The sequence below is a fragment of the Anastrepha obliqua genome, chromosome 3, assembly GCF_027943255.1.
Source record: "Anastrepha obliqua isolate idAnaObli1 chromosome 3, idAnaObli1_1.0, whole genome shotgun sequence".
NCBI lineage: Eukaryota > Metazoa > Arthropoda > Insecta > Diptera > Tephritidae > Anastrepha > Anastrepha obliqua.
In genome coordinates, this window is record NC_072894.1 from 48,739,761 (window position 1) to 48,883,939 (window position 144,179).

The 144,179-nt window shown below is 36.6% G+C and overlaps 1 protein-coding gene across 7 annotated transcripts; it reads left to right on the top strand.

The window, feature by feature from the left end:
- The first annotated feature begins 30,826 nt into the window (after nucleotides 1-30,826).
- LOC129240183 (protein encore-like) lies at nucleotides 30,827-116,091 on the top strand. 7 transcript variants are annotated; one of them, XM_054875788.1, is made up of 16 exons: nucleotides 30,827-31,174; nucleotides 31,268-31,422; nucleotides 72,686-72,838; nucleotides 94,628-95,624; nucleotides 95,675-95,831; nucleotides 95,930-96,080; nucleotides 96,150-96,482; nucleotides 96,548-96,792; nucleotides 97,045-97,386; nucleotides 108,013-108,404; nucleotides 108,464-108,639; nucleotides 108,695-108,994; nucleotides 109,080-109,536; nucleotides 112,261-114,395; nucleotides 114,701-114,806; nucleotides 114,864-116,091. In XM_054875788.1, the coding sequence occupies exons 3-16, from the start codon at nucleotides 72,710-72,712 to the stop codon at nucleotides 114,926-114,928; spliced, it is 5,985 nt and encodes a 1,994-aa protein (XP_054731763.1). In that variant the 5' UTR covers nucleotides 30,827-31,174; nucleotides 31,268-31,422; nucleotides 72,686-72,709; the 3' UTR covers nucleotides 114,929-116,091. The 7 variants fall into 7 exon arrangements, with proteins under 7 accessions (XP_054731763.1, XP_054731767.1, XP_054731764.1 ...); XM_054875789.1 differs by lacking the exons at nucleotides 30,827-31,174; nucleotides 31,268-31,422 and adding exons at nucleotides 62,404-62,421; nucleotides 72,246-72,543; XM_054875791.1 differs by lacking the exons at nucleotides 30,827-31,174; nucleotides 31,268-31,422 and adding an exon at nucleotides 72,246-72,543 and having other exon boundaries at nucleotides 109,080-109,139; nucleotides 109,200-109,536.
- The last annotated feature ends 28,088 nt before the right edge of the window (nucleotides 116,092-144,179 follow it).

Sequence of the window (144,179 nt, forward strand, 5' to 3'; positions counted from 1 at the left end):
AGAAATGAGCGGGTAAGCCATTTTTGATTTCCCTCGCCGTTATAAATGCACAGAAATGTATAACACGAAGAGTATTTAAAAATTACTGTAAACATATTTGCATTTTTATTTGCAAGTAAGTTAACGTTAAATTTGAATTTCGCAGCCCAAGAAAAACGAGGTCCCGCCTAACTTCTACTAGTTTTGCATGTTTGGATCTTTGAACGCAAAGAGTAAAAACTGATTTATTTTTGCATCCAAACATATCGGATTTTCCCTGCATTTAGTTTGTGGTTTTGACAAAAAGTCGATAAATTTGAATTTTGTCTTGCGCTCTCTGCCCTTCCCACAGAAAGCATACAATCTCACAATAACTACTAATTTCGTTTATTCCTTAAATAATTTATATGGATCAATTTATTCCGCTCCCCATTAGAGCACAGCTCTAAAGAGCACAGCTCTAAGGACGATTTTGAGCCCAGAAATTTTAAAAGAACCCCTCTTAAATTAATACTAAAAAATTTAGAGATAATTATAGCATTGAAGAGAGTAAGTTGAAAAAATACGCCTCTTATTGAAAATAAAAATGTTCTAAAACCAGATTAATTGTAAACAAATTTGATAAGAAAAAACTTTTTACATATTGTAAAATTTAATAGTTTTTGGTAGCTCAAGTGTGATTGATTTGAGAATTATAACCTATGATCAGAAAGTACCGGGAATGTTTAAATAAAACAAAACATAATTAAATTTCAAGCAAATTTATTTTATCTCCTTTAAAAAATTACTAGTCTGAAGCAACACACATGTGCCAACGTTTAACCCAGTGATCCGTGCACCCCTGATAGGCCGACGAAGGGATGACCTTCAGCTCCTTCCTCGCATTCTCTTTGATCTCCTCTATCGACTGAAATCTCCTTCGACGAAGTGGTAACTTCAACTTGGGAAACAAAAAGTAGTTGCACGGGGCCACATCAGGTGAATACAGTGCTTGCACGATGGTATTTACTTGGTGTTTGGTCAATTATCCGGCACAATTTGGGCTTGGTTCGATGGCGCGTTATCATTATGCAAAGTCCAAGAATTGTTTGCCCACATTTCCGGCCGTTTGCGACGTACACCCTCTCTCAAACACTTCAAAACGGATAAATAATATTCTTTATTGACTGTCTGGTACGATGGAAAGTACTCATGGTGCACTACGCCTTGGCAATCGAAGAAAACAGTCCCGGTGCTTTTCCACAATAGGGTACAAAAAAATTACATACATTGTGGAAGGGGTAGGCGTCCCTTGGGATGTTTGTGAGAAGGATTTTCTGGAAGCTTTTTGGACCTTTTTCACGTTGGCGACGGCGAATATCAGAAGCCATGGAACAATGAGCTCTATGAGCTTTACGACGAAGAGTAGTAGAACAATGAAGATCCAGCGTTCTTTTTCTTTAATACAAACTTGTTCTTCGGAAAGTTTTTGTTCGAAGAACTTGTTTTTGATATCTAATTTTTATTTAAAGGACCCCATGATGGCTCTACAATGCAAAGTATATGGAATATTTCAATTTTATGATAGAATAAGTGTATGTCAATATGTCGTCGTAAAGCTCGTACAGTTCATTGTTCCATTGCCTGCGATATTTCCCGTCGCCAACGTACAACGGTCCAAAAATATTCCACAGAATCTTTTTCTCAAACACCCCAAGCGACGCCTCACCGAATATTGCCGTCGTCCAAGCTTCTGCGTCATACGATAGGACGGGCATGAGGAGAGCCTTATAAATTGTTAGTATTGATCATCGAGAGAGCTGCACTCTAGCAGACTTTTTTCTTAGAATTTTATATAAAATCCGAATGGGCTAAACAATACAGAAAAAATTCATATCTGTACATAAACAAATTACACAGGCCTGCGAAATTTAACTTTTTTCAGTTTCTAGAATGGCTGTACTTGTTTCTTGTAGTTTTTTATGTGCTGAAAACGAATCTGACCTTCAAAATGCTCCATCACGTCAGGATTTTTGGTAAATGAATCCTAAAAGGTCAAAAAATGGCCATTTTAGCCATTTTTGATAATTTTTTTTGGGATAGAAAATTTTTTTTTTCAATTTTCGACGAAAAGGTCGCATAGTACAACTCTTTAGCTTTAAAACCCATTTTTTTAAATTATTGTACGATTTTTTAAAAAAAAGTTATGACATTTTGAAATTAACAGTTTCAGTTACGCCAATAGACGTTATACCCAACGTATACGTAACTGAAACTGTTAATTTCAAAATATCATAACTTTTTTTTTTTTAAATCGTACAATAATTTAAAAAAATGGGTTTTAAAGCTAAAGAGTTGTACTATGCGACCTTTTCGTCGAAAATTGAAAAAAAAAATTTTATATCCCAAAAAAAATTATCAAAAATGGCTAAAATGGCCATTTTTTGACCTTTTAGGCTTATTTACCAAAAATCCTGACGTGATGGAGCATTTTGAAGATCAGATTCGTTTTCAGCGCATAAAAAACTACAAGAAACAAGTACAGCCATTCTAGAAACTCACCCTCGCAGGACTGTGTTATTTATGACTATTATGTAAGTATGCACACGGCAAGAAAATCCATTAATATATTTGAAGGCTTAAACGAATATAAGCAACTGTCGAATCTTGCAATCCTAAGAAATTTTAAGTGATTCTCGCAGAATACTTTCCTCAATAGTTCAAAACCCGTATTAAATTTGAATTATTATAATTATGGGAAACAAAATTGTGTCTTAGAGCACAATATGGTGCTTATGCAATTGCCGATAGAATAGAGCATTGATATGGCCTTCGGGATGTTGCAGGTTCAACTCTGGGAAAGGTAAAAAAATATACAAACTAACTTTTTTATATTAAAACATATTATCTAACTAAAAATGCAAAACAATAAGTCACTTTAACTGAATTTACTGCATCAGAAACTCATCGTACGAGCCAACTAGCATCTCGCCTTCTACATCAAAAATAAAATACCACTCCATCAGGATATAAAACATGAGCGCCTGCTACAGGATGGCCTAAGAATGCATAGGAATGAAAAGTGCTCCCAAAGTATGTAGATATAGCAAAAATATGTAAACTCTTTGCTTTAATAATAATTATGCATTTCTATTTCAAAAGATTTAATTTCAAAATTTCCATAACGAGATAGCTCGAGATTGACGAAATCGCACTACATAGTTCTAAACCAGAACTTAGTAGCGCTAGCTCAAGCTTTCTCAACAGAGAGTTTTTGCATATCACTCACTTCTACACATATTTGTACATATACTGGCATAAGTAGATGCCAAACTAAATTAAAGGCTATTCAGTTTTTGTCTGCTTTTGTTTGCCGGACTTTAGTTTTGTATGATTGCCCAAAATTTCTGTTTAAATCGCTTTGATATAAGAGCCAGAATAAAAACTAGACTTGGACTTGAAGTTATGCTTTCACATAAACAAAATATCATAAATTGACAGCAAAATTAATACTGAAATTTTATATCGGAATACTCGTTTTCGAGGTACTTCAAACTTGGTTGAATTTGAAAAGGGGGTGGGCACAGAACGGCGTTATTCGCTTAATTTGAGAGCCGTCATGTAAAATCAGTGTTGCCAACGCCAATAAATCTGAGTCGCTAGGGCCAATATCAAAAGTCGCTAACTCCATCAGGGGCGGATCCTGAATTTCATTCTGAGAGGTGCACAAGAGGCCAGCTGCGGACTTAAAATTTTTAGATGAATAATAATTAAACCAGTAATACCAACTCTACTGAAATTTGAGATCAACGGAAGTTAGTTTCAATCTCCTGAAATACTGGTTTTTTTTATTATGATTCGATAAATCTACTAAATTTTCTAACGCTTTGTTAACTTGTGTCTGAAAAACATTCGTATCTTTAAAATATCATTGGAAAGCATGAGTGATTCAAGCAATGTTGAAAATGTTATTTACGATATTAACTATTACGCTTTTATAATAAAACCAGGCAAATCATATAACAATTTACTATGTTATTATTAATTAAAGTCTTGAAATGAATTTATAAAATGTATTTAAGCATAGTAAAGATAAAAAAGGTACGCTTTAAGGGGGAACACCACTGTGACAGCCAAAAAAATAAGTGATTTTTTTAGGGGGAAATGAAGGAATTTGTGGATCGGGTTTTTTTATTTTATTAAGTGTCCATTAAAGACTGTCATCCTAAATTTTTATGGAAAAATATTAATTTATAAAAAAAGTTATAAACAATATCGTGGAGTATTTCCTCCTCCATGGTCGCATCGATTACTCAAAAACGGTTCATCTGGAACTAAAAATTGAAACTGCTTGTTAATTTGTATAAATGTAGTTATCGTTGTACGTACGGAATTTCGAAAATTTTCAAATGAAAAAAATGGCGACGGATTGCGTTATTTTATCTATAGTCAGTAAATTGTTACTCTAGAGTATGGAAAGTAAAGGGCATTCACGGGTCAAGTTGACAGAAAAGTATCTATTGCCTAAAACGGTTTTGATTTGCTCTCCAAAAGTCGCCAGATAAGTCGCTAAATAATTTTTGTCGTCAAAACTTTTTTTTTGTCGCCAAGACTCAAGCAAAAGTCGTCAATTCTAGCGACAAACTTGCTAAATTGGCAACACTGTGTAAAATAGTTTTCCAATGAAAGTGGTTACGGCTGAAGCAAACTTTTGAAGGCCCATAATTTGAGAACATTCACCTGGAATGAGGAAAGTGACTTTGCTCCGCTTGTAAGTGGAAAGGAAGTGAAGCAGTCTTGGCTGCACTTATAGGCTTTTCAATTAGCGCCAATTGTTAATCTCGGCCAAAATTGTTAAAGCGGTTATCAAGCCAATCAAAAAGAAGGCCAGTTAAAACGTTTGCTTTAAATAGAAAATTATAAGCAACAAATTGAAATTTTTTTTTTCATCTTATAGATGATACGAATTATAAAAATTCGATAATGAATTTTAGATGGGTATTAAATTTAAACCACGTTTAAAGCAACCTTTTTCAACAGGACTTTGGAAGCCGTCAAGTGTTCTTTATATTTGTGATATTCATTTCAAAAAAAGTTTAACATTACATATATACTTTAAAATATATTAAATCTTCCTTTAGAATCCGTTTAATATAGCAAAAGTGGTCTTCAATATGAGCTTCAAAATATTTTAATGTGAGTGTTCCCTCTATTCAAGGTTGCTTCGTATTGAAAATGGCCAAAATTGATCAGTAACCACACCCACCTTTCATATAACAGTAATTTTGAAAAAAGCAAAAGACCTGAAATCTCTGTTGTAAACGAAACAAAATTGCTCATATTTGCTACAAATGATGACCCTAAAAAACTTAATACGACGCAAATAAACTTTTATAAAATGGTGTATGCCATGCTCCGTTTTATATAAATTCATTTATGATGTTAACGACTTAGTAAAATTCTTCAAACTCGCAATCGGATAAAAAAAACATCGTCTTTTTATATGTTAACACAAAAATTTCTGTCCGTTCGTCTGAACTAAAAGCCGTAACACGAGAAAATGTCGAAGAATTTTTGTACACCTCGCAAGGGCTTTGTCCAAGGAATGCTTCTGACGAAACCGTTTAATAAACACTCCTTACTCCCATGTAATGGCAATTTTAGGGAAGTGAAAATTGCCCAAGTGAAGACGGAACCAAACCGCATATATCCGTGCACATTTTAGTAAGATGTAATGTGGGCTGACATTTAATATAATACTTTTATACTTGTTAAATTTGTTTTAAAGTACAAACTGGTCTTTCTGCATCGTCTTCGGAAGTATAGCATTTTTGTATTTTGAAATAAAATGTACTATTCCTATGTATATTTTTGGGCACTATGAAATGCATATAACAGTTTCCAAATTACTATTGGATACAAAGGATACCAAAAGATTCATATTTATCTAACAGGCGATTTGCTTTAAAAATATTCGAATAGTTCAATAGTTTGAAATAATAGCTGATATCCCTCAAAACATCTTACTATTGGGCTGGGAATAAGTTCGTTGCGTTTTTACCGAAGACTTTTAAGTACACAAAAAAACAATAATTATGTCAATAAATTAATCAATTAATTGCTGTTTACAACCTCTTCTCATCTCCCGCCCAATATGTTAATGTCGTTCCGCCAAAAATCGCCTGGTCTGGTGTTAAAGAAGTTGTTGAGCCAGTTTTTAAGGATTTTGTGTTATCGAAGGTGACGCCCTTCTATGGTTTAACAGAGAGCGAAAAAGATGGTAATTGGTCGGTGCAAGGTCCGGAGAATACGTCGAATGCTGAAGCACCTCCCGTTCGATCTCTTGGAGTGCGGTTTGACGACTTGTGCAACATGAGGCCTGGTGTTATCGTGAAGGAGTATGGTTTGACCATGTCGATCTGGTATTTTCAAACGAAAAACCTTATTTACGTGGTGTATCTGATCAATGTAGAGCTCCTCGTTGTCCGTGGCATTTTTTTTCGAGCATTTTCCAGTGCCCCATGCCCTCTCAATCCTTCTTTGGATGAAGAACCGGCTTGACTATCGGCTTTGGCGTATTTCCTGGAGCCATCCACACCTTTCATTGCTTCATATTGATGTATGTACACCATTCCTTATCTCCCAATTTGGGACTTTCTTTGTTTTTTTCGTTGAGCTCGTGAGGCACCCAGGCTGGAAATTTTTTGGTAAATCTCATTGAATGAAGGTGATTGACAATCGTTTTATGATCGCAATTAATTTTTTCCGCCAATTCACAACCAACAATGGTTTGAGACTTTCTTCATCCAATTCGGAAGGCCTTCGGTTGAGGACGTGTGATCCACGTCAAAACCACCATTTTTGAACTTGGCAAATGTTATCGGGAAGCCGTGGGCAAACAAACATATGGTAGCAGACTATGGACGTTTCAACAGGACTCGGCACCGTCTCACAAAGCTCGGGTGAACCAAGAATGGCTAAAAAATAACGTTCCAAACTTCATAACGCCCACACAATGGCTCTCAAATTCACCAGACGCGAATCCGATGGATTATTCTCCTTGAGCCATTTTGGGGAGCAAGGTCCGAACTAAAAAATTCACCAGTCTCGAGGCGCTGAAATAAGCCATTGTCCGCGAGTGTGCCAAAATACCTGCAAGTCACATTCGGGCAACTTCCGATTCGATTCTGGACTGTCTCAAGGCCATAATCAAGGCAAAATGTGGTATTATCGGGCAAAAATAAATTGCCTATTAATTTTGTATTATTTGTACACATTTTTTTAAATGTACGTCCTTTTTAATTGGTTACACTTCGACTGCCGGACCCTGTATAATTAGATTATGAAAACAATTCTCAAATTCTGGCTTTGTGGAAATGTTTTATAAGCCTTTAAAAATCTTTATGTTGAAACGGGGTTTTTCGGACATTGATGGCTAATTTCGAATCTCTGCTGATCTCAGATCTAACTTTTATGTATGTGAATTTTTCAACTGAGTAGAGAATATACGAGTATACATATGGATGTGTGTACCTCTAGGACAGATGGCAACTCTACTTATTTTCGTATTAAAAATATTGGGTTAATACAATTTTAGCACAGTACAGTTACAATAAAGTTGTGCAAATCCCTTAAATATTTTATGGACACAACCAAACAGTTCATATTGAAAAAAAACTTAAGAATTTACCTGTAATTATAGTTGTTGCAAAATTGTTGCCTGTGTGTGTGTGTATACTTTGGAACGTGTTTCTCCAAAATAAATTTGTGGATATACAAACATACATACATAATATGGCTCAAGGAAGGCAGGAAATGAACTGACGTTCACAGACTACTATTGAACTTTTTCAAGGCTTGTGGGCAGATCGCATGCGCAACGAATGCGAGACGACAGAGCGCATGCATGCTGCGAGCGAATACATTTATAGTTTAGCTGCAAGCACATACATACATATACTTACATATATATGTATTGTAGATTTCGAAAGCGCACTTAGTTTGCATGTATATGTAGGTATATGTATGTGCATACATACATAGGTACAAACAGCCAGAGGGTGTGAGGGCATTTTCGTCTGTGGTCACGCAGGTTCATTAACTTGTCGCGCACACATTTACATGTATTTACATGTATATGTATTGGTAAGTTCCGCTACCTTCTACTTATGCATACAACTGGTATTTTCAAATTGTCTGTCAATCGTCTGGTCGATGCCTAAACGCCTATGTGTTATGTCCTTTTCTTACCGAACTTTGAAACAAACTTAATATTTACTTTTTATAAAAAATTAAAAGGCCAAGCATGCCATATAACTTCCTACAAAACTTATGCAGCCCATTTACTTATACATAAGCACGTACATACAAAACCATGTTTGTAGTTTGGTATATTCACTTCTCTCGCTGTCTAAGATCATCGATCAATGACCATCCGAAATACATATTTAGGCACAACGATCACAATATAACGCTTGCATGCGCCGTCGTTCGCTGGATTGCCAGTCAAAACCATTATTACTCGTATAACTTCTTTGTGTACCACTTTGTTGTTGTCTTTGTTATTAGTTTTCTTTGCAAAACAGGCAATCAGGCGTCTGTCCCGTTTCGTTCTGAGCAATTGGAAAGTAAGGCAACTCAGACGAGCCAAATACGGAGATGAGGAAGACGAGGGCATCACACACAATTCGACCTCAATGTCACAGCATTCATATTCACGCCCGTCGACTGTTTAGCCGACTGAATGGCTGGCCAGTTATCGATGAATTTCATTGGAATTCTTATGTGTATGCGTTTGCCAATTTTAAAGCACATATAATGCGCTGCATGTGTATGAATTTGTGATTTAATTGCCGCACCAAAAGTTTGGTTCCTCGATTCCATATAAATTTAAAAGTGCGCCAAGGATACTATAGAAATACGTACAGTGACACATAAAACATAACGAGCTACGTCTAAGAATTAATAAAAAATTATTGCCATATAACTTTAAAAATGGCAAATAAAATGAAAAAAAGCCCTTAAAATTTAGTTTAATAATTATTTTTTATAATCGCATACGATTTGAATTATTAACAAACAGTTCAAATTTGTAACTTAAAAATTAAAAAAATACGCAAGTTTCCTTAAACCACGGAAGTTCATGCACTTATTGTAAAAAAAAAATTCTGAAAATACCCTAAATTTTCGAGCTCTAGACCACCGGGACCCCTTAAATTTTTAACATTTTCTTAAAAATCTTGTAAAAAAGTCTTTCCTGGAAACAGACATTCAGTTCAATTGAAAAAATTTATTACACGATTCTACAAAATTAATTTTTTTTCGTATGGTTTCTGATGTATTTTTGTGCGCTGAACACCATTCTGGGGTCCGAAAGTGTCCATCACATCATGGTGATGTTTTTGATTATGCTAAGAGACTCTAACTTGTGTATACCCAAATTAAAGCTTAAATCGGATACTATAAGTACATACAGTTACCATATATTGCAAGTTCCAACAATAAAAAAAAATAAACAACTTTGAATAAATTGTTCTGGACCTCGTTTAGATCCTGCGTAAGCTAAGACTAAATTTCCGCCTCTGTTAAAAGCTGTAAGCCTCATTGCATATAAGTTTGTTTGATTACAAAAACTAACAGCCAGTCAAATTAAATTTTACTAAATTGTGCGTGGGTGTAAAAAGTAGGTCCGGAGCAATTTGTCAATTATTTATTTGATTCTATGCACTGTTATTATGGTATTGCAGAATAATACAGAACGGTACTTGTTAGTGCAAAAGATGCTAATGTCAATAAATGGCACTCACCGGTCGAAAATGTTTTGTTCGACACTGTATGTATGTATGTATGCACATATGAACAGAAATGTATACATTCATGCATACATACGTACTTGAATGCTGTTCTATATAAGTGCATACATAAATATGGATGTCTGCGCATAGTTTTGTATAGATGCGAAACAGTATTTTGCACATCTGAAACTCGTTTTGGTTTCAATCATTTTCTTATTTATTTGTATGGATTTTAAGGGCTCCAACACATGCTTTCATTCTTGTTGCTGTTGTGATTCTTTGACTTAAATTTAGACGCAGTTTAGTGTTGATGAAAATTGGAATTCCATATTTTTCATCTGTCACCATGGTTCATGGTTTATCGAATGCCATGCATTGCCCTCGGTTTGTGTTCTCTGTTTGGGGTTATGGCAAACTCAACGGAGTGGTATTATGGGTGTGGTTTCTTCGAAAAATGCTGTGCGATAGCAAAATTGCTGGAAATTATCATAGGGAGTTACATACATATATGTACGCATATGTATATGTATACATGAGTGTGCATATATACTATATACGTACGTATATAGTTTTTAAATTTTTATATGTACATGTTGGCATGGTGAAAAGAATTCAGAATGGGAGGCCAACATAAAATCTTTAACCAGCTCTCAGCAAGTTTGAAGGAATCAGCTGATTTGCTGAAGTAACCGAGGTTATAACAACGGCTTATTTACGGCAGAGGTCGGCAAAAACTGATATTATTTTGGTGATAATATGTAGAAAGAATGTTACTTCGGTGATGTCTAAACCATAGATGACTTGGTGCTAAACTCTCTCATTTTATGTGAGGAACTCGATGGACTGATGAACAGCTGATAGACAAAACGGCGAACTGCCAGAATAGCCTTAATTAAATTGGTTTTTAAAATTTCCATAAAGATTCTGCGACTTCTACTTTTAATTCATCTTGTGCACTGAAGCATGAACATATGTATATGTACGCATTTTGGTATGTTGCTTATGAGACCAATGTTAAATTCAACCATACTTTGCGGTATACATTTTGCATAAAATAGTCTTGCCATAAGTTCAGTTGCAAGTTAAGTCCGTTATAGAAATGAAATTATATTACTTTTTTAAGAAAGTTAGTTTTATTTAATCATGTAATTATTAAACATTTTTTTTTTGAATCGGCCACAATTTGAACTTACATAAGTCTTCAAACGATTAGGCCATTCAGCTGTTGCAGCACGCCCGGTTTCCATCGATATTGACGTCGCTACTCGAACCAAAGATTGCTTGAGACTCTCCAAAATCTGTGTGGTCTTTGACAGGCCATGCTCTCCAAATCTGACCACAAACTTAAGTCCAAGGGATTCAGATCTAGACTTCCAGGTGGCCAAACTTCTGAGACTATAAACCCAGGAATATTGTTTTTAAGCTACTGTTGGGACTGCTGGGTGGTATTTGCCTTATGGGCTGGAGCGGAATCTCGCTGAAAGATCCAACACTCTCCATTGAAGAGAGTACTGCTCAACTGCTTCCCCACTCCTTCTAAGTCATCCTCTTGGTACCTCTTTGATCCGGTCTTAACCCTTGTTTCGCAGAATGAAGAGATGTAACCCCTTTACAAAACACTGCCCATCAAATCATTACGGAGGCTGGATTGTGGTCACGCTGAACCATTGAAACATTTTTTGCTTCCTTAGAAATTGTAGAATAGATTTTGTCGTTTTGCTTATTAAAAACTTCTTCAACAGTGAACATTTTCTCATCTGTGAAAAAAATATTTTCATGGTCGTTGCCTGCGTGCCACCAAAAAAGCTGCTTACATCTGTCGAGCCTAATTTTCTTCAAGCGCGTGGGCAAAAGATGACCAGTTGAGCGACGGAAGGCTTTCATGTGAAGATAATCTCTAATTAGTCTTGACATGGATCTGATCGTAATATTCATTTTCCTGTACATGATTTTCTGCCCACTTTTTATGTTATATTCGAAAATTGCTATATTTTATGTATTTCCTTATTTGTATGTTTTTCGTGTTCATTACTTCTCTAACAGTAAACTCTGCCCAGCATGTAAAATGTAATGTAATGTCCCCGATGACTCTCACAATTTTGATTCGGATTGTCACACGAATGATAGCAACAAGATTGCGCCCATCAGAGAATGTGTGACGTCACATTAGTTTAGTTGTGCAGTGCTGCCAGCCCTTTGCACAATGAATAAAATGCGAATATTTTTGAATTCGGTGCTTGTTTTTCTCTTGAATTTGAAGCTACCGACACGGTAAGTTAAAAAAAGGCTTTATAATTTAAAAAAGGCTAGAAAAGCCTGCATTTAATGATCAATGCTGTTGAAAATTTGTTGATTTTTATAAAACTTTATTTTTTGAAAGTGCAAATCTAATGTTTTGCTCTTTTTTGAGGTTATGCAAGAATATTAGATCTACTTCTCTCAACTCTTCTTAGCATTTAAATCCTTTTTATTAATTTTAAAAAGCCTTTGAATTTACTGAATACGAATTCAAACCATAGAGGTGTATTCATAGTAGAAATAAACAAAAAAGAGCAGATGATACTGAAAAAGCCATAACGACCTTTTTAAAAAAGGTTACATAACCATATAGCAAAACAGGGTTTTTCGACCATTTTCTTTCTCTTAACATATGTTTTAAATACAACGATGGATTCTTAAAACTGGTCTATTGGGCATAACCACATCATATTTATTTAAAAAAACCCACACCGTAAAGACAATTATCACGCATACAAAGTTCTTTAAGTAACTCAATAAAAATTTGGTACTTTCTTTTCTTTAAATTAGCATTTTATATCCCGACCTAATATTCGTACAGAAGATAAAATTAAGAAAATTAAATCTAGGCGATCTAACCTCTATCAACACTTTTCTTACCTTTGGCAACCGTTTGAGCCCGGGTTGTGAAATGAGTTTTCTTATTTTGTAATTTTGAGCAAAAAAAATGTAGTTTCAACAAACCAAATGCACTTTTCGAGAATTAAAACAGTATGCACTCCTCTATATTTATAACAGCATCGGGTACTTCCACTCGTTGTCACTGATTGAGTGTTGACGTTTACTACTCTAGAAGCTCTCTAACTCTCAATAATAAAAATGTAATACATAGTAAATGAAAATAATTGACCGTAGCATCCGCTGCAAACTGAAAAATGATATCAAAGTCAAGTCTTATAAGACCCAATAGGAGCATGATCGCACACTAAAGCAGCAACAAGTCGGATTTGATAGAGTGAAGGAGTTGCTTCGCTTTGTCGAAAGCGGTCAATTTCCGAACATTGTGTTTCAAATTGAGCAATTCGTAAACTGCCAAAACGATAGGGTTTATTTGACCGACCGTTCATACGAGAATTTGAGTCATCGATTGGCTACCAGGAGGCAGCACCCGCCACAGGTAATGGCTTGGCTCGCTGTAACCGCAGATGAGCACTCTCCAATCGTTTTCATCGAGCCTGGCGTCAAGGTAAATGCGAGTTATTACCGGGAAAGTATTCTGGAGATTGCTTTGTAGCCATGGGCACACAAATATTTCGGTGGCAGACCATGGATCTTTCAACAAGACTCGGTAACATCTCACAAACTCGAGTGAACCAAGAATGGCTAAAAAACAACGTTTCGAACTTCATAATGTCCATACAATGGCTCTCAAATTCACCAGACGCTAATCCGATGGGTTATTCTCTTTGAGTCCGAACTAAAAGATTTACCAGCATTGAGGCGCTGAAAAAAGGCATTGCCTGTGAGTGCGCCAAAATACCTGGAAGTCACATTCGGACAGCTTGCTATTCTTTTCTGGACCGTATCAAGGCCATAGTCAAGGCAAAAGGTGGTCATATCGAGCAAAAGTAAATTGATTCTTAATTTTATATTATTTTCACACATTTTTTACTTTGAATTAAATAAAAGTAATTTTCCAAACCAAATTTATGGCCTTTTTAATTGGTTACACTTCGAGAGCCGGACCCTGCAATATTCATACAACTTGAGAGATTGTAGTTGTTATAACAGCGTTACTAAGCCCAACCTATGCATTTCGTTGACCTAGTAAGTACATATTATCCTAAAAGTTATTTAACGATAGTATAGGCTCAAAAAACATTCTGTTTCGAAGAATATAGACCGAGTTTATTTTCCTTTAGTATTGAGATGTTTGCTGTATTTGCTTCACAGACTTTACTTTCGAGGTTCCCCTGGTTCGAGGTTCTCTGGTCGTGTGTGGCGTGGTGCCATCTTGCTGAAACCATGTGTGTGTACTCACGGAAGGATGATCTCTCATTTTGGCCAGAAAATAATCGTTCAGCATTCGCCGATAAGAAGCACCATCAACAGAAATTGCTTGCTATCGACGATTAAAAAAAAAATATGGCTCAATTATTCCACTTCTTGACAATGCACACCAAACTGCCAACCCTGCCACTTTACGAGTACGACTATAAAGTGGCTGTTGATGTTTTAATAGTGGGTTCTGTCTTTTTGGTGACCAATAACGGCCATTTTACATAGCTTCTGCTCAAATATGAACGAGACGGTATTAATAAAACGGTCCGCGGATGACATATGTATGGCAAAAATAAATTTTTTGTTTTTTGGTAGGACTGTTATAAGCTTACATGGCAAATTTCAGCATGATATGTCACATAGTTTGTTTTCTGTGCTACTGTAAACAAGTCAGCTCCAGTGTGTTCTTCGAATTCAACGATGGAAATTCAAGTTGAACAAAGAATTTGTTTGAAATTTTGTTATTCCAACAAAATTTCGGCTTTAGACGCCTTAAAAATGTTGCAGACAACCTATGGGGACTCTGCTCTATCGCGTGCACGTGTTTTCCAGTGGTAAAAATCGTTCAAAGAGGGCCGTACATCGGTTGAAAACTTGCCTCATGAACGTCTTCCAGCAACATCAGTAAACGACAAAAACATCGGAAAAGTAAAGGAAATTGTGCTTGAAAATCGCACAAATCGCAAAATCGGTTAACGCTGAATATTATTTAGACGTTTTAAAGCATTTGCGTGAGAACATTCGTCTTAAAAGGAAGGAATTGTGGGACAACTAGTCATGGTTCTTGAATCACGATAATGCACCAGCTCATACATCACGTCTTGTTCGCGATTAATTGAACAAAAATAATGTTAATATCGTTCCGCAAGCACCGTATTCGCCTGATATGGCTCCATGTGACTTTTTCCTGTTTCCCAAGCTCAAGTTGCCGCTCCGTGGAAAACATTTTGAGACAATTGAAGTCATAAAAGAGAATTCGAAGAACACACTCGATCTTGACTTGTTTACAGTAGCACAGAAAACAAATTATGCGACATATCACGCTGAAATTTGCCATGTAAGCTTATAACAGTCCTACCAAAAAACAAAAAATTTATTTTTGCCATATGTCATCCGCGGACCGTTTTATTGATACCGTCTCGTTCACATTTGAGCAGAAGATATTTACACTTCCATTGAAATGAAAATGGGCTTCATCACGTCTCAAGACCGTTTATATGTTTACCGTTCCAAATCGCTCCAAGATTGTCTCGCATAAATGTTTAAGCAAATTGTAACTGTTGATCTTAATCCCTAAGACGAGTTGAATTTTGAATAGATGAAGTCTAAGATCCTTCTTTAATGACGTGGATAATCATGTTGTATCGGACGGTTCAATATTTTTATTTGTTCTCGCTCTCCGGCTGGGCTCCAGCTGTGGGCTGTTTGCCACCGAACTTGTTGCCCGGAACCTTTGCACCTATGAACGAATCAAATCTTCACTTGGGGCTTCACGTAAACGTGGATATTGTAACGTAAACAAAATTTACGACGGTTTAATTGGACTTTAAAATACGTTACGATTGCGAACGCACTTTGTTCACCCGCACGAATAACGAACCGAACGCAGGCCCCACCCCGTACATTCGCTCAGCGGTTAGGAAGAAACTTTAAATTTCAAACTTATTTCTGCCACAGGACACCCTTTGTTAAATGCATTCAGGTCGAGCGACTGCCGTAGCCGAATGGGTGGGTATTCGAATGTATTTTGTACTTAGAAAAGACAAATTTATGACCTTTCTTTGATTTTTTCCGATTGTTTGCGAATACAGGCGAATACGGTGAGTGATTGACGGTTAAAATGCGATTTCTAGTCAAAAAATCAGTCACAAGAGTGGATCGATGAGACGGTGAATTATCATGCAATAAGCGCCAACTTCCTCCTTCGCGGTATTCAGGGCGAATTTGACGCGATGCAACAAACGCTCCAAAACGCCAAGATAAAAAATTACATTGACGTTTTCGCCCGTTGGTACGAACTCCTTGTGGACAATTCCCTTGGGATCGTAAAACCAAATGAGCATCGACTTGATTTTTGACTTCTCAAAACGCGATTTTTCGTATGGTGGCTCGTCTGGGGCCTTCTATTCGACATTTTGACGCTTAGTTTCAGGTTCATGTTGGGAACACCACGTTTCATCACCAGTTGCAATGTCGTAAAGCAAGTTCTCGTCTTTTCTCGCTCCTTTAAAGGGGTCTTTCGAATGTTGAATTCTGAGAAATTTTTGGTCCTCAGTTAACTTGTGCGGAATGATACGTGCACAGACATTTCGTAAGCCCAAATGATCAGTGAAAATGCGATAAATCGATGTTTTGGAGATATTTAATTCTGATTCCATAAATTTCAACGATGCTTTCGGTTAATTTTTGATAATCCGGTAGCCGAAGGCCTTAGCAGCCAGTGCTTGTTCCTTTTTTTTCTTACCTTTAAGTGGAATAATTATTTATAATTATTACTCTTTTCAATAAATAAATTTTTGATAAATTTACCAACAATTTCGATGGAGTTTTCGGTGATTACTGGTTTTGGGCGGCCCGTAGTTTCATTGTCATTTATGCCCTCACAACAATTTTTGAACCGTGTAAAACACTCATGAACTCTGGCACGAGATAGGCAATCAGCGCCATCAACTTTTTTCATCGATTCAAATGTTTCGGTAAACGTTTTAACGATTTTCAAAAAAAATTTGATAGCTATTTGTTCGAAAGTCATTTTTGTACCGATGCGCAAATATACTGACACTTTAGACGCAATAACTTCGCTTCCACTGAACCGAATGTCACCAAGCTTTCATTGGAAGTCAGTTAGGGATGTAACTTCCAACGCACTAACTCATTAAAAAGATGGCGCAATGGAAAAACATTTTTATGACGCCACTCTTGTTTATTTTGGACTTCTCCTTGTATTTTGAATAAACGGAAACAAAGTGTCTCAAATCTTAATTAGCCTTGATTTATTAATAGTGTCTCCGACCCAATTTTTTTTATGGTAGTTGTTTACGTTTCTAGGAAAATCGATTAAAAATCATCCAAAAATACATGAGAAATGTTCCATAACTTCTAAAAAAAGCTGTCAAAGAAAAATGAATTCATCACAATGAATTATTATTAAACACAAAAAAATCATTTTTAAAACATAATTTAAATTAAATTAGTAAAGTTAAAATTCACTCCATAATTAAACAACATATAAAAGTTTATGTAAATTAGAAACTAGGAATTAGAATGAGTTTCGCACGAATTTGTTGGTGGTAGTCAGCACGCCGAACGGCTGTTACATAAAGTTAACGAATGCCTTTTTTACGTTTCGTAGGAGAAAATGGTTGACTGTCTTACCGTTTGCGGAGGCTGGAGACTTTAGAGTGCGAAATATATTCAAATAGTTTTCTTTTATTAGAAAATTTTGGTTTCACTAACCGCCCAAAAATCTTAAGCACTCGGTAATTTTGATATCTCCACTATATGTAAATTTGATTCTTAGTGCACTTTTTACCGCCCCTTTCCAGTTTTCATAACTGTGTGGAACGCTCCTGTTCACTGACAATCAAAAACAAAATTGACACTAGAGGGCGCAGTCTAATGGGTAGACAAGACTCTAACTTGCTAGATAATCCTAACAAACCGCTTCGCGCGCCATCTACTGACGAATAGCTCTAGATGTGAGCTAATGCTCTTGTCAAACAAATGCCACAGAATGTTGATTGTTTTCTGTCATACTTGCCAGCTTCCCACTTCATGAACTACCAGAAACATTGCAATTTTTACTGCTTTTCCTGAACTCACATTTATTTGTGTTGTTGTATTAATGATTCTTATTCAGTTTTTAGAAGTGTTGTACAATTGCTCCTAATAAATAGGATAAGGGTGTGCTATAAGCATACTAGTAAGCAATTTTGGTTTAAAAATTTAAACATGAAAATATAATCGCTATTCGCTCTCCCTAAGAAGCCGTATTAAATCGAAGTAAGCTGGATGCTGCCTCGTTGACATGATTTTTATTATTATTTTTTTATTAATAGTGGTTCACTGATGTACTTACAAATTTTCAAAGAGTAAATAGAGCTTTCGAAGCAGCACTAATTACAAAATTAGTGCGGCTTGATGTCGAATTAAGTTTTTTGGAAGATAATATTGATGAAACCTTCTACCAATTTTGCTACTTGAGATAAACAAAATGTTTGCACATCCTTATAAATAAGTTCTGAAAAAAGGGCATTTCAAAAAATTCTATTGGATACATCACAATATATCAGACAACGAGGAGATATCTAGACCTCCCCGTAATTTTAAAATATTTATTGTAATAAAATAAGAAGCATCTCTCTTTATATTATCGTATTAACCCATTTGAAAGAGATACATATACTGCCATTGACGAAAGAATTTGTTACAGATTCTGAGACTTTGGCAAGCATTGGCAGTGGGTGGAAAAACACAATGGAATCATCCTGGGTATAAACATCCAGCTCTTTGGTCTTTTTGCCATACAAACACGTTTATCAGAGTTTAAAGTATGACTTAAATTCAATTTTAAGGCCACAAGGTAAAAATGATGAAGATATGGACTTTGCAGTTAATTTATGATATAACTCCTCCATTTGTTTTACAAAACCATTAAGAAAGCATAAATTTTATGTTATTCTTGTTCTTTGATTTAAAAACTTTAGTGCTTCTAGTGTACTGATACGCTTTTCCCCCAAGTTTTAGTGCTCTTTGTAACTCAAAAGTTGGCAATACTGCTCTTTCTTCTTTCTCTTTTTCTGCTTTAACTTCATTTCTTTTGACTGCCCGTACTTTGTAGCGTCCCTTTTCTTTTGTATTCGTTGCTATATTTATTCTATATGCGATTTCCACTCATTCTAGTTTTGCAGTGCGAAAAGTAACTTCGTTTCTGATAACTAATAGTAAAAGAGTGAATAATTTTTGCGCTAATTAGAAAGAAATATTGTTAACTTGTAAACTTGTGAAGACTTCATAAAAAGTGTACGTAAGCCTATGTAAACTGCATAAGTTCCCTAGTTTTCGCCAAAAATATGAAAATGAAAAAAGGTTGTGAAAAGAATTTCGAAAAACAAAAAAACCCATCGACAAGAAGAGAAGTGTGTGTAGTGTAAGAAGAAGCAGAGAGTGAAAAAGTAGTAAACGAGAATGCAAAAGAATTGCATGTAGTGCATAAATGTGGAAATATAAAAACAACAACAAAGGTTGGAGCAATTTGTGAAATAGGTTTGGGAATTATATTTGCTATTTTCAATGGTTAGATTTTGTGAAAAGATTCATTTGGTGAATCCGGTATAGTGACAGTCGTTGTCGCTATAAAACAAAAGTGACGACGCGTGCAGCGCAGTAGCGTTGGACAGAGGCAAATCGGTGAATGTAGCAGCGAAACGGAAGAAGCAGCTGATTACCAATCTCGCAACTGCGTTAGATGCCGAACTACCAACTTGTTTAGCAAGAAAGTAAGATTTGTTCAAGCCAAAAATTTATAAATGATTTATGTTATATATCTACCTATGTGTGTACATATAAATGTACGTGCATATTTAAATGTAGTTGAAATATCGTCACTTGACAACCTGAGCAGAAATAACCGTTTGATAATCGTTGGTACTCAACTAAATGCCCAATAAACGTTTAAAAAATCAAGTTTGTAAGAACCTTTCTTGAAAGCTGCCTCGCGTTTTTCCCAACAAATAAAATTTGGATTTTAAGGTTAAGCGTTTAATATTTACTATAAAACAAAATGTGTAATAATCTTAATGGTTGATAAGAATCGTCATAAATAATTTAATTCATATTGACTGATTTAGTAGAATAAAGGACAAAAGCCTACCATCTGACAACAAAATAAAACAACAAAAAAATTAAAAGAAAATTAAAAAAAAAAAAATATTGTAATAGTCTTAATGATTGATAAGAATCGTCATAAATAATTTAATTCATATTGACTGATTTGGCGGAATAAAGGACAAAAGCCAACCATCTACTATACCATTTGCATTAGTGTTGTTGTGGTATTAATTCTGCCAATGGATATGTGCATGTGTATGTATTACCTAGTTTGAATACATATCAAGTCGCACAAATTCCAAGTGGAGTAAAATTAGTCAAGAACGATGGGCCTATACTAAAACGCTGTACATATGTAGATCTCTGTGGATTTCTAGAACCTGAAGTGAACATGCAGAAATCGACTGTTTGTAAATGCTGATGCCATCTTGGTCAAAAAGTTCCCGGAACAACCGCCAGATGACGCTCTAAGACAGCTGATTTGAATTGGGTTACCGCATCTGTGATAAACATTCCTACCAAATTTGTATCGCCATTGACATTTGTAAAAATTCCACAATCTTGAGTAAATCTACCTCTGCACGTTTTTACGATTTTTTACAGTACTTCTACTTTGTATTAAATTTTGAACCAGAACCAAAAAGGTCACGCCATTTTCAATCAAAAACGAAGTAGATGCTCACAGTTTTTATGGATTCCATCGGTATTGTACATCACGATTTTTTGCGAGAAGGTCAGACAGTTAATAAGGTCTATTATTTGGGTGTTATGAGACATTTGTGAGAAGCAATTTGCCAAAAAATAAATTATTTGTGGGAAAACACCTTGTGGATTTGCACCGTGAGAACGCACCAGCGCACAGTGCCATTATTATGTGTGAATTTTTTCCCAAAAATAAAACAGATACCGTCCAACAGCTATCAAACTCACCTGTTACGGCTCCCTGCGATTTTTATCTTTTTGATCGGAAAAAAAGTTCTACAAATGTTTTGAGAGCTGAAGCAAAACGCTGGCATAACTGAGTTCTAGTTGCTGGAGATCACTTTGAAGGCAATAATATGACTTTTGTGTTACCATAAACATTTTTTTTTGAATTTTCTGAATATGTTCCAAGAACTTTTTCATCAAGGTGGTATTCACACACGGATATGAGTATATCGTGATTTATATGCTAGAATAAGAAGAAAATTTAAAAAATTAAAATTTAGTCGATGTTTTCAGGTAGAATTGATGAATTACTAAACTATAGTAAGAATATAAATTAAGAAAAGGACAGTTGCTATAGGTATCATATGTCTAGTATTTAAATACGTCCATGTATACGTGGTGAAAAGAATTTTAATGGTGTGGCTAATATCAGACCTTAGCCGAGTGTCAGCGGATGGAACTATGTGAATCGGTTTGTTTGCGAAAAAACCAAAAATGTGTTAGTGATATACGAAAAAAATTAACACAGTGTCACTTCGTTGCTGTCTGAAGGGCACATTTGACGAATGCGTGAGTGTGTGAATGCATGTGAAATGATCGTGCAGTATTCGGCCGGCGCATCACCCCCTGTGCGTGGCAGCCGAAGTTCCTCTCACAATTTTGTTTTTCACCATAGTTATTGGCCAAACCTATGTAGTAACCTGTCATCCTTGCTTGCATACATTTATGTTCTGCTGTTTATTTACTTCAATGTTGCTTCTACAGTTCTCCCCACCCAAGCATACATACCTTTGTATAAACAAATGCGGCGTTTTATGCGCATTAGCTTTCAGTTTTAATACATCGTGAAATAATTTATATATAAATTATAAAAAATCATGTCCTTCATTTTCAAAATATTTCTGTGAGCCCCTGTATGTATGTATTAGGTTGGGGAATAATTTCGTATCGTTTCTACCGAAGACTTTTATTTAAACAAAAAATAATAATTGTGTCAGGAAGTTAATCAATTATATATTCGCCGTTGCTGTTTACAACCTCTTCCCACCTCTCCGCGAAAAATCGCCTGGTCGTGTGGCGAAGAAGTTATTGAGCCAGTTTTTAAGGACCTCTTTTTTATCGAAGGTAACTCCCTTCAAATGCTTTGATAGGGAGCGGAAAAGACGGTAATCGGTCGGCGCAAGGTCCTTGTTGACCGTGGCCTTCTTTTCGAGAATTTCCCAGTGCACCATGCCCTCTCAGTGCCTCCAAACACATATCATGATTTTCTTTGGATGAAGATCCGGCAAGACTCTCGGCTTTGGAGCATCTCCTGGAGCCACCCACTCCTTTCTTTGCTTTATATTGATGTATAAGCAACATTTTTCATTTCCCCTGACGATTCGGTACAAAAAGCTCTGTTTATGGCCGCGTGTTGCTCGATGGCGGGCGAGATGCTCAGAAGCAATTTGAAGGCGACTTTCTTTGTTTTTTTCGTTGAGCTCGTGAGGGACCCAGTCTCCCAATTTTTCGGTAAATCTTTTTGAATGATGGTTGTTGAAAATCGTTTTATAATCGCAGCTCATATTTGTTGCCGATTCACGATGGGTTTGGCGACCGTTCTCCTTCAAAATTGATTAGAGACGTTCGTCATCGAATTCAGAAGTATTCCCCTGCGGGACGTGTCATCGAAAGAAAGAAAAGCAGGTGTCGAAAATGTTGATTTTTGCTTCGTGAGTATTCCATTTCTAAGCCTCAAAACTAATAAGAAATTAAATAACTCAAAAATACTATTAACATTGTTTTGTAGATCAGAAAGAGTTCTATCGAATACTTACCCTTTGCCAAATAGCAAACAGGTCGTTGTAAAATAAAAGAAAATATAAAAATGCTATGAACATATTTCCCAACCCAATATCGTTTGTTTTTGCATATTTTCAAATCGTAAGCACCGGAGCAAGCTTTGCAAAGTTTAGATAGTTTTTTATTGACAAATGATTTATAAGGGGTAAGTTTAACAGAAAGGGGTAAGTTTAACTGCAAAAATAAGTTGTCAGTGTGATAACAACTGTTTTTTTTTAATATCTTCGTGCGAATGGGCAACATTTATAAATTGCCAAATTTTGACTTAAAGGAGCCGATTTCGTTAATTTACTGAGTTTTGCGATGAAAAAATTTGCATTGCCACCCCGACGTTGGTAATTTTAGAGGTCAAAGTAAGCGCCGCTGTGTTTTTAAAAGTACTTCCAAAAACGTCATTCCAAAGACGGTTAAAATAAGACTTAGGGATAGTAAGAGGCCCGAAAAAATGATAATTTTCAATAATTTTTTTTTGCCAGTCTATTGCTTTATTTTACAAAAAAAAGCATAAATACATCCTGTTTCAACTTGACATTAGCAAAATCTCAAAAAAGAAAAATTAATAATTGTAAAAGTTATCGCTGTTAGTGTGAAGCCCGTTTCTCCAGAAGTCCCTTGCGGTGATCATCACAAGTCCTTGGAGATTCATCTAAAATCAATCGGACAAAAGAAATTAGTTTTATAAATTGACAATGTCTTTTAAAATTAACAATATGGCGGCCTCAGGAAATATTTTTTAGATTTCCGAGAAAAAACCGACAATTAATTGTTAAAAAAAAATCGAAATTTTTGGAAAAAAATATCCTTCGATCAGGCCCGAGTTTTTTATGCTTTTCAAAAGAAGTATACATTTTATTGAAATCTACCAAGCGGTTTTTAAGTAACAGTGATCACCAGTTCATCCATAGTTTTGAGAAAAACGCATTTAAAGTTTTGCTATCGATTCCGGAGCGCCCGAGCGCCCTTTGTTAGTTGTTGAATAACTCGAAAAGTATTTGTCGGGTTCACTTCAAATTTTCACACAATAGTTTGAAGATATTATACTTTAAGAAAATGAAAAAAATCCAATTTTTTGAAAATTCTGACTACCCCTAACCCCTTAATTTGTTTCATTCTCATTCTCCATGTCGCCAAATGTTCATTGCAAAAGGTAAAAAATGTAAAAATTCCTCCCCCTGAAAATTATCGTATGGAGTTGTCTATTTCTAATGCCTGCAACGGCTGTAACACCTAAACAACTTAGAAAGCCACTACGCCTGAAAGGACTGCTGTGAAGTTTTAGCTTAGTTCATTCGTTATACATACATAACTATATCCACGTCTGTTTGCTGATATTTTCACGCCTTGCATTTAATACCTTGCGAGGTAATTAAAATTATACACTACCGAACCACATACCTACATGCATACGCATTCCTACCCCTCATTGTGTTAAGCGTTAAATAGTTCTAATTTGCATGCAAAGGGAGTTCTGCATTAGAGTGTCAAGAGCCTGAGTGCTTCACCTGCCACCACAGAGTGAAATGTGCCAGTTGAATGGAAAAATGCATTGTATTTCACGAACTCCGGTACATTGAGACGCGCATGTGAAGGCCAATGTCGGTGTGTGTTGGTGTTATTTCCCAATGTCAGTGATGAACGCACATTAGTAGGAACTAACTTGTTGGTAAACAGAGAAAGAAAAGAGACTAGAATATATAAGCACTACTTTGTAGATATATAAATATGTTACGCGCGTCCTCGGGCGATAGATCTTATATCATTTGGCATAAAACAATCTCAGATAAAAACGCAATGTTGAACACATTTTTTCGTGACATCACTAAAGAACATGAATTCAAATCATGATTGATTGTAACAGCCTTAAATTGTCCTCTTTATTTTTTGGAGGGTACTATAAGCAGACAGTACTTTGCCCGATTTACATGAGAGCTGTTCCGGTGACGTGGAACCGACTGTCGGGAGATCGCGCCTTAATTGGCATTCTCTGGTTGGCCATGTAAACTTACTTTCTTGCTGAATTGTTGCCCTCAATAATTTTTTGTTTTTGTTTTAATTTGTGATGCCCTAAAAAATTTCTCCTTCACATAAAGGTAACACATAGGCTGAAAAGTCCTGGCCTTAACACATAGGTAGTAGTTAGTACTAACCCTAGAAAGACAGCTGTTAAAATTTCACGATATTCTATTCAATGGATTCGTCGTTGGAGTCGTTGTGCTACTTTTCTTATTTTCAAAACAATAGATCGAAAAGAATTTCTTGTTTTAATTTGACACAACTTCTTTATGGGAAAAATTCCGTTCAAGCGAAGCAATGGCTTGAAAAGTGTTATGGGGACTCCACTCCACCAGAACCAACAATAAAACTATGGTTTGCAGACTTCAAACGTCGTCGTAGAGACACCGATGATTCACACCGCGGTGGACGTCCGGTAACACCAGAAAACATAAAAAAAATCACAAAATCGATTTGAATGATCGAAAGATGAATTTGCGTGAGTTAGCTGAAATCGTAAAGATATCAAAGAATGTGTTAGCTTTATATTGCTCGAGCATTTGACTATGAGAAAGCTCTGTTCAAAGTGGGTGCCGCGTCTGCTCACTGTTTTGTTTCATCAAAACAACGCACAGTGTTACAAGTTAATCAAAAAAATGGCAAAACTATATGAATTAAATTTCAAAATGGCTCCCACATCTAACGTATCCGCCAGATTTGACTCCCGGCGACTACTGGCTGTTCGCAGATCTAAAAAAATGCTCGCCAGTAAGGAATTTCACTCGAGGTTGTCGCTCAAACTGAGGTCTATGTTGAAGCAAAAGACGAATCAATCTACAAATGTTAGTGCGGCGCTGGTTGATTGCGTTGTTCTTGGAGGAAATTACGTTGATGAATAGAGCTAATTTTGAACGAAAAATACTTGTTTTCTTTGTTACGCCTTAAACTTTTAAGTCCATGTCTTAAGTTGAAACTTAAAACTTGTTATGCACACAACGAAATCTTTTAATCGGTGACCACAATTACTCAAATACCATTAAATCGGCTATTTTAAAATCTAATAAGATTTTTCATCCAGTGACGGATCTTTTTATGCAAAACATTTTTTTTAACAGTTGAAAATCACATTTTTTAAATGAAAGTCAATCTTTCAATTCTAATAGGTCGCGATTTTGTTAAATATGTGTACATATAATATAATTTTTTTTTAATTCATTGAATCACTAGATAATCTTTCAATAAAACTAAATTCCAGGGGCTGTAATCATTATAAGTTCAAAAATATTAAAAATCATTTAATTATTATTGTCTGATTTTTATTTATCTGAGCACAATTAATAATTATTTACTGATTTTGTTTTTTTTTTGTTTTGATTTGATTAAAAGTAATTTTGTTTTTTTTTTTTCATGAAAATTGCTTTAGTCTTTATTTCACATTTCGGATCATGGGTAATTATTATTATTCGATTTCTATTGATTATTATGCCCCCGAGAATGACGATTATCTTGTGATTTTTTTTCGTGATTTTTATTTCTTCTTTCACAACATAAAACTCAAAATCTTATAGAAATAATCTAGGCCATGGGATTTATTGAATTTAACTTTTATGGCAACATACCTTTTAGTAATGGGTACCTGATTCTGTTATTGAAAAATTGTAAATTCTATCCAAAAGGCGGATCACTTTCTCTGTAAATGTCCGGGTGGGGCAGCTAGATGATTAAGGTCACTGGTTGCTCTTTTCTTCGAAGGTTCCATGAATCTTCTCCATTACATCCACAGCTCTGACTGGCTGTAGTTATCTGCCCGTTGGAGGTATTTGTAATGGTGTCAAAACGACGCTTTAATGCTACTTGGGGAGTGCCAGACTGGTATTTCACCCACATTTTTATGTACAGTAGCGTGCAGCTAATTAACATTGAAATATTTTGACTAGTTTTCCGTTTTTTTATTTGATGTAATTTTTTTTTTATAAAAATATAGTCCATTCTACAACAGATATCATATAAATCAGAGCTTCAAACTTAGACAAACAAATAAGTGTTCAAAATTATGGTTGATTTTTATAGTTTTTTTCCTTGGCGGAATTGTCCAGGTTCTCCATACAAAAAAATGTCATTGATTCGTTAAATGGAGAAAATGTGCAACACCGCCAAGGGAAGAAATTAACAAAAAGCAAGGAAAAATATTGAAAATTTGTAAACTCAAAAACGACGTTTTGACGACTTTTATCACATGTATATATAAATATATAAAATTGTCTTAAAATCTCCATAAAACAAGTTTTTTTCAGAAATACATATTTACATATATACATATATATACAATAGTTTATAACTATTCTTAAAATGTTTTACAGAAAACTTACTTTTTTCACGAAGTAGGTTTGAATTCAATATCGACATAAACAATATACGCTACAGCTTCAAGAAGCTTGTTATGCAATGCAATTATGTGAACTTTCTGCATTATAAGAAAGATCAACTATTAAGCTATTAAATAAAATTAAAATACGGTGTACTTTCTCTTAAATGGACACCTACGGGACTGAAAAATGTTCCCACTTATGGGAGGTGTCCGCTTATAAAAAAGTATACAAAAATTAAAAATATATTAAGGGTGGGCTAACGTGTTTTAGGAGGATTGTCCGCTCAAGAAATTTTTTTTTCTAAATTCTTAAGGATTTGTGGTATGTACTGAAAAAAGTATCCACTTATTGTAGGTGCCCGCTTAAGAGAGGTCTCCATTTGGAAAGAGTACACTGTACAGTGCCGGCAGGGACATAGAACATGCTCAGGCAGGTAATCGATACACCAAACGGTTAGTACTACTAGACACACTGGATATTAGAAATGCTTTCAACAGTTTAAGTTGGGACGACGTAATTGAAGCCTTAAAGGTAAATTTCAAGATCCCGAATAATCTGTTGAAGACTATTCGTAGCTATCCAAGCAATCGTGTGCTCTTATACGAAGCGCGAGCAGGATTCAAGACTAAACAAATAGCAGCAGATACCGCCCAAGGATCAATACTCGGACCTGAACTTTGGAATATATGCTTCAATGAAATCCTTCGAATAGAGAAGCCTGAGGATGTGCATTAAGTGGGACATGGAGACGACATTGCAGCTTTAATAATCGTTAGAAACACTGACGAAGCCAATAGGAAGGTTAATCAGGTTATGATCCGAGTTCAGACATGGGTCCTTTCGCAATTATTTGTGCGAATGGGAAAAGTGAGCCTATCAAACTGCATATATGGAGATACTGAGTATGATGATGATTCTTTAAATGCGACAGGTGGAGCATAGAGAGAACAGTTCTGCAACGAGCTATTGGTGTATTTACACCTGAAGAAATAATCGAGAAAATGATGATTGACGAAGAAAAATGGAATGCGATAGCGAATTTCGTGGAGGATATTATCCGAAAAAAGAAACGTGAAATGGAAAGTTATGCTGAAGAGCATTTACAGGCGTCCTTGGACAGAGGGTGAGTAAGTGTCCTTCTTAGGACGCAGTCTTGGCCCTCTGCCTCGAAGCAATGCGAAGCAGTCCCGGGGTCGAGGGAAAAATCTAAGAGAAGAGGAGGGATAGTTTTAGTGGAATCACCACACACGTAGTAGCGACGGTTACTATAGGATGCGTAGGCATTTTCGGCTAATACCTCCTCGTTGTCTTTATAAAATCCTCTGGTGAATTTCCTTGCTTCATTTTTACAAGTAACTCTAATTGACTCTTGTTAGTAGTTTTTGACCTAAAAACAAATTTGTTTCATTTTTCCATTGAAAAGTTTAAATTTTTACATTTTTGTTTAGTGCTGGCTCACACTTCGCTGGCGGAAAAGTCCTTTGATACTTACTTTTCTCCAAAACGTAATTGCCTTAATGGAAGTTCGTTTGTGATAAGAGGAAATGGAGAAGAGAAAAAAAGTTCCTAGAAATTTTTATTCGTGATAGGAGGAAAGGGGTAAACAAAATCTCCCTGGAATTTCTAATTAAAGTCGAGCTGTTTATTTTACTAGAAAATGCTTTTAAAAATTTACGAGTAGCAAATGGCTCTACTAAATTGGCAAGCCGCTGTAAATTTGTGTATGTACATATGTATGTAAAGGCATTACCCACTTAAAGGCACAATGTCTCTGATAAAAAAGAGTTTTTCATGGCAGAATTTCGCAAAAGAACATGCATTTATGTCAGTGTGTTCATATGCACATAGATATTCATATATTTCCTTCAATTAACTAGCAACTCAAATCCTCTTCGCCATGAATATTACAAGCTGGGCGGTGTGCACATCTACATATTTATTTGCTTTTGATTTTCCTGCATTTTTGAGGGACGCTATGATTGAGCCTTGACCTTCAAATGCTGCACGCGCTTTAGCCGTGCACTCGTTAATGTATAAACAACCGGTCAAAAGCAAAGCATAAATATAAACTAAAGGGTATTTCAAAAGTGATATAGTGAATAAATCCTAAATGGTACCTTTTTTATGTCATCTTTGTTATTTGTCAAGTAGGCAGATGTACAATGTTACACGATAGAACGACTCGTTAAATTTATTGAAAGGTATTATAAAAATGGTCCATCTTAAAGAACAACATATCGTAAAATTCGTGATTTTTTTGGTGGAAATAATCGTTTAAATGAGTCGAAATTCAATATTTGGTGAACAAGTTTCAAGAAACTGGTTGTATCAGGGATAGAAAACAGATGGCAGACCAAAAATCGGAGTTCTGTTGAGAATATAGCAACGTGTTGCTGAACAACCCACACACAACAACATCGACATCTCGACGTTCTCAATAATTCGGCATTCATGAATCGACTGCTTAGCGAATTTTACCCTTAAACCTTCCCATGGTGGACATTTAAGGGTGGTCTAGAAATTTCAAAAAATCGGTATTTTGTTTTTTCGATATATCGAAAGTATAGTATCTTAAGATATATTGTGAAATTTTCATGCGGAAATTCTTAATATTATAGCTTCTACAGTCCATTAAGGTAGAGAGCGGTCCGTGCGCTCCTGTACCTCAAGCTTTAAACTCATTTATTTCGATACGACTTTTTTCGGTCTGGTGTTGTCAAAAAAAAAGTGCGCTTAGCGTGGTACACATAACAGAAGTGAAACTTTCAAGGCAGACAAGGAAATAGGGAGAGACCCGCCCCAAAAAGTAGGCACCGAAAATATATTTCCTACAAGTTTGCACGAACAAACAAGCGCCAAAAAGTAGGCAGTGTTATTTCTCACTAGAAATTTGCAACCACAAGAAAAAACTCAGGAAAAGTGTATCTAATATATATATATAAGGTATAGCTCTCTCTCTGCTTTTCCTCTACGTTATATCTTTTTTCTCTCTCGCGGAACGAAAATGCCCAAAACTTTGCATGGGCTTGAAATTTTGCTCTCCATTCTCGCTCGTCCATCGACGCCTAAGAAGTTTCACTTCAAAAACTATACAACCGAATCGTCTGAAGTTTTAATATGATGGGCACAACATCAATCGCTCTTACTAGAATCATATTATTATATCAATTATTTCGAATTTTTTTGAAAAAAAAAAACGATTTTTAGAGTATCAAATTCAAAACCGCGCCATTTTGTCAATTTTTTTTATTCTCATGGCTGGACATAGCTACAGTCATACTAATTAATAATGTTTTTAGTTTTTGTACAATATTTTAGATAAATAGAAGATCCAAAATGGACAACACCGTCCAGTCAACTTTTTTAAAATTATTATTTTTTTTATTTTTGTAAAAAAGTTAAATAAAAAGCCTAAAAAATGTAAATATCGTTTTCCATTTTTATATTGTAAATAAATTCTTGAAAATATCCTAAATTTTCGAGCTCTAGACCACCGGGACCCCTTATGTGATGTCATTTTGCACTTATAATTGTTAAGCGCCGTATTTTCAATAGAAATAATGAACCCTGAAAGAATCTGAATTTTTACATTTTTATTTTAAAACAACATCTAGGAGCGTTTTTGAAGCACCCTTTACAATAAAGAAGTAACCAGGGGGCTTGCAAACGAAAGCTTCGCTTCCATTACATACTATTTTTTATTTTATGCTATGCAACAACAACAAGAACACTATTAATGCCGTCATTGTGAAAACACATTAAAAAGAACTTAAATATGTTTTTTTAATTCCTGTTTTAGAGTGTTTGCAAAAGGCGTTCCAATCGGGCATCAAGAAAAAAAACTAACATGAGTGCGAAAAAATAGCGAATGTGGGAGTGTATTTAAAGCGTTTATGTTAGTGGAATATAAGATCTGCGGCCTACATCAAATGATGATTTTACAAGCGCTTTGTTCTTTGGCAATCAGTTTGTCACCTGCAGCTTGTGGGCACTCTTCGTCCTACACTACCTGTAATATGATATAATTTTCATGACTGCTTTCTGTTCAACATCAACAACTCCATAATATGCGTGCTATTATATAAAGTGAAGTGCTAGAGGGAAAGGAAATCGTTTGCAGGCTTGTCCGGCCTCTACGTTTCAGATCACTTTCCCATAGTTTTGGTGAGTAGAGTAAATTTTTTTCTACATACTAATTATAAACTTTTTTGTTTCAAACTAGAAATTGTTAACTTTTAATTTCTTTCATATTTTCAGAGTAAAAATATTTGTTGGACTATAAAAACAACAACTTAATACGACATTTGCTTTATTAGTGTTCTGTATATTGAAAGAAGAGAAAAGTAAAAACAAAAAAAAACCGTAAACAACGTGGGAAAAACAAGGGTTGCCTTGGAGTGACCATAATATTAGTAAGTTACAAAATAATTTTTACACTATTTTAATTGGCATATTGTGTGATTGAAATGCATTAGAATTGTGGATACAAAATCTGGACACCAAAACAATTTAAAGTTTGCTAAATTACATTATTGCAACCGAATGTTTTGATATTTCTTTTAAAGGAGAATTTGGGAAATTATTTTTAATTTATATTAAAATATTTAAATTTATACTAAAATGCGATTTGGTCAAAAATACAATGTATCTCCGCGGCCAGCAACTTCAAAACAAAAAGCTTAAAATCGTCACCCTGAAACAAATGAGAAAGAAATTTTCCATATAAAACCCTTAAGAAATACTTAGTATCATCGATTACCCAGTCGACCGAACCGTATTTGTATACAGCGGATAGGTAAGTATTTTAATTGCTTGCAGCAAAAAAGGTTAAACTGGCGGCAATCGGCAATTGTATCTCATATTATTTGTGGCTGTTCATTAAATTTGAGAATTACTAGGTTGTTCAATAAGTTTTGCGGCTCGATTAGAGAGGGTTTCGCTACTAGGCTAATATATTTTTGTAATGTTGGTACATTCTTCATATGAACGTATGTGAAATTTCATTTCAATCTGTCAATTGATTCACGTCATTTCATTCTGTCATTCATTCGCAAACCTCCGAGTGTATTTCTGCCATGAAAAAGCTTTTCAAAAAAATTTCTGCTGTTCGGAATCCGTTTGAAACTGTAGGTCCCTCCATTTGTTGAACAACATCAAGACGCGCGCCACAAATAGGAGGAGGAGCTCGGCCAAACACCCAAAAAAAGGGTGTACGCGCCAATTATATATATAAAAAGAATTTGGTTTATGGATTACACGCAAACTGGTAAATTAATAAATTCTGAATATTACTGTAACCTTTTAGGCCAACTGCAAAAAAATCGTGAAAAGGACTCTGTTTGCAAAAGAAAACAACTATTTTTCATCAGGACAATGGACCGTCTAATTTCACACAAAAAGTTATGGAGTTTTGAATAGGTAACACTTCATATCGTTCATCCTGTATTTTATTTTATAGCAGCACCAATCCCTTAATCTATGAATAAAGAACTCGGACACCCAAGTGATATGGTTTTAAATCAAAAAATATATATATTAAAATGCAAATCTAATGCGTTTATGTGCCACATTTATTTTGTTCTTCAAGCCTATTTTTAAAAGTTACAAGCACCGAAGGCCCACGCAGCTAGTGTGCTCTGCTTTTTTTTTAAGTTAGTGTAATATTTTATATTATTTTAATAAATGATAATAATAATAATAAAAACTACAAAAAAACATAAACAAACTTCAGCAAAAACTTACAGGGTCGGGCACTCAAAGTGTAACCAAATTCAGACCGCCCGCGTAGCCGATGCACGGGCATCAGCTGTCTGTTAGTTGACTATTTGACAGTCCATAATTCAGTCCATTGTTTACAAGCGGGAGGGAGCATTTTGCCGAGAGTAAACGCGAAAAAAGAATGCCAGTAATGGATTTCAAACCTTATAGTGTGATTGCATTATATTTGGCTGGAAATCACAGCCAGCAATTGTTCGTGAGCTCAAACTCCTTAAAGTAAATAAAGTACGAGAATTTGAGTCATCGATTGGCCACCAGGAGGCAGCACCCGCTACAGATAAAGGTTTGGGCCGCTGTAAGCGCAGATGGGCGCTCTCCAATCGTTTTCATTGAGCCTGGCGTCAAGGTAACTACGAAATATTATCGGGAAAGTATTCTGGAAGTTGCTTTGAAGCCGTAGGCAGACAAACATTTCAGTGGCAGACCATGGACGTTTCAAAAGGACTCGGCACCGTCTCACAAAGCTCGATTGAACCAAGAACGGCTAAAAAACAACGTTCGCTACTTCATAACGTCCCAAAATGGCTCTGAAATTCACCAGTCGCGAATCCGATGGATCATTCTCTTTGGGCCAATAGGAAAGAAAGGTCCAAATTAAAAGATTCACCAGCCTCGAGGCGCTGAAAAAAGCCATTGGCAGCGAGTGGGCTAAAATACCTGCAAGTCACATTCGGGACCTTGCGTAAAGGTGGTCATGTCGAGCAAAAGTAAAGTGATTCTTAATTGTGTATTATTTTCACACATTTTTTACTTCGAATTGAATGAAATTAATTTTTCAAACTAAGCTTTTTAATCGGTTGCACTTCGAGTGCCGGACCCTGTAACAAAGTACATGACAAAAAAGAACTCGGACATATATATAAAGTAGCATTAGGCAAATACTTTTTAAGAAAAAAAAAACAATATTAATATGTAGTCAGCCTTTATTTTTTTTTCACAGCATTCAGCTTCTTGCATGTTAAAGAATCTATTTTCCTCCAATCTTCTTCTAGTAACAAACTTTTTCAGTTGGTTTTCCAAATGAGCCCACAGATGTTCAATTACATTGATGTCTGGAGATTGCGGAGGGGTTTCAAGTACTTTAGGACAGTTGTAAATAAGCCATAGTCAGAGATCAAGTGCCTTATGCTTGGGATCGTTGTCTTGATAGTACTGGAAATTGCACTTAATTCCCAACTTGTCAGAACTTTAGACCAAATTTTCTTTCCAATTGTTAGGTATTGTTCGTGGTCTATATTGCCGTTACACAAATTTCCAGTACCAAGAGCGGACATATATGTTTAGCTGCCGGACGTAACTCTTCATTAGGTCTTCTCCACACATATGATTCTCCATCTGGCCTAAATATATTAAACTTGCATTCATCTGCAAATAAAGCATGCTTCCAGAACTCGAAATCCTTATTCCCATGACGCTTTGCGAATTTTATTCATTTGTGTCGATTAATCACGTTGATGAAAGGTTTTTTCGTGCAACACTTCCATATAATTATTCTTTCGCAACATAATACGTATACTTTCGGGGTTACAGTTAATATAATATTAAGGTGTTGGACGACTTCTGTTGCGAGCTTAGGAGCACTTAGATATGGATTTTTCTTAATTCGTTGCACTACACGCCGTTCATATGCATCCGGAAACAGTTTTGGTCGTCCCTATTTCTTCTTATTTTTTCTCGGATTTTGTTTCCTTGAAACGCTCTGTCGCCTTGTATACAGTCGAACGGGGTCTATCTACTATTTCTGCGATTTTCCGAACGGTCTTACGCTTTTCGTGATGACTAATAATTAAATTTATGACTTGAATGGAGCTGTGTCCGCGCTGTTTACCCATATCTGGAATTTAATTCAATAAAACACAACTGAAATTTTATTTTAATTTATTACGTTTGGTTCTTTCTGTGCACTGTTCTACCGAGAGAAAATTAATTGTAGGATTCCCCGTTTTAAAGTGCCAAACAGCCGCAATAATGCCAGATGTCCGACTTCTTTTTTGACACCAATTTGGCGAATGCTGCATGATGACTTTTTTATAACAAGGAGGTAATAGATTGGTAAATTATTATTACTATTTGAATCCTTAATAGAACATTATAAAAATAAAAGTATTTAACTTGCATTTCTTACAAAAATTTTGAATTTGAAGCTGCATGTTATGTGTGTCCGAGTTCTTGGTTGAGCCACTGTATTTCTGTTTTTCCAGTAACTGCTTCATTGGTTCTTTGTCCTTTAGAATCGAGATCGTTTTCTCTTTCATGTCATTCAGCGAGAACGTGAAGATGTTAATGCCTATTAGTTACCTTCAGTTTGGGTTTCAGGTGCTTTCTTTCCCACATCAATCTAAATGAATACTTGTCTCGCGTGCGTAGTATTCAGTTTTCTTTCAAGTCGATTGGTTTTGCCAGCTAAAAATGTTGACGTACATGATTCATAAACGCTTATTATTCTTAAAATTAGTAAGGACGCATCCCATTTGTTTCCTCATCACTATAGCAGCAGCCGAAAGAACTTAACTATCACAATCTCTCACTAGGCAGAAGCAGCACACTTTGATTGGCTGTCAAGCTCACCTGTGCCATATCTAAATCATCTCATGGTGACTTATGCTGACTAAGTTGCGCAGCAATTTGTATACTCTGTGTAATATGCTTGTTTTCATGTACATACATACATTCCTACATATGTACGTCTTTACAATTAAGAGTTTTCATATTCGCAGAAGGATATATTTGATAAACATCAGCAAATTCTTTTTTTTATTGCCTTATTTGCTTCTCTTTTTCGCTCGCATTACTTTTCCAATGTGCCTAACATATTCGCAAGTTTAACAAATTTTTCCCCAATTTTTATTTCGCTATTGTTGTGACGTTTTTTGTATTTCTTTTCATGTTGTACTAAGCTATTTTTACGTTAACCTGCTTTCAATTTCGCTGTATGAGATGAGATATTCGCGTTTCGTGTGCGCTGATACGCTAGTCGCTTGCAAGCAGCTGGCTTGTCTGTAGGAAAATGATGATCGGGCGGCCGAAACTTCTGCCAATGATTGCCTTTTGGGCATAGTTCACTTGTAAATTTACTCGATTTTTACAAAAATCGTACTAGATTGTTGGGTGTGCTAAAGCCTAGATATTCTTCTTCTCGAAAAGCATCTCATCACAGCAGGTGGATTAGGTGTTTTAACCATAAAAAACTACCAGTAAAAAATTTCAAGTTGTAAATAATCTCATCTGTTCAGTATGTCTTCTGATGTTGAGAGCACTAAAGTGTAGCAGGCTTTGTTGGCTCCCAATGAATGCTTTTGAACAGCACCTGCAAATGTTAAAACTTCATCATGACCGATTTGCGGGTATGGTTATCTTTCGCGGAGGTGGCGTAAATTGGATACCAAGATCGTGCGATTGGACTTTACAGACTTTTTATTGTGTCGACCGATGTTCTCAAAGTTAACACCACTTAGGAGTTTATTCAAATTCAGCAGTAGCAGCTATTGAAAATTGGTTCTGTCGGATCAGTTACTGTTTGTGCAGTAAGGAGTAACGAGGAAAATACGAGAAAACTTAAGACGCCTGTTATAACGATACGGTATTCTCCCGAATAGGAGACGGAAGAGTATGAATTCAGAATTTTTTGTGAATCTAAGGGACAAAGCTAAGTTAAGGATGCGACAGTTGGTCCGATTCGTTGACTACACACGTTGTTCATGGTTGGTGGGAGAGACTTCATCTATTTATGAGGTGTCGCAATGGGTCCAATCACAGGCCACTTCCGTAGTCTATTGTTAGCCACTTCAATCTAACCCAAAAATATATTTGTTGCTTGTTTAACAACATTCTCGTATAAAATGAATACTTAATTCCCCACTCAGTTCAACTACTTCTACAAATTGTCACGGTTTACTCCCTGCTGACAGAATCCGTATGATTAATGAATGCAGTGATAACTATCTGCGAAGTTAGCACTTCATGCGAAGACCTAACAAGTAATTTTGTTTCTTAGGAATACCGATACAGTCACGAATATAGTCAGCTTCAAGTGCTGTTGCTCCCGAGGTCCTACGGGGCTTTTCTACCACTTAGTTTCGTTTGCTATGTGCTGACAATGTGCTCACATACCATGCGCTTATCCACTCATTCATTTAAATTATGTAGGTATGCGCGATTATAGAAGCATAAATTAATCTACCCGTTTACACAGTCGGACTCAAGATTCATTAAATTAGCTGTCAAATTTGTGTTTGCTTGAAGATTTATGCTAGTTCATATTGGATTTGGATAAGCAATAGCTGCGTTTGAATAACTAACAACTTAGCGAGTAGGCGGCATATAATTTGGCAGCACTGCTTTATTTTTGTTTTGACAGTTCGCATAGTAAACAATTTGTGGAACAATTTGTTGTGATCAAAGAAAAGCAAGCGAAACAGAAACATCTAAAAATATACAAATGGACATTCAACGATTAAATTTGGTAAGCAAATATAATTTAGAAGAAATAGCCCTTGGAAAAATGTCGCTTGAGAGCTAAGAGGCTAAAAACAATGTTGCTTGAAAATCGATGAACTTTTGTTGCTTTCACATATGTAGGAATATTTCGCTTGGCGAGCAGGGAAGTGGTGAGTCGAACCCAGCTAATACTAACAATTTGGAAGAAAGGCAAAAACATTCAGCGAATTATTTAATGGCACAATTGATTGCAGTAGTAAGCAATTGGGAGATAACCGCTGACTGGTACATAGATACATGTGTTAGTTGCATAGGTTTCTCGATCTTTATTCGTTTAATTTGAATTTTTGTTGTGTCGGATGTTGAGATCGTTCCGTCTGAACGCTCGCAGCCCGGGGAAAATTCGTTTTTACTACGTTATTTTTTGTTTGTTGTTTGGGTGCTACTGTACAATAATTTTACTTTGGTTGCATTACTTTTGGCATACAGCCAAAAATCAAAAACTAAAAGAACAACAATAATATGAGCGAGACCACCAAAAGCAGCTGCTGCGTTAGCATTAGTGATGATATCGAGCAAGCGCACAAAGCTAACCCTGCTGTAAACATAGCTAGTTCTGAACTAGCGATTTCTCCACACTTCGGTGATCTTCATCATCAAAATTTCCTTGTAATCAACTGGAGAATTTAACGTTAAAATATCCTAGGCGAAGCCAGTTGACCTCTCTCTGCATTGCCATTCGTCAGCCACCTCTCTAGTACTGAAAAGCCAACTATTTCATTAGTGTCACCTGTCTTTTTTCGAAACAATCAACTAGTATTTGCCATACCGGATGTCAATTATCAGATTTCGATCAGAAATATACTAGTCTGATACTAGTTCTCATTATTAGTTCAATTATAGACCAAAATCAGTAATATGAGTAATTAAAAATTAATAAAAAATATCATGAATACACTATAAAACATTTTTTATTAGGTCAAATTTAAAATATTAAAAGGTTTTTACTGCCTTATATAATATTTACTCTAATATTAGTCCTCCCTTTCCTGAGTATTGCTAAAATGGAAAAAAACAATTTATAAATATTAAAGATTAAATAAAATCATTGTATAATCGGTATAAATTTGGTCTTTTTCGGACTAGTTCGATTTTAGTAAAGAAATTCTACAGGGTCCGGCAGTCGAAGTGTAGTAACCAATTAAAAAGGCTATACATTTAGTTAGGAAAATTACTTTTATTCAATTCAAAGTAAAAAATGTGTGAAAATAATACAAAATTAATAATCAATTTCCTTTAGTTCGATGTGACCAGCTTTTGCCTTGACTATGGCCTTGAGACGGTCCAGAAACGTATCGCAAGCTACTCGAATGGGACTTCCAGGTATTTTGGCCCACTCGCGGGCAATGGCTTATTTCACCGCCTCGAGACTGGTGAATCTTCTAGTTCGGACCTTGCTCTCAAAAATGATCCAAAGAGAATAATCCATCGGATTCGCGGCTGGTGAATTTGAGAGCCATTGTGTGGACTTTATGAAGTTCGGAACGTTGTTTTTAGCCATTCGTGGTTCACTCGAGCTTTGTCCTGCTGCTTCAAAGCAACCTCCCCATAATATTTCGCATTTACCTTGACACCAGGCTTGAAAACGTTTGGAGAGTACCAATCTGCGGTTACAGCGACCCAAACCATTACCTGTGGCGGGTGCTGTCTCCTGGTGGGCAATCGATGACTCAAATTCTCGTATGAACGGTCGGTCATATAACCCTATCGTTTTGGGAGTCTAAGAATTGCGCAATTTGAAACATTTTCTCGTCAGAAAACGCAATGTTCGGAAATTGACCGCTTTCGGGCAAGCGAAGTTACTCCTTCGCCCTCTCAAGTCTGACTTGCTGCTGCTTTGGTGTGAGATCATGCGTCTTTTGGACCTTGTAAGTCATGACTTTGAGATCACTTTTCAGTATGCGGCGGTGGCTACGGTCAGTTATTTTCAGTTCTTTCGCCATTTGATTGGCACTTCATCGGGAATTTCGCTCAAGTCACTTCTTCACATTTTGAACCATTTCACGTGACGTTGCAGTCTTTTGATGATCACCTCCATGACGTTTCGCGGTGCTACCAGTATCATTGTAACGAGTAATGGTGCGATAAACAAAAACTTTATTTACTTTAAGGTGCTAAGGTCACGAACAATTGTTGGTTGTAATTTTCCAGCCAAATATAATGCAATCACACTATTAGGTTTGAAATTCATTACTGACTTTCTTTTTTCGCGTTTACTCTAGGCAAAATGCTCCCGCGCTCTTTTAACAATACTCTGGACTGTCATTTAGCCAACTAACAGACACTGATGCACGTGCATCAGCTGCGCGAGCGGTCTGAAGTTGGTTACACTTCGAGTGCCGGACCCTGTAATAGTAAACTAGTATGTTTTTCTCAACACTTTGGTGTTTCACTGCCGGGAACATGTGTGCACATACACACGCACGCCCAAAATATTTTTACAAACTGTTGGACTTGTTTACACTATAAGAAAAAATGATTTCATTCTATTTAATCGCATGGTTTATTTTTATTGTCACTCCGTCTTCGGGTGCTTCTTCCCTGCTGACACGCGTACCTCCACCGCCATATTGTACACAAAGTGGCAAACAGCCCATAACGCGGTTAGAAAGCTGAGTGCAGGACAAAAAATAGAAACTACAAAATCAAAGAAACAAATTAAAAATTAGATTCAAATCGGAAATAAGAGAAGCAAAACATTAGAAAATGAATGGTTATTTAGTACATAGGTTGCATTTTTTCAACTCATTTTAGATTTGTGCGCGCGCATTCATATATTTCATTGGCTTTGGCTGCGCCGCTATTTCGAGAATTTCATTTTACAAGTGGTCGTCCACAAATATATGCTGTCACACATACACTCACTCACCGAATACTATTTTTGCATTGCTAAAGGCACATTCTGTCAAAAAAAGTATCGAACATTCATTATACAAAAAAGCCCATTCAAATATTTGCAGGAAACTAACAAATTCACCGAAAATTTCAAATTTATGAAAAAAAAAATTCATAGATTATGCATCTCGATAATGCATAATCTCACAAAGCTGCCATTATCTGTTGTGAACGAATTACTGGACAAGGATCTCGACGCAGATCATCATGCATACGAGTACCATCATCATTTTCCCCTGATTTTTCGCGGCTGACTTTTTCTTCGCTCTGAAACTCAAATTATCACTTACCACGAGTCTGCAGAAGTCATAAAAAATAATACGCGGCGAGAACTGATGCCGATTTCGAAATATTTGTTAGACAAATGTTTTTATGATTGGTTTATTTGTCGGTTTATTATTCCGAAAGAGTTCCATCTTGAAAGAAATATAATGAATTTGAATGAATAACAAATAGTTCATGTTTTATTTACCGATTTCTGATACTTTTTTGACAAAAGGTACATGGAGCGTATCGCTGTAAGCTACAACCAAAAGAAATTGATTAGCCATTTTATACGAGAAAAGTCATATAAATTTCGGCAGCTATGGCAAGCACATCGAAGCATACAATTTGTAATTTCAAATATGATGAATCTATTCAACTGCAACTGTACAGGCATCTGTGGGTCGATGTGTGCCTATAAGAGCCAACACATTCACTTTGGCACAGTTTAGCGAAAACGTGTGCCATGTCGGATTTTGTGTCGTAAGTGTGCTGCGTTTGACTTAATCAGTATTAGAAGCAAAATTTTCGTTTTGACAATGAATGTATTATAGAATGACGTAAACTTTGAAAAAATTTTAAGTAGTTTTTGCCGCGGTATGCATTATAAAATATGTAGGAATAAGTTTATAAAAACGTATGAGCCTTGCTTAATGTACGAGGGCATTCAAACAAAAGTTTGCTCTTAACTAAAATTAGTTTGATAGCTAACAATTGAACAGTTTGTTACTATCACGGAGTACTCGCTGTCATACAATAACTGCTTGGGATGTTGGTCACTTAGGCGCATAACTACAGACTCGGTTGTAAGGGTCTAGTAGCCCGTGGAGAGTTTGTAGGTGCTCACAATGTCTGTCGTCTACTTTATAAGCCTGTCGTCTGTTGCGATCTCTACACGTAATCGAATGAGTACCAGGCGCATGATTTAAAGCTCGATCGCACGGATTTCTAGTGTCAAGTGCTTCACTTAAACTGGCAACTGCTTATTGTGTTTTTAAATTATTCAAAAATGGACTCGTAACACTGTTCGAAAAATTGTTTTTTAAGCGAAGCAAGAAATTCAGTCGTTAAATATACATGAGATGCGAATCTCCCTTAATCAAAGTTTTCAAATCAACAAGTTTGTGATTCTGAATTGGGAAAAAAGGTTTCATATTACAATTAAAGATGAGGGACGGCACAAGGGCATGAAGCCTGGCCATAGGTCTTTTCACATCTACACAGACGGCTCGAAAACTTTAGACAGAGTGGGAGCTTGAATTTACTGCTTAAAACTAAGGATTAGGCAGCCTATCAAGGTGCCAGACCAGAGCAGTATTTTCCAAGCGGAAGTTTTTGCTGTGGGAAAAGCCGCAGAGCTAGCCTACACAAGAACAAGAAAGAGCTCAATACGCTCATATTGTATTAAGTCCAAAAATGTTCAACGGAGCGAGGCCATAGAAAGGCTAGCCGAAAACAGAAGGCTGCATATCTATTGGGTACCTGGTCACAAAGCCATTATAAGCCAAAATGTGCTGTTAGACGACCATTTGAACAAGAGAACGACATACCAAAACCGCTAAATACGAAATAGACGACTACAGGAAAAAACGAATGGAAGTTTGTTGGATTAATTTGACCACATGCAAAACAGCAAAAGTCATATGTAGAACTAACGACAAAAAACTGACTCAATTCATATTTACGCTCTTGCGAAAAGACTGCAGAACTATCATAGGTATGCTGACAGGTCATAATCTATTGACTGCACAAGCGTACAAGATAGAATTGCTAACACGGACAAATGCAGGAAATGCAGAGAGGATGTTGAAGAAACTTTAGAACGTCTTCTGTGCGTCTGCCCTGCATTATTAAAAACGCGTTGAAAATGCCAGGGAGCCCACCGGATCTAACAGCTCTGCTTAGATTCGCCAAAAGCGTTGACATCATACGTGATGGATATCAGTATTCGTAGAGGTCGGTATCCATCTGGTATCGCTAGGGACCAAAAGGTCTATACGTGGCTTAATGTCAACCAGGCTAACCTAACCTTAGCTATATCGCAGCATAATTTGTTAGAACCCCAACCACATCTTTGTTGCGCGCTTGTTGCCAAATACAAACAAAATACATATGGATGTTCATATCTCATATATTGAGATATGTTTTTGGGTGTGCAGTTCTCTCACCGGCTGACATCCCAAACTCGCACAATTAACTCAAACTCACATCCAAAGTTTGCTTACGCTTTGATTTTTGTTATGTGGGCCAAATGCACCACTGTCAGGTCATGTGGGCAAGTTACGTAAATAGTTTAATTGGAACATGTATATATGATACATACATTCTTATATACATACGTATGTATTTACGTGCGTCGTGCACATGCACTGTAAATGCTAGCCATTTTCTGTATATAAACCATTTTTTAATACATGGGAAGTAGTGCAACTATGTAATCCATGCGCACTTACATATGTATACGTGAACAGTAATTAAATTGCATACGTATTAGTATAACCTAAAAACTTCACTATTCATCGCAACTGCGAAAAAGTAAAGTTTTTATGAAATATACCCATAATTGTTCTAGTTATTACTCACTCACGTTGTTAGTCGTTATCAATTCTATTATCGCTTTCGCTTGTTTGCTTGCTTGTTGATCGGAAATCTTGCAACCCAACTCGATTCCTGGGCATCCCATTTGACTACCCATATTCATTTCACTTCACTTACGACACAATTATTATTTTCTCGCTCATTAACGCAATTATGTGTAATGCGCCACAAAACACCAGCCAATAGCAAATCTACACCTACACGCACACGCACACACCAATCTGGGCATACTCCCACCGCAAACACACAACCATAGTTGCAAACTATGTGCATATATAAATTTTAGCCGCACTCACATAAACCAGAAGCCCGCCAGCACGACGGTCTGTGTTGCATCCAGTTTTTAAAGGATGCTCATTAAAGTGTCGGCACTGCAGCTTCTCCTACTGCCATGTTACCTTTTACCCTGCACCGCTCACTATTTATCCATTGGCCTTTGCAGGCTTCGTTTTCCTCCATAATCGCGTGCATTATTTATTCTTTTGTTGGAGTTCCTGGTACTTGTCTTGTTTTTATCGTGTTTAAGTGAATTAATTAAAGCATTTTGTTGACATCATTTTAATTGAATAATAAAACATCCTACTTCACACTACATAGCAAAATGGGATTTATTATGAGACATTAAAGTTAAATGTCGTGTGTTTTATAATTATGATGAAAACGCCTCTGATTACCGTGGTAAGTAAGCGAGCATAAAGGGTTTTTCAATAAGTCCACTCGAATTGTCTCTGTGTGAAAGCTACCGCTGTCAAATTGGCGGATTGCAGAATATGTTCTTCAAGTTGATGGGGGTTACGAGAATTCACGGAAGCTCCATGCGACCGAAACCGAAAAATACACTGTTTTACAATCTTATACTTATTTTATTTACGCAAAGAGCTGCGCTTACTGTCTATGACGATCGATATCAGACGATGAAAGCAAACCTTTTTTGACCACAAAGATTGGCTTCTACAGAATGGCGCTACTTACCATACTGCGTGAGAAAGTTCCTATGCCTTTCCGTCCTTTCTTAGGCAAAGTTATGAATTATTTTAACAATTAAATAATACACGCCATTGGAAGCCACAACTTTACTCCATCTTTCAGCCAGCATACGGATTCCTGTGACGAAAAATTCGAGTTCTTTGGCTTGATCTATTCATTGAGCCAGTTCGCGATGCTCTCGTAAGAAGTGAACCGCTCTGCAATAAGTCAACCCTTGCATTGATCGGAACAGATGGTACTCCGAAGGTGCAATGTCTGGGGAATACGGCGAGTGGGGCAAGATTTCCCAATTCAGTACCTCTAAATAGTTCTGGGCCGATTTACCAACGTGTCTCGTGGCGTCGGCATGCAGCAAAATCGGTTTGTCATGTCTACCGTCCCATTCCGGTCGCTTTTCTTTGAGAGCTCGATTCAAACGCATTAGCTGCATTGGGTAACGATCGCCAGTGATGGTTTCACATGGTTTAAGGAGTTCATAATAGATGACACCTTTCTGATCCCACCAGATGCACAACATAACCTTTGAAGTATGAATATTTTTTTTTTTTGCTGTCGATGGACCTGGTTCCCCTGACAGAATCCAACCTTTTTGACCCTTAGGGCTATCAAAACCCTTTCTTTTCTGCCGTTCAAGAAGTATCGCGAACTCACCAAACGTCTCTCGATATCCCTCTCCTTCAATTGATGGGGCACGCAGTTACCTTTTCTTTTCTGGACCATTCTCATCGCGTCAAATATTTATTGTAGTTGAGTAGCTTCGAATTTTTTCGGTGTCCCTTCGCGATCTTTATCACTTACGTCGAAATTGCCACTTTGGAAGCGTCGAAACCACTCTTTACAAGTTGTATTTCATGGAGTGTGATTACCGTAAATATTGATCAATATACGACACGCTTCAGCTGCACTTTTCTTTAAAAGGTAGCAATGAAGCATGACTTCCCGCAAATGCTGTATTTTCGGGACGAACGTAGAAGTTTTTGACGTCGGATAAAAAAGGATCTTTACGCTTCAAACGAATGTCAGCTACTGCGATCGAGACCTTACATATACACCTTCAAAACACCAGTATATACTAGAGCGAACATAAAAATAGTATCAACAGCGACACCTCTTTTACGAGGGCGCAAACTTATTCCCATGCCCAATAATTGAGAAATTCCAGGCCTTCGTCATCTTGGCATTCACTAACCACCGAGATCATATGACGTAACGCCGCTCGACTATTTTCCTTGGCGCTATGTGAATTGGTTGATCTGTGCAGATACACCATAAACGTTTGCCGCCATGAAGGTCAGCACAGATCACAGCTCACACAGCTCCTCATCTGATTTGTGGTGCGCGTCTTGATGTTGTTCAGCAAATGGGGAAATCTATAATTTTATGCCACCTCCGAGTCGCAAATGTTTTTTTATGTCCAGCTTTTTCGTGACGGAGAAACAGTCGGAGGTTCGCAATTGTCTGCTGAGAAGCGACCGCTACTAGAAAATACCTTTTCTTTCATGTGGTGTTACTGCCCACAGTGGTTTTCGAATCCGAGTAATAGTCATACACAAACCCAATCGACTACAGCGGCCGCCAACATATGAAATAAGAAGCCAGTGTGACGATATCACTTAAATTGTTTGCTTTATTTAATTTTAAAGTTCGAGCACTCTTAACGAAGAACCCTATGTATAATATATTCATTTTAGTGCCAGATATTCACACTTGTTCCGTGTGGCTATTGTAAATAGGGGCAGTGGTTTATTAACCCTTTCGCGGGCAATAGTTTCTGGATTGACGTTTCGGTGGGGCATTTGCTATATATTCAGATACAAAGAAGGTAATCACTTCGGGATTGCAGGAAAATGATCGAAATCAATAATTGAATTAGCTTTTGCACATTATATATGCATTCTATTTTTACGAATATAGCCGTCCTTTCCTATTTGTAATCCAAACTTGATAGCATAGGTCAGATCGGGAAGTCCCGTGTTTGTGGCTTTTATCGTTTGTGTTAAATTTTGTTCCAATAATTAATGACGGGGGGCGGCCGCCGTAGCCGAATGGGTTGGTGCGTGATCACCATTCGGAATTCACTGAGAGGTCGTTGGTTCGAATCTCGGTGAAAGCAAAATTAATAAAAACATTTTCTAATAGCGGTCGCCCTTCGGCAGGCAATGGCAAACCTCCGAGTGTATTTCTGCCATGAAAAAGCTCCTCATAAAAATATCTGCCGTTCGGAGTCGGCTTGAAACTGTAGGTCCCTCCATTTGTGGAACAACATCAAGACGCACACCACAAATAGGAGGAGGAGCTCGGCCAAACACCTAACAGAAGTGTACGCGCCAATTATTTATTTTTTTTTTATTAATGACGGGGAATGTCGTCCTGCTCTTATGTTATGGCGTTTGCCGGTTTGTCCGCGAAAGGGTTAATAGGAAAAGTGGAAAAGCAACAAGACATACATCACAAATAGGACGATGAGCTCGGCTAAACACCCAAAAAGGATTGTAAACGCCAATTATATACCTATTTATATATGTAATAAGTGAAGGAAAAGTGAATAATGTGATTATACAATAATACGACGTGGTAATGGATACCAAAAATTGCGTTCGACGCTCTTTTCTGCTGAAACTAAGGAAACAGTCCAAATTTGGCTAAGCCATATATTTGGTCGTCCTGTGTGCGCGCTTTCAGCCTAATTCGGATAAATTATTCGCTTACCAAAATAAAAGGAAAGTGTACAGACGTTTGCTCTTCCCTACAAATCTTCTTAGATTGGAATTTAGTAGTAGAGATATGGTTCCTGGCTCGGAAGAGTCGTACAGTCCTTTTAGCTAGATTCCATCATGAAATATGATGTTATATACAATATATATTAGTTAGATTAGGTTAAATTTTTGTGGCATTTGGCTTATGGCTCACTTAGACCATATAGGTCCGTTGTGGTGCCACTGTGTAACACGGGAACTTTTCTTGGAACTAGTTAGACCTTCTTATGAAGCGCAGGATAGGTTTTATCCCAAAACCTGATAGTTCCGTGACAGAGTCAAAATGGTATTTTCCTAACATCCTTGCTTTACTCCAAGCTAAGGCTGAGCAATTACAGAGGAAGTCTTCTACTGTTTCTTCCTGTTCCTCGTCTCTACAACTTCTGCAGTATTCATGCGAAAATATTCTTAGCCTAGAAGAGTGCCTACCAAACAGCCAATGACCAGTGACACAAGCCACGACCTTCGAGATGTTCTCTCTTGAGAGGTTAAGCAATTTTCTTGACCTTTTTAATCTACTTGCGCCCAAATTAGCCTGGTTGTAAAATACGTATTTTCTTCTCTCCATGCAGAATATTATTTTTTATCCCTAAGTTGAAGTTGCCATAGGAATTCCAATATTGCCTCTGTTTTCAAACAGACGAAGATTTGTACCCTTTCTGGTTAGTTCGTCGGCCTTACGGTTCCTTCAGTATCTCTATGTCTCGGAACACATATAAGGCTGACCCTGAAGACAGTGCTAATATCATTTAGAGCTGCCAGGCTTTCCCTTGATCTTAGTATAACTACCTCCATTGATTGATAATGTAGTCCAGAAGTCCGAGAAAAATAAAACTCCATAGCCTCTTATTTTCTAGCATGGATCTATCTTTGTAGAAATTAAGGGTTTAGGGATGGAAAATGGTTAAATACGTCAAGCTGATGTTTTTATTACTACTCAGTAGCACTCATAATTTATGTACATTCGAAGTAGTCCGCAGTTGAGTCCCCTTTCTGTTCTGTCGTGGCCTAAGCACATGTAAGATTTTTTAATTGGGACGGGCGCTGTGGATAACCGGTAAAGCGAAGATGACATGAATCGGCTTAAAAGATGGGGCGATTTGTGTGTAATTTAAAATCACCGGTGTATACCACAAGCGACCGATGCCCTTAAAGTTAACATAACTCAGATCTTTGCTGGCATTACGCGGAATCTATGTAGCAGAGACATACGAAGTTGGACTTTTGGAATGCATGCTACTGAACGGTGCCATATTCCATACCTGATGGCATATACATGTACATAATCTGAAAGCAGAGATTCGTAAATACCTCACACATAGTTTGTTCACAGCTTGTCACAGCAAATGGTGAAAGTGGATAAGGACTTTTCGCCATCAATTATTACTGTAGAAATATGGGTTGCTCAATTTAAATGTGGTCGTACAAGCCTTGAAGACGATCCAACTCAAGGACATCCAAGAACAACAATAACACTAAAAATCGTAGAAAAAATACAGGATATCGTATTGTAAAATTGTCCAGTGGAAGCCCTAGGCATCTCATTGGGCAGTGGAGGCAATATTTTGACTGAAGTATTGGGTCTTAGAAAGCTGTGTGCACAATGGGTGCCACATTCGCTAACAACGAACAAAACCACCAGCAACATTTAGAACGTTTTCGAAAAGATAAAGTGGATTTTGTGCGTCGTTTCATTATTATGGATGAGATTTAGCTCTATTAGCATGATCCTACATTAAAATAAGAGCCTAAAGAGTGGTGTGAACCTAATTCTTTGGCTCCGAAACGAGTTCGTAACAAGAAATCAACCAAGAAGGTGTTAGCATCAGTTTTTTGGGATGCAAAAGGAATTGTTTTGTTTGTAGATTACTTGGAAACTGGCAAAACAATAACACTATTATAACATTTTAGACCAGCTGAAGGAAAAAATTCGTGAAAAAGACCTTGTCACAATAGCATATTAACAATGGCTGAAATCCATGAATTAGAGCTGTTGAAGCATCCACCGTATTCACCAGATTTGGCTCCTAGCGACTGCCATCTGTTTCCAGACCAAAAAACATGCATGCGTATAAAGCGTTTTTCGTCAAATGTTGAGGTCATAACAGCTGTGGAAGCATATTTTTCAGCCCTTCCAGATTCTCACTTCAGGGACTTATTGCACAACCTAGTAATTCAATTATTCAAAAGTAGTACAATCGATTCTTCATCCACCAGAAAATAGGTTCAGCACACAAGGTGCCACTTTTGACTCATTAGATTCCATTATGGGAAGTCCTTTCGAAAAAAATTAAATGACCTGAATGATTGGAACTTCAGTTAAAGTTGTGCCTCACTTCCTCCAAAAAATAACAACATCAACGCCATATCACCTACAGTCTAAAATGAGGAGACGTATAAGCAGCTAAACAGCCGATTCATAAGAAGGAAAATAGATACCATTTTTTTGGTTGGGGCGAAAATAATAAATATTAGTAAAAATGTTTTCAAAGTTGCATTACATATTCAACCCATTAGCGTTTGGGATATGATCCTACTTGAATATGTGTAGCCAAGAGCAAATTAGAGTAAAAGAAAACACATTGGCATCAATTTCGAGAATGCTCAAAGGCTTTTATTTCCTGGTAGACAGTATTTACTTAAATACGAAATCCATTGTGCACAGGTGCATTTGCAAGAATTTACATACATACACACATATGTAAGTATATGTATGCACATATATGTACATACTTATTTGTAATAGTCGCATCGTGGATGCTCGTATCATAGTCCAAAATTCACGATCATTGTCGCGTGCTCATTGTTGCAACATACCACTCGTATGTAGTTTAGTTGTAAGCCAGCCACACCTCCTGCCTTAAAGCACACACACACCCACACCAACTTACTCACAAATGCCTATATACTAGTGCTGAATTCAAATCAAATCATGCTCACAGCACACTCAAGTCTAGTCAACTTAATGTCTGGCCAAGGCGCCGAATAGCATCCGATGCACGCCTCCTCTCGTACACCACACCATACCACCAATTGAATACTTTGTATGTATATGCAACAACGAATACTGCAACAGAAACACACACATATGTACGTATACAGCTTTATATTAATGCGTGTGTATGAGTAAGTAGCGTGTTCAGAATCTGCAATTGCAACGAAGCTGGTGCCATTGTTTCTGCTACTGTTGCCCCTACATCTAAATGTACAAATTTACGTGTGTATATATGTATGTGTGAAGTTTTCGTTTTGGCGGCGGCCTCGACACAGCATCACAGCTTCAATCGTGTCCTTTGTACAGGATTTCTCTATTTGCCTTTTTTATCACTAGTCCCTTCTCTCCTGCCGAGAATATTATATGTGCCTGTGTGTGTGTTAATATGTACATTTACAAGAGAACGCTGATTATATAACATGCTTTGAGTGAACACAAGCATATATTATTTACATATTACAGAGATTGTGTGACATTTGTTGTTGTGTGGGTCGTGTGACCTAAATACGAAGGCATAACAACAGAGCATAGTGCTGAGAATGATACTCTCTACTTTTATTAAAAGGCCATTGAGTAATCTTCATTCTTCAAAATGGCATTCCTTCCATTTTGAAAATAACCACGCATATGCACGTACATACATACACATAAAGCATCGTTCATTTGGCAGATTATTTACATCCTATCAGAAGGACAAAAGAAAGCGATTTTCCAAGAAATTTACTGGAAGATATGTTAGTACATGTTGCATGTTGTAAACTTTGTATCGAAGTTGTTAAACAAAAATATGCACTTGCATAAGAATCCGATGTCCAGGCATGATATTTGGAAATTTGTTAATCAAAAATTTGAAAAGAAAAAATGCTTCATTAATAAAAATAAAAATAATTAATTTAATTGAAGTAACGAAAAAAATCATATTAATGAAATCGCGTTTCAGGCAGTTGGTCGAGAGGCAAATCTGTATATGCCTGCAGAGACAGCAAAGCTGTGCTCGTGGCCTTAAACAGCCCTGCAACCACTTTAAGGGTTGTTGAGTCCTGTAAATCCAGCCTAAACTATATCTTTAGACATAACATCCTGATGCTAACATGAGTCCCGGGACACGTGATTATCGCGGGACACGTGCGTACCTCTGACTCTTTAGCTAGAATAGGCTCCGAGCCAAAGAAGTTGGCCACTCGCTTCTGCAGCCATCAAAGCCGTGCTTAGCTTCAACCCACAAGCGAGTTGGCGAGCAGGCTGAGAGCGGCTCTCGCAGGTCCTCATGTTATTGAGCAGAAGGAGCTATAGGCAGCTGGTTGGACTGATAACGGTTCACTTTCTATAGGCGAAACAGACAGTGCACTCTGCCTACCATGTGGAGAAGAGGATGAGACGGCGAACCACTTTTTGTGCGTCTGCTCGACCTGCGCCCGAATCAGGCTTGAGGTCTTTGGCACTGATGTGTTAAGAAGCGACAGCCTTGACTCAGGTTTCTTCGGAAGTCGAGTAGATTTAAAGAAAATTAAAAAGGGAACCCGAGTGCAGTACAATGGACTAAATGGCGTGCATATGGGAATTTTTATCATGTCGCACGTGACCATGGTACACATTTAAACTGAAAAAACCGTCAGCCAAAACGTTCTTTTATTTTCACAATTTTCTTAGCATTTAGCACTTAGTCCACCAAAGTATTCGCACAGGACAAACCGGAAGTAGTTTACGCGAAAAATAATGCAAATGCCGATATCAGCGAATCTCATACAATATTTCGGTGTGACTAATTTTATAACATTCTGCATTGATGTATCATAAAAATGGTTTTGATTGTACCCGAAAACTATTTGTACTTTTGTTTTTCATTAAGTTTTAATCACTGTCGCACGTGAAATTTTAGTCCATCATGATATTTATGTTGTTTTACAAAATTATATGTAAATAAGCTTTGTAAAAACGTTTTTGAATCTACAGAAGTGTTCAGAGTATATACCTTCACATATAACAAACAAAAACAAATTTAGATAAAAGTAGTAGCAGAATTATTGCTTGGTTGATACGGACTGATTATGTTTCTTAAACAAAACTCAAGTAGGCAGTAGGAATTAAATGCAACTAGTGCGTTTTCACAACTAGACTTAATTCTCATAATTTAAGCGGATTAGGAGAATTTTGGATGGCAACACTGCCGAAAAATGGCAGTTAATATCTATCGTGATTAAAAAATAAAAAAAAACTTTTAAAGAGTAGAACAAGAAGAAGAGAGACTGAAAACAATCACTGCAGTGTGGATTAAATAGTGCTAGTTTGCACTAACACGATCGAAATCACATTAAATATGTGAAATAACAACTTAAGATTTTCGTTTTTTTAATAATTTATTTTTTAGTATCAGGGCATCTAATACCCATATTTGTTACCTAGGGTCCACCTTTTACTGGCAAAGCTATCCAATAAACAAATCAAAAGATCACTAATCCGCGTAACAACCATCTGTTACATTGCAACTTTAATCAGTATTAACTGCGCCTGTAATATCGATTGACGCCGCCATCTATCTACGCTATTAGACCACTGCCAAACCGTTGTGATACTACAGTAGCAGCTTACCAGCTACTTTTCTTAATCTGGCTGGCACTAGTATCCCTAAGGTCATTAGTATCAATCAAGAAAGACGAGCCAAAGTATCTCAACCTAGTGGCATGCCAGACAGAACAATGACAAAGAAGATGTCTGGCAGACTCTTCCTCCTCCTTATTCTTGTAGCTTCTGCAATATTTGAAATGACGGACATTCAATCCTTGAACATGTCGACCTGTGATCAAAGCACGTTTTTCCTTGACCGATTATGTAGCGCCTTTGAGCGCCTGCCGTCTCATTCTGAGGAAATTATTTTTGTATCATTACATGCCAGACTATCAACCCAGTGCCCTGTCTCGCTAATTTGTCTGCCTTACAATTCCCTTGTAAAGGTTGTTTTTTTTACTATGCTCTGGCGCCCATATCAAATGATTGCGCAAATATAACGCCATCTCGTTAAGAGATGCCCGACCTTTGCCATCAGTAAAGAACCATAAGCAGTTTTTCCGAGCAGGTATATTGTCACTTACGTCTAGTTGGAATTCTAGCACTAAATAACCTATTTAAATATAATTCATCCAAACATTAGTCAACAGGATTAGTTCGACCCAGATCGAGTGTTATGGCCAAGTGTGCAACCCCTAAATAGTGCCATTGATTCGTTACGACAAGAATAGCAGCAGTGTTACCTGCATTCTAACTATTTACCAACCATATCTAAGGCAGGTAAGAAAAAAAGAGTATTCAGAGCATCAGAGGGTGTGGTTCAAAGAGCCGATGGTACACACATATAAGTGCCGTACGTTGAACTTTCTGTAGCCTATTTCTAATCGTAGTCTTGTTGAGATCAGTCCACAAGACTATAATCCACTAAAGGAGGATAGGTCTGATAACGGTCCTGTACAGCCAGTGAGTGTTCTTCGGAGAAAGACTCTACCTACGGCCTAAGGCATTTTTGCATGAAATTAGAGCTACCGTAGCTTTCTCCACATTCATTTTCCAATTTGGTTTATTGTCGAGAATAATTTGTTTCTTAATAAAATTTAAAATTTTACAGTATTTAGCTATTAAACTTTAACTATTTTAAAAATTTACAGTATAAAGTGCCTTACAGACTGGACAAAAATATAAAGAAAAACAGGTCAAATTTGGTAACAAAAATATTAGCAATCAATATATGTGCGATATTAAGACACTAAATTTTAAATTTTTACAATTAATAATTAGATCCAGATAAAGCGAAATCAACCAGCCTGGAATTGGATAATGAATTATAGTCACGAAGTACGCGAGCAATGGATATATTATTCGCAAATTTAGTCTTAAAGTTTTCCCCATAAAAAGTGTAAAAATTGCAAAGGCTTCTTTGATGAACATTAAAGCTTATCCGCTCAAGTAGAACTGGGCAGTCGACGATAATACTGAAAATAAATAAAAGTGAAAGGACTGTTCTTCTCTTTTCTAGGATTAATTATCATAAGCTTGTAATTATAGGATAGAACAGGGGCCTCAAATTGAAGTAAACGTAATGCTTGTTTAAGAAATATATTTTGAATATGTTCAATTCTATGTTATTCAAAGTTGGTCGCAAGGTCTCCAAATGATAAGTGAGAAGGAACAAGAGCCGTAAACAGTCGTTTATAGGTATACGGATCAGAAAATTAAGATGCATTGCGACATATAAAGCCTAGAACCGAGTACGATTGTGAAAGAATAAAATGTGACGACTGAAAGAAATTTCGTACTCAATAAAATTGTATGACCTTTAAAGTCCTTTACCCTCTGTAATATTATACATTCTTAGGAATGATGGCGGATGTGTTAAAAACGTATTGACCTTTCATGACCCTTAAACTCCTTTACATTATGTAACACATTCTTAGAAATGGTATCGGATGTGTTAAAAACGTAGTTACGCCTCACAAATGTTAAATGCAAACACCTAAATATTTGGCGCTATCTCCTACTTCTAGCCTCACACCAATTAATGATGGCTTCACAAATTGTGGATGTTTATATTTCCTCGAGTACTTTTAATTTTGTTTTGCATGTCGCTTGGAAACGCCTCCACGTTTTTACAGCTTGTGCCAACGTTGGATTGCATTTGTAAGGCTTGCTCGTTTTGCATTTCACATTTCTGCGAGCTTCTCCCGAATTTGTCTCAAGCATACGCGCTCATATCGTCTTTTATTTTCATTCATTATTTCATTTCATTGTTTCCTTTATCCAACGCTTTCCGCTGTTGCCTAGCATTCCGTATTCTTTTCGTGTTTTTTCATTTATTCTTTTGTAGTTTTGTTTGATCTTCCTTCACCTTTTCTCCCCATCGTTGCTTTCCTTATTTTATTCTCCGTCTTTTTGGCTCATCCAGATTTAAATGATTCAAAAGTATATATTTACAGAATGACTTATTGATAAATACATATAAATTTAATTTTAAATTTTTTTAGTTTCACCCTTACAATGACCTACTTTATATACGAAAGTACCAAAACCACAAATCTTCTTATTTTATTTTAATTGTATAAAATACCTCGCTTTATGCTTAATATTTGGTGATTTTACTGCATGTTCCTTCGAGAAAGTGATAACATACATATAGTCGTTTTTCAATGTCGCACGGGACATCGAAATATGCGATAATGCAAAGCAGAAACCTATATTATTTGCAATTAGATAGTTTACTTTGTGTTCTCCGAAAGATTTAAGGGGGGATTCTACTGTAAAAATCAAATTTTCATGGATTTTGTTTTCATACTTGTATTAATTTAATTAGTAAAAAAAAGTTTAGGGTTACATAAACACAGGTCTTGAGTGTACAAAAAAATTTTTTTAATTTATTTTCATTTCAAAATGGCAGCTGTACAGCCGCTCCCCCGAAACGCCTTTTGAAATCTGCCCACACTGTCGCGCATTTAAAAAAAATCTGAAATGAAAAAAAACCAAATTTTTTTTATTATATACATATCATTATTTTTAGTTGTTAAGCCTATTACTTGCAAAAAAAAAATTTTTTTGTAAAATTTTTGAAGTTTTTTAAAAAATCGACATTTTTTTATTGTCATTTTGTTATTAAAAAAGGGGTTATAAATAATAAATTTTTTCCCACCATAGCTTTAAAAACTAGTAAATATTGTTAAAAATATACTATCAAAGTTTGAGCTTGATATGTTAATTTTTCACGGAGCTGTGATGTGGGCAATTTTGAAAACGTGGTTTCGAGAAAAACACGCTTAAACAATTTTTCATACTTACAGCTTAATCAGCTATTCCTGCCCCATATAACATTTCGTCTGCTCTTAATATTTCATTATCCTCTTCAAGAAGAGCCTCTGTACGAGCTTTTCGGGCTTCGTGGGTGGATTCAGAGCGACGTTTAACCTTTTTCTTCTCACGACGATTGTGGAGTAGGGAACGTCTTATCTCTTGATCAAGCGCATATGGCCGTAAACCGCTCGAGCGCTCAGTTTATACCTGCTTTGCTAAAGCTTTTATAACTTGAAAACTATTCAAGATTTCTTTTTAAGATTTTCATGGAACATTCTGGAGTTGTTTCTGAGTATGTTTCAACAAAAAGTAAAAAATCGATTTTTTTTTAAGTTGTACAGTAGAGGCCCCCCTTAAAGGGCAAAAGTCAAGGCATAATGCCTCTCTTTAAGAACTTGGCAAAACAAAAAGTGCAATAGAGATATACAAATAAAAAAGTTGGGCTTGCACGACTTTGTACTCGGATTTTTCGAAATGTGTTATGAATACATTAAATATGATTGTTTCCATGTGCAAATATGCTAAATAATGTAATATTATTAATTGCTATTTAATATTTTGTCTGCGGTGGACCTACTTGTGTAAATGCCCATATATCGAAATTATTTTCCCGCAATTTACTTTTTTATGCAGAATTATTCTAAAACTCAAGTCAACTGGTAAAATAATTTATTGCTAATTGCCGTGCTTACGAAAATGAACGATATTCAATTTCCTCGTGTGCAGCACCCGTTTTTTTGAGTTACCAGAAAAACAAACGAAAGTTAGTAGTGACACTAAATGTAAAATAGAGCAGGCAAAGAATGAGGAATAAAGACAAAATATTAGGAATTTATGATCAACTGTAAACTAAGAGAGACCGTAGTTTTCGTCTATCTGTCCTTCAGGTATTTGGTTTTTATATCCATGGACACTTTTGCCTAAGGTAGTTTTGCTCAAATAGCGGTTGCATTTAACAGCGTAAAGAAATTGAGACATGCAAAATGTTCAGAATGGTGAGAGAAGTCTGCTTAGCTATATACACATGCCAGTCCTTCTGTCTGTCCGTGTGGAAGATGACTTGAGCAAAGATTAATATTTTTGAATTATTCCGGTTTTAACTGCTTAATGATTTTCAACGAACAGCGCTCGTTTGCTGCAGACATACTCTGAGGTACCAATCCGAGTGCTGCTCGTAGGTTTCGAGGTGTTTGTATTACATGCGACTCATGAACGAATCGTGCTCGGCATTCGCTACTTGTCATTCGTTATTTTTATTTTTAAATAATATAAAATTTATATGTACAAAATAAAAAATGATGATGCTTTTTGTTACATTTTTGTGATAAGACCCTTTGCGTCAAGTGGTTAAATTTCTAAATGATTTAATTTTTGTATGCTTTTATGCGTCACGAAACAATTATCAATTGTAAGCTCTTCCCTCAACAAAAATACAACTCTGGCGAAAGCATTATTTGCATATACATTTTTTGAATGGTTTCTTTTGCACTAATTCATATCTAAAGGAAGTACTGCGTATGAATTAATTTCTATCATACAATTCTTGTTGGGACTGCAATCTGTAGTAAAGTGGATCTGTACGCTCTTTAGTTTTTATTGTAGTTACTATAACGTTATTGTTGGCATATATGTATGTATAGATTGCTCTGTAGCAATTTTTAGCCTCAGTAGGCCGATTACTGTATTAGCGGGTGTGCATTAAAATAGGTAGAGCCAATATATAATCTCTTTTTTCTTTCACATTATACCATTCAGTCTGTAAAACACGGAGCTGGAACAAACATACTTACATATATGGGGTTATTTCTTATACAGTGAAATAGGGCCTTGATATCGGACGGAACCTGTTTAATATACATACATAAATATTTAAAGTAACACGATAATGCTTTCTGTTGAATGAAATTTGTTGTCTCTGTATTTCAATGAGATATTGGAAAAAAAAAATTATTCCAATAATATCAACTAATATCAAGGTGTTGAGCTGCCCTCTACATTAGCCAGACGTACTATAAATAATAATAGTAATAAATAAATAAAAATTATTCAATATGCATACTCCCACCACAATATGAAAAAATTGGTAATATTTATTTCCTAAGTTGTTATTAAAAATAACTCACTTCACTAGGCATTAAGAGAGCAGCTCCTCCAGACAACGATCAATAATTCATACATTTTTGCGAAAACTTGAGAGTATTTATTCTCTTAAAAGAATTACATAATAATATTCATGCTTAAATAAATATACAAACATTTTTTTGAAATAAAAAAATAACGACGCTACAGCTGCTCAAACGTGACTCCTTTAATTTGCGCCGTGGAATTTATAGCCTCAACTGAAATCAACCAGACAAAAATGTTTCTAAAATAAGTTATTCCGCTTTGCACTTAGCTATTTTTAACGAAAAAAAATTAAAATTTGAAGTGAAAAAATTACATTTTTTTATAAACAAATTGATCAAAACAATATATTTAATGATAACACAGGTCTGCAAAAAAATGGGTTCGGAATGTTCTATAAAAGTGTTGTGTCATTTCCGAAGTAATTTTTTGCGTAGAATCCGAATACGAGGTTTAAATTGCTCTATCACGTCAGGATTTTGAGATATCCTAACCTAACAGTGCAAAAAACGCTGTTTTTGCCCATTTTTGAGGTTATGTAGCTACGCAGATTTTGCTCTTCATAAAAAAGTAAACATAGTATTTTTTAAGTATAAGTCTTCCTCTTTTAAATGCCGTTGAGTTTGCTTAAATATCTTTATTTTTCACTGAGATATCGCATTTTGAAGTTTCCATGTTTGTGAATTTTTCGATATTCGAAAATCCATTGAGATAACATGAGACGTGATACGGTCGATTACATAGTGGCACAAAAAAAACAAAACATGGAAGCACGCAAAGTTTTTGATTGGTAGTGTTGCAGGATTTCTATATTCGATTTGCTAGCAATTCCCCAAAGCTGTATACCGTAGGTCCATACAGGCTTTAAAATAGCTTTATATAGTCTTATTTTGTTTTCTAAACTTAGCTGAGATTTGCGAACAAGCAGCCAGTGCATTCGCTTGGTTTTATTTTTAAGCTGCTCTTGTTTGGCCTTAATATGGGATTTCCAAGTAAGGCGTCGATCTAAATGCATTCCTAAATATGTCACCTTGGTATTCGTTGGTATTACAGCATTATTTAAAAATATTCTAGGGCAGTTATCTTCTCTTAACGTAAAGGTGACATGGGTAGACTTGCCGAAGTTAACTTTAATCCTCCATTTATCAAGCCAAATTTCTAAAATATTTAGTTGGTTTTGCAGCAAAGTGGATGCTCTTGCAGGTGAATCGCTAGAAGCTATGAAGGCTGTATCGTCAGCGTAAGTAGCCACTTCCACTTCTTCTGTTATTGGCATGTCGGAAGTAAATATTGTGTATAGGACGGGGCCCAACACACTACCCTGGGGCACACCAGCGCTAATATTGTATATTTCTGAAGACGCATCTCGGTGTCTAACATAAAAGTACCTTTTACTCAGATAGGATTTAAGAATCAAATAGAAATGTGCTGGCAGGAGTTTTTTAATTTTGTATAGAAGTCCCACATGCCATACTCTGTCGAATGCCTGTTGAACATCTAAAAAAGCTGCAGAACAGTATTGCTTCCTTTCTAACGCATCCCTAATTACATTTACAACCCTGTGGCATTGTTCTGGTGTGCCATGTCTTGCACTGAACCCAAACTGATGTTCGGGAATGATGTTGTGGTCCCCAACTCCTGGTAACATACATAAGAATATTTAAGTGAGAAGTCCTTCAAGTTGTCTTGTTGCCTAGAGTGCAACGTTGCCTGCACTGTCGACGCAGTAGAGTGTCTTCAAAATAACTACAAAAAGCTTACCATTTACATACGTTTGATGGAAAATTGCAAAAGTCCAAGCAGAAGACGAGTGAATATGAAATAAATGCGTTAAGCCAGCACAAGTCTACCCTGAAGGAAATGTCGATGTTTAAATGATTAATACATCGACCGTATCGATACACTATTGACCTGCCACCATTACTACTGACCAATTATACCCTAAGCAATGGTTTCTGCTGTAGCCATTCAACATGTGCTCATCATTGGGGTTCTACTAGTATGCTTAGATCTATTGATTGGGTAGTTCCTATGAAAAAAGTAAAATAACTTTCACAAATGTAAAATGGGTGCAAGTTTTGAGTTTCAGCCTTTTTGTGTGCGTTCCTTTTGATTGAAAGTTTATATGCAGGTACACTTATCTTATTACTCAATTAATACAAAACAAAAAAACTAAAAAATCTGCATGCCTAATGCAATACATATTTTTTGGTATCAAATTGTTTCAAAAAAGTTCATATTCTTCAAAACTGCCTAAACTTTTCAGCATTTTGAGTTGATACAAAAATTATTGATCTTTGTCAGAAGTGTCGTCTTGGGCAGGCTCAACAAAATCTCTAATGTTTCAGCGTTCACTAAAATTTCTTGCCTCTTTTTCAATGTTTCTATTTGTGCCAAAATTGAATGCTTTCTTGTTTATATTTTGTTCAAACTACTCGCTTATTTACTTTTTAAATTCACCTATTTTATATAAAAATTCAATTTAGGGGCCCCCACGTGTATTTCCAGCAAAACAAATTGAAACAATTAGCGTTGCAATTGTCAAAAATTTCTCTAGCCATTAGAGGCACAGCAAAAAGTGTAGACCTTTGGTTGATAATGTAACCAAACAATTACCCAAAATAATTGCGGGCGCTCTAGCAGGGCATTGCCTAAAATATCGCTACACACTTAATAACGCATTTTCCCCATCCCTCTGCCTTACAGCGCTTCGTGCGCAACCCCCTTTCAATGTAAGGTAGTTTGCTTGGATTGGCAGTGGTCGCTCGTGTCTATAAAACGACGCTTTCAATCAGCCGGTCGTCAGACTTAGCCAACAGACACTGAGTTCGTCGGTAGCAGAAAAATAACATATTCCACAAAGACAACATTTGTTGGAATTGTTATTACTCCTACCTACTTCTGCAGCTGCTGCTAATGCTGCTCTTCTACACGTTCAATCATACTCTACTCACTGACAGCAATTCACGTAAGCGCATCTATTTTTTTTTTATGTTTGGGTGGAAGTGCAATTGCCTGTGTGTATTTAAATGGATTTTGTGTTGTTGCCTTTTATACGCATAATTTTACATCTGAAGTCAACAATAACTACTCTCACTCTTGTGCTGCTTTGTACTCCCTGCACATAATTTTTGTTGTAAAATATTTAAAGCCCAAGACGCTCCCTCGATAAATATGCGATATTGTTTCATTTACTTTCTTAGAGTCCTTTAATGATTCTTAAGCAGCGCTTTACTGCTCTAACTTGTCATGTACATACATATGTACGTATTACATAAAATTTTGTTATTGCGTATGCGTATTGGCGAATAATTATGCATGACTACTAATCGGGAGGTTCTGGATCCGATTCGAACTGTGTTCATGAAAAATCAATTCTTAGAAAAAGTTATTTTTAATAGTTTTTAACTTTTCTCCCATGAAAAAACTTCTCATAAAAGACGTAAATATATGTATGAACTTTGTAAAATGAACCATTTTACCCTTAGAAAAAGCTTTTTGAAATCAATTGAAAGTTGAATTTCCTGACTGAGGAGTTATAAAGGAATTGCTTCACCATTAAGTGCTTGAAAATGTCTTTTCAAATAAAGAAGTGTTGTTGATTTTGTAACTAATTAAAAAAATTGTTTCTGGAAAGTGTATATGCAGGGAGAATCAGCGATTAAGATATTCCGAGAAATCGGTTGAACGCACCGATTTGGGTCATATTGGGAATGGGTAGCAATTACCTAAAATAAGGACAATTTTATTTAGACAAACATTTTTTTCTTAATCTAGCTTTGTTATGCTAAGTGAAAACAATTTGCGGGTAGCGACTGGTAGCACTGATATACATAATATTTAAATCTTTGAGTCTGTTTGAATCTGCATAACATTAATCTTAAGTGGATCCAAATGACCTTGCTTTGGGTACAGGGCGCTTCTCTCTCTTGCTGATTGATGTGACAATCGTACATTTCTGTATTCACTTCCGCTAGGATGCTTGATCTATACAATTAGTCTTCAGCATTAACTCTAACTTACTTACGTTACTTTCATAAGAGATTTTTCGAAAATAATGCAAGGCAATGTAATTGAATTTGAGAAATTAAATTTTTTTCAAAAAGTTGCTGTCGAATTTTATTTGTACGTATGTACATACTTATGTACTTAGATAATACAAACTGCAGAAAAAACAATAAAGTCTACACAATAGAAAAATCACCCCATTATAAAGTTGCCCAGTTTTAACCTGTTTCACTATGAGCCTGAGTGTACGATACCTCTCCGTATGCTCTCTTCTTCTTTTTCTTTGCTCTCGCACATATTTTTATAAGCTTTAGCGCGAACGTTTGCATTTTTCCCACAAAGGTGCCGTTGTAAAAAATCTCTACAAAAATAAATTTTTTTTCAACTCAGTTTCACGATTTCAGTCGAGAGCATGCAAAGTGGCAATGATAAAGGTAGTGCCTCTCTCGCCAACAATCGGAAAATATAAATTCACTCACGCGCCACACTTGATTCTAACAAAGGATAAATACAGAAATGAGAAGAGCGCGGAAGGTAAGCAAGAATAACATAAACTGAATGTTGAAATAAATCTTCCCAGAACTGCTTGGCCCAGTATCAATTCGTACGTTCCCCATAATGTCTGTCATAATAGTGGATACGTCGTGGTCGCCTTGTATGGAAGCAAATCAGCAGAAACAGGAGTATAAAGCTCAGTTATTGCAATAGTGTTGTAGCAACCAAAACAAAAAAAATCGAAACAGGAAACAAATGTGTACAAAATTACACCAGCACTAGTAATGAAATGTTTGAATAAACTTGTATTGTTTTTCTACAAAAATTTGCACAATTATGCGCGACTACTCTGAAGATGTATACAAAGTTAGTTTAAAATCGAATTGAAATAAATTTAAAACGAAAAAAAAGTCAGCAATGCTTGAAATAATAAAAAAGGGTTAGAAATGTAAGTGGATAAGTGGTAAAACAATTTAAGGGAAATTAATGTAAAAATACTCGATATCTATTGCCTTCAGCCCACGTAAACTTTGTGAAAAGTTGTGAATTGTTCGTAAAATATAGAAATATAGTGATTTTGTATAGAATGAAAAAATTTTCTTCTTTTTCCATCTAAACACACATACTAATGCAAATGCACAAGCACACATTTTTCGCAACTTCGTCGCCGACGCTCTCGTGATTTTGTTACTGGCGGACATCGCGTTTTCATCGTCGTGAATAACAATCAAGTACCAGGCAATCCGAACAGCTTGCTGCAACATTGTTTTTGTGCTGGTCGTCATTGCCGTCGCCGTTGTAGTTGAACATAGTGGTGTCGTTGGACGTACGGACGGACGAACAGTTGACGACTTGTCAGCCTCCATCCCTACGGAAGGGCACTTGCAATAAAAAAATCGAAAATGTAAAAGAAAAAGAAAAATAGCAATGGATTTTTTATGTAGATATGTAAATGTTTGGTATTCAAACACAAAAGTGTTTTAAATTTAATAATATCTGAGAAAAGTCTGATCAAAATAGAAAGGGGTGTGTAGGAGTGCTTGGAATATAATATACTAAAAGTATTTAAATATGTAAATCAAAAATTCGAAGTGAAATTAATTATAAAAGTTATTTCCAAGGAAACAACCATTCAAATACTTTCGTCTAAAAGTCATTTACAAATAACAGTTTTTAATAAACAACAAAAAGTAAAAAACACCCATTGAATAAAGTCAAAAAAACTGTTTTTCGTGTAACCCAAAAACTTATATCCGGAAATGCATCACATTTTTCTTGCATGCGTAATATTAAAAACGACAAAAGCGCAACAACATGAAATGACAGGGCAACTGTGCTCCTGCCTGTGCCAACAAAATATATGAAAACAGCAATGCACTATCAAAGGAGCTGTACAACAACAATCAAATGAAAAGTTTTCGGGCACAAAATAAGCAAGTGAATGAGCACGCTTGTGAGAGATTTTAAGAGAATGGACTTGCTGTCAGAATTGTGGACTTTCTCAATTCAAAAAAATTTCACCACCCACTCATACACAGAATCCACAATCCGCTGTTTGCAATGCAACTGTCGATTAGCTCAGCAAAAGAAAAAATGAGAGGAGGTGAACAGTTGAAATGGGAAAACACAGTCTACATATGTAGTAGTGTTGCCAAAGTGTGAATATAAAGTAGAAAAATGTGCAGAAAAGTTAAAAGTCACTGTCAATGATTTTCTACTAACTTAATGAATAATTTAACATGCAATTCGAAATTATAAAAACCGCTTTTGCTTCCAATGGCTCTACTTCATGTTAGATTAAAACTGCTGTACTCTAGGATGGAGAGTATAACTTTGCTGTAGGAGAGAGAAAAAGTACGTTGAGTCTCTTCTAAACCGAAATTGAACTTTATAAGATCGATATACTCCACTTATCTTATGACTTCCCCGACTCGAAAGGCGTCGCCTGGCGGGAGCAGTGCACTGTCACAATGCAGCAAGATCGTTCTCTTCGCTTCTTCGTTTTGAAAATTTGTACTAAAACAACTTGTGTACATCTAGTCCGTATATACATATGTACATATTATGTCTGGATGTCAGATAATGCCTCGTAATGACAGTTGTTATTAAACAAATATTACTCATATTTAGGCTTATTAAGTTTAGTGCATTCAGCAGGAAGCGGTTTTTTTGCCAATTTTACAGGCATATTTCTCATGTATATTCTTCTCGAAAGTTTAGTGAGTTTTATTATTTTTCTATTAGATTAATTAGTGGAGCGCGTTTTGGTTAATTATTTCCTCCCATTTCGTTCCTCACTCAGTTGAACGGGGGGGTTAAGGTGAAAGCGCTATGGTTCTAACAAAATAATATATTTATTGCATGAAACATGCGATGACCGCATAATTTCACATAAGAGATCAGTTGGCATAGTACACAACAATTAGTTAGCCTCCTACCTACAATACACACCTATGATTATTTTTTGTGGGCTTATGTGAATTCGGTATCCTACATCGTTAAATTGTCGGTGTGCCAAAAACTAGAAATCAGCATTCTCCAAAAAGTGATTGAAAATTTAGTTTTTGAGTTATACCCCATAATAAGATAATCTTACTAATAAAATCATGCACTCAAGGTCTGTAGCACGATATTTGTGTGCGTCTGTTATTGTTTTTGTTTTTTATATAAAATTTCCATCTTCCCTTGGTTGATGTTTAACTCTCAGCACACATTAATATTATCTGTAAAGTTGTAAAGATATTCAATGATTAATTTTAAAAACTACATTTCGGACCTTATTTTGCATCTTGAAGCAAATTTTCTGAAATTTTTGAAAAGTGTCTCGAGTCTAATTTACAGATTTTGTTATATTTTAACCTTTATATTTTTTGAAGCTGTAACCTTTTGGCAATCCTAAACAGCAATACAAACCATTCAGTTGCTCTTCGCACTTTCTTTCTCTACAATACTTTGTCGAATCTAGGGGTGCACAGCAGAACTCTCCGCTCACTACGAAATGTGCTCTTTGTATGGCCTCATGAAGTGAATTTATAGTGACGTTGTAGAGAATTTTCCGCACTACGAGTAGTATAATCAAAAGCACGAGGTGCAGACACAGACACATACAAAATACGAATATGTAGGTATGTGAAATGCCCCATTGTTAACCGAATGGATTTTTGGCGTAAGCGATTTTCAAATGAGGCAGGCCAAACCAGCTAACATCAACCACCAGCTGTAGTCATGCGTATGCATACATGGGTATGTATACGTGTGTATTTGTATATGCGTATATCTACATACATATGTATATACTTATGGCTGTGCTTATGGACAACTGCCTAAAAATTATAAAATGTTTGCAACAACAAAATAATAAGGTCCGTAGTATACATTCATGCAAACATGCATGCGTTGTACGAATTAAAATGCGATTAGATTTTGTGTCTTTAAAATGAATGTGAGCTGCAAACTGTATTTCATTTCTATTTTGCAAAATGTTTGCATATACATACATATGTACATATGTACCATATGTGTATATGTGTTTCTTTCGTTATCTCTCTGATGGTCAGCTTATGCTTAAGTCAAGGATACCCACGTACATACATACTATAGTGGTTGTTACTATATGTTTCTTTGCTTTTCCTCTTTAGATTGTGTACCTACAGTATCCATTTTTCCTATGTACACATTAATTGTAGGCCGTATATCAATAAAAATAATCTTTCTTTTATAAGCTACATACATATGTATGTGCACGTGTACATATATATAAGAATGTTTAATGTCTACATTATTTTATATTTTTATCTGTCTATTCTTTGTTTCTACCATTCGCTCGTAAAATACATATATTTATGTACAAACAATACCTATGTATGTAAATATGTATATATAATACATAAATATGTAAGCATGTGTGTATAATTGCACTCTCTTTCGCTCTTAGCTAAAATCAGAATAGGTGTACTCTTTGATGATAGTACATATTTTACGCCGCCATTGCTGGTTTCCTTCTTGGTCACTGCAATCGTTGTCACCACTCTCGTGTACAACATTTTTGCCCCAAATTTCTCGAACTTCACCTTTTTTTTGCTACTACTGCTGGCTATCGAACTAAAACAAACACATCCATATGTTCTGTTACGTAGCGTGTATACATATACGCATATTTGTATGTATATAAACCCATATATACATATATATTCGCAAGTAGCCTGTTCGATACCCCACTATTCGTAACTCTCGCTTGCGCTGGCTTGCAGCTGTTGTTGCAGGTAGTTTAACTCGCTACTGCTTATTTCGTCCATATGCATGCAAATATCCCCCTCTTCTGGTATATAGTACGGCACATATCCAATGTTGGTTGTTGGCACCAAAAGCAAAGGATATAATATGAAAGCACACACATATCAACTTATGTACAAAGACATATTATAATATACACATATGTACATACACGTACACACGCATAGATAACATCCGCATATGTAAATATAATTTTTGAATTTATCGATGCATAGTGTTTACTTGTTAATATAATACATATAAACACGCACACACATGCATACACCAACTTTGGCAGCACATGAGCTGTGAGGAAAGTAGGTATATAGATTTCTTCATTTGGCGTGCTCGGTCGTTTATGGGTATTTCCCCATCATTTCGCACGTTTTCGCGTTCATTTCTTCGCACGCGCCACTGATGTGAGACACCTTTCTCAGTGCAATACGAGCACATATAAGTACAGACATATGGATGTACATATGTATGCATAATCAATTAATATTAAATGAATTGTTTGACCAAATTACTGTGTTATTATTGTTGATCGTATAATTTATGGTAAAAAATTAAGTGAGCATACGTATGTACACCTGTGCTCATAAAATAGCAGGGGGGCATATTGCAAAGTTTCGACTTTTCTATTTTTATTAAATTTATTTATTTATTTTATTTTTCTTCTAAAAATGTAGTTTATACGACAACAAAAACCACATAATTCGAAGTTTAAAATTGTATACCGAATTTTAAAAACTTTAACAAATTTCAAATTTTTAATCAGAATCTTCTGGTATAATAGAGCAAAGTGCAAGTGGCAATTTATGTTTGCTGGCTGTTAAGACATTTTCCTAAAAAATTATTTTATAACATTTTCCAGCATTTGTTATATTGGAAAACATGCATAAAACCGTCAAAGTTATCAAAAATCAACGCTAGTTTCGGGCCACCTTGCACTGCCACAAAATTATACAAAATGTGAATAAACTATAAAACTGTATACCCAAAAATTCTCTAAAAGATCTGACTAAAATTTTAAATTTATATGAAAATTTGTTGAAGTTTTTAACATTTGGTGTAATGCCACAATTCGCCGTAACCAAATGGGTTGTTGCATAACTGCCATTTCAAAGTGGCCTGGATCGATTCTCCGAACATAAAAGATTAAATAATAAATAAAAAAAAACGTTTTAAAAAGCGCTCGCCTCTCGGCAAATAATAGCAAACTTCCGAGTGTATTTTTGCGAATGAAACATAACTGCAGGCCCCTCCATTTGGCGAAATCAAGAAGGGGCATAGCACAAATACCAATTACGTGATATATGTATATAAATATAATGTTTGAAGCTTTAACTTCTATTGTTCTTGTTGTATTATTAATATTATTTATAATAATTATTATTTACAAAAAGGCGCCTTCGATTCGCCACTTCTCTGCTCACTATTCTGGGCTGTGCTCACTTGACGAAAAATTTGCATGTGAAAGCAATAACAAAGTTATTGAGCCAGATTCACCTGGCGTGTGTGGTTATACAGCAAGGCGAATTAAATACTGAAGGAGGCGTCTTCCTAAATAGTTAATTTATTTTTCGCGATTATGACAAGGATGACGTCATGCTCCATACCAATACAAAACAAATAAAAAGAGGAGGAGTTACGTGTATGTGAAAATTCAGTGAATGGTTTGGTATTATTGTGATATGTGATTTAAACTAAAGCAAAATATTTCAACTAAACTAATTAAAGCAACAAAAGTCTCCCTGTATGAACGCGGTCTAATGAAGCTCTCATGAAACAGAGTTGGCAGCATTGGAAATAATGAGTTATACCAGTTTTATGAGGTACAACCATAGGTGAGGTTGATATGGTTGCCCAGGGAATGGGCACACTTGGACGAAGAAGGATTCGTCCTTTGTGATGATATTATGGAGGGGTGAGGCGGGAGAGAAAGACCGATGGGATACGGGGAGAGGGCGGGAAGAGATGGTGCTGGGATGGTTAGGAGCGTGTGGATTACGAACGATGACTATATTTGCGTCGACCGCATAATGCTGCTGATGAAATTCATCAGATTTTTAATGTCAGCACCAGCTATATCAGCAGGCGTGGCAAAAAAGTAGGAGCCAAGATGCCTAGATCTTAGCCCAGCCAGAGCTGGGCTGCTAAGGAGAAGGTGCTGAGATGATTCCACCTCATCCTCCATACATCCAGCGCAGAAAGGACTCGAGGCGATTCCAAGTCTCACAGCATGCATTCCTCGCGCATTGTGTCCAGAGCTCACGACCATACTCGCTTGCGTCAAGTCTTGCTCGATAACTTTGTAGTTACTTTCACAAGCAAGTTTTTCGTCAAGTGAACAGAACCTAAACGTAGCGAGCAGTGAAGTGACTTACGATAAATATTCATGACATTTAAATTTATATTGAATATTAAATTGGTTGTTCAACTTTTATGAAAGCAATTGCAAAAATATTGCTAATAATAATTATTAATAATTTTATTTCAGTAAAATTGTGGTATTTTTTTTAAATATATAGTAGCCATCGTTCAAATAAATAATTACCAAAAATTTAGTAGGTATGCAAAAACTGTGATAAATTGGCACAACACTGATTCGAACGAAAATAGTATTATAAATATACAAATAGAACTTAAGTGAATGCGTTATTTGGAGAAAATCAGCAAGATACTTAGCGGAAACCAACCTAATATCCGGACCCGGTGACCTACTCTGAAGAATTTGATGAATTTGCGGACTTTTTTTTGCAAAAAAAAATTACCTCTTTTTAGGTGGGTGCACTTTGCATGCATACTCAAACATTTTTATAATAACCAACACAAAAAACAAAAAAGTAAGTTATGTAAAAAATAACGCCGAGTTTGGGCCTAGGCGGCGAATGAAACTTAGATTCTTTGACTTATCTGGGAAATAAAAAATATTTTTAATATATAAGTCGTATATGTTTTGCCCGTTAGATGCCTCACAATGTATGTATATATTGCAGTGATTTCAAGGTGACAATATGCTTTAAAAAGGATCTTTGACAGTTTTGTGTTTGTTGAAGCCCACCCGTTGTGTGCTACAATGGAAATAAAAAAATATAAAAATATTTCTGTTTATGGCCCCATTCAACATCATCATCATTTAGCATTACAACCTAGGGTGAGTTTTAGACTTCTCTTCGATATTCTTCCAGTCCTCTCTGTCTCTCGCTAGATATTTCCAGTTGGTCACTTCGAGAGTTTGTCGTCTGCGTGGGCAACCTTTACTTCTCGTTATCATAGGTTTGTGCTGTCTTCCATTCTTAGAACATGTCCAATCCACCCTAGCCTTTGCGCTTTGGTGAATTTGCTAATGTCCTCGCCATGCGTAAATTGGAGAGACTCTTCGTTGGTTTGTATTATGTAATCACCTCTTTCGTTTAGCCTGGGGCCATATATCCTCCTGAGTATCCTTCTCTCAAAGACTCTGAAAGATTATTCTTCGGGTGCTGTCATGGACCACACTTCAGAGCCATATGTAGCAATGAGTCTCGATATAGTTTTATATATACTTAGCTTGCTAGTCCTAGATAGTATCTTCAATTTAACCCTCCGTTGGACACCTTTTCTAAAACCTTCGGTTGAGCACCCGGGTCTGGTCGTTTTTTCGTCCTGTGCGAGGGTTCTTTTTAAAAGGTTATATCCATAAATCGATAGAAAATTAAATTTTAGGAAGCTACCTGGAAGCTAAAGTCGTTAGCTATAATAGAAATATGTTAAGTTCACTTCTAAAGTCGAAAAAGCCAGTCGGGCTAGACCCGGTTGCCGAACGAAGGGTTAAATAGGTGCATATGTCCAAAGTATGCTTTCCTTACATTAATTATCCAGTCCTGAATGCACTCTCTAGCGCGATTGTTGTTTGTGATTAGAACGCGCAAGTATAATACTTGAATTTATCAATACCTTCAAAAGTGGATTTACTTAATGTTATGTTTTACGGCCTTCTTCTCTCAATACTTCTGAACAACACCACCTGCTGTTGCCTCTATGTTTTCGATTAAATCGTTAAGGTAGCGCTTGTTTCGAGCAAGCTAATATAAAAATTTCTTACGATTAAGAGCATACTTAATGTATCATGGCATGTGTATGACAGTCAGTGGTAGCTTTTGAATATTTTCAACCCACTCGCACATCAACTTGCGAAAATGTATTGCAACCCTTTCCCCTCTAAGTAAATAGAAACGTATGATATCCTTCCTTTCGTTTTTATTATTTATGTAGATTTACAGTGCATATTTATTTACATATTCTGCTGCTGTTCGCGCAGTATTTTGTAATTTCGTGGAAAGTAGTACCGGAACTCCCTCAAATATTCCATGTTAGTATGTGTTATATACGAAAACACACATAAATCAATGCTACAAATTGATTTGAAATAATTAGAAAAAAAAATGTTTGTGAAAAGTCCCACTTGCAACGGTTGGCTGCTAAATGATTTGGGTTTGTTTTTGGCATTCGTAATGTTTATGGCGCCCCCCGTAGCCGAATGAGTTTGTGCGTGCCTACCATTCGGATTTCAAAGAGAGAATATAGGTTCGAATCTCGGTGAAAGAGCAAAAGAAAGAAAAACGTTTTTTCTAATAGCTGTCGCCCCTCGGTAGACAATGGCAAACCGCCGAGTGTATTTCTGTCATAAAAAAGCTCCTCATAAAAAAAATATTTGCCGTTCGGAGTCGGCTTAAAACTGTAGGTTCCTCCATTTGTGGAACAACATCAAGACGCACGCCACAAATAGGAGGAGGAGTTCGGCCAAACACCCATTTATATACATATAATGTTTATGCTCCTCAATTTATTACCGCGCTCTCAATCAGTCGTTCTTCAGACGGTAACGTAATGACATTGGTTAATTTTTTTCGTATATCACTAACACATACTTAATTTTTTCGTAAACAAACCGATTCATTACCCCTGCTACGTCAGCCCATCAGCAGATTCTGTCAAATTCGCTGAGAACCGGCTAACGGCCTGATATGTGCCAAACTATTAAAAATCTTTTCACCGTGCAATTGCATTACTGTTGTTGTTTTCCAAGCATACAGAAATATTTTTTATTGATTATTTATTACTCATTGTGAATTCCAGATTATACAACAGACATTAAGTTTAGCCAATAGTCAAGTATGGGTGCTTTCGGTGTACAATAAAAAATCTGTGTATATGGAACTATCCAAAACAACTAAAAATAAATAATTGTGTAAAGCAAAAGAAAAACAAAAAAAAAAAAAAAACAAAATAAACAGTGTTTATAAAGAACGATGTAAAAATAAAAAAAAAAAACGATTTGTCTAACGCAAAAGAGCTTTAAAAAAGGAAAAATTACAACCCAAGAAAAATATACGTAAACTTATTGTTGTAATTTGTAGTGATGCGCTATTGTGATAATAATTTTCCCTTTCCCTGAAAAACCAAATCAGAAAGTTACATCTAAGAATAATAGAATAAAAATTTCAATTTTACATAATATGTACTTACTAAAATCTATTAGTGACTTTTTTTTTATAAATTAGTCGCAATCCGCGAAAACCTTCGAGATTTCCTGAAAAGAGAAATAGTTTTCGACTTGTGTTCATTTATGAAATCTGCTAATATTTCGGATATTTTTTAAAGTTGTGATTTTGGAGTTACTCCAGCGAATAAAATAATAAATAATTGTAATGAAAAATATGTAATAAATAACAAATCACCAAATCACCAATCACAGCACAAAAATCCCTAAAAATGTTCATTGAAATCTTTTGTGTACAAAATCGAATTCTTCTGTACGCTGCACTGCCAACTCGCTTATAATGATAAATTTAAATTCAAAATGAATTCCATCAATCCATATTTCTGAACGGAGGCAAAAAACGAAAGATAAGCATAGAACAGGAAAAGAAAAGTAAATATCACGCAAAATGGGTGTAATGGTGTTGTATAGTGAAAAACGTAAAAACTCCTTTCTATTGCCACAAATAAAGTTTTGCAAATAGTTGTGAAATTGCAGTAATTTAACACTTGAGGTAAATTTGAATGCTTGTGCTTATGCCATAAATTTTAACACTCACTTTTCATACTATTATAATTAAATTCTCTTTTTTTTAATTTTTACGATGAATGCTCCTTAGTTAGTATATAAAATAGTTTCCTTTTCCTTATTTACAGAATTTAATTAAATGAACTGTGATTATGAGTTCCACAAAATCGCAAGTAGCAGTCGCTACAAATATTCCAAGTCTATCATCATCACAAACTCAAAAAGAGTACAGTACTGAAGAGTCTCTAGGTCGGCAAAATAGTTTCGGCAATAATCGCAGAGTGAGTATATTTAATTCATAGATTTTTACATATAAAATATTGTTTCGGGATTGTTTGTAATACAAGGTGGCGCAAAATTATTAGGTTACGGAATAAATTCGTAGTGTGGGCTTTTATTTAAGCAAAGAAGTTGTTAAGCCTGTTTTTTAAGGAACTCTTTGTTGTCGAAGGTAACGCTCTTCATATGGTTTGACAGAAAGTGGAAAAAATAGTAATCGGTTGGTGCAAGGTTCGGAGAATACGGCAGATGGTGAAGGACCTCCTATTCGAGCTCTTTGAGTGCGGCTTTGACGACTTGTGCAACATAGAGTCTGACGTTGCCATGAGGGAGTATGGTTCAACCATGTCGATGAGGTCTTTTCAGTCGAATTACCTTATTCACGCAGTGGAACTGGACAATGTAGAGCTCCTTGTTAATCGTGGCATTCTTTTCTAGCGTTTCTCAGTGCACTTTACCCTGTCAGTCCCACCAAACACATATCATAATCCTCTATGGATGCATATCGGGCTTGACTCTCGGCTTTGGCGTATCTCCTGGCGCCACCCACTCCTTTCTTTGCTTCATATTGGTGTACTCTTATAGGCCCCATTTCTTATCTCCCGTGACGATTCGGTACAAAAAGCGCTGTTGCGCGATGGCGGACGAGATGCTGAGAAGCCATTTGACTTTCTTTGTTTTTTTTCGTTGTAATTTTTCGATAAATCCCATTGAATTAAGGTGATTGAGAATCGTTTCATGATCGCAGTTCCGTTTTCAGTTTTTTCTGTCAATTCACGACTGGTTTGGTGACGGTTTTCCTTCAAACGTGATTTGAGACGTTCTTCATCATTCATTCATAAGTCCTTCCGCTGCGGGACGTGTCATCGACATCAAAGTGGGCATTTTTGAACTTTTCAAACCGTTTTCGTTTTGTAGACTCGCCTATGACACCTTCACCATACACGTCGCAAATGTTGCGGGCAGCTTCGGCAGCTTTTTGACCTCGATGAAAAGCAATGAATAGGAGGTATCGAAAATGTTAAATTTTGCCTCTTGGGTATTCAATTTCTAAGCCTCAAAACTAATAAAAAATTAAATAACTCAAAAATATAATTAAAATAGTTTCGTACAGCAGAAAGAGTTCTATCGCATGAATACTTACCCTTTGCCAAACAGCAAACAAATCGTTATAAAATAAAATAAAAGAAAATATATAAAAGCGCTATAAACTTATTTCCCAACCCAATAGTTACCCTATCGGAAGATGTATCATTTTTGCAAATGGTGTCGTACATCAATCATATTTGATTCTCATGACAAAAATAGCTACAGTATACAAACAGACAAGCAATGGAGCACGTGAAGGTCCAATTAAACACTTCCATCACTCAAAATTATTATTTTTTTGTTTTTTAGTAAATAAATTATTCAATTATTCTGGGAATGAGAATGATTTGCCCACGTGGAATTCGCAATATAACTTAAAGCAGGGAAGATACGCTCTTTCCGGTTGAAACGCGTTTTCTTTTTCAACATGGTATCCTTTTAGCTCGATGCACTTTACTTAATAATGCATTAAATAAATAAATATTTCTCCTTCCAATTTGTATTTATTACCAAATCACTTAAATTCGGTCAAACACTCTCTACACCAAATCACACAGGAAATAAACACAAAGAGTTGAATCTAGAGAATTTGCTAGATAAACGAGCCATTTGGGCCCTAATTCTTGTAATATTGTACGATTACCACCACGCATATCCCCAAAAACTATGTCGTCCAATCTCATTAGCCGGCAGACCTACCCTAGCCTTCCGTCCTGATCTTGTATGAATTAATTATATGTTTTGTTCTCATTACCTAACGGCGCAAATGCCGTATCCGATTGCGATTGAACAGCACCAAACTACTCTTTGAAGTTGTCAAACCACTGTATTTGTTGCCAATAATCCTGTCCTGCAGACAGGCGTTGTATATACAAATATTTATGCAGAACTGAAACCCCATGATAAGCTTGTAGCTTACTCAAGTTCGCTGAGCATCACCCTCCGATCGTCCATTATCATATCGTGACCATTTCTGGTGTAGTGACCTGAATAAGGCGACCAGAACTTGCGTTGTCGCTCATGGAAGTGAGCGCTGAAATATAATAACTTTCATGTCTCCATTTTCTTTCATATTAATTATTTGTAGCAAAAACTGAACTTTAGGAATTTGAAGAATCAAAATCAGCAACTCTAAAGCCAAAACACCGTATGACATCTTTATACTATATATGGAAACGGCAATAAATTCTAAAGATGATGAAAGGGAAATGGGATGCATTCGTTTAAATGATTTTTTTTCATATTTTTGTATTTATTTAATTTTTTTTCTTATAAAAGAAAGAATTAATTTGAATAAAGTTAATGCGAAAAATACTATCCCAAAAATTACTTGGCATAAGAAATCCACTATTTAATACATTGAAGAAAATATCTTAATTGAGATTGGGAATTCAACAATGACTATCCTCCTTATTTCCGTAAATACTAATATTATTATATACGGGAGCGATAAACAAAGATTGAACCGCAAAGGTGGAATATAGGAGATATAATTAACATAAAAAAATGTCCAAAACTATCGGTAGTGCTCATACAAAGTTGATCGATCTGAGCAGCTGATGAGCGTGAAACTCGATTTAAGGCAATTAAAACTTCCTTCTTGCAATTTCTGCGGAAGGCATTCCTCTTTTTTCGCTTGATTTTAGCTAATATTGCAGCTTCTTAGCAGCCTCATGGTTGCAAGCTGCTTAACGAGCGTCTTATGGATGTTTATCGATTTCTTGTTATTTATTTTTTGCACAGATAAAAATTCTGTGTGAAGTATTCTGTTTATACAAGTACGTACGAGGTGTATTAAAAAAGTATCGCAAATTTTGTGTTTTTTTTAATTATTTATTTATTCATTAATACCTATTTTGTCCTTTTCAAAGTAATCCCCATGAGATATTATGCTCTTGTGCCAACGTTTTTTCCTATCTTCGAAGCACTTCAAAAAATCATTTTTTTTATCTTGTTCAGCTCCACCTTCGATGCCGTCTTTATCTCGTCAATCGTAGCGTAGCGTCGTCCTTTCATGGGCCTCTTCAGTTTCGGAAACAAGAAAAAGTCACAGGGACCCAGATCTGGGGAATACGGTGGGGTTGTTTTTGGGCAAAAAGTCGCGCACAAGCAACGATGTGTGAGCAGGGGCGTTATCGTGATGCAAGAGCCAATTTTTGTTCTTCCACAAATCCGCGCGTTTCTGGCGGATTGCTTCGCGCAAATTGCACTTAACTTGCAGGTAATATTCCTTATGACCCTCTGGAGCAAATTTGGGTCGTCGCGGACAGAGTCCAACATCTCATTAGCAATGATCATGCGATGCTGATTTTGGTCGAAATTGAGCAGTTTTGGTACGAATTTTGCGGCGACCCGTCTCATGCCCAAATCATTGAAAAAATCGAATGGCAGGAGCGAATCGATATATCTAGGTCCTCAGCAACTCCTCGAACAGTGATTCGACGATTGGCCAATACCATTTTCTTCATTTCATCATTTTTTTCGTCTGTTGTTGAAGTGCTAGGGCGTCCGGCACGCGTTTCGTCGTTCATATCTTCTCGGCCTTCTGAGAACACCGATAAACGTTGCTTTGGTCCAAAGTAGCTTCTCCGTATGACACAGTCAACATTCGGAATGCATTCGCGCACTTAATTTCGTTTTTCACATAAAATTTGATACATGTTCTTTGATCCATCTTTTTGAATAGGTAAAAATCGAAGATGAGCCGAAATACGTGCAAGCAAAGCGGCTGTCAACCATTAACTGAACATTAAAAATGGTCGAACTCGTCGGCATTAGTAAGAGACATGAGTACCAACATATCGACACAAAAAAATCGAAATTCGAATATGCGTAACGTGCGAAAGTTCAAAATTTGAGATACTTTTTTAACCAACCTCGTATACATGCGCACATCATTGTCCCATTAACTAAGCTTTTATTTTGTATCTAATCTTATTTCACTATCGATGTGCAAAGCTCCTATTTCCTTAGTTTATATTATTCGTCTACGCTAAGGCGGCAAATTCAATAAATCTTCCGCGGATGTTTCCTCTTCAACACATATCATGTGCAGCTGTCGGCGTTCATCCTTTTTGTGCCATTTATTACTATGGATATTACTAGAAATTCATAAAGTAAGCCTCCATTACTGCGCAATTTCCAAAATAGAGCTTATTAGCGCAAGCATTTTCTGATTTCTAGTAAACAAGATTCTCAACCACCCATCAACAGTGAAGTGAGAACAGTGCGTTGACTGTTTGATGAAAGAAGGTACTTATCCTCGTCTAGTAATTCAATCCTCTTCAATTCTTTGCCTTTTCGATAAATGCTATTGAATAAATTTGAAATATATTATAGCTCCTCTTCTATACAAGTAACTAGTCAATTTCAGATAGGCTTTACTTCGATTCTTAACACCGAAGAGTACAAAACCATTGAGAAGTATTTCGTACCGCCTACTGTAGGAATTTTAATCACACCCAAATGTTACAGTGAACGATGAAATGAAAAGCAAGACGAATGAGCAAATATTCAATTATTGAAATTTGCACTTGAGAGCTAAAGTAACCAAAAGCTAAATAATTTATTTATTTTTATGAAATATAAGTTTACAATAAATAGTTGCATTCCAGAAGTAAGGCAACTGTCGAAGAGGCTATCGGCCTGATAACCAAAAATTAAAAAAGGCAAAACAATGTTTCATTAAATTAAAGCAATGTATGTTCAGTAATAACATACACATGATTTGTACATATGGTAGTATATTTTCCTAATTCGATGAACTCAAAGTAAAACGTGTATTTTCGCCATTGGCAATGCGACAGTTGTTTCAATTTAACAGCAAAGTTGATACTGATGGTTAAAGTGGTGGGTATAGAAGCTGTTTGAAAAGTAGGTCAGGTCAACGGAGTATAGAAGCCTACGCAACGTACCATATAATGTATATTCACTTCGCATATGCATACATACACACGTATAAATATAATATAAGGAGTATCTTATAGCAAGAAGCAATCGGCAACAGCATCACTGAGCATTGATCGTAGGTATGTTGCGTATACGCCGTGTTGTACTGTAAGATGGGGGTCCCCACATGTGTATTTAAATACTGCTACAATGAAAATTATGCAGGCATTTATTTGTCTGAAAACTTATTATAGACACTTATAACATCGTCTATACAATGTTTAGTGGAGGATGGTTCGGTGGTCAGAACTTTACGCAAATATTGAAAGTTTCTAACTTTCATTCAGCTGAGAGTAACCGGAAAATATTGTTTTACGTACATTGGCGACTAATGTTAAATGGTCAACACTGGTAGAAATACTCCAAAATACTTCTGCTTAGTACGTTCACGCCGAGGCCGACTTTCACGTTGTGCGGTCGTTTGTTTGCGAAAGCGTCGAAAAAGCCTACGATGATGCCCTTTTAATGGGTTGCCAACATTTGCCAATAAAACAGGGACAACTATTTATGGATATGCACCTGTAATATCCGAACCCTCTAGAGGATAAGCGCATATATTTAACGGTTTGCGGTCCGTAAAAAATATAAAAGTTACATAAAACTGAACAAAAAGAGATTTTGGACATAGTACAATATTTTAGATGTAGAAGTGGTCGCTTTAGCCGAATGAGCTGATGCGTGACTTCCATTCGGAAGTGCACAGGTTTGAAGTTTCGTGCATGAAACACCAAATGACGAAAAAGTGTTTTTCTAACGCGGTGGCTACTCAGAAGGCAATATAGCAAACGTCCTCTGACAAAAAAAAAACCACTGATAAAAAACTATCTATTACATAGTATATATATATACGAGCGCCAATTATATGGTATATATATGTATATATATTAGATATATCAGAAAATGAAACATAACCTTGTGACTTGGTTTGCGATTATTTACTTTGCTTTAATATAAATAATCATGTTTAAGTGCTATAATTTTCAATATACCAGTTGTCGTTAGCGATCTAGATTTTACTGGCTCAGCTCATTAATTCATTAACAATATGCATGCATGTACTTAATGTAGTTTTAATTTTGATACTTAAGGGTCGTTTGAAGATTAGAGAACAAAGTGAATATCCTTTGAAAACGTAATACATTGATGTGTCCTTACTTTACACCAATAATAACCTTAATATCAAATTATGTATCTTCATTCCGATTGACTTCGTTCTTTCTCAAATGTTTGCTTTGATTTCTGTTTCTTTCAAATGCAAAGTACTGCAATTTGTAGTGACATCGAATGGTATGTTTTGATATGCTTTTTACTAAAGAGATTCACTCGGAAATTTGCTATTCAGGCAGGCATTCGCTATTTGAATACGTTTTTCTTTTAAGCATTATTATCTTTAATTCCCTAACTGTGGTTCCCTAATACCTGCTTAGAGCAGATGGATGGGCTTCTGCTAACCACTCTTATTGAAATTACTGGTGTAAAAGTAGCGTCTGACTCTAAATTCTAATTCTTTAGATGGTTCATTGATGATGGTTTGACGCCGGCTGCAAAACTACCAACGCCATATGATCTGAATATAACTTAAGAAACGTCCAATTTTTTGGAATAGGCCAGGCGTACAGTTTCGAGGCTTGTAGTCTTTCTTATTGGCCATTTGGGCCTATTCACATCAAATAGCTTGCAATGATTACATACTGTATAAGTTGCATGAATGAAAATGTAAATTAGACTATTTAAAACCTATTTAAACCCCGAACTTTGTTGAGAAAAGACCGGACTAGAAGTTTCTGCAGGATTTGTCAAACCATAGTATTCACAAAATTCTCAAATATATCAGCTACACCGGCTGATCTTAACACAGTGGTACCGGGGACTGCGAGTTCGTGGGTCCGTTTTAAGTCTCTACCCCGCCATTTTAGCTTAGGTGCTGTTGCGTACACTTCGAAATTACTGTTTACTTTTCGTACACTTTTGGCAGCCGCCGTAGCCGAATGGGTTGGTGCGTGATCACCATTCGGAATTCACTGAGAGGTCGTTGGTTCGAATCTCGGTGAAAGCAAAATTAATAAAAACATTTTTCTAATAGCGGTCGCCCCTCGGCAGGCAATGGCAAACCTCCGGGTGTATTTCTGCCATGAAAAAGCTCCTCATAAAAATATCTGCCGTTCGGAGTCGGCTTGAAACTGTAGGTCCCTCCATTTGTGGAACAACACCAAGACGCACACCACAAATAGGAGGAGGAGCTCGGCCAAACACCTAACAGAAGTGTACGCGCCAATTATTTATTTATTTATTTTTTTTTTCGCGTACTACAATTGTCGTTTTTAAAACTTTAACGAATTCAATAGCCTTTTGCATCCTCTAGGCCCAATTTTCTTATCTACAGTATCATTTTTATTAGAGAGAGTTAGAGCTACATACAAGCATATTTTTGTTTGCAATTCTCTTGTACTGCATTCTTAACAGATGTAGCGAGCGGATATAGCGCATCTAAAACTAACGAAGCTTTGCTCATTTATAAACGCTACAGAATGGTTTAAAAAGGAACCCATAGTGTAAGGATAAGTTCTAGTTGTATCACAATGGATCTACGGCAGGTCTAAGTGTGTCATTGCGACAGCCAACCTACCTAATTCTCATGGACTTACTGGCTTCAATAAATTTGAATTGCTCTCGAATTCTTTAGCTATTGATTTGTCTTCTTCCAAATCGAATTTTGTATTATTTCTAAACGAAATCTTTATACATTTTATTTATTTTTATCAGTAGTACAGCATAAGACTTCGGTATTTTAATAGTAGGCACTTTAATGATTCGCAACAACTTGGTGCCTACTGCTTATACTATGGAGTCTATAAAAACCTTTATATTTATGGGAATATAATAACTAAATCAATGAATTTTTAAAAGGTACAAAATATTTTTTGGTATTTCAAATATTCAGTTCACATTTAACATTACTTCGGAAAAACCGATATTCATATGCGTGTGTATGCATGTAATTGCACCAACAGCAGTTAAATCGTAACCTCCACATTACCACTGCATTTAATCACTTCTTAGAATTAATTCCATGCCTCGCAGACATTTTCGCAGAAATAATCACACTTAAATAATATAGGAAATAAGTAAATAGTTCCACCATTTCCCATTTACTTAGCACTTAAAGTTCAAGGTTCAAAACGTTGAAAAAACTCAAAACAGCAAAGGAATAAAAGTGTGCATAGAAATCGCTGTGATAATCTGCATAATCATACAGCAGTTGCGCTAAACATGCGCCCCCATAAGCCAGTTTAGAATAGTCGGGGTTCGTTTTTTTATGTAATAAACAGTTACTTCTCACACTGTATTACTCACTACTGGCTGCAAAAAATTGTTATTTCCTTCATTATAAACTTTACTTAACTCGGGAACCTACTTTGCACCCAAACTCCTATTTCATTTACATTTTCCTTCCTTGCGTTGTTCGCTCATTTCGCCTATAGTACACCGAAAAAATTGCAACAATACTCACATATGTACATATGTATGTGCACCTAAGCACGTTTACACATACTCGCTTAGCATTTTCCCTTTACTACTATTTTTGCAAGTTCGAAAAGCGCTCAAGGTCGATTTATTGATTTTTCCACTTTCTGCAGCACCAGCAACACCAGCAACAGCAGTCCGTAGCTGCAAAGTACGAATACACCCTTAGCTATGGCTCTTGCCCAAAATGTGTAGTAGTTTGTGTATATGCATACACGTGTATGTATGTATGTATAGATATATGCCCGTCAACAAGGGCCTACAATAACTATTAGTGTGCACTTTGTTCGTCATCTACGTTTGTTGACGATGCTGTACTGAAACCGAGTTGAATTCGCTTCGTTCGCAGTTTACGTCGTTTCACGTTTTTTCCGCCGGAAGTTTATCTGGAAATCAGGTCACTGTAAATGTATACATTTAATTGAAGTTTGTTAGTCACAATTATCCAGATTTGTATGGCGAGAGACAGAGAAAATAAGTAATTGTTTTTGCTGTTGGTCTGTAATTGATTTCGTATAAGAAGTACGTTGTTACTGCTGACTAAATATTTTTTACTTATTTATTTATATCAGAAGAAAGAAAATTAATGAATAGCTAGTTTCTAACTCAGTTGTGGCTACCGTAGCCGAACGTTTAGTACGCGACTACCATTCGGAGTACGTATGTATGTATGTTCGAATCTCCGTGAAACAGCAAAATGAATAAAAAGTTTTTTCTAATAGCGGTCACCGCTCGGCAGGCAATGGTAAACCTCCGAGTGTATTTCTCCCATAAAAAAGCTCGTCATAAAGAACCATCTTTGGAGTCGTCTTAGAACTGTAAGTTTCTCCATTTGTGGAACAACATCAAGACACACCACAAATAGGATTAGGAACTCGGCCAAACACCCAGAAAGGGTGTACGCGCCAATTATACATATACATATGTATATATATATGTATATATATATATAAAAGAAAGTAAATACATTTTTATTAAAACTTAGAATGAACTTAAATCAATTATATATTTTCCATTTTGTTTGATATCCTTTTACCATCCTTCTGGCAAATTCATTATTCCGCGCTCATAGAATTTTTGGCCTTTATTTGCAAAAACTGAACCAAGTGCGATTTTATAGCCTCGTCATTGTCGAAAGTTTTACCATTTAAGGAGTTATGCAAAGACCGAAACAAATGGTAGTCTGACGGTGCAAGGTCAGGGCTATATGGTGGATGCATCAAAAGTTCCCAGCCAAGCTCCCTCAGTCTTTCACGAATGATTAAAGATGTATGCGGTCTAGCTTTATCCTGATGAAAATGACACCTTTGCGATTGATCAATTCTGGTCGCTTCTCGTTAATGGCTGCATTCAATTTGGCGAATTGTTGGTAGTAAACATCCGAATTAATCGTTTAGTTCCTCTGAAGCAGATCAAATATCAATACCCAAGACTGACTCTTTTATATGCTCATGAACGGTTGATTTTGGTATATTAAACTTTAACTCCAATCTCACGCAAAGTTACATGACGATCAAATTCGATTAAAGCCTTGATAACGTCTTCACCGGCATCACTTGGCCGACCTGAACGGGGCTCATCTTTAAGTGAAAAATCTCCAGAACGGAATTTGATAAACCAATTTCGACACTGTCTTTCTTTTAAGGCTTTATCACCATACAAATCACGCAACTTTTTAGCAACCTTCTCTGCGCTTTTTCTTTAAGGAAATAAGCAAATATAAACTAACTAACTAAATAGTTCTAACCGTGCCCAATCAGAAAGTATCATAATTACGTAAGCTTCGTTGAGGAATATTGCAATAAATTTTCTCGAGTACTGAAGGGGAGTCAATCACTCTGTCTGCTTTTTTGTCTGCGGGCCATAGAATTGTATGCCACGCCTCTGAACAGCAGATGGTTTTTTACAATCGGAGGTCTGGCATTGCCTGCCGATGAGTGACTGTTATCAGAAAAAAAATGGATTCGAACCCATTCTCTCATGGTAAAGAAATAAATTGTTTACTTGTTAAAAAGTGTCAATCGAAAATTAATGAGACTTTTTGTTTTATGTATATGGATCAGCGATATTAAATTTCGTATTCTACAGAAGCCCGCTTAGGCCTGCAGGCTCATTGTGTTTACTAATTTGGCCTCAAGTTCTCCTTGTAATCCCAATGTGGTGAAGCTACTTCATTTCTTGAATAAACGATAAAATGGCTTACTTAATATAGCTGCCAATTCCAAGTCTGCAAGATATCGAAGGAAGTATTGAGTTTGAACTGTTATATCGCGTTCTGGCAAGAGTGGGGCAATGGCAGATAAAGTTTTCAAAGCTCCGCATCTCCTTCTCATTCCTGCAGATACGACAGTGAACTTCGTGGTCCGTCTACTGTTGACTTGATATAGGCCGACTTGATCCAGAGCTTGCTTGAGAATAAAGCGTAGCCAGAATATAAAGCGTGGGCAGAATTGATTGTTTCAAGATTAGATCCCCTTGTATCCAGCTCATCCGCGATGTTGTTTTCAGGAATGTTTCTATGTCGAGGAACTCTGACCCCGTTCGTGATGCACCGCTTAGACAGTTTATTAAGAATAGCTCAACATTCAATTGCTACTTTGACTATCAGAAGAGAGTATAGAAGTGTTGCGGCACTTCTGACCATCCCTCCTAATTATTTAATCTTAAGTCGAGAGTAAAGATAGCCACTTACCCTGGGTCAATGTCTTTAATGTTATCCCATTCATGTATTTATAAGATTCGTGTGGAAACATTATTTTCAAACAGATTTGTGGAGCTGTGCTTTAGCTACCTATGTGCTCTCGGAAGTGTTCTGAAATTTGCCGAGTGCCCAGATCTGAAATCTTTGCAGGGTTCGTATGTATTGAGTCTGCATTGCAATTAGCCATGAAATTTGCCAGAAGTATTTACGGGGGGAAGGTTTAATAGAATCTTGGTTGGGGTAGAAGGCATCGCTTCTGTGACCCTTCGGATTTTGTACTTGTACCCTTTTAATTTTGCTCTTGTATACCGTATTTTCCAATGCTGGCCACCAAACAGAGGTTCTGTAGAAAAGGATTGGCCGCAACTGCAGTGTATACTCACTGTACTATGCGCGACTTTAAGCCTATAGTCCTTTTGCATGCATATAGTGCAGTAATCGCTTTTCTTGTCTTGCCAAACTAATAAGAGGAGCTGCACTCAAAAGAGAACGTTTAGTAAAATATAATCAGACAGACGCATAGAAATTTAGTATTGACTTATTAAGCGTGGTTTATCCGATCTATAGTAAGATTGCGATCAGTACGCTTAGTAAGTTTGGAAGAGTTTCATTAAGTAGTTATCCTGATACAGGCGTAGCTTCGGCCATTTTTTAAATTTTACTTGCGTCATATTCCTTTTCTTAGGTTCATTATTTGAACCAAATTTTAGTTATTTTGCTTATTTTTTAACACAGATATATTATTTTTTTGCTCTTTCGAAAATTACCGTTAGATGTGATGTTAGCGTGCTTATTAACCTATTTCGCCCATTTTCTATACCGCGCTACCTTGGACAAATAGTTATTTTTTTAAATAAGTTTCATTGAAATACATACATTTTTGCTCGAGCTATCAAAAGCGCGGTCAGACGGACATACATAGCTAAATTGACTCCTCCTCACTCTGAGCAATTTGATATAGAGGTATATGTATATGTCCGTTACAAAGAGACCGTACGCGGACATATATTCGTAGTTTGATACAAATTATGCAACTTTGAGTAGACCTATAAAAAAAATTAAAGCCATGACATTTCAAAATACGCCAAGATTCACTTCAAATGCATGCACGTGTGCAGGTACCATCCACTTAATTCCTATTTGCAACCGAGTAAACTAGTACTTCGCTATTGCTGAGTAAATAATTTTTGTCAACAACACTGAGGAAAGCGGCAGGTCTTTGTCAAAAGCATCTACGAGTATCTACAAGTATTTATGAGCCTACGTCTGTACTTAAGCAATACTAAAGCGTATAAAGGACCCACTCACTCGCATGCGTATATGTACATACTCGTATGTATACGAGTACCTATACAATAGAACAGCGTATATAATACAAGAAAAGCACAAGAATCGAATTGAATGGCGTGACTTGCACGATACGTCAGTTGGCTGAACAAAAAAACGGCATTGCTTGAGGTGTAGCAAGCGATTTATTGCATGTTTAGTGATTGCAAAGCGAAGTAGGTTTATACAGGGTGGGCCATCTAACGTTTAAAGGTTGAAATGCAAAGCAACATGTACAACATGAGGCCTGGCGTTGTCTTGAAGGAGTATGGTTTGACTATGTCGATCAGACAATTTCAGTCGAATAGCTTCCTTTTTCCCGCAGTGTAGCTGGGTAATGCAGAGCTCCTTGTTGATCGTGGCATTCTTTTCGAGTATTTTCCAGTGCAGCACGCCCTCCTAGTACCACCAAACACATATCATGCACCTCTTTGGATGAAAATCCGGCTTGACTCTCGGCTTTGGCGTATCTCCTGGAGCCACCCATTCCTTTCTTTGCTTCATATTGAGGTACTCGTATAGGCCCCATTTCTCATCTTCCGTGACGATTTGGTACAAAAAGCGTCGTTTATGACCGCGTGTCGCTTGATGGCAGGCTCCCAATTTTTCGGTAAATCCCGTTGAATTAAAGTGATTAAGAATCGTTTTATAAACGCAATCCATTTTTTTCGCCAATTCACGACTGGTTTGGCGACCGTTCTCCTTCAAAACTGATTTGAGACGTTCTTCATCGAATTCCGAGGGCCTTGCGCAGCTGGGCGTGTTTTCGACGTCAAAGTCACAATTTTTGAACTTTTCAAACCGTTTTCGTGTTGTAGACTCGCCTATGACACCTTCTCCATACACGTCGCAATTGTCCCGGGCTGCTTCGGCAGCTTTTTCATGAAAAGCAAAGAAGATAGGTGTCGAAATTGAAGATTTTTGTTTCCTGGGTATTCCATTTCTAAGTCTTAAAACTAATAAAAAATTAACTCCAAAAATACAATTAATATAGTTTTGTAGAGCAGAAAGAGTTCCATCGAATGAATACTTAGCTTTTGGCAAACAGCAAACCAATCGTTGTAAAATAAAAGAAAATATAAAAGCGCTATGAACTTGTTCCCCAACCCAATACAAAACAAATTATTGTATTTTTATTTTTTCTTATTTAATGTTTTATTTATTTTTGAATGTAAAATCCTTAGGGCTAATTATGGAATAATAAATCATTCAAATGAATCCCCCAGCAAGTATTGCAGTAGCCGACGCGATGAACACAATTTTTCATTCCCACGACGGCGGTTCTATGTTACCGGAATGACCCAGACTTATATCCGACTAAGGCCTCTTGTAACTCCAGCGCCATTTCCTGTGCATGTACGGAGAATGTTTATGCTGCTATAACATGACCCCAATTTGTCAGCTTTTGAGGCTGGGAGTTGATGCTGTTGGCTTTTATTGCACTCTTCCAGCAACAGTGGCGAAGTTTTCGGACATGCGTGCTGTACGAGCATGAGGAAGTGTTGTTGTATGCAATTAAGATACAGTTTCACGCACACGTTACATAAACTTATGCACAAATTGCACGGGAGTTGTTTATCTTTTACTGAATTTAAAACGTCATTTTCTTCTAGAGTCGCCAAATCACCAGTAAATTTTTAATATTTCCAAAATTTTTTCAAGCGTAATTTGACCCATTTCGTAAATCGTAGATGCTAATCGAATATTCTGATTCCAATGTTCTTTTTTTTACACTGTAAAGACAATCCGTTGTTCAAGTAACAATCGTTAGACGGCCAACCCTTTATATTTGTATGTCGCTGGTACGTTTATAGGTCATTATTTGGCAACGAACTTGCAGTGTTAGCGAATTAAATCTCAACTTTCACGCCCACCCGAACGCCTTGACTAAAACAGGATGTTAAAAAAAAGAATTTAAAATATTTAAGGAGAAAGAATTTAAAATATTTAAGGGCCAATAGTCTGAAGCAATAAAGTGTTAATAAACATACATCTGTAAACTAATGGTTTTGGATATATGGTAAGTCATTCTTTTTTTTAGCTTCTTTCTTACTTGCTCCTGGCTATTACTCCTTTTTTACTTAGATATTCTTGTCACAGTTGACAGATATTTTGTGAAATTGTTTGTGTTAAATTCGAATAAAAATATTCCTTGTCAAATTATATGGAAATTCTCACGACCCATCGAGGGGAATATATTTACCAACCATCAATAAGAGTTTTAAGTGCTCATCAAGTATTTTATTCACCATCCGAATCATAATTTCGAATTCAACAAGTTCACATATTTTCGTTTGCTACGGTTGCTTATTCTGACGCGAACTAACCGATAGGCATTTCATAAATGGATGCGCTAAATCATCAGTTTCCTTCACATCGTATGCTTGGAAGAATTCACTAACTCCTCAGTATATACCTCCTATTTGATAGACAAATATACATAATTGGCGCTTACACCGTTTGTTGGGTGTTTGGCGGGGCTCCATTTTGTTCCACAAATTGAGGGACCTACAGTTTTATGCTGCCTCCGAATGGCAAATGGGTTTCGTGAGGAGTTTTTTCGTGACAAAAATACACTCGGAGGCTTGACATTGTCTGCCAAGTAGCGACCGTCATTAAAAAAATGTCTATCAATTGGCACCCAGGCCTTCGAACCTGTGTACTTCGGCTACGACGGTCACTTAAATGTTTTACATTCTCTTTTTAACACCCTGTATGTGCAAATTGTACTACAGGTGCAATAGACGTAGACCATTTGAATTCGTGTTATTGGGTAATGGTTCAAGTTCAAAGCCAACTAAATTATTGTTAGCCATATACTTAAAATCAAAATTGCGCATTTGCACGCAAGGTACACAAGTAGGAGTTAAAGACTTATTCATACCTTCAACCGAAAGTTTGTCCAAATACAAATAGTCTTTTGGGGAAAAATAAAAAATAAAATGCAACATATGTATGAATTTTTTGGTATGCTAACTTGGCTAACAGTTGGCTTTGCAGTAGTGCATTCTGTCGGCCCAAGCTCCCAATACTTTGTTTAGAGTTTTTGGCTTTATAACTCATCGGAAAATATTTTCTTTAACTGCGTGCGCAAACAAAACACAAGCTGCACTTCTCGCCCGTCCCTCTATCAAAACTCGTGAACGACATTCAGTTCACTAAAAACCAATCGCTTATAATTTGAATCAATTGAATAATTGTTGGTCGCGAGTTTAAGTTTAAGAATGAGACAGAAGCTACAATTTATTTGTTATATTTACCTATGATCTCTCAGGCCACTCTAAAAATGTTTAAGCAACTAAAATTACAGCTTCCAGAGGGTCAACTGGCTTCGTGAAAGTGGCTACCGAATTTGACGCTCATCGTCTAAGTCTGTGTCTACTATTAGCAGACCATAAAACCTCTGTCAAGAAGGATGGTATTGCATATTGTACATACATGGAGGTTGAATTAAATAATATATTTCGCTTTAGCACTTAAAAGCTAAATAAATGTAATTCATAGCAGTATCTGCAAGTTTAATCATTCCGAGTCATAGGTAGCGTGAACTATAATCAAATAAAAACCTTAAACATTTTGTGGAAACTATGATTTACTGCACTGGACTTTACTAGCTATTTTCTTTTGTCGACAGTTCATATAACTTTAGTTTACTACACAATTATTCGCAGCTTTCGTGTCATATATTAATTGTATTTTCACGAAATAACGCTTCCGATTATATTATATTGCGTTTAGTCCACTAATATTGTTTACTCATGTCAGCCCTAACTATGTACGTGTGGTGGTATGCTGACCATCACAATACTCGTGCCCTACTCCCATCCACACGCACATGCACAACAAGGAAAATCAATGCCAAAGTCGAAACTGTAAAGTTGTACTCCTACTTCTGCCGAAGTGAAAAGCGCGCCATTACAAAGTTTAATGTCACTTGACGTCAGCAACCAAATTTGTCCCAATACAAAACCACAGATTTCCAGGAATGTCGCATGTAATTTGCGCTGAAACAATGTACACCGAACTGCCCACGCGCAGGAAAGCAAAAGCTTACACGACTTGTTATCGTAGCTGCCACCGGATATGGGTTAATGTGGTGCCTTATAATATAAACAAATACAGTACAGTATAACCGCTTTAATGCGAACAATTCAAAGGCTTTACTGGTGGTATTATCGTTGTAATGTATGTAATAGTGTAAGCATGTTTTTCGCTTACTCAGAAAAAACACAAAACACTGCGAGTATTTATCTGTCGTTGTCTGGCACACGAATTTCTTAATATTAACGTTTTAAGTAGTCAGCTGATTTTCAGGACAACCAACTCCGCTTACAAAGCTTCTCAAAGCAAACAATTTGATTCATTTGCCTTCGTTGAGTGTGGTATTCTTAGAATTGAGTATTGAGTTTTCTCGCCGGATTTCATTTATTTTAGAATCGAACACGAACGTAGAGGGGCAATGGAAATTTCGAGTCTGACTGAACAATTTTTGTTTTTCTCTAAATCACAGATATTATTTCAATTGATGAGAATAGTGCCCAGTTTCACACTCGGTGCTTAAGTTATGATTGGATAAAATCTTAAGTAAGTACCATTGCTTGACAGGTGAAGCCCAAAATAAACCAGACTGGCGTCATACACATTTTTTTGATAGCGCCATCTTTTTAATGAGTTAGTGTGTTGGAAGTTACATCCCTAGCTGACTTCCGGTGAAAGCTTGGTGACATTCGGTTCAGTGGAAGCGAAGTTATTGCACCTAAAGTGCCAGTATGTTCGAGTCATCGGTACGAAAATGAATTTCAAACAAAGAGCTAATATCAAATTTTGTTTTAAAATCGCTAAAACGTTTACCGAAACATTTGAATCAATGGAAATAGTTGATGACGCTGATTGCCTATCTCGTGCCAGAGTTCATGAGTGGTTTATACGTTTCAGAGATGGTACGAAAGGTCTGTGCACGTATCATTCCGCACATTCGTCGAATTCGCCCTGAATACCGCGAAGGAGGAAGCTGGCGCTTATTGCATGACAATGCACCATCTCATCTATCCACTCTTGTGACTGATTTTTTGACTAGAAATCGCATTTTAACGATCAATCAACCGTATTCACCTCATAGGGCTCCCAGTGACTTCTAACTATTCGGAAAATTGCATTTGGTCATGAAAGGAAAACGTTTTGTGTACGTAAAGGCTATCCAACATTCCGGTCACTGGCCTGAAACACTCGTTCGAAAAGCTTTCGTATCGCGCAAAACGAGGCCAGAGGGGACTTTTGAATAATTAAACTCGAAGTTATCAGAACAAAGCTCTTATCATTTCTATTTTAGCTCAGTCTTGTTCATTTTGGACTTCACCTTGTACATATCTAGAAATTTTTGTGATAGAAATAAATAAATTTGTGAACGTTTATTTAAATATTGAAAAGTTCAATGGAGCAAAGCAGCCAAAGGATACCAAATTTCACCGCAAGCGAGTCGAAGCAGCTATCCATCAAAAATTAAAATTATCCGAGGAATTAAAAGTAATTTTTTATTTAATTGGAAGCTTCTGTTATACTCCAAATGATATGAATTATTCCAAATAAATTCCCCAGTGTCCTCAACTTACTTCCCGGGGCGTAAAAACGCAGCAGAAACAAAAAAAAAATTGTTCTGGCAATAGAGATTCCTACAAGAAATGTAGACATTATTAAGCCGCGCTAAGTGAATTAGATTTACCACTTGGTTTTAACAATCAAGTTTTAAAATGTCTTCAGCGGCCAAATTCTGTCCAATGCACTTAATTTTCCAAACTCTCTCGCAAAATGGATTTATTTGTTTCAGAACAGTTGGTTTTGACAATTATTCGAAAGCAACGCAAAACAATTGAATTATATAGCTCTGACACCTTTTGATAGACTTTTCTCTATAATCCATTCGATACTGAATCCTGGCAAGACCGAAATTATTTACAAAAAAAAATGTTACGGTGTCCGTACTTTAGAAGTCAATAAAAGCAGTGCAGCACACAAAATATAAAATATGATAGTCGGAGTGCGAATTAAACGCTGTTCGATTTATCCAAACTCTAGTGCAGATAAGTATATATAATAGTATATTTATATGTATGTACGTATCCATAAGCTACCCACACGCGCATAATTAAATTGGCTGTATGAACACTTTTATTATTTTTTTTTTTGGCTAATTAGGCCAATGGGAGAATATGAAACTCGTTTTTGGTTTCCAGTACGTCAGAGGCGTTCAAATCACTAATGGTTTTCTACATTTTTCAGGTTAAATTATTTCTGTGCATGAGAGGGAAAATTATATGAAAATGTTGTATTTTAATCCATTTAATTGACAGAAGCTTTTATTACAATCCGATTATTTCATTGATTTAATGGCGATTTTACTCAGTATTTGCATGTAGGCTGGGCCGATTTTCTTGGCTGTGTAACCATATGCACTGAATATGTTAAGATTCTCAGTGAATAGTGTCATCGAAGTGCAAGTGATAAATTGAAATTTGAGCAACTTTTTCAATCTAACACCATATTGCGTAAAATACGATTTTAGTTTTGTTCCATGGAAATGGAAATTTTGCGTCAAATATTTTAAACTAATAAAGTTGAAATAGCTCAAGACCCCACGGGAAAAATCAATACTTATTCCATTAAATTCTCTCTCAATTTTTTATCTAATAATTAATGAAACTTATTTCCATACTTATATATAGGAGGATAGCGAATCGCAGAAAATTATGCAATCATTGTTATAAATTCATTGAAATAGTTTTTTTTTTAATTACATCTAATTTTCACACTGAACGCTTTTTTGAGTTCACAAAATCAACAGTATGAAATGGTTCGCTTTCCGCCTGAATAAAGTTTCAAAATATTAAAAACTTACTTTCAAAGTGAATTCTGGGTTACTGAAATACGAAAATGTGTAAAAAAGCTCGAGAAATAGATGAGAAAAGTTCGCCTGTTGATAATTTTCCGACTCTTTTCAATAGTGTGTACATGGACCCGAGAACATCAGCAAGCCTGAGGATTGCTCTGCGTAAATGCCTCGTTTTATTCGCTTTTAGATTATGTTAACTCAGAAATTGAGGGCAAGTGCTCACCCTCTCAATGTGGCTTCTCTGTATGGACAAGTACATACGGGAATACGTAGGTTCGAATCTCCGTGCGTAAAACAGCAAAATGATAGTTTTTTTCTAATAGCGGTCGTCCCTCGGCAGCCAATGGCAAACCACCGTGTGTTTTTGCCATGAAAAAGATCCTTCGGAGTCGGCTTAAAACTGTAGGTCCCGCCATTTGTGGAGCAACATCTAGACGCACACCACAAATAGGAGGAAGAGCTCGGCCAAACACCTAACAGGAGTGCATGTGCCAATTATTTATTTATGTTTATATTTTAGTAAAATTTTATTTTCACTGTCAGTTCATTTTGAAATATTGGGTTGGCAACTAAGAAATTGCGGATTTACTTTAGAAAATCAAAGACAATTTTTTCATGAAACTAAATAACTCTATTCTGTAATGCATTGTCAATGACCTTTTGCCATCTTTCAGGCAGCATCATAATCCTACGTTCATAAAACTTCTGGTTTTTATTAGCAAAAAACTGAACCATTATTGAAATTTTTTCCATTCAACGAGTTTTGTAAAGATCGAAACAAAAAATAATCAGATGGTGCAAGGTCAGGACTATATGGTGGATGTGAACATCGCAATCAAGCTCCAATAATTTTTGCCGAGTGGCCAAGGATGTATGTGCCTTGTATTATCATGATTGAATACAATACTTTTTCGATTTGTCAATTCTGGCCGCTTGAAGAAGAAACTGCATTGTTTAATTTCGTTCGTGTTTCAATGTAAACATCAAAATTGATCGTTCGATTGGGTGGTAAGAGTTTAAAGTAGACAGTTCCTTTGTAATCCCACCAAACTGATAACCAAACCTTCTTTTGATGAATAGCAGCTTTTGATGTTGTTTGAGTTGGATCACCTGGCCTGCTCCACGATCTTTTCCGCTTGATATTATTGTAAAGAACCCATTTTTCATCGCCAGTTATCAGTCGTTTTAAAAATGGATCATTTTCATTACGTTTCTTTAGCAAATCGTAGCTGTTAATGCGTTGCGTTAAATGCGTTTCTTTCAGTTCGTGAGGAACCCATGTATCGAACTCTTGAACATAGCCAAGTTGCTTCAAGTGACTTTCAATGCAGTATGTGATACACGAAGTTTCTCTGCAATCTCACGTACTGTACTGTGACCATCCGAATCGATTATTGCTTTGATTAGGGCGTCATCAACTTCAACTGGACGATCAGAGCGTTTTTCATCTTTGAGTGAAAAATAACCAGAACGAAATTTGGCACATATACAGCATATACATTTTTATGAGCTTGCGATGCGGTTTTCCCTTTGCGGAAATAAAAAAGCAAAATATGATGAAAATGTTCCTTTTGATTTTCCATTTTTTAACGAACGCCAAACGAAAACTACGCAAGCGATTAAAATACTGTTTTTTTACTGATATAGCTGACAGCTGAATTGCCTATTATGGCAAATAACGAAATGTGTTTTACATTTGTACTACGTCTGCAAACTTAAAAAATTCAACCGAAGCCATCTATGAGGGAAATCCGCAATTACTTAGTTGCCAACCCAATAAAGAGAAGTCACAGACAATGAGAGTTATGGATTGTAGCATTAGAAAATTAGTATTAGCATGTAAAAAGTAGGCTTAATTTTTATCTGATCTCCTTCTCGAGATACACGCATTTGTCCAAAAGTGGACGTGTGGACGCCAAATTGTTGTTGTTTTTTTTTTGTTTTGTTTTTCTGAAATTTACTGTTATATGGGAAGTTGGCGTGGTTATTGATCTAATTATTCCATTTTCAATACCAGCCTGCCTTTTTACAAAATTTCTTATGTATTTTTGTGTATTTGTGGGTTTCATTATATGTATTAAATTTTTGTTCGAGTATCGTGAACAGGCACATATAGACGAACAGATATATATTTAAATCAACTATATCGATTCTATCTCGATTATTTTATGCTGTTACATGTTATGTGAAGAAGATTACAACACCCTTGTGCATGAGGGCGCGAATATAAAAATCATATCTATTGATACAAAAGTAATGCCTTATTCATTCCTTATTATCTCTCTCTCTCCCCCTCTCTTTCTTTCTCACATGCAGGGCAACATGAAGGGAAAGCATTTGACTCGCAGTCACGCCATGCGTGAGGCCACATCGCCTCCGCGTACTCCTACACCACGTGCCGAACACGGCCAGGTGTCACCGAACGGTCAAGCGACCAACAATTATCATCAACAGCATCACCATCAGTCTCAACAGCAACACATGGATGGCAATGAGAATATACACAATAGCAATAGCAATAACAATAATAACAACAACAAATTGAATACACAATCAAACGTAGCACGAGGCAATTCACCGATAATAGATGCGCCTGCCGTGATTGTAACTAGTCAACACAACCAACAGCAACAACCAAATGTTGCACTATGCAATGAAGCCGAATTCCCCAAACTTACACCGCCGAAATCGACAAAGGGAAGCAGTGGTGGTGGCAACAATGGTAGCAGCAGCGGTAGCAGTGGTCAACGCAATAATAGTAACGGTGTTACCGATGGCAACAACAAAGTGGAATACAATAATAACAATGGCAGAAAAATGGCAAGCAACAGTGCAAATGGCGGAAACGTTAGTGTCTCTTATGACTCGACAAAAAGTAATGTCAGTAAACATCAGCAATACAATGCAAGCAATGCATTGCACCAAGCCCTTAGTGTAGGCGAGGCGGCGGTGCGTGGTGGTATTGGCGGCGGTGCGGGCACATCGCTGCACAATTCCGGCATGAACTATCAGTTGAATTCAAATGATAGCCAGCAGCAATCACACCATCAGATCGTATATGAGAAGGAGAATCGCTGCCCACGCAACGACAGCCAGAACAGCAACATGTCCAACATGCATGATGAGGAGCCACAACAACAGCAACAACATTACGATCGTCAAGGTGGTGGTGGAGGTGGCAATAAGAAGCATCGCACCAACTCCAACTCGAAAGGCAATAAGCCGCGTTTGAAGAATATTGGTGGCTCCTCTTCGGGCAGTGCAGATGGTGGCAATTCGAATAGCAACAACACGTCGGGATTCATATCAAGAGGTGCGTACCGGGAATGTATCAAATCAATTTAATATATTCATAATTTTTAGTCTTCAACAACTCAGAGAACTCGAGCGAACAATTCACTGACCATGGCGGCACCGATCTGTTCAGCTTCTTCAAGGAGACCCTTAATAAGCATCCCAAAGACAGACATTTTCTGTTGAAGGTGGAAAAAGATCTCACGGAATTCGTGCAAGAAAAAAGGTGAGTTCATTTACAACATCAAGTTGCGCACATTCTTTTGTTCTGTACTGCAGTTGAGGGTTGTGGTATTGTTTACTATTTTCATTGTTCATTCTTAGCCGCGGTGAATTGCGCTTCCCACCGGCTTCATCGTACAACCGCATGTTGATACATCGCACGGCGGCCTTCTTTGGCATGGAGCATAATGTCGATACCGAAACACAGCAATGCGTAATTGTGGCAGCTACCAAAAACACACGCATACCCGAGGTAAATAGTTTACATGTCTCTCTCGCTTAGTTCCCCTAACAAATACTTGATATTCATTTCCATTTATAGATTCGTTTCAAATCGTTGGTGCGGGATCATCGCGACGATACACGCAAATCGATACTAAAACGCGATACGCACAGCTTCGACGAGGCACATCAAAGTAGTTACTTGTGTCCGGATCGTGGCAGCATGCTGGACCGTAAGGCAAAGAGTTTTGAAGAGCGCGAAGAGGATTACGAACGCGCACGCAGTCGCATTTTCAATCGTAGCCAAAACGACAGCGGTGAAGGCATAGACGATGGTTATGGAAATGTCAGTTGGACTCAATCAGTAGAGCAGCAACAGCAGCATCAACAAAATCGTCCACGTCCCAATAGCAAAATTATAAAATTGCAAAATGTAACTTTAAAAATACATACCTTTTTGGCGAATTATTTTATTGATCCTTTGACATTTTCTTGCAGTCAAATGACCCACGCGATGGCCGGTCTGGTGGTGGTGCAGTACCAAAAGCTCCTAGCTTTAATAATTACAGCAGTGGGTCATCACAAAGTAGTGGTCCGCCTATGATGCGCGGTGACTCGGTAAACTCGCACAAAAATGGCGGATCTGGCGGCAGTGGAGGTGGTGGAGGATCGCGATCGTATCCGAAGCAAGATTCAGCTGGCAGCACAAATACACCCTGGCGTTTGTCACCATCCAGCAGCGGGTAAGCCCAACATTAAAAAAAAAACATAATGGAACGATATTTTACAGCTATCTCTTGCATCCAAGGCAAATGAGTTTTTATAGGTTTACAGTTATAAAAATATATTTATTAAAGCTTAGTAGTTGGCTAATTATAAATTAAAAATTAAATTTATATTGATTTTTTTTTTACTTTTGTTATTATTATTATTATTATTATCATGTACGATATCATTTATTACAACTATACCAACCGCCACAACTTCAACCGTAGTTATAAAACTCAAACCCAATCGGTGCATTCCGATTCGGTCACACCTTCACCGAATGGCTATTGTAGTGAGGATCAAACGTCGGAGCCGTTAATATTGACGGCGGAAAGAGTAGCAGTTTGTCACCTGCAATCACCAACTCATCTTCATCTGCAGCCTACGATATTGTGCGGTGCCAACATCATTCCAGCGCATTGCGCCGATACGACGCCAACACCAATGGAGGACAGCACGACGATGTCCAGTCGTGGACTGGTGTGGGCTGTAACGGACATTACGAGTGTGCCAAAGGGCAGCGTGCTAATCAATCCGCAAACATTGCAACCATTTGTTAACCAAGACGGGTAATTTACAGAACAAACAAAAAATTACAGATTCGAAAATTATTCTTAAATTAATAATAATCTTACGCTACGAAGAAGAAATGCTACTGGCGCACAGTCCTAGTCAAATGTGAAATTATAGAACCTTAAATAGTTTTTTATGTGTATCATAGTAAACTAGTATACACTATTTATGTACAGCATAATGGAAAATTATGTCGCCAATGTGACAAGTGAGCTCGTAGAGAAATCTTTACTCGCACTTGCTTTTTTGTAATTTTGTATCTAATTGTAGTGAATAATGATGGTTACTGTGGAAACAGAGAGTCGCCCTGCCGTATTAACGAGAAAATTTTATCAGTAACTCATACGAGCGTAATGAAAAAACAGTAAAATAATAATGAAAATGGTTTTTCAAAATATTCTCCAAGCAATCTTAATTTACTTCTGCATTCACTTGAAGCAATTTCCAAAGCACTTTTGCAACTCAGAAGTTGATACCTCCAAAACGAGCTGTTTAACGGCTTCTTGAACTGTTGAAAAACGTTAACCTCGCATTTTATTTTTGATGTTCTGGAACAAAATGAAATCATTAGGTGCCAAGTCAAGACTGTAATGCCGACGATCCATTAATTCGATCTTTTAAGTGCTGAAAAACTCTCTTGTGTGAGCCGATGCGTGAGAGCTCGCATCGTCATTGATTCGTCTTCGGCGATTGGTTTTCCAAATGGTTGTGCACTATTCAGAATAGACTAGTTTAAGTTTTTCTAGCGGTACGGTTGTGACATGACTAGATTTTCTGATAAAATTGGTGAGCATTTGCTGTGAAGTGCTTCTTCCGCGACCAAATTTTGTTGCATTAAGCTCATCTTAGAACATCCATACGATTGCTGTATTTTTTCCACTTCATATGAATAGATCTAAGATTCGTCAGCTGTAACGATGTCATAGGCGTGCTTTGCATTATAGTAACTCAATTTCTTCAAAATGTCTACACCTAGCGACACAAGTCCATTTTTAAACAAATCTTCTTGATGACCAAATGTTCAGGCAATATTGAATATACGCTGGTCTCATTAATTCCCAAGAATGCCTCTATCTCGTAAAATGTCACATGACGATATTGCGTTATCAATTGACGCACAGCATCGATTTTTTCTGGCACAAGAACCGTTTTTAGACGGCCTTCACGAAATTTATCCTGCGAAGATCGACGGCCACGTGAAACTCGCTTTACAAGCATTCACAGCGTTTCAACATTGCTCGTTTATGGGGGTAGTATGGTTAATTCGGTGTAAAACAAGCATATTTTTCGAAATTTTTTTTGTCGACACAGTTGATTTATTCAAAATTTTAAAATTACTTCATTATAAAGTCATATTTAAAGAATATTGTGTGAAATTTTCATTGATTTTTATGAAAAAATGAGTTGGTGGCAGCGAATCTTCGCGGACGTCTCATAAAAAAGTTTTATTGCGGTGTCCCTCAGAACTCATTACTGGATCAACTAAAATCAAAAAACCAAATTGATTTCATCAGCTGATAAAGTTTCGCAGGTAACAACGTCGAATTTTTTTTTTTTTTTTTTTTTTTTTTTAATTTTTTAAAGCGCTTTGAAGTCAAAACACCGATTTTTCATAAAAAAAACTTGAAAACTTTGTTGTTTTAAAATATGACAGAATTTAAAAAAAAAAAAAAAACTCGACGTCATTACCTCGTGAATAAAGTAAAGAAACAAAAAAACCAAATTTGAAAAGAATCGGTGCAGATATGAATCTACAGTGGACACCGACCGTAAAAAAGGCAAGTGTGAGAAAAACGCGTTTAAAGATTTTCGGCAGCGTGAAATCCGGTTGGAGAGGTAGATACTTAATTCTTTGTGTCTTTGTCAATTTTACTCTAATGCACTTCAAACTTTCACACAATAATCTTAAGATGTTATAGAATAATTAAAAAAAAAAAAAAAATGAAAAAAAAAATACCATACTACCCCCTTATACACTGGATCTCGGTAGCGGTCTCGGTAGTCTAGCGTTAGTGCACTAGCCTGCCATCCCAGAGGTTGTGGATTCGAGTCCCACGTAAAGCACGGTCCTCGCATTTTTCCAAACATACCTACTTTTCTAGTTTCTACAAAAAAAAATTCACTCAGACACACCAAAATTTAGCGAAGTCCTCAACCATCTCTGTGATCCTTCTGACAGAAAAATTTGAAACACAGATGGCGCTCTAAACAATTAGAATGCGTATTTAGGACTGGTAACGGCAGGCTAATCATCTACCCTGCCAGAAAGCAAAATAGATAAACGAAACAAACGCAAGACTGAGTCTTGTCGAGGTCCTATGCTTCCAAGTGGAGTGAACAAGGAAAAAAAATACTGGATCTCTAATTTTTGATGGATAGTATTTTCTTTGTCCTTTCTCGCATAAAAAATTAACCCTTTTCCGAAATCGTTGCTCTCTGAAAATTGCAATAAAGTTTATTGAAAAAACTGTCTCAAATGCGCATATATTTGCTTATATAGGGATAAAGAAAAAGTCATCCCAGTTACATAAGAACATTATTATTTAGGGAATTTCTTTTTATTTGGTTATGTGGCAAGGTGTCCAAAACATAGCCGGTTTTTTTGTATGGAAACTTCATATATGTTTTTCGAAAACTATTGATCCTAGGTTGGTAGGCTATATTTGTTTTACATCTGGCTTGCGGAGGAAGGTTCAAAACTTCTTATATTTTGTATTCGTGTCATGCCAAAAAATATGCTCTTTGTAATTGTCAATCTATTTTCTAGAGTTAATCCGGTAGCATAGAATTCAACTCAAATTCTTTATGTCAAATCAAGTAGGCTGTAGTTGGTAGGAAAGTTTATAATATAACAAACCTGGTATATCCGATTGAAATTCATCTAAAAATTACCCAAAAAAAAAAGTATGAACTCCCAATGCGTAACTGCATTAGAGAAATAAATAATGGGATTAAAAATTATTTGGTTTTCTTAAGTTTTTGTAATTCTGTTCCACACGACCTAATTATATTTTTTTGATAAAATGCTATAAAAGTTATAATTGACTAATTTTATTATTATTATTAATTATATTATATTTCGACTATGACTGTGCGCCATTCTTTGTATTTTTGTTATATGAAGTTTGCAAAATGTTTTCTGCTTATGCGCACGCCGCTCTTCTAACTGCAATTTTACATAGCTTTTAACTAAACACAAATATGCAAATATAATTCGTAGAGTTTCTCAAGAAAAAAATTGTACATATGTACATATAATATATGTAATAATGTTACCTAAATTTCTACAATATGATTTGTTGCTTTTATACACTATATAAAAGGACTTTCAAACGGACGGGCTTAGATGTTGTTTTAAACTAAAACATGTAAAAATGTAGATAATTTCAGGTGTCCTTATTTTTATTCAAAATACGGCTCCTTACAATTATACAGTCTGTGTCAGAAGAAAAGAACCGGTTTTTTTCTTGTAACTTCAATATATAATATATTCCCTTCTGCTTTTTGCTGTGTAATAGTCCCACTCAAGGGCTACGACGCCAGTACTAAAAAATTTCACATAAACGCAACCAAGCAAAAATGAGTGAGAAGTACATGAAGCATTTCAAGGCCGTATTTTTATGCACGCATTCGAAAGGGCCGAAATTATCTTACGCCCTTGCTGCAAAAGTGATTAAAAAATCAAAAAGTTTGTTGCAATGTGGACTGATGTGTATAAAGTGTAAAAAAATGTTGATAACTTTTCCGAGCGCGGCTTGAAGCGAGTGACTACAAAAAAGCAGGCTAAAGATCGTCCAACTTTTTAAGCAGGACCCTTTGCGACTTCGCCAAACACGCACAATTTTTGCTCAAAAGAGAATAGATATGAGTATCAACACCATCGAACGACGGCTGAAGGAGGTGAACATATCCAAATCCTACCGTCCCACATCATCAAAACCATTGCTCTCAGAAAAACACATTGAGAAACAACAAAACAAGCAAATGGCGTCTCAGTATTAGACTGGCCTTCCAGTCCCCAGACGCCAACCCCATTGAAAATGTGTGGGGAATTATGAAAACGCATCTTGTCGTAAGGCCAGTCCACGATTTAAAGTAACTCGTGCGTCAAGTTCGCAAAGTCTGGTCCTCTTTATCGACGAGCTACGCAGAAAAGTTGGTTGAAAGTATGCCAAGAAGATGTCAGGATATACTCGACAACGATGGAGACAGCACGGCTTATTGAGTAATTGCGACTCGTAGTTTTGTATATCTAAATTTTAAATATAAATCTTTTATACTTCATGAAAAATCGCGGTTCCTTTTTTCTGACACAGACTGTATATGAAAAATGGCATCATTTCCACCACGGGTAAAATCCTCCAAACAATACTTTGTGCTAATATACATCAGCAATATTCTCAACAGAACGTCCAGTTTTTGGTCTGCCATACTTTTTTTTCTATCCTTGACAGAACCATTTTCTGGAAAATTTTCCAACAACCTTTGAATGGTTGGCTCAGTCGAATGATTATTTCCTGCAAAAAATCACGAATTTAGGCATTATTCACTACTGACATTTGAAAGAACATTTACTATACCATATAAAGGGTTTTCCAATAAGAGGTGTTATTTTGATATTCAAAGAAAGATGCTATTTTTAATTATGAATGATCGGATGTTTATTTCATTATAAAGAGGAAGGTATGCCGTTAATAGTGGAAAATAATATCAGGCAAATGACCACCACGACCACGTTTACAGGACAATATCCTTTTCATGAAATTTTCCGTAACCGAATTGCAAAGTGGCAGCCCTATGCCCTCGATAGCCTCACGAATTCCATCTTTGAGGTCTTGAATCGACCCTGGGCTGTTGGCGTAGACCTTCTCTTTCACGTGTCCCCAAAGAAAAAAGTCACAAAGTGTTAAATCACAAGATATCGGTGGCTAATTGTGATCATATCTTCGAGAGATAACACAGCCCGGAAACTTTTCCCGTAAAAGATCAATGTTTTCGTTGCTTGTGTGGCACGTATCGCCGTCTTGTTGAAAATAAACGTTGTCCAGATAAATACCATTCAATTCCGGCCAAAAAAAATCGTTAATCATCTGTCGATAGCGCAATCCATTCACCAATAACACCTGTTATTGGAAAACCCTATAGTATATATACATAGAAACTTAGAAAAAGCGTAGTAGGCAAACTAAACGCATTCCTAAATGACTTGAGCTTGTATAGATGTAACGTGTAAAATGTACTGTGGCGCCACAGTGAAAGTATTGCCACATATAAAGAAATGAACAATGGTAATCGTAGATAGTCGGTGCGACCATAATCTCGAGATCGGCACACACATTAATTATTCAGAACAACCTAATTTTTTCTCTACTCCTTCACGCTTTTATAGAGAGATAAGGACTCTTATGAATTGACTCAATTAATCCTTCTTCTTTAAAATCAGTAATCATTTTAGTCGAACTTACCATACGGCAAAAGTAGAAGTTGTCAGTTTTGTACATTTTAGCTGTCAGTCGGATTCGTTGCCGCATCGGACCCATTGTGACGGGCCCATTAGACAGCGTTTTACAAACAGACAAGCAATGGAGCGCGTAAAGGGTAAAATAAAGATTTCCATCACGCGATCCCGGTTGTTTTTAGTAAAAAAAGGTATTCGAAAACAAAAATGGATGATTAACTCTTAGTATATATGAATGAATGTTAAGTGATAAAATAAATCGTAATTATCTCGTTAACTAAAACTTTTTAGCTTCTCTAGCAAATTTGTTTCTGGCACTAACGTTTTTACCTATAAACATATGCAGGCACTTAATCTATCACAAATATTGAATAAATGAGGCGATCCTTAGTTGACAAAAAAATAACGTATCATCGGCCAAAGTTTTTGAATAAAATATGCTTTTGCAAAATTCTCAAAAACAAACAATTTTAACGCGTTGATATTTCGCGTGTAAATAAATTTTGCTTTTTATTGTAAAATTTTGTGTTCACTATACTTCAAGCACTTCTCTCTTCTCGTCCACATGTCATGCATTTAAACATTTTGCAAACTTTGTAAACGTATTTCCAGTTTCTGCTATCAAAATATAATTTGCAAGTGGTTTTCGTAAATTATCTGCCGATGATTATAAAACCAACTAATCTTAGCCAACACCAAGCGCATTAGCATTATTATAACTGTGAAAGCACTGGGTACCGCTTCTGACAGTCTGCAGCATAATTATATTTTTTTAATAATTTTTACTAATGAAATAAGTTTGAGAAATTATATTTAATATGTTTTCGTGTATTTTCCAATTATTTGAAAGTATTTACATTGCTTTTTGTTACCAGTAAAAAATGGAATTATGAGCAATACAAAATTTAATGCGAAAATTAAAAGTACAAAACTGAAGAAATTCTTCCAAATAAATGTGTTAAATGAAGGTATAAATTATTTAAACCTACCTAAATATTTTGGAATACTATAAGTACATATGTACATTCGCAAATGATGCTCCACATAAAAGTTTATTTTTTATAACTATGACAAAATGAACATACAGTTTGCCAAGAAAATGCTCTGATTTGAGAAACATTCAAGTCATTTGCATTTCTTCAACTAAAACCATCGTTTCTTATTGAATTTAGGGAGCCTTTCAAAATTATTTCATTAACTTACAAAGTTACCAGTGCATCGTAACGCTGAAACTTTTGAATCCACCAAACCAAGCCCAAACAAAGAACAAAAACAAAACAAATGCTTCTCTCAGCTGGCAAAAAAGTTTTTTTACATACCAATTTTCGACTTGGTTTGCTCAAATGATTTGCTATACCCTTATCTCACCGAGTTGTTACATACGCGTCCGTCATCAATCAGCCATAAAATAATCGTAAAAGTCAAAAGGAAATCATAACGCAAAAATTTCTGCAAAAGGAGGGACATCGTTTGAGATGATTAGTTGGTCCATTATAATTATACAATAGGAAAAAGTGTGCAACAGATACCAGAAATGTTTTATTTAACCTGGCAAACTATTTTTTACATAATCAATCGAGCAACAATTTAAAATCGGTTGGAGCCAAAATCTACATGTGGAAGACCACCGAAAATATATATTTTGCCGCGCCGAGCGTGTTTTGTTGAGAAAAGTAACCGCAAAACGCAGATTTGATAGTGACCTTAGAAATGAGTGTGGGGTTGTAGTTTCTCGTGAAGCAGTCCGCCAGGTTTTACAAAAGCACTATTATACATCGAATAAAACCGAAAGAGACCTTTGTTGTCTGCGCTGCATATTGAAAACCGGTCATCTTTCGCTAAAACGTACCTAGCTCAGCCAGATAGCTACTGCGATGATTTGATATTCTGAAATGAGACTAAAACCATGCTTCATTTCAACGAGGAGCTCAATAGTGTGTGGAGGCAGCCATTAAAAGCACTGGAAAGGCAGTGAAATTTGACCCCATTTAAATCAAAAAATCCAAAACATAAAGCTTATATGGTGAGAATGTGGATACTTTTTATTGCTGTAAAGTATTGGATACACCAGCTCAAAGCCCGAATATTAATCGAATTGAAAATTTGTGGGCATACTTAAAGAAAAAGTTACAGAAAAACACTCAAAAGTTCTGTGCAAGGTGTTATAAATGCTCGGGTTAGTCATATAAAGTACTGATTCACATTTAATTTTTTAAAACATATAAGTATCGTGCAGTAATTGAATTTTTATATTTGGAAGGTTTAAAAGGAAAAAAAATTTATGAACGAAAACTGAAAGTGTATAAGGACTTTTCGCCATCAATTAGTACATTAGAAAGACGTGGTCGTGCAAGCCTTGAAAACGATCCTCGTCAAATACGTAGAAATCGTAGGAAAAATACAGAATGTCATATTGGATCATCGTCGAGTGACTGAAAGCAATTTAGTAGAAGCCCTGGCATCTCATTGGGCAGTGGAGGCAATATTGTGACTGTAGTATTGGGTTTCCGAAAGCTGTATGCAAAATGGATGCCGCATTCGTTAACAATGAAAAAAAAAATACATTCGAGTTCGACTTTCCCAGCCACATTTAGATCATTTTCGAAAAGATAAAATGGATTTCGGGCATTGTTTCATCACTATGGATGAGACTTGGGGTATATCACCATGATCCTAGAGCAAAACAAGAGGCTAAAGAGTGGTGAGAGCCTGATTTTTCGGCACTGAAACGAATTCGTGTCCAGAAATCGGCGAAGATGTTGTCAGATTATTGGGATGAGAAAAAAGTTTTGTTTGTGGATTACTTGCAAACTGAATAAATTCTGAATATTACATATATTAACCTTTTAGATCAGCTGAAGCAAAAAAGTCCTGAAAAAGCCCCGATTTGCCAAAGAGAAAAATTATTTTTCATCAGGACAATGCACTGTGTCACAACAGCATTTTAACAATAGCTAAAATCCATGAATCAATGTTCGAATTGTTGGGGCATCTATCGTATTCACCAGATTTGACCCCTAGCGACTTCCATCTATTTCCAGACCTATTAAATGATGCGTAAAAAGCATTTTTCATCAAGACAATGTACCTTGTCACAAGAGCATCTTGACTATGGCTAAAATCCATGAACTAAAGTTGTTGGAGCATCCACCGTATTCACCAGATTTGGCCCTAGCTAGCAAGTTTTATCTGTCCACGCCTATAAAATGGTGTGCAGAAAGCTTTTTTCATCAAACGATAAGGTCATAACAGCTGTAGAAGTGTATTTTTCTGCCCATTCAGATTCTCTCTTTAGAAATGGAATGCATAAATTGGAATCTCGTTGGAACAAACCATAAAATTGTGTTTTTCTTAGCGAGCCGCAAGACTTATTAAGTAATGTGGTATTGTTTCTGCTGTTTATTTTTGTGTTATTTATGTTTTGACTTACTTACATTAGTCAAATAAAACCAAAGATTGAAAGAAACCCAAGAAAAAATACAATTTCCTAAACCATTTTTTATATATTTATAATTCGGCTAGATTAGTAGATGTCAGAACACTTCCTGGACAAACTGTAAATCAATAAAACGTGCCTATTAACATCTTTTGGCTTGGCGGCCCGCGTATCCGAGCCGGGTTTTACGTGGCTACCCATTCGGTTTTGCTTGCGCACCATTGCACTCGCTTTGTTTGCAATATTATCCAGTGTTTTATTTATTTTTGTTTTATTAATATTATTTAACTTAAAGCGATTAATTGCATTCTGCGTACTGGCAGTCAAAATTTTGAGCTGGAGAAAGCTGTAAATATCGCAGAACTTAATACTTATGGTATTCCAAAATAAACTGGCATTTTGAACGCCACATATTTACGTGAATTGTTTTTTTTTTTCAGTCGCTCATAACAACATATATAAATACTGTATTACAAGCACAAGCACATATGTATGTATGTGTATAAAAATGTTTTGTTTAGAGATCGCAAATAAACTGATTCCTAAAAATCATAATGTATTGTGCATCTTTGTGAAATTGATTATTGTATCTGATGTAAATGTGATTTTATCATTGTTTTTAAACAGTTTTCTTGTATATATACATATTTATTTAATTTTTTATATTTTCCATAGCAAGCACTACTATTTCACTTTGTCTTTGTCAAATAAGTGCATACATGCAAATAAAAATTGTAAAATATTAATAAGCTCACATACAAGCATTGCCATCTGATATATATGTATACAGTTGCGGACATAAAAATACCGAGATGTAGTAATTTTCTGTATATATCTATGTTAGTAAATGCATCCATTACGTGACTTTTGAAATCATAAAGTGTTTGTGAATTGCGAAAGGTATGTCTTGTCTAAATAAAAAACGGTTATATAATAACGGTCGCCCCTCGGCAGGCAATGGCAAACCTCCGGGTGTATTTCTGCTATAAAAAAGCTCCTTATAAAAAACCATTTGCCGTTCGGAGTTGGGTAAGTCTCGCCATTTGTAGAGCAACATCAAGACGCACCCCATAAAGAGGAGAAGGAGCTCGGTCAAACAGCCAAAAAAAGGTGTAAGCGCTAATTGTTCTAATTGGTAATCATAAATAATTGAAATTTAATAAGTTTTTAATTATTAAATTGTTGCAAAACGCTTTTTTCTATGCCAATTTAATCACTTTTGTTCTAGAGCAATTTTTCGAAGTGAAATTCCATAAGCACGTATTGTTAAAAAAAATGGGTTTGCCTCTTTCTGTGGCCTTGTTTACTACTGCCATAAAATATCGCGCGATATACAACGACGTACAATGGAGTACCGTTTTTAGCACTTCAATTCAAATCCAGACAGGTCGATGTTGTCGATTTCGCAGCGTATCGCTCCAATGAGTAAAATTTTAAACAATTGTTTTTGTGCCCATATTTTTATGTTCGCAACCTGTATGCGCATTTATAAGTACAAATATGTAAATAAAGAAAATCACTAAAAGCTGCTCAAAACGCATCTGATATTAGTTTAAAAAACTTCGCTTCTAAAATCTTGCGCGCTCGTTTTGTATATATATGAATTTGTCCTATAAATAAGTTTGTAGTATTTACTTTCTTTTTTCCACTTATCTTTTTACAAATTTGAAATAATACTACAAATGTGATAATTTTTCGCATTCCGTTTTTTTCTAATATCTTTTGCAGTTCAATTTATCACTTTGACCCGTCCAATCTGCCACCCAACCAGGTTACATACCATCCAAATCAAGGAAACAATACCGCCAATTACGCACAACAGCAATCGCCTCCACAGCAGCTGCAACAACAAACAACACCACATCAACATAAGCAAGACATCAATACAAAGAAGAATAAAACTACACAACCGATGTCGTCACCATCGCCAATTACATCACCGGCTGCAACTCCAACGCCACAACAACAAATTCATTGCAAGAATGTGTCATGCCATGAAAATGTCGTCACAATTCCGCTAGCCGAATCTGTATCTGAATCCTCTACCCAGACGGTGGCTATGTGCAACGATGTTAATTGTGAAGGCATAGATATGGAAATGGCAATCAATACCATGGAAGGTAAGTGTGTGTGTGCGTCATTTTGAAATGAATTATATTTATCGAAAAAAATGTTGTAGAAACATCTACCCAATTGGGTGTTGACGAGTGCGATGACACATCTGCCACCGGTTGTTTGAGCATCACCACTACAACTTCCACCAAAAGTTATGATCGCATCGAGGTGCAAAAATTCAAAAATCAAGCCACCAGCCCGAATATTCCAGCTGAAAAGGAGGAGGTGCCAAAGCGTGAGGTAGTAAGCTGAGTCGACATTTTTTGTAGCGATTATTTTAATTTTTTTATCTCAGACTTCAGCACCTTTAGATGCTACAAATGTGCCACCCCCAGTAACACAGCCACCACCACCACCAAGTCAAACACCCACAAATGGCGTAAACGTGCCATTGCAACGTGATACACCACATTCTGCGCGTTCCACACCATTCAGCAACAGCGAGTCAACGCAACCGAAGAATCGCGCTTCCGAAGAGTCAAAACCCACTACGTGGACATATACACAAAGCTACCAGGCACCGGATGGCTCCACGGTGTTTCACACCACCTCAACGCCTAGTGGCACACCGTATTGCGCAACATATCAGCAGGGGGTAAGATCAGCGCAGTGTTATTTTTTTTAGATAAAATGTTATCTACTAATGAATTATGTAACACTATTTCGCTTTCTATCCTTAGCCTGATGGTAGTGTTTATGCCATTCCACAAGGCATGGTCTATGCCTATCCGCCGCCAGTTGTAAGCCACGCTCCGCAGAAACAGTTGAAATGTCAATTCAATTCGTTGTCTGTTTTGCAGGAGGGTGAAGTGCAGAGTTACTTCATGCCTGTGTTTGATCCAAATCAACCGCGCACCGATGCAACCGGTCTCATACCAGCGGGAGCACAGGCCCTATATCCTGCCGCTACAGCAGCAGGAAGTACAGCTACAATGGTACCAGTCGCAGCCGCATACCCGACCGCACAATTCGCCGCCGCCAATGGTACACCCATCTACGCCCCGAGTCAATTGATATATTCGGCTGACCAATTTACAGCGGGTGCGGCGACTGTCGCCGCAGCAGCACCGGCGAATGGACAACTGCAACAGATACCGATGACCACTTACCCAATCGGGTATCCGTATGCTTATAATGGTAAGTGATTATTTGATAAAATAAAATTTTATCTCTTTGATGATGAAATAATTTGATACCAAATGTGGTTATGTGCTAATGAAAATTATAATAACAGTGGTAGTAGAGATATACAGATAAAGATAAATATTGAGGTGAAATGGTAAGATCTGAATATAGTCGTTTTGATCCAAAATCCTGGGACATGAAAAATTGTAAATTTTTTTTAACATCGATCGCTCTGCGGTCTAGGTCATATCGGGATTTATATTAATTATCATAAATGACAGTTCGGACAAAAAAGGATGCTATCAACAAACACACATTTTTTATAAAACTGTAGGCGAGGAGTATTGAATAAATGTAGCAGGTTCAGCGTACACCAATTAAAAAATAATAAACATAAAATACATATATACGAGGAGAGTTCAAAAAGTACCCGTGTAAATAAAAAAATAAAGACACCATTTTTTCAAAACAGTTTTTGTTCTTAGAAAAATACATTTCTCCCAACGCTCCGGTCATTTTTTAACCCCTCCAAAAAGATAGGATTTGTCGAACTCTGAAAAATACGCCTCTATATGCCTTTGAACTAAATTTTTTTCCCGCGAGCCATTTCTTCATGTTTGGGAACACAAAAAAGTCGCAGGAAGCCAGGCCGGGGAAATCTGGGCGTGCGGCAGCAATTCATAACGAAATTCATGCAATTTGGCGGCAACAACTCCGGATGAATGTGCTGGTGCATTATCGTGGTGAAACAGCACCTTCTTTTTCGACAAATGCGGTCATGTCTCCTTCAATTTTTTGTGAAAAGCAGTCCAATAACTCACTGTAGTACTGTCCAGTGATCGTTTTTCCTTCGCCATGACTTTTTTGACCGATGGGACTGTCTTTGCTTTCTATGGAGCTGATTCACCGGGAGAAATCCATTGTTTTGATTGTTGCTTAGTTTCTGGTGTGTAATGATGAATCTAGGTTTCATCAACAGTGACAACTCGACGCAAAAATTCCTTCGGATCTCGCTTAAATTGCTCCAAACACTGCTTCGAGGTAAACGGCCACATCCGCTTGTTGTTACTTGCAATTGCGGCACCCATCGAGCTGACAATTTTTCCATTGCCAACTCTGTTACTTCGCGCACTTTCGTTCATCTTTCAGCGAGAATCATGACGTGAACTTTTCGTTACCACGACAGTCGGTTCTACGTTACCGGAACGGCCCGGAGTTATATCCGGCCCCATATATGTATGGGGAATGTTTATGCTGCTACAACAACAACAACATCGTGGACCTTTTTGAATGATTTCCTCGGTAACTCCATCTGCCGGGCTTTGGTTGCTCCTTATCAAAAACGGATGTTCGCCCACGTTTAAATTCGTTGAACTATTATCTAAATGTGGTCATAGATGGCGAAGCGTCCCCATAGACAGCATCCCACTTTCCTTTTATCTCCTCGCATTTTTCCCAACCAAAAACAAAAAGCGAATTATCGAACGATACTGCTCTTTTTCCATCTTAGTGAAAATCACGAAACACGTCTTATTCGAATAGCTGCCAAATCCAAACTAACAGCCAACCAGTCTGAAATTTGTTTTGCCGTCGTTTGATAGATGGCAGCACACGATGCTAACACTAACCTCCCTCAGGAACGCCCTCTGTCATCGAACACGGGTACTTATTGAACCGCCCTCATATAATAATACGCCTGTTGGAAGGAAAGACTTTGAGATGATGGTCGGTATTATTACAGGACAGAACCCATGAGGTCAGCATATGACCACGATTTTTAGCCTGAGTGTTTTAGAAGCCACCAAATCTCTCTCGACCAATTAAAATTTCATTTCATATGCCTGTTAAAAAATACATAGGAGGTTTGTTAAAATATCGCGGATCAAATATATTTAATTTTTTTCTTTCTGTTGGTATTCATGTCACCAACAGATGTGTGTTACAATTATAAACCATTCGATATTCTAAGTTTTTCACAGATGTAAAAGTTAGCCAAGTTTATTTGTCTTGTTGGTTATGGCTGACCAAAAAACCGTCCGCCACAAAGTTACTGCTTGCGATCAACCACGAACTACTAGAGTTGCTCAAAAGGGTTAAAACTGGTTCTGACGCCAAAGTCAAAGCTCTGCCATTTCAATGTAAAGGGCAGAAGAGATGAGGCCATAGGGAGAGCAGGTTAAGTTCGGTGTTTGCTGGTGTTTGTTATAGTAGCTCACTAGCTAAGTTTGGTAAAATATAAAGTGATTTCTTGGATTACAATAACGCGGTGTTTAGTGAGTTTTTGCCTTGAATTTATGCGCCTTTTGCAGGAAGCAAGACTAAAAAACGCCTGGACCTGTGAAACAACCAGCTTTTGTTATTTTTGTAGCAGTTTACAAACCCCTGCTTGGTGCAGTGACGTTCCAATGAAACAGGCTGTTTCATCAGGGTGCGACCAGAAGGGAAGGAGTACTAGATGAGTGAGTTTTTGTGGGCATATAAAGAGTTGGTTAGTGCATGTGGGTATCTTCACATTTTAGACATGTTTCTGTCAATATAATATCCGGAACGTTATTGTCTCAGAGTAACACGGGACCCACGCAGCAGTTTAATCGCTTTGCTCAATATCATCATACAATATGTAATACATACAAGAATATATACATACAAATATTGTATTAATTTATGCAACAAAAAATGATTCATTAGATATAATTATCTATATTTTGTTTTTATTTTCTTTGTATTTTATCACAGGTTACTGGAGCCAACCGATGACATACTATGTGCCACAACAAGCGCTCACGAATGCCGTTGCAGCAACTCCGCTTTTACCAGCACCGACACAGCCACAACCACCTACAGCAGCAACCGCCCAACCTGTGGCCGGACCACACATTACTAGCGGTATCAATATCGCGAATGGCATTGTTACAGCTACGCCGGCGGCTGGACCGTCGTCGAACACCAACGTAGGGCCTTTGGTCAGCGCTACCAATGTTGGTGGCATTCATGCTAGTGGAAACCATGCTGGCAATGCATTTGCGTCCACAAACAGCTACCAAACGCATAGCGGCACAACGTACTTTGGAACGGGGCGTGTCAAACGACCGGCTTCCTCGCATTATGCCAGCCATCAGAATAGCGGCCATCAACTGGTTACGGCAGCCATCCCAAGTAACGGCAGTGCAACTACCACATATCAATTGGGACCCGCAGTACCCACACTCACATTGGCACCTACACCGGGTAGTGCAGCAGCAGCAGTAAACACATCCACAGATCTCAGTGTTGGCAGCGGTGCCGCTCCAGCCACCGCCATGTATACGCTCCCCCAACATGCGGCGCTCCTTCATGCTAATATTTTTCCATATGCACCCGCCACTGCTGCCACCGCCGCAGGAACAGCAGCAGGCATGGCGCCCACTGTGCACACATCTGGCGCTCCACCACCGGCAGCACCACAAATAGCTGCTACCGGCCTGGCTGGCGGTGCGGCTCATGCACAACAAACAAATGCTGTGATCACCCCATTATATGCTCATCACCCGCCTATGACAGCTGCCACATATCCCACACATGGCAGCACCGTGCATACGCCTGGACCAGCTGCCATACCTATTGTGGACCCCAGCACACTCACGGCCATCTCGCATGCAACACCAACCGGTGCAAATAGTTCGAATAATGTAACGCCCGCATACAGTGGTGGTGGTAGCGCTTCACAATCGGCGCCCAGTACGCCACACTCTGTACCTACTCAAGCAGTATTGCGTAATCCACCACTCTTCTCCACACCGCCCATCATCAACTCGAATGGTGGTAGCAATAGTGGTGGCTACAGTGGCAGCTCTACCCCGCAATATTACACTGTAAGCGGCGGATCTGACGGTGGCACAACGCTTATGAACAGCCCTCGTAGCAGCTCTTATGTCCAACACGATAAGCGCAACAATACAAATGCTGGTGGCTGTAAGAAACCGCCAGCGTATCCAAGCAACTCGCTGAATCGTCAGAACTCTACGTCCTATAACGGAACTTCGAATGGAAAACCGCCTCTACTGGGTGGCAACAACGATACGCGCTCCTCTCCCAACAACGGTAGCAATAACAGTAGTAGCGGCTATCAGGGGTCACGCCCACATGGTATGAATAAGCGTGGTGGTGGCGACAAACCCCAGACGCCACTTCTTAGTGGCCCACCCAGCTACGGTAGCGGTCCAACCGTGTCTGCTGTAAACAGCAATAATAATAGCGTCTACCATGTACAGCACAGCAACTCGTCACCAGATGCCAAGCCGCCAATTCGTTTGAATGCAGGAGCGGCTTCCTTCCGGCTCAAAGGCAGTTTCGGTATCGCTTATGAATTTCGGCGTAGCGCATCACAACGCAATTCTCCAGGCACTGGTAACTCCAGCAGCAACGACAATAGCAGCAATACATCACCGAACAGTATAGTCGGATCGAGTGGCGGAGGTGGTGCCAACACGCCGAATTGCTATGCCACCACTCTCACGGGTGGCTATGTCAACACTGGCATCGGCATACCTGGCAGCAGTATGGTCGGTGGAGGTGATCATCAAGCGGTTGCGACAGCATCTGGCACATCATTATACATTACACCGGCACGAGGCGCACACATTCCACCACAACTGCAACATGGTGGTATGGTGGCGGCCGCCGCTGCTGCTGGCGGCACGGCAGCCGGTCTTGCAGGCACACAACAGGCTACCACAGCCGCGGTACTAGGAGGTGCAGCAGCAGCGGAAGTAGCAAATGCGGCAGCTGCCGCTGTAGCAGCAACAGTGGCGCACCATCAACCGCTGTTGAGCGCTTACCAGCCGAGTGCATCGGGAGTATACATCAAATACGGTCAAACGTATTTTGCACACGTAAGTGGTTTATGTTCCACCCAGGAATCACGAGAAAATATATGTATGCATATATAAGCGGCTTGCGCGGCAGATATATTTTATATTGGCTTTTGTGACTGGGCTATGAGACACAAGAACCTTGGGTTTTGCCACTCAAATTTCCGGCATAAGCACAACTTTTGTACGAAGATGAGGCTTATGTTGGCGAAGTGAACATTTTCTTTCATGATATCAACATATTTTCTGCTTATATTTTGTTCGTTTCATTCTCATACAAATACATATGTACATATATAACACCTTATTTGTTGGTTTACTTTTAGCCCTCAGTCGCTCTACCGAACAGTCGGCGTTCACCCTCAACGGAGCTGCGGCCGGCTATGGCGCCCGTCGCTGGCATGTATCCCACAGTCAATATGATGATACCAGGTAAAAAAAAAACTTTAACTTAAAAAAAGAGCAATTAAACAATAGCAATATTTTTAGCTGCGCCGCGACATACCCAAGGGCGTCATCCGAATCCCAACTATAAGGGCACACGGCCTCGTTAAACGCAGCCGAACACTGTCAGCAACAGCGAAAAGGAAAATCAGTGCAAACATTGTCACCAACACTGAATGCATCTGAAAAGGAGGAATATGCAAACGATGACGCTATACCAAAACCTAAAACTAAGTTTAAGCTAAAAATAATCTAACCTAATGAAACATATGCGTAGATAAACAATAATTAAAACAGCATGTTAGAAAAAACAAAGACATATTGCATCCAATGGAAAGAATTAGGAAAGCAGGAGCAAAATAAACATAAATAATCATATAACGACAATTCGTAGCAAATACCTTATAGTGCATATGTGTAAAGATAGATAAGAATTTGCAAACAAAACATAAACGAAATTTTGAAAAATATTTTCCGGACCATTTTACAAAATCAATCAAGTTTATTAAAAATTTTGGCACACACGAAATCCTGTTACACAAATCAACTCGAAAACATAGACAAAACACAAAGCATACTTCAATAGCCTACTGAAAAACATGGAATCATACAAACTAATAATCTTCCACAACTAAATATAAAGGTAAAGAATTCGAAATGGAGCTCATATACTAATTATGTCGTGCCATTGCCGAAAAGTGTAAACATGTAGGCATATATATATACGCAAAAACGAATTGCAAAGTAAACACAAACCGTAGAAAAATGAAAATGACACAAATAAAAAGAGACTGACTTGAGTTGCATATTGGCAGTAACAAGCGATAAAAGGAGATGCTAGACTTCGATGGAAATGAGTGAAGCGAAATAGCGCTATTACATATACATGGTGGTCCATGTGGAGGTTTTTTAAGAATTAAAAAAAATTATTTCGGTATTCTTTGGGCTTATTCGCTTCATGGAATACTGGAGTATGATTTTGTCAATGCGGTTGCCTCGGCTGGCTTGCCTTTGCGCATTCTGTTAGCCCAGTTTTCCAAGACCTCGGTAAAGGTTTGTGGGTCTACCTTAGGCTTAAGAGCCTGAATAGTTACTGGCTTGCTCGCATAACGTCGGTCCTTCACGGCACTCCCCAAAAAAGTATAGTAGCGTCAAATCGCAGCGATTACCGGACTTGGTACATAACAGATCGATTGTGGCATGGAAAACCATGAAACTGGTAATCCCTCCTTGTGCGTATGTTACTGGGAGTGAGAATTTCCGAAGTGAATCAAGAGGACGCCAACTAATGGCGTTCGAAAATTGGAGAAAACTGAACAAGGAATCTACGCTATGCGAATCTTTTCTATACATAAACCTTGACAAAACCGTCTGATGCGCTGACGGCATCGACTTGTTCAGATGCAGATACTCAATGTTGGCAGAAAACTAACATTGACTTGGATCAAGTGGCAGTGTTACTGGTGCTGTTAAAAGAATGAATGAAAGTACTGGCAATGTTAGCATTTAAATTTTCTTCTTGCTAATGGGCGATGCTTATGTTTCGGGGTTTTTCTTATTTTGAACCATTGGATATTATACCGAATAGGTCAGAGGTTGTATGTATGCTTACTTACAAAAAAAAAAAACACTATTATACATAAAACAGTTCAACGTTTTATAGATGTGCATATGTAAATATATATATATACGTATACTTATACATATTTTCTTTAAATATTTTTGTTTCAAAATTCATTTGTGATGTTAAAATTATTTCAAAATTTATTATTTTCTAATCTGAATTAATGATTGGATGCACTTATTTGTATTAAATACAAAACTTTCTTGAATAAGTGTTAATAGTATTGTTTTTTTCGATTCGGTGTTATTTAACAAACTCATGTTTATAAAAAAAAAATTTAAAAAGCTTTTTTTGTTGTGACTTTTTCTTGTTTTTTTTTTTGTTATGACTTGTTCTTGTTTTTTTTTGTTATGACTTGTTCTTGCCTTTGTTATTTTTTTTTTGCGTTTTGCGCTTTTTTTATTTTCTTTTTTGAATTCTAATAAATTGTTTATTTTTAGCATTGAATTTGTACACACAGGTTTATGTCAGGTCAAGGGCTGTTACTTCAACACCGTTCCCCAAAACTCTGTGTATGTAGTATATTTTATGCTTCCATTTGAAATAAAAATAATTTTTCACCCAATCCGCTGTTCAATTGAAAAAAATCTGATTCGCCGCAACGAATTTGTTGAAAAGTTTGAGTAAAAACTAATTTACGTTGCTATACTCGAATTACGTGAAGCGTGAACCACTTTCAGTGGCACCAAAGCGATTATTACACTACTGTAATTAAAATTGTAGTTCTACGCTTAAATTTGAGGCACGCAAGCGCTATAAGAAATATCGCCAAAAACTCATGTTTCCGAGCTATTGAACTAGAAAGAAGTGGTCAGAAGTATGTATCCAGCAAAATCAATGCCTAATCAACTGTATGAGTCAGTCAAACAGTCAGTGTCTTTTTAAACAATATATACATATACATATATATATATATATAAATATTAAAAATACAATTACACGCTAAAGTAATAATAATTTTATAGTATGTAAACAATTTTACTATATATAATAATAAAAATAATAATAATAATCCTAAAGGTAGACTTACAAGCTGAGAAAGTAAACACCTAGTGAATAAAGAAAGGCGTAAACCGTGTACTAAATTAAATTAAAAACGAAGAATTAAGTAAAACATAATAAAAAACTGGTAGCATATATATATGTATATCGGCTGCCTACTACTACGCTCCCACAAACTATACATGTTTTTCTACACCACACGAACAGACACCAAATTAACAGCATAAATTTCAAATTCTACAACTCAAACTCGAAAACTGTGTGCGCCTAGGCGTATGATAACTCCCTGCATACATACATAGACACAAGCTCAGCAAGGCGTTGCCTGTGTAGCGGTTTGTAAGTTGTACGAAAGCTTTAATAAATGTACAGTAAACGCGTTGAGAACAATGTATTCTATTAAAAAAATTAGTAGCTTATAGTATGTTTTCTAACTAAAAATTATTATTAAGAATTTTACACATCTGGCATGAAAGAAAAAAATTTTAAATTTATATTTCTTTAAAAACTTAAATATTCAAATTCTAAAACGTGAGCTAGTTTCGAAAACAAAGTGATAGACTATCTGCAGTAACTGCCTACTGCACCTGGCAACGCCGACTGCAATTGCCACGCCAATTAAATAATGTCTTTTTTTGTACTTTTCTCCTCCTACTTCACATCAATTGTTTTTTCATACTTTTACCATCAAATTTTAGCTACCACACTATTAACTTGACCTGTTAACCCTCTATGCGCACATGTATGAAACGATAAAATATTCAATGAGCAACATAGTGGTGATATTAAACGAAAAAAATTCAGCCGAAAAAATGCAATAGACCAATCAGTGGAAATTCATTGGCACATACACATACATGTACAGACAAATGCGTACTCGTATAATTTACTATATATAAGCTGTATACTTTATTTATATTAATTATAATTTTGATTTCCTAATATAGATAAACTATTTTGAAAATACCCAACAAATTGTTCGTTTCCTCCATGAATTCAAGTCTCAGTAACATAAAAGTCAAACATTTTTTTTTTAAATATGGTTTCATTTACTGATTAAACTTAAGCCAATCAGTAAATTTGTAAATCTTAATCTAATTTAACTGCTTGTTAGACCATTGTGTGGGCTCGTTGTGATATACTCCGACTACCCATCTAATGCTTGGTGATCTCCTTGCAATTCTCTTAAGACAATGCTTGTTCGAGACGCGCAATAAAAGCGGCAATACTGCTGCACTGATGACAATTTGCAACACTGTTGCAATTGCTCAACTGATACTTTTTTGATGTTCGGCAAACAAAAAAATGTTGATGCCGATTTATTTGTATTCGCGAGCAACTTTTTCAACACTTCGAACGTGATGCTTTTGACAATGTTGCCAGAATTTTACATCAAACGTGATACTTTCACAAATCATGCAACACTGCGGTTGTGACTGAAGTTCGAACAAGCCCAATCTTTTGGGTTTTTAGATTCATTGTGAATCATGGTCTTTTGAGCTCTGGGAATTTTATTGCACCATCTAACCGCATCCACATAGAACACGTAGGCTAAAAAGTCCATGGCCTAACAAAGAAAACACCTTTTTTTTATTCAAAATTAACTGTATTCGTTAACGTAATTTCCATCAAGAACCAACGAAATTATCCCAGCAAAGCTCTAACATTTCAATACCACTTTTGTAGAACGAGTTTTCTTTTGCCTCAAAATAGGCCTCAATTTCAGCGATAACCTCTTCATTCGAGCGAAATGTTTTACCGGCGAGCATTTTTTTTAATCTACGACCAACCAGTAGTCGCTGGGAAGCAACTCTGGTGGCCAAATACGCTGGATGTAGAGGCAATTCGAAGTTAAATTCATGTAGTTTTTCCATTGTTTTGATTGACTTGTGACACGGTGTGTTGTCTTGATGAAACAAAACAGTGAACAAACCGAGCACCCATTTTGTGGATTTTTTTTTTATGTTTCTGCTGTTACAGCCTCATTTGAACCTTCACTGCGTTGTGCATCATCGGTGTCTCTACGACCACGTTTAAAGTCAGCAAACCATCATTTTATTGTTGTTTCTGATGGAGCGGAGTCCTCTTAACACTTTTCAAACCATTGGTTGGCTTGAACGGTATTTTTTCCCATCAATATACAATGTAAAATTAAAACATGAAATTCTTTTTTATACATCATTGCTTTGAAAATAATAAAGGTAGCGTCACTCTTAGCACAATAACTCACGAACGAATGACTAGAATATCATAAATTTTTAACGGCTGTCTGTTTAGTAAGTAAACTCTTCGCTTTAAATTCTTTTTTTCTCCATCTCTGATAATTCGCAAATTACTTAGAGAGCGAATTACATGGCGTGGGAACGTAGCATAAATGCACTCTCCGATGAAGATACATTCGGCTTATTATTTTGTTGGTCTAGGATAGCGAATTTATAATATTTGCACCTTGCTGGACTTTTATTGGGCTTGATTTACGCTTGATTGATTGCACTGCGGACCTTTCCTTTTGAATTGGTATATTTATCTCTATAATGCTGGATGTTTTTAGTGGCTGCTGCCGCTGTTGTGCCTTTAGCTGAAGGCAAGCACGGGCGAAGATTAATTATTTGTAGCTGGAGAGCCAACGGCCATTGTTTTCTTCGTAGCTGCTGCAGATTGTCCATTGTTTTTTCGATGAGGGGAACTACGAGTAGTAACAAACCCTAGTATTTGTTCCATGCTTTAGTTGCTTGCAAGGAATGTCTATTCTCGTTGTGTAGAGTCTGCTCAAGTTTCTACTGTTACATTTTACATATTATTCATGAGTATAAAAGTTTCAAAGTTCAGCATAAAATAAGTAAAAAAGTCATATTTTAATTAGATGTTAATGGTTCCACAAAGAAATTCGTGTTTCATACTAGTTCAATTGCGTTACTAGGAACCTTATCCTGCACTTGGGCTAATATGGCTAGGAAATGCGAAGTCTTTGCGGTTAAAATTCCAACGCTAACATATCATGAATAGATTCTATAGTATACACATAAGATCGTAACCATAATTAATATGTATTTTCAGCTTGGGAATTAATGACTCACTAACCAGCCGGTCCTGGTAAGGTACAATATCGAATTCCCCGCTCAAGGTGCACAGCTTTGTGACAAAGGTATTTAAAAGCACAAAAAATAGTGATCTTGATTGGAATTTCTCCTGGATGATGTAAAATGAATTGGATTTGATGAAAATATTCCATTGCATAATAGATTTCTAGGAAGGCACATTAAACACACCGCAGCAGTGGCAAATTTGATTTTTATCTATTTATTTGTCAAAATTTCTGTAAATAACTCTAAACTGTCAATCTATTTACTGTCTTTGCTACTGCACACAAAGTCGTTGAACGCCATCGAAGTGTTCTGGCGCTGACTGGTGCCAATACTGCTCAAGTTTACTTTGCTATCCATGGGGCCCGTCTATCGAAAGCCAAAATTACAGTCCTCAGGTGTAGTTGTAATGGACTCGCAACCCACTTCGCCGCTACTCTCACAGTCAATGTTTGTTGAAGTTGACTATTCGGCAGAGCTCCTATCTCGCGTACCGGCCGCTAAGCGTTTTTCATTGCCGCTGCGGAAACGCTCGTTTTTTCACCGCTCTGTAGAGAGGGCTTGGCGATATTCTTCGACTTTCTTGTTGAGCTCATCTTAACACGCCTCAAGTGTTTCGCTGCTTTGCACAGGTGTTTTCATACTATTCTTGCCACTGGTATTCTCAGTAGTTGGACGTGGGTTGGCGCGTTCTAATTCCTGTATACCAATGACCAATTCCTCGTACACCTTGAGGCGCGTATCGTTGACCTCGCGCATTGCATTTGTGTATTTCTTCAAGTACACAATTTTCTGTTGCTGCTCGTGAACTGCGCTCTTCAGCTCCTTCACCAGCCTCTCTAGCTCCTTGTAGCGTTCCAGCAGCGTCTTGCCCAGCTTTGCGGCCAGTTGTAAGTCTCTCTCGGACAAATTGATGATAAACATCTGCATAAAGTGCACGTTTTCGTTTAAAATATTGAAATAGTCAAAGCGAAGAATAATCGAAACCATGATTCCTTTATTTCAGTTGAAATTTATGTTTATTTCATTTGAAGTGATTGAAAGTTTATAGAAAATTAAAAATATAAAAAAGTAAAAATTTAATCAAAAAGATTTCAGGCACACAAGCACGCGTAGACCGACCACGTCAGCAGTCGTCGATGGTATTAATGAGTTTCAATGAGTATTAATGGCATATTGTATTTATGTTGTAAATATGTAAGTATATGTTTAATTAACGCTTACATCCTTTGTTGAGTGCTTGGACGAGCTCTTATTCTAATTTGTGGAATGCCTCTTGATGTTATACAAATGGAAAAACCTACAGTTTTATGTTGCCTTCGAACAGCAGATGGGTTTTATGAGATTTTTTGTTGGAACAACATCAAGACGCACGCCACAAATAGGAAGAGGAGCTCGGCCAAAGACCGATCAGAAGTTTACGCGCCAATTATTTATTTTATTTTGTGTGTGCGTAGATGGTTAAAATGGTCACGCTTCTTGTAAATTCGATCACTAGAGGATACTGCTCTTGCTAAGTCGAATATGGAACATTATTTGAGGAGATGTGGAATTCATGTTTTATTGCTTATAGTATATAAAGTACTCTTATCACCGATAGGTACTCTGTCACCTATTTTTACCTATCACCTATTATTGCCTGCTGGTAGCTGTTGATATTACCGCTACAATTCCAGGAAAGCTGTCATTATTTTTTTGCTGCTGGGCTGGTGCAATATTTGACTAAATATTTTATAGTTATTCAAGCGTCAGAACTTTTTTTTGAGAAAGTAATATTAAAGTAGTCACTTGCCAAGCATGTCCTGTACAAATTAATAACTCCGAAAAATCTTCGTAGTTCATAGACTTTTATGGGCAGTTTGAATTCACTTGGGTTTCGGCACCAAAATTCTGCTCGATCATTTCACATGTACTCACACACTCGTCCAATCAATCATATTGCGAGCGGAAATCTGCACGAGCATTTTACATGTATTCATATACTCGTCCAAAGACATATTCACAGTGAGTCGTTGTTCAGACGGCTACGAAGTGTCATTGGTTCATTTTTTTCGAATATCAACAACACAATCTCAGTTTTTTTGTGAGACTGCCCAAGTGACGTCAGCCCATCAGTTGATTTTGTCAAATTCACTCAGAGCCGAATAATGGTCTGTTAAAGAGCCCACCTTTAAAATTTTTTCACAATGGGCGTTGATTGCCAGTGTAAGTACATCTTTCCTTATGTTCGTATAGGATATTCTTTTGCGTATGTGTGACTTAAATAATTAATTCGTCGTGATATTGCATTAATTGATTTTGGGAAATGCTGCTTAATTCCAATTCATACCTTATCATTTGTGTTACGGATATTTGATGCTTTTGTTTCATAAAATGACATGAAAGATTTTAATGCTGATAGTACAAATACGGGATCGATGTCACGTAAAGTATCGATTAAACATTTTAAAGTTTATGCTCGTTGTCAAGGGGACATTTTACGCTAAAAAAATTCTTTTGCGGTTTTTTGTTTGTTCCATTCATTTCATTTCCATAGATATTGTTAGGCCAGCGAAAAGTTTCTATTTCTAAATCATCCATTCATGGGATGGACTTGTAGTCATTCATTTTTTTATTACTTAGGGCTTAGTAATCGATTGTACAAATACAAGTACAGTGGCCTAAATGCAGATTGAGATTGCAGCTTTTTTCGTTCATATAGTTAAATAAATCTAAATTATATTAATAAAAAGTAAATAACTATAATCATTTCTTAATTTTTTTAATGTAAACGATTTCTTATCACACAAAAGTACAAATTACGGTAACTGTACAGATTCTTACGAAAAATATAATTCAATTATTAATTACTTTAATTTCATAATAATCAACTGCTTTCGATTCATTAATCACCGAGCGGGTTGTGCATAAAACCAAAAAATTTCCTTCAATCCATTGTGGTGGGCATCACAGGTAAAATTGTATGGTATGGTATCAGACTGGGGGATGCAGGTTTCCTCACATACGAACTCTCAAGTAGCCCCAGAAACGTTAAAGACATTCCTTCAAGACTGATCAATGTACACCCTCCCTTAGTCCACGCGGGACATTCTCGGCTAACATTCCATCAAGGGAAGAGTTAGCGGAGGATGCAGCCATTGGAAATAAGGCCTGGTAATCTGTTTCACGGATGGCTCGAAGTTATATAGAAAGGTGGGTAGATGAGTATTCTGTGAGGAGCTCCTCATCTTGCTCAAATTCAGGCTATCGGACCACTGAAGTATTTTTCGAGCGGAGGTAGCCGAAATCAATCAATCAAAGAAAAATTGATTGGTTGCGGTATTTAGAGCCCTGAGCTCATTGTTTGTGCTATCGAAATTAGACGGGAGATTGACTGCATATTGCATATTCGTCAAGTGGGTCCTCGCATGGGCAACCATTTTACCTAACAAAACTTAAGCGTTGGTGAAGATGGTTTGGCAGCACTGCATTATTTTTTGTTTACCATCTCGATAATTAGGACATTGCGACCCTGTTACTTTTTTGATGGCCTGCTGCTGATTAGCTGTCGCAATATTGCTGAAGTTATTTCGCGCCCAACGTGTTGTGAGAAAATATGGAAGAATGAAACATTTACTTTGGCTCATTAAACATATTTCAACTCTAAAGTAGTATTTATTACCTCCACATTGAAAACTTGCAGAAAGCGTTTGGATAGCCAGTGACTCCCATCAGATTGTCAACATTTTAACGCAATTATTACAGCTGGAACAAGCTCAACTGTTATGTTATTATCGATTTTCAAAGCACTGCGCCTGAAAGTATGCCAAACGAAATAAAAAAATATCCCCACTTATACTTGGAAGCACTAGCCTAAGCATTTCGTTTGTGTGTTGTTTCTTAAACATTTTTCCTTAGCGAGCAAAGAAGTGGGGAATCGAAAGTATCTATAACACTGTGCGACCGTGATTTTATACTTTTATGGAGACCTAGTACAACTTGTAGGTATAGTAAAACTAAGAAATGTATAGGAGAAATTTCCAATACACCCCCAAAATCTCATTTTATGGCCATAAAACCGTTTTTCAGTAGGTAGATGTGAAGAATCACTCCTAACTTCGCCAATTTCCATCCGATTTCGAATTTGTTTTTTAGTTCGAAAGAACAAAAACAGGCCTTTTTGACAACTGTTTTTGTTCTTTCGAACTAAAAAAACAAATTCGAAATCGGATGGAAATTGGCGAAGTTAGGAGTGATTCTTCACATCTACCTACTGAAAAACGGTTTTATGGCCATAAAATGAGATTTTGGGGGTGTATTGGAAATTTCTCCTATACCATTTTGTTTAGTTTTTCTATGGCCATAAGTTGTGCTAGGTCTCCATAAAAGTATATTTAATTTTTTTTTTTGTCACACAGTGTAATTTAACAGGTCTGGTTAAATATTTTTGTGATTTTCTTCGTATTGATTCAGAATTTTCTATCTTCTTACTTCTTAATTGGCGCGATAACTACTTACGCGATTTTGCCCGAGTTTAATAAAGCGCGCCAATCGTTTCTTTCTCGTGCTAACCGGCGCCAGTTGAACACACCAAGTGAAGCCAAGTCCTTCTCCGCCTGATCCATCCAACGCAAAGGAGGCCTTCCTCTTCCTCTGCTACCACTAGCTGATACCGCATCAAATACTTTCAGAGCCGGAGCGTTTGTATGCATTAGGACGACATGACAGCGGCTACGTATCTTTATTCGCTGCGCTATGTCTATGTTGTTGTAAGGCTCATCCATCGCCTGCGATATTCGCCGTTGCCAACGTGCAAAGGTCCAAAAATCTTGCGCAGAATTTTTTCTCAAACACTCCAAGCGTCGCTTCATCGGATGTTGTCATCGTCCACGCTTCTGCGCCATACGTTAGGACGGGCATGATAAAAACCTTGTAGAGTGTTAGTTTTGTTCGTCGAGAGAAGACTTTACTGCTCAGTTGCCTACTTAGTCCAAAGTAGCACTTGTTGCTAAGAGAAATTCTATGTTGAATTTCCAGGCTGACATTGTTATTGGTGTTAATGCTGGTTCCTTAATAAACGAAGTATTTTACAACCTCGAAATCATAACTGTCAACAGTGACGAGATAGTTAGATAGATAAGTTCTGCGGCTCGTACGATCCTTTTCAACATCAGGTTAAAGAAGTCGCACGACAGCTAGTCACCCTGTCTGAAACCTCATTTGGTATCAAACGGCTCGGAGAGGTCCTTTCCAATTCTGACGGATTTGCTGGTGTTGAGCAACGTCATCTTGCAAAGCCCTATTAGTTTTGTGGGGATGCCAAATTCTGGCATCGCGACATACAGATAACTCCTTTTCGTACTGTCGAATGCATCTTTTAAGTCGGCGAAAAGATGGTGTGTGTCGATTCTCCTTTCATGGGCATTTTCCAAGATTTGGTGTATTGTAAATATTTGGTCGATGGTAGACTTTCCAGGTGTAAATCCACACTGATAAGGTCCAATCAGTTGGTTGATGGTTGGCTTCAGGCTCGCTAGAACCTTATAGGCGATATTTAGAAGACTAATCCCGCGGTAATAGGCACAGATTGCGGGATCACCCTTCTTATGGATTAGGCAGAGCACATTTAAACTCTAATCGGCAGGCATACTTTCCTCGACCATATTTTGCATAGAAGTTTGATGCATAATTTTCTATCACCATGACTAAATTTGGAACATTGTAAATTTGACCTACAAGGTCTACGTTTGATCTGTTCGTATTCCGTTTCTGTGCATTATTTACGAGAATTTTTATATATGTACATAAATTACATATATTTATATTTGTTATTTGAGTTACAAGCTTCTTCACCAAACCTCCACCCGTTATCCAACCTTAACCCCCGAATAAAATATTTTAATTTTATTGAAAACAATCAAAAATATTACGAATATGATTAGTGAGATACTATGCTTAGTGAGATACTATCAGCTCTATATTTACATTTTTTTTTTTCGATATTAGCTAACGTCTTCTTAGTTATAAAAAAAATTCCGACACCTAAATATAAAAAACTACGGAAGAAATCTCAGTTAGCCATTCACTGGCGGGTCTAAGGAACTTGTATAACCTACTCGGGACAATCTTAAAACTATTTCTGGTTTCGTAAGAGGATACAACAGGTTAAACTACCAAGCATAGCTCACGGCCGTATACACTTCGGAGTGCGACTAACGCTTCTATGCTCAAAATATGTTGCACTCAGTTTAAACAGCCTTAGGTTCAGTTATCCTTAAAATTTCTTGGCACACGTTACTACCGGCTCTCCAAAGTACTATTTTTTATACAATATTAGTCTGAGGTTTTTAGTGATCTTATTTTTAAGTGTAAGCAGAAAATATCTGCTTAGGGCGCAACGCGAAAGTTTTTTAGCTACGAACTAATCTAGCACTGCGACCTGAAAGATCTATTGTTTTCGCTTCATGGATTCAAAGTATCATATTTCTCTGAGCCCAACTTCCGCAATAAATATTAGTATTTGTTTCATTTTATTAAGTTTTACTTCATCCTCTGGTAAAATATGTTTACGCAGGTGTTTGGGCCGCCTATGCATCAGTGCTAGGCGCGATATCAGCACAGGTCTAGATGCTTCGTTTTCCTCCTTAAAAAATCTACAAATTCTATTGGAGTATATGCCCAGGTTGATAAGATGATAATTCAGTTTATTTACGTGCATATTTATATACAAGAATTTGTTAAATTCGCAAGTTAAAATATAAAATCAGAGGCGGCAATAGTTTTAATTTTGGTGCTTTTTATGCAAAGTAAAAAACATACATAAATTCTTCTGTATAGTGAATTTGTCGCTTGAAATTATTTTATTTTACTTTGAAAAGTATGTAACTATTAATTTGTCAAAATGTACTTATTCATTTTTGAGCTTTTCCGTCGTTTTCTTTGGAATTTAATTTAGTATTTTGTACTGATGGAAAATACCCATTTACGAAATACTTTTTGGTTAGGCTTTCACTGATGTCCAGCTTGCTTTAAATTTGAGAAAATGGCACTAGTTTTCAGCTGGTTAAGATTTGCTCCTACAAGCAGACTACATTTTTTTCCACTTTAATTTGTACAGCACTAAATTTTGTTTTTTAGTGATCCATATTAATACTACGCTATTGTACAGACTATTTTATTGGACTGTTCAAAATACATGGACTTCTGTTGCCTATATACATACAATGATTATTCCAATAATCGAATGTCTGTAGTATATAATGTGTACTTGGTACATGTTGTTTGTATGTCTAAATGTAAATACAATAATTTACGTATACAATTATCTAAGCAAAGTATACACTTTATGTATGTAGATGTATTGAAATCGTATTTAATAGAAACTGTATACATATGAAAATGGACACATGCAAAGGTCACAAAGCCAATTGAATTAAGGAATAGAAAAAATATGGGTATTTGTGAAAAAATATTGCACGAATTAAAGCCAGAAAATCAGTGAGCTAAATAGATTTTTCAAATTGATTTTAACGATGTAAATAAATTATTAGATGCATACTACATAGCAAAAAAAAAAAACAAAAACAGTCAATAATTATAAGTGCATCGTAAGCATACCGAATTTCTAACTAATGAAACTCATCTATTTTTCATAAATTTAAATTACTGTAACTTCTTTCAACAATTTACAATTCTTATGAAAATTTACCACACAAACTAGGAGCAATAGAAAGTAATCAACAGTAAACTATTTTATCTCAGTGAAATTTCAGCACAAATATTATTGAACTATTGAAACAAAAACGGAATCAAAATCGAAATGAATGATACAGACATAGTGAATTTTTAGTTGCCGTAAAAGCGATAGCTATGAAAACTCAGTTACATCTGCAGAAAGCATTGACACAGTGAATGAAACGAAAAATGCAAAGATATAGGATCAAATGCTTTCAACACACCAGAGGGCCTTCCAGTATGTACATACATACACACATACTATAAAAGCAACTCGTCTGTTCATACGCGCTCAAGCATGTGCATTTGTATAATATGTATGTATGTACAGCACTAAGTTGGTATAAAAGAGGCAGCGAGCGGTTGGTTCACACAAACAAATGTGACACTCACAAAAATAACTATACACATACATACATACATCTACGTAAATTTCGTCACTACCCGACAAGTTACTATTGATTATATACACACATACATATTTGAATAATTCATACTGTTAGCACTTTTCTATTTTTGCTCTCCCTAATTATCTACATATATTTTTCGTTGAGCGATTAACAACTATCTGACCAAATAAAATATTAATATAAACAAATTTAGGTATTGAATAAGTTACTAAGTGAGAAGGGATTAATGGCGTAAAGCAGAAATGGTGCAGGCAGCAACAATTTGCACGAATGTTATACCTATACATACAACCAAACCACAACAAGGAAAACGAAACTAAATAAGAATATAATACTAACGAAAATGACAAAGTATTACATACAAATTAGTACCAAAACTGAAATAAAAACAAGACACAGGCATACGTATACATAAATTATTATTATGTTAGCTTAAAAATGCAAGTATACACAATTATATAACTGAGGTAATGATAATAAAATAATTATAATTCTTATGTGACAACACTAATGTGAATTATTAAGTGAAATATCTTGAAAAGAAAAACTAAAATAATAACAACAACTAATAAGCTACTCGTAATACAAAATTATTTCTTAAAATTCAAAGAGTGCAGTGGAAATTAAAACAAAAAAAAATCAAATAAACATTAAACATAATGTATTTATTTATTTTAATTTATATACACTAGAGAGATAAAAATATATATACATATTAATTAAGTGAATTTTAAAATGTGTATAATTATTGTTTGTGTGGGAGTTCGAAAAGTACTAAACATGCGGAGATGGATATATACGAGTACATAAGGGTCTTTCAAAAGTCGCAGAAATGCCACGCTCCCACTTATTGTTTCCAAATAAAATATTTGAAGATTTAGATTCAATTTTTATTCAAAATATGGCTCTCAACAACTGTATGTGCAAAGTGACATCATTTAAATATCCGCCATGAGTACTAATTTGTTGAGAACGTTTTTGGTCTGCCAGCCCTTTTTCTATGCTCGACAGAACCAGTTTCTTGCAATTTTTCACCAACCTATGAATTGCCGACTCATTCGGTAAAAAAATTCAGGGAGAAAACTCCATAATTTTCTAAGTAGATGGCTGTAGTGATTGATATCTCGTGAAGTATCGATCAAACACTTTAAAGTTTATGCTCGTTGACCCTTGTTATGGCGACATTTTTCATTAAAAACTTATTTTGCTGTTTTTTTGTTTGTTCCATTCAGTTGAGAGTTACAGAGTATTAACAATGGAAGTCAACAAAGAGAAAATTTGGTACATTTTACAGTTTTTCTTTGATAAAGCCCAAAATGCACGCTGGGACACTGAAATTATTAATGGTGTCCATTCTGTGGCAGCTAATTGGTATAATAATGGTGTTATTTTCCTCGAAACTAATATATATTTATATACGAGAGCCAATCAATAAGTGGTAATAATCAATATATCACACAACATTTATTTTTTCAAATTAAATTTATTTTTCTACACAATCTCCTAATATGTGGGAGCATTTAGTTAATCTCTTCTCTAAAGTAAAAAACTATTTCTATCGGCCCTCGAAAAAAACGCTTCCACGGCTGCTATTACCAAAATTTCGTAAAGTTGCCGAATTTCCTGTATCCGAGCTGTTCCTGTAGCCAAGAAAAAATGAAGAACTCGCTGGGAGCTAGATCGTGAAAAATGAGATATGTATGTATGAGTGCGGGTGCATTGTTTTCATGTAACAAAACTTGTGATCCTAGCTGCCCTACCGCCTTTCGTTATTGACTTTCTGCAACCCTTTTATTTGATTTGTATAGTATGTAGTCCGTAATAGTAGCTCCCTTTTGGAAATAAGCAACCCTGAACATTCAAGCAGAGCTCGAAACATGCAACTACTTAGAGGTCGGTAATGGACGTCTATTCGATAGGTAGCAGAAGAAGAGGAAGGTCTCCACTGCGTTGGAAGGGCCAAGTGAATAAGGGCTTGGCTTCAATTACGTTAGCACGTGGAAGAAACGATTGGTACTTTGTTGATTTATGAAAACTACATTTCGCTAAATTCTGCATACATTCGGTTATTATAATAAATAAAGGAATTTTAAAAATCAATAGGCAAAATATTTTTAATAAATGACGTCACATCAAATATTACATTTTAATATACACTGTCAGCAAAAAAAATTCTAAAAACCAACGCGATTTCTAAATTTTTCCAAGGCTTCTTATTAGAAAGTTTGAAACTTTAATAAACACTTTTTGATTTTTTTTTAAATATACCTAAAGTTTGAAACTTGGATTTAAATAAATAAATGAAAAAACAAGAAAATTAAATATGTCACAACGATTTGTTTGTTGTTCGGCAAAGGCTAAGTATTCATTCAATGGAACTCTTTCTGCTTTATAAAACTATGTTAATTGTATTTTTGAGTTATATAATTTTTTATTAGTTTCGAGACTTGACAGAAAGCCACCTCAGCATCTCGCCCGCCATCGAGCAACTTATGACATCTTTTCTCTTTTTAGCAAGAATTGTGTGTGTTTGGCGTAGTCACAAAGAGGGACAATCACTTTATCCTGCTTGTTTGTCGTCACTCGCTTCAAGTCATCAACATTTTTTTAAACCTTATACCGCTGATTCCACATTACAACAAATTTTATTGATTTTTTAATCACTTTTGATATTGATAATTTCGGCCCTTTCGAATGCGTGTATAAAAATACCACCTCGAAACGCTTCGTGTACTTCTCACTTATTTTGGTTTAGTTGCGTTGACGGGAAAGTTTCGAACGACACTAACTTGAGGATGAGACGACGGAGCACTTTGCGTGCGTCTGCCCCGCCTTCGCGCGAATCAGGCTTGAGGTCTTTGGCACTGATGTGTTAAGAAGTGACCACCTTGGCTCCTTGGCACCACAAGATCAACTCAGATTTTTTCGGAGGTCGAGTAGATTTAAAGAAAAGTAAAAAGCAAATCCCAGTGCAGTACAATGGACTTAATTGTGTCTGAGTGCCGTACTTGCTAGTCTGTCCCGACAAAAAAAAAAACCAATTCGGGTTAGCATTGGGGTCGTAGCCCTTGAATGTGACTAATACGCAGCACAAAGCAGAACGAAATATATCTTAAAGTTACAAGAACGAAAAATGGTTCGTTTGTTTTGACACAGACTGTACATCACCCCCTAAAAAGTATTTGAGAAAAAGTATCCGTAGAAACACTGAAAATAAAATCCTTTTGTAAATGACGTCTTCATTACTAAAACTGACTTCACGCTTGGTGGAGATATTTTGCATTATCACCGAATGTTTAGTGTTAGCGAATTGTTCAGTGACTTTATTATCAATAATTGAATAGGTGTCACAATTAATCGTTTTCATTTGAATAAATAAATCCTTTTACTAAATAAGAAAAATATTTTGAGTGATGATGATATTTATTTTGACCTTTACACGCTTTATTGTTTGCTTACTTGTAAGTTTACAATTGTCAAGCAAACATTATAAATCTTCCTATAGAGTGATTAATTGTGTGCCACCTTAATGTGACCGCCGTAGCCGAATGGGTTCGTGCGTGACTGCCGTTCGGAAGTGCGTAGGTTCGAGTCCCCGTGCATGAAATACCAAAATATTAGAAATAGTTTTTTTTTTAATTGTGATGGCCCTCGGCAGGCAATGACAAACCTCTACATTCTGCCTTGAAAAAGCTCCTCATAAAAAATATCTGTTACTATATATGTGTAAATTCCCACCGCAGCTTATGGTTACTACCGCATACTTAAGCGCATATTTGTCAAGTCCCATACAAATATCATAGCTTAAACCCATTTCAAACCTATCTTTCACGGTGCGTTTGTGTTGAGTTTGCATATCTTTAGTATTAAACGGTGAGAATAGTGTTCATTTCTGATTTTTTCTCTTTTGTTATTGCATTCTTATTGAAACATGGCAGCAATGTTGTGAAACTTGTCAATATCGAGAAAATTTCATTGGCTGCCGGCGTCTAAAATTTATATGAATTTACAGTGTTGCCAACTCTTTGCTCTTGGTAATTAATTTAGTGCTTTTTTATACATAAAATGGGAAAATTTTTGAGTTTGGTGTTTGTTCCTTTTTTTAGTTTGAAGCTACCAAAATTGTAAGTTAAAAAAAAGTGTATAATTAAAAAAAGGTTATAAAAGTCACTCTGAAAAGGGTGGTAACCCATTTATAAATTGTAAAAATCTTTTTAATTTACTGAGTACGAATTAAAGCTATATCAGGTTAGTTATAGTAAAAATAAGTACAAAAATAGCAGATACTACTGCAGAATCCATAACGACTTTTTTGAAAAAGAGTACTTCATCTTATTACATAACCTCAAATACAGAAAAAAGTGTTTTTGGTTTAAGATTCTCTTAAGTTCTCTGTGTTAGGAGATTTCTTTTAATGCAAGGATGGATTTTTAACACTCTGTTTTTTCCCTACAGTCTATTGTACATAGTCATAACACATTTATTTAAAAAAAACACACACAGTCAATTTGTCATGCATACAAAGTTCTTTAAGTAATTCAATAGTAATTTAGTATTTTCTTTAAATGAGCATTTTATTGGTGTTTTATATCCAAAGCTAGGCAGCGCTGCAGTTGCGAGAGAGAGAAACAAACGCTAGGGTGACGTCACTCAAATTGTCAAATTCGCTGAAAATAAAGTAACGGGCCACTATAGGCGCGGTCTCATTTTTCTCTTCTTCGTGGCAGTGGAAACAGTTGACAATTTCTCTAACTCAAAACCTTCTGTGTCAGCCGCTATGTTCACACATATACGACTGAGCGGATTTCTTTTGGAATATATGGATAAATAATGCCATTTTTTTAATCCTATGCACATAATGTTGCCTCTCGAGGCATATGGAAGTTTTTGTAATTGAAATTGTATAGGGGTTTTTAATAAGAGGTATTATTTTGATATTCAAAGAAAAATGCAATTTTTTAATATAAATAAGGGGATGTTTATTTCATTATAAAGAGGAAGGTATGCCGTTAATAGTGGAAAATAACATCAGGCAAATGAAATTTTCTATAACCGAACTGTAGCCCTATGTCCTCGATAGCCTCGAATTCCATCTTTGAGGTCTTGAATCGACTCTGGGTTGTTGGCGTAGAGCTTCTCTTTCACGTTACCCCAAAGAAAAAAGTCACAAGGTGTTAAATCACAAGATATCTGTGGCCAATTGTGATCACCTCTTCGAGAGATAACACGGTCCTTACTTTTTCCGTATAATATCAATGATTTCGTTGCTTGTGTGGCACGTAGCGCCCAGAGCCGTCTGTTGAAAATAAACGTTGTCCAGATCAATACCATCAAATTCCGGCCATAAAAAAAATCATTAATCATCTCTCGATAGTGCAATCCATTCACCTGTTATTGGAAAACCCTTTATAAAAATGGTGCTTTATCGAAAAAATGGTTTGTTTTTAAATGGCTATTTATGTCAAATACAAATTAATTGGGAAATTTCAAATCAATTCGTACAATAGTTTGAAAGAAGAGGCTTCGAGGAAAGTCTGCACGTACAAGCACCTTCTGGGTGCGGCGGCAAAGGCAAGAATAAAAAAATTTACAAACGGTTTTCCACTATAGGACCAATTGGTTTTTTTTTTTGGGACCTTAAGCCATGGTTAAAACAAACAAGGTCCTAGAGGGTTTTACCCTTTCAGTTGATCGCTAATAACTTATTTCTCATGTTTTCAAAGTCATCGAATTATTAACGCGGTAGCTGAATATTTCAGTATGCAATTAGTGGATCAATAAATATTAGACAAACCGTAATTTAGGAGGCTAACTGACAAATTATGACATCCAATTAGGCACGTAAAATAAAAGATAACATCAGATAAACAACTAATACCAAAAAGTATGCAAATATTTGGATGCATGTATGCGATATTATAGGTGGAGTAAATAAGCATACACATATGTATGTATGCACACATATTAATTTTGTATATAATGGGCCAACAAATGGTCGATGATACGAAGAGAACAGACCGAAAAATAAACAAACTGGTGAAACACACGCTGAGTTGAACGATTAAACAGCATACAGACATACCTAAATACGTGCGTGTATGTTTCTATGTGCATATTAAAAAAAAGCGTTTAGTAAATAAAAAATAAATAGAAATACCACAACAATAACAATAACAATATCGAGAAGAATGCATGTAAATATGGCAAATTGAGGTTATTTCCAACCGAATGATTTATGGGCCAATGAAATCGCATTAAGCAACAATGTGTGTATGTATATGTGTATCTACATAAGTGTGAGTCCATACTTATGTGCATATGTGTGTGACTGCGAAGTGTATGTGTATGCAATGTGTTATCGCCATTTTTTGGAAATGCAACATGTGCTGCTTTTCGATATTTGTATTTCTCGTCTTGTTTGCTCTGCACTTTTTTCTAGGCTATTTACATACATACATACACATGTACATCCCTCAAAATTTTTTATTTGGAGCGTTTTTATTAACTACAAAAACAATAATAACTATTGCTTCTGATACCAACGAAAAGCACTTCGACCTAAAACCTACTAAAGGGCCAACCCATCTATGTTTAGGTACAAACATAGGTATGTATGCAGAAGATAGTAACACTATACAGGGTGTTTTGTTACCGACTACAAAGACTCTAAGGTTATATTCAGTGGCTAATTTTAAGATGAAAGAGACCTAAAAGATGGGGGCTCAACTCGATCGCCCTAGAAATAACAGCGATTTTTATTTTTATCTTGCCCCTCTAGAGTTTGTGTCTATAAAGCAAGAAATGAAATAGAAGTCTGATGCGTACGAGAATTGGTTCATTCGAAAATTTATAAATTATCTACTAGGTACTGTTCAAAATTGTTTTCGTTTCGAACACTTAAAATGAGCGAGCAAAATAAAAATATTAAAAATTACGCTGTTTATTGAAAAACGTAGGTACTAACCTGGGCGTATTTTGACATATGTACATACATACACAGAGTCCGGCACTCGATGTGTAACCAATTAAAAAGGCCATAAATTTAGCTTGGAAACGTACTTTTATTCTATTCAAAGTAAAAAATGTGTGAAAATAACACAAAATTAAGAATCAATTTACTTTTGCTCCATATGACCACCTTTTGCCTTGATTTTGGATTTGAGACGGTCCAGAAACTAATCACAAACTGCCCGAATGTGACTAGCAGGTATTTTGGCCCACTCGCAGACAATGGCTTTTTTCAGCGCCTCCAGACTGGTGAATCTTTCAGTTCGTTCCTTGTTCACCAAAATGGACCAAAGAGAATAATCGGATTCGCGTCTGATGAATTTAAGAGATATTGTGTGAAGTTTGTTGTTTTTTAGCCATTCTTGGTTCACTTGAATAGAATACTTTCCCTATAATAATTCACATTTACCTTGACGCCAGGCTCGATGAAAACGGTTGGAAAGCCTCGATCTGCGGATACAGCGGCCCAAACCATTACCTGTGGCTGGTGCTGCCTCCTGGTGGCCAATCGATAACTCAAATTGACCCTATCGTTTTGGAACAAATAGACCCTATCGTTTTGGGAATTTACGAATTGCTCAATTTCAAAAATTTTCTCGTCAGAAAACAAAATGTTCGGAAATTGATGGCTTTCGACCAAGCGAAGCAAGTCCTTTGCTCTCTCAAGTCTGACTTGTTGCTGGCTTGGTGTGAAATCATGCGTCTGTTGTATCTTATAAGTCATGACTTTGAGATCACTTTTCAGTATGCGGCGGAGGCTACGGTCAGTTATTTTCAGTTCTTTCGCCATTTGATTGGCACTTCATCGGGGATTTCGCTCAAGTCACTTCTTCACTTTTTGAACCATTTCACGTGACGTTGCAGTCTTTTGATGACCACCTCCATGACGTTTCGCGTTGCTACCAGTATCGTTGTAACGAGTAATGGTCGATAAACAAAAACTTTATTTACTTTAAGGTGCTCGAGCTCACGAACAATCGCTGGTTGTGATTTTCCAGCCAAATATAATGCAATCACACTATTACGTTTCAAATCCATTACTGATTTTCTTTTCTCGCGTTTACTCTCGGTCCGACGTATGCGCGAGCATCAGCTGCACGAGCGGTCTGACGTTGGTTACACTTCGAGTGCCGGGACTGTATATAGAGTCGATTATTTAATCTTAAGGATAGATCTTAATATTCCCTACTTTTTTTATAGCTAATGTGTTTTAAACTTGAGCTTGCCATGAAATTAACCACAGAATGCAACCATAAAGTGTTTGTAGTCTGTAACAAAGCACCTTTTAGGGTATTGTGTGACAAAGGAACGCGTGGTGAGTTGTTGGCTAAGAGCCATAAAAAATTCCACAAGTCAATATTGAAACAAAAAAGTGTTTAATACCTGCTTTAGCGTAATATGTGGAGCTTACACTTACTGGGAAATACAAATATAAGTTGCCCCTAAAGAAAAATCTAAATGAGCCATTACCATCAGAATAATAAAAAACAAAAGTAAGTAATAACAAAAATAAAAAGCTATTAAAAGCATAAGCACCACAAAAAACACAGAAGCAGCTCGATGGGCGCTAAGCTGAAATATTGAATGATTATGCAGAGGCACGACGAAAGCAAGAAAAAAACATGAAGCAAAAAAAAATTAAAACAAATGTTCCGAGTGTAGATTATTTATGGCAATTGAGCCATCAAAACGTCAACTTGGTTCAACATCTTTATTGCCGTTGAAGAAGACAGTGAAAAGGGTACGAGGAGGCAAGGACGACAATGTTTCATAGTTATGCAGTGGCTTTTTTCCAGACTAACATTTGATATAAAATATAAATCGACTTGCTGCTTAGCTGTCGGGTAATTAGTCGATGTTATATGTCAAAATGAGGTGAGCGGCAATACCAACAAAAATTGCGGCAGCCAATTTCAAGTTGTTCTTTGTAACACATATTCACACAGATGAGTCTCTGACGTCCCACCAATTTAACAATGAAAAATTATAGCTCATATTTTATGGCTATAAAATGGTTTTGCATTGGCATAAAAAATATGTTTTCGTAGCTTGTGTTTTAAGCACAAACTAAATTATTTTTTGAGCACCTTGGACCGAAAACATCTCAAACAAGCATGGTAAATATATGCATGTATCAAAACACTGTTCACGATTTTTTCGAGAATTTAGAACCATTTTGTAATTAAAATGTGATTATTCACCTATGGAATGAGTAAAATGCCCAGTTGGAGGCAAATGGTGGGACTTGTATAGTGTATTTATAAAATATTTAAGGTGGTCTTATGCCTATCTTCTGTTCGAAGAGTAGATACCGACCGACCTTGATATTCCGTAGATATAGCACTGTTTACTTAATGAACTCACGTACCATGATCTTAGTTGATTAACTTAGTTCAGTGATTTTCTGTGTGCGGTTCGCAAACTTCTTCATCATTTGTGGTGTGCACTGAAAACAAAAACAACTGTCTCATATTGCGTTGATGTTTGAAGTGTGCACATCGGTGAAAAAATGAGCTCGATCTAGAGATTAATAGTGCAATTAATTGCGCGCCTAAAAAAGGAGCTAGAACTATAGCAAATACAAAATGAAAAATCAAAAAAAAACCAGCGTGAGTGTTGCGAAAAGTTCCAATGACAACCCATCACATTCTCTTGTTTTCTTATTCCCCCCACATTCGCAAATTACAAGTGTCACAGCAAACGTTATTTCTCTGTCATTATTTTTCTGGTTGTTCAAAAGCGCATAGGCGCCGCAAGTATGTAAGATGCATGTTTCTAAATATTACTTTTAAGCCGATGGACTGAGGCAAAATACTCTATTTGTCAAGAATTTGAAGTGCTCGTAGCTTTGTCCTAACACAATAATTCTTAGCGCAGCGGATGATCTCTTGTTTGGCGTATTCACGTTTTGCATTAAAGTATTTTGAAACAATTTTTCTTTTTAAACAGACATCAATAATGGTGCTCACAGTCACCAACGTAAACACAGTGTCAAGTCAGCTGATACGATGAAACTAATCACTACCCTTCCGTTCCGTAATATCGTAGATTTTATAGCAAGATTTTGGATAGTTCCGTAGAATCCTGTCAGCTGCTCTCTCATATGCACAAGTATATCATACTTAAATTTTAAAATCCTCAATGCCCTAGCATTAAGAAACATTGTTACCTTGATGTGGGTTCCGGGACATGAGGGGCACGAAGGGAATGAAATTGCAGACACTTTAGCTAAAAAAGGGGCAAACACTCTTTTCATATGTCCTGTACCTTTTTGCGGGGTAAATAACAGCTTCAAAAGTGTATTTCTGCGTGAGCAGGAACAATGAGGCCTAATCGATTACTGGAGAGCTCAATCGAGCATGCGCCAATCGGAAAGACTCATAGATCCAGAACGGATAAAGGCAGAAGCAATCCTTAACCTTAACCGAAAGGACATAAAACTTTACACTGAACTACTAACAGTACACTGTAAACTTAATTGTCACATAAAAAAGATAGATAGATAGAACACGATTCCTGTAGACTCTGCAAAGACGCACAAGAAACAGCAGAACACCATTCTATGCGACTGCCCAACAGTGATACGACGCAGACTAATTACCTGGGAAATGGGGCTGTAGATCCAAATTTCCTTGTAGAAATTAAGCATACTGCAGTTTTAGAATTTATTAATTGCCTAAAACTGTTCAAGTAGGCTACATGGCTGCACAACAGATCTATTCAGGTCGCAGTGCAGAAACAGCCAATCAATAATAATAATAATAAATAATACTTAAATCAGGTGTAAATCATCATCATTTTCAGGACGTATTTTTCTAGCTGTCCTATAAAGTAGTATAGCTTCTGAATCGAATAAATCTCACACTGCTTTCAGGATATTTGAGTTTTTATGAAATCCATATTTTCACGGAGCAAAATTCTAGGGGTGTGGTCTAATTGGCTGGCTCGATTCCGGAAATTACCCGATCTTAAAAGTCAAAACAGACTTAAGAACAAAAAAGTACAATAATAAAAATCTAAACTGACACATGCATGAACGCGAAAAAGGCAAAAAGTCAAATAGTACTAAAAATTCGTTACTCAAAAACATATAATATAATTTTCAAAGCTATTCGACAATGTATTGTTAGTCCGTATTTGGCAGACACTAGCTTTGCAAGATACTCCTCTTAACGACGCCACTTGAGTGTCGATTGGGTTTCTATATAAATAAATATTTTCTATTGGCATTGGTATCCAGCCATATCAACATATGTAGGTATGATATGCCTGATAGAAACGTGAAAAAAAATTAAAAGTCCGTTATAAAATGAATTTAATGTTGCTAAATATTCGTATCCTTCTCGCAATACGTGTTGTGCAAAATATTAGTTTTGTGAGAAATTTATAAAGCGTATGTTGGGTATGAAAACCATTTGAAGCAGTGATTCTATGCACACACCCAACAGGTTCAACACTGTTACGTGCAACTGCAGAAAAATATGTGACGTATATAAAGAAATGGGCGCAACGGTATACCGAATTTAAAAACGTTGACGACTTCCCTGGACGAGGCCAAAAAAACAAAAAAAAAAACAAATCTCTCTTGGGTGTTGAAATATCCAAAGACGTTTAAGTGCTGAAGACCTCAAATGCCGGAGCACTTTCAAAAAAAAGAAACGCTGCTCTTATTATCGCAGTAAAAAAAGGTTTTGCATAGAGTAAGGCAAATTGAGAGCGGAATTAGGCAAATGTAATATTCAGGAATGCTTCTTCATTTTGGGCGAATAGTTACCTGTGCCGTACCGCTGGTATACGACAACTTCAACGAAATGTTAAGCATCCAATTAAGGTTCATGTTTAAGGATTCTTCTCCGCAAAAGGATTTGGCCGTTTATTTGTGTGTTTATTTGGGTTTGCCGCCAATTTGAATGCTGTTTGATGAACAGAGTTTATCAAAAAGCATATTTAACGTCAGCTGTGAAGATGTTTGGAAGAATTAGCCAACCTTGGATTTTACAAGAGGACAACAATCCCAAGTATCGACACCGAAGGTGTGTAGAGTTGAAACAGCCAAATCGCCTGATGCCGAACCTTTTTCTCTTTTTGTTTTTGTCGGGACACACTAGCAACTACAGCTCTCAGGCAAAATTAAATCCATTATACTGCACTCGGATTCCCTTTTTAATTTTCTTTAAATCTACTCGACCTCCGAAGAAAGCTGAGTAGATTTTGTGGTGCCAAGGAGCAAAGGCGGGGCAGACGCAAAGAAGGTGGTCCGTCGTCTCATCCTCCTCTCCACATGCTGGGCAGAGTGCACTGTTTGAGATGCCCATGCTGTCGGTCGGACATGACAGGTAACATCAGTTTTGTCCATCTGCAACCTCTCTTAGCCTGCCAAGCTTGCTTGTGGGTTAGAGTAACCCGTTTGCTGACAGTGGCTTTGATGGCTGCAGAAGGGAGTGGCAGAACGGGCTTCAGGCCAATAAAGTTGGCCTCAGAGCCCATTCTCACTAATGAGTCAGAGATATCGTTACCCGCGATACCCACGTGTCCCGGAACCCATGATATCATTAGGCTGATGTGTCTATCGACGTAGTTCAGCCTGGATTTACAGGACTCGACTATCCTTGAAGTGATTTGGGGGCTGTCTAAGGCCATGAGCGCAGCTTGGCTGTCGCTGCAGATACATATAGATATATGCCGAACCTACTGAAAAAGTTTGGGTAATAACTGAGCAAAATACAAAGGAAGACAAATATGGACGGTTAATTTCATGGAGATTCGACTAACGAAAGGTAGTGGCGCAACAATCCATTCTGCTATGGCGGTCGTCGAATATACCGCGAATATGTGGTGTATAATAAATATTGTAAGCCCATATAATACAGTTTGTAAGAATCGATTCGGCCACACAGTGTCTAAGTTATGGCGGTATCGCTTCTATTAGACATACTGGGTATGTATGGGTATGTATGTTTCTGTATGAAGATGTCAAATAAATTGGTTTCACATGAATCAACATGTCTAAATTTCATTTCATTTTCATATCAGGAAATAGAAAAAGTATTTCACGCTTTATAGAGGGACTATATAAATTTGAGTAATTGCTAAACAAGGCCACTGCCACAAAGTTCGCCTCTAAGCAAACTTGAAAAGCCATAAATTTCATAATTTTTTTTGTTTTCTTAATTTTTTATGGCCATAAGAACTTAGAGCTAATCACATAAATCTTTATGAAATACACTTAAATTAATAGCACACACATACACAAATACAGTAAATAAAAAAACAAAAATGTATAGCTGTAGTCAAAATTCGCCATTGACCGATACCCCTTGTGGTTAAGGAAGCGCCGTTAGCTAGAAAATGATGGCTTAATTTATTTGCTGATTGCATGTACAATTGCAAGAAGTGGAAGAAAATGAGCAAAGAAGACCATACATAATAAAAAATACCTATTGAACGTTGGTGTTAAAGAGTAAAAGGGAATAAAATGTGGCCTATAAACTGCAGGTACACTGCGCCTTAAAAGAAAAATTGTTGCACATGCTGTGTTGTTAAAACTTGCATGCGCACATGGATATGTATGTATGTTACATCTGTGCATGCATCAGGTACGTGTGTGTATGCACTGGCACATGCGTTTGGTGTTTGATGTGAGTTGTAAGACGTATTTGTATACATGTACGTATATCCATTTATGTATATTAACTTATGTCTAGTTGAACTTGTTGACCCTTCAACCAACATTCGTGCATATATGTATGAATCTGACACAGAAAAGCCGCAACCACAGCAATACGTACCTATGTAGCAATGATAAGAAGGTGTATAAAGAGATGTTAAGAGGGCTAACCAAAAATGCCTTCAGCACCTCAAGCCGCACATGAACTAAGAACAAAAAGAAAACAAAAAAAATAGGCGCATCCACAGCAGATCTAACAACGACTGCTGCTTTGGGTCAATCGACATCGTTTCCCCCCTATTTGTTTAGGATAATAGTTAGATGAAGGATCAAGTGCGCCAGTCGGTCAGTAAGCAACAAGCAGTAGCAGCAACAAGTGTCCCGCATAAACCGTCAGCCAGTTAGATAAATTGTCTGTCCCCTTGTCGGTAGAAACCAGCGCAGACAATGCGGGTTTACGCCTACCTCGGCTGTAAATTTGAAACATATACATATATGTAGTATATATGTGTACATACGAGTATAAAGCATTCCTTGTGCACTTGTGCGTTGCGGTGGCACAACAAGACAGCAATGAAACTCTTAAATTGTGACATAGTGACACTTTTCCCTAAATTATGGCATCTAAATGCAATTCAGTTCTTTTTATTCACCTTTCATTGCCTATTCATTTCAATTATTCAATTTATACTTCTTTTTATCATATCCCTTCCGATGTTTCGATTTTATGGAGATAGAATTACTATTTTAACAAATCCGAGGCATGCTTCAAAGTACAGATGCTTTAAGCAGAGACGGGAATGCATTTATTTCTAGCCGCTATAGCCAAGTGTGTACTCGTATGTCGTGAGCTAGTTCTCCATGGCTGGCATAAAATATGAAATTATTAAATATATTATTTTATGCTGTCAAAATTAAACTTCAAGTTTATGTTGCTTTCAAGAAAAAAAAGTTTCATAAAAATCATTAGGTGTTTGGATGCACTCCATACGTAGGATTTGTGCGCCATACCAAACTGATGATAGATACTGTTTTTTTTAAAACACACGGAGGTTTGCTATTGCCTGTCAAAGGGCGACCAATATTAGAATCAACTTTTCTTTTTATCATTTGGTATTTCATGCGAAGTTTAGAACCCGTGCACAACCGAATGGTAGTCACGCAACAAGCCATTCAACTACGACTTCCGATAAGCATAAATAAAGATAAAGTTACAAATTGTGATTAATCCACATTCAGGACAAGACTAACATCTACGTACGAGTAGAATTGCATTTTTAATGTTAGATTATAATTGTTCCGCTGCTATACCTTAATTTTAAGGCATGCTTAACATATTTTTAATCGGAGTTATGTTTGACGAGTTTACCCCAAATTTACCCAGCTCATTGAGGCGGTTAATGCTTGCTATGCCTGTGTACATTGCATATTGTCTTGAACGAAAATTGTGTGTGAGATGTTCCGTATAATTTAAATTTGGTACCACAATAAGTATTTTGCACCACCGGAAATGTATTGCTTCAAGTATTTTTTCGGAAATGTGCTCCAAATGATTACTGAAGGTGGCAAATATAGATGGATCGAAAATTATGCAGGGAACTTCCAAATTTTTATGCATTAGACATCCAGTTGATCTGCCTTCGCGGGACTAAGACTTTGATATCTTCGATCGAACTTTTGTTGACTGTACGAAAGAACGTTGTTTCTGTAATGAAACGAAAAACAACTAGTCATTTGCGTTTGCTTATCACTCGCGTGAAACTAACTGTAAATAAAAAAATGAACACATATTCATGGAGTTTGTTGTCGATATTAATTACAATAAAAAAATTAAAAACGATATTTGAATTTTTT

Bases quoted from the DNA above. Each gene is read 5' to 3' on its own strand.
- LOC129240183 (XM_054875788.1), top strand. From the start codon at position 72,710: ATGAGTTCCACAAAATCGCAAGTAGCAGTCGCTACAAATATTCCAAGT. The intron at 95,832-95,929 runs GTGAGTTCATTT...GTTCATTCTTAG, and splicing joins GAATTCGTGCAAGAAAAAAG to CCGCGGTGAATTGCGCTTCC. The intron at 96,793-97,044 runs GTAAGCCCAACA...CTTCAACCGTAG, and splicing joins TTGTCACCATCCAGCAGCGG to TTATAAAACTCAAACCCAAT.